We start from the raw sequence: 144,179 nt of genomic DNA, 5'->3' as shown, positions 1-144,179 counted from the left end.
TTCGCCACTGACGGCCCGTTGTATTGCTGTAAGCTGTAGCTAACTTCATGGTAAATAATCATAGAATAGTTTTTGTCCGTATGAGAGACTCTATTAGCCAGTGGCGTATTATTACTACACAAATAACATAGGAGAAAAAATACATATTGGTAAATATGTAATTAATTATTATTGGTAATTTTTTTCGGAGAAAATAAAGATGTGAGTTCTTATGATTTATGAAAATATTTCAATTTTGGGGGCAATTTTTAATGAGTTGTAAATAACTCACTATAAGAAAATGGGAATCAAGTTGTGGTAGAGTAAAGTTTTCGCTCTGACCTCTGTTCTGAGAGCCCGCGACAGTAGCCACGGGATCACAACCCGATTATTGAAGATAGCTTTGTGCAAATATCATTCATGCCCTATTTTCTAAAACATGGAAAGTTTGATGTTAAATATCTGCATGGTTAAAAAACTACCGAAGTTTGCACATGAACTATGTAAAAACGAATTCTGAGTAGAATCTACAGCAAAAGTGTATACACAGTATTTTTTCTTTCTGCTGGCGGTCCTGTGTTGGCCGAATCAGGAGCCAAACCTGGACCCTCCACATAGCTGATGCTGTGAGGCGGTCCACTTGGTAATCCGCTACAATAAATACTGCAGCCGCTAGGCCGCGGCCGTGGTGAATCAGGAATGAGGGGTTACTGGTTCATTTAGATATGGCAGGTGTTCTCAATATGGAACGCTAAATATATATTCACCTTAATTTTTCACAAATGTAGCATGTTTTGAAAGAAAAAATATCTATTTAAAATAAATGATATCGTTTTTACTAATATTTTATTATTCACTGTTAATTATTATTTACAATTTTTTAAAAATAAATATTAAAATATGAATTATATCAACATAGGAAGTATTTTTCATTTTAGGGATTTTTTCTGCACCGATTTAAATTTTACTTCACTACGGAAAATGAAGTAGGTTAATTGATTAAAAAAAGATATTTTATTACCAAATTTCAAAAGGCAATTATTTTCATTTTTTTAGAAATTTAAAAGCATTATTTTGATTGAAACCTAAGGTTATATCATTTTCTTTACTGATTCTTACTTCCTGCCTATTTTATGAAATAATTGTTTGTGTAAGGTTTATATATTCTTTTAAATATTGTAAGGTCTCCAAAAATTAACACTTTTATTGGATTTAATTCTACTTTTTATTATAAGAGAAATGTTTTGTTTTGGATACCTTACCAAATTTTATTATTGGATTCTACTAATTATCTGCATACAAAATATTTATATTTTCCTCTTTTTATTATGGCTTAGCATGGGCACGGCTTTAAAACCCCGTGAATTTATAAGTAAATAATTAAATAATATGCTCTTCTGACAAAGTTTTTTTTTGAAAAATAGTCACAGTAAACAAAGTCGATATAACATTATATGTTGATATTATAAAACAGAACATATTTGTATAATACATTTAAAAAATGTTAATGCATTTTTTTCATAAACAACGTAATTCTTATCTCAAAGTCAAGATTTGGTCAGAAACTATCAAATTAATTTACGAAAATAATGTCCATAAAAGTGTTATTTATTATTTCCGGTCCATAAGTTTAATTCGATGTATCAAAAGAACGGAAACACTAATTGATAGTAAAAATGTTATTATCTCACACAAATGTAAATGAAAATCGTATTTATATTTGGGTTAATCACAAGAGTAGTATTTCTAGATTATTCTAAACTTTGAATGATTTCTTTATTTTATAAAACCGAGTTAATTTTTCATAACAACTTATTTTTAATGAAATCTAAGTTTTGATTTAAAATATAAATAAAAATAGTATTAAAATGATTTAAACGTGTACAGTACAATGCTGTACTGTAAAAATAAAATATCTGATTTATGAATACTTTTAACAGATCAGTTACACTAGAAAAATATTAAAATAATTTTATTTTGAAATGAATGAATTGAATAAACTATGTTCTTAATAATTTATTACAATGTTAAACGCGATGGAAATTTTATAAACATTTACAAAATGCCTACATTATAAACATAAATAATAAATACGTTTTAGAGTAAAAAACAATCTAGTATTATCCCAAATTATCAAATTATGAACGTCACAATCAATTTGGGGTTACTAGACTACTGGAATTGATTTTTTTTAAATCGAAAAGTAATCAGTATTTCTTGTGTTTTTAATATTGTGATACCTATTACAACTTTATGTAAATGTTTTTGATAAAAATGTGTATAGTGTGTTAAGTAATGAATTTACATGTTTTATTCTAGAACCTCAAGTAAGACTGTAAATATCTCCATCCTACCTACATCCTTCTTTATTAAAAATGTTCTTGTCCTACCGTCCTGTGAGCAAGTCACAGTGTGAAAAGTATTACTCTGACAAATCCTTATAATAAACTTGCATCTGCTTATTCCCGATAAAGTGCAATTAGTGTCACATAAACAGCTTAAAATATTTATTTCATCAACATCTACACGATACCGGTATCCGTACAATAGTAAAAGTGAAGTGCTTCATAAAAGAAACAAACGGAAGAACTTTAAAGTGAATTAAAAATTTCTACACAGTCCATCATTTCCATCTGTTATCCAGTGTTAAGAGTCTAAGAGGTGGTGACCAAACAGATTGAAAGCGAATTTGCTAATTTCGACGCAGACTTATTAAATGTGAATACATAGTACAGATGTTTAATTAATGAAAAGTGTTTGTACTGAATTTGTGTTAGTCAATTAACGACATGAATTATTATCGTATTTTTGTGTCTTGGCTGAAATCAGGCATTGAAAAGTTCCACTTCAAGTAGTTCCCGGTACCGCTATCAGCCCTGGTCCCAAAGCGATACCAGCAGATCTTCACCATTTTGTTGTACTGTCTATGGGCGCATATTTTTCTATCACGACAGTTTTTTTTAGTATATATGTGGGTACAAGATTCATACATCGATAACGCATAAATTTTGCGGAATGATTTAACCAGGTACATAGAGCGTGGACCAAAAAAGGAACTTAGTACATTCAGCCTATTGTACAGTGTAATAACAACATCATTACACGCACGTTAACTTAGTAACGAAATCGGATGATATGTCCAGCGCAACGTCCTGAGGTACATTTACTTCATCCACTCCATAGAGACGTGAAGAACAGAAAACCGAATTAAAAGATACCACAGGACGTGGTAGCATCTGTCAAATGCAGTCAGTTCAATTACATAAGTAATTGCCGTAACGTTACCAAGTTCTTTTCCTTTTATTAATTTAATTATATAATGTATTCTTGTAAAAAAAATAATAAATATATATTTTTTTTTTAATTTTCTTTAACACCCCTAGCAAAGAAACATATTTTTTTATTTTTCCTATTATTCTTTACAAAACAAATTCAAATTAGCTGCCACAATAAGTTAGGTTTTTTATAAGTTTTTTAAGAGTGCTTTTTGTATACAATTGATAAAATATAGGCATCTCAACACAAAATCGTATAAATTATTTCATCATTATCAACATTTCGTTTACACACATAATGGTGCATATGGCACAGAATTAGTACACCAACGAAAGAAAGATGATAAGTTTTTCGCTTAAGGCACCTAAACCATTTAAACGCCCAATAGGGCTTTTTAGATTTTTATAAATACCTTATAATTGTGAAATATTTTTGTGTAAAAATACTTTTGAAAAAAAACATTTCATGTCAATAATATTGGGAGTTAAACTTGTAGGCAAATGCACTAAACTTTAGATCACGAGGCAACACCGTTGTTAAAATCCATTTAAGAAAGGAAAACTTCAATATGTACTCCTTTAAGAATTAACAGATAAAATATGGATGCCAGAATAGTGCATGCAAAATGACAACTTAAATTATTAGTCCTGTATATTCCTGAGGTTCCGCTATACCCCTTGTTATAAAAATCTCTCCCTTTCTGTTGAGACATCGGACTAAATAAATAAATATATGTCAATACGTATGAATCTTTACAAGGGTCCCCCTTGTAAAGCTTTTCTATTATGGAAGCAGTCAATAGGTAAAATAGGTACCTACTACCCATACAATACATTTTAATGAAGCCCCTAGCATAAAAAGTTGTATTTTAAAGTTTAATATCAAAATACCACTGTGTCAACTTATTTGGATGCTTAATTTGTTATAAAACAGCGTAATACATTATGAAAAATCAACATAGATTTATTTGGTAAAATTGGTTGCGAAGGGCTTCCAAAGACCTAAATTTGCGCATGCGCGAACTTTGAATTTAGCTCTAAATACCCGTCTCAAAAGAATTCTCGTAATTTTGTATTTCTTTGTTTCAGAAATAGACGGAGTTAATTAACTGTAGAAGTTATTAATAAATTAATACCAAACCAATCGCAAATATCTACGATTAACAAAAACATAATTGAAAACAAAAACATAATTGAAAAATAATAATAAAAATTAGTTAACTGATAAATATATCAATTTTTATAAGTTAACAAATAGATACTGATTGTGTAGTCAATTTTTTAGCGAAGCATTGCTTTCATCTAATCTATGGGCGGACCGCACATGGTAAGGATCCTTATTTTTCTAGCTTTACAAGGTATGGAATAAGGAGTTAATGTTGATTTAGAGGTCACGGTGTCCGCAGTAATTTGACAAGAACAGGATAAAGTCATGTTTTAATTTCCTTAAATAAACTTATAATGCGATGACAGAATCCGAAGCCTTGGAAGTAAAAATTAATACATTTATTAAAAATATATGCTCTTTTTATGTATATTGACGATTGTAATGTAGAATTAAAAGATACATAAGTGGAAATGGTATTCAACTGGTTTTAAAGGAAGACTTGAGTAAAGAATGTTAAGGGTCAATTTTTATTTATTTATTTTTATAGGAATACTTTTTTCATTAATAACATTATTTATTTTCGGCAACTAATGGTGCATAGTGCACTGTATTCTTACACAAATCGCAGCGTATCTCTATCCTTTTTGCTAAATGAAGGTAAAATGATTAGTCTTAGTCTTCAAGTGCCAGTCCACGGACTATGAAATATTTCAGGGTAAGAACACATTTTTAAATAAATATTTCATGTCGATCATGCCAGGAATTGCATCCGAGACCTCTTGCATAGTAGGTAAACGTGCTAATTACGAGGCGGACCGTTAAAAAAAAAAACAAATTAGCGTTCTTTTGATTTATTCAAATATTTTCATTTTACAACCATTTTCTCCTAGTAGAGCTGATTTTGAACCTAGAACCTGCTGATCCGGAGATCACGACGCTACCCGCGAGACCACAACCCGTCTCAACTTTAGCGTTGATATAACAGTGCGATCCCAAATACACAAATGAATGTCTGCACCTGTTGACGAAAAGAGGAACATTTTAAAAACAAATATAGTTCAATTTTGAGTAAGGTTGGAATATTTGAGTCAAGGAAAGGAGCGCGGAAATGGACCTACCTTTGATGCAATGAGTATGAACTTCTATTTTGGGCACTGGATGATGAAATTTTACTATGAATTATGAGATTAAACGATTTATTATAATAACTTTTACAACGACGCGTGACGCTTCCAGATTTCTTAGGCAATGTGATCACGTGATGTGTGGTCAAAATTTTGTTAATAATGTTCCAAATACAAATGTTCTTTTTTTGTAAGTCTTGTATCTTGATGTTAGGTAGCATAAGAATCGGTTCAGGGAAAAATGGAAAACTAAGGTAATCGGCCAGCAATAATGTCGTTATATGCTGTTATATATTAAACAGCATCAACTTTATCTCAATAATATTTTGTGAAATCCCGAATGTTTGTATTTTTTGTCTATAATACTTAATAATCAATAAAAAACATTTTATAAATTGAAATAAGTAATTATTTTAAATAAATACATTTTAAAATTTGTTTTCTGTTTCAGAAAAGGATTATAATCTATTTTGCTTTTATAATGTCAGTAGCCAATCTTAAGTAAGTCACCTGTTTCCTTGAATCGTGTCTATTTCAGGTAGATAATCTGCCCAATGTTTGGGCTAAATATTTTACCATAATTCTAATTGAATTACAATGGTGGGAAATACCATCTATCAATAATACAAATAATATAAAAGGGCAGTCATTTGATAGAAATATGTACTTAGTTCTGTGAAAAGGCAACCGTGGAAAGGTCAGTAATCCAAAAGGGATGCATACAACTTCAAAACTAAAGTAAATAAATTAATGTTATTAAAATTTCTCTCGAAAACTAATCTAGTACGGACAAATATTAGTAGGGAAGTACTTAATTTCAATTTTAAAGGTATAAACAAAAATATTTTGTTTTATGAACCACTTTTTTACCGTCTCAACCGACTAGTTTCGGCAACTCACGGTGCCCTCTTCAGGGTTATATAATAACTATTTTATAACCCATTTTATTATTATTTTTTTACCGTTATTATATAACCGTGAAGAGGGCAACGTGAGTTGCCGAAACTAGTCGGTTGTGCCAATTGAAAAGTGGTTTATAAAACAAAGTAATTTTATTTATACCTTTAAAATATAATTAACTTCAAAGTTAGTGCTACGAACATTCAAATACGAATTTTTAATCCTCGATAGATCGCTAGATAGTCTTCTTCAGGACGTAGTGGTTAGCGAGTTTGCCAACTATCTATGAAGCCCATGGTGCACTCATATGTTTTTCCGCATCCTGAAATTTATTTCATTAAATCCTTTTTTTCGTGCTGGAAATATAAAGCTTAATGTATTAACAGTGTTAAAAGGATGTCGTTGGCTGGTGGACGTAAGCAATTTAGAAGCTTTATAACCAACTCTAGGGTTGCTCTAGAGCGTAGGTTTTAGTTTTTAATACTCTCTAATCTCTTGAACTTGGGATATGGTTTTGCTTATTAGTAGGTATACAAATTTGATTTTCACAATACTTTTCAACATACAACATACTTTTCAATTCGACGCAAAATTTGAGATCTTGGCATTTACAAGGTTTATGAGGTGTCATTGGCTGGTTTAAGTGGCCACTTACTGTGTGACATTCACCATTCTACCTTGTAATTGCATGAAAATAATTAAAATATTTTATACTTCTTTTAATACCAGTTAGTTACACCAAAAAAAAATGTTGACAAAGATAGGTTTTCCTCCCTAGAGAGTTATTAAAACATTTTTTGAACATTAAATAGTAAATTTTTTTAATTAACAAATAATGCAGGTATACAAAATTACAGTAACTAAACATCGATTCAATCGGAGTATTTTTTTTTACAATAATTATCAGTAAAAATGCATAAATTTACTGTATCCAACTGAGTGTTGAGAATTGAATAACTGGTTTGGTTCGCATCGGAAAACACCTGTTTGATGAACGGATAATTTCTGGAATACCTCAACATCTACTCTCTATTCCCTTTAAAAATGTTGTCCTCTTCCATCAGATCGGCAAAGATGAAATTCTGGTTCGTGCCATGCGCAGTAATGTGCTAATTGCAATGCGCACTTGCTCCATTCGATAAATATCTGCACGTTACTTGAACGTCAAGCACGCTAAATCTATACATCTTTGACACCACTTTTTACAAGGAATTCAACAAGTGTGCTTGTACAAATTTTTGCTTGCTCTGTTTCACTTTTTAACAACTTGTAAGTAAATTGATTTTCCATTAAAATATGACACGCGGCACTTGATGCAGATTTGCGAATTTTTCAACTCATTTCTAACTAGTCGTAACCGTACTAAGCAATTAAAAGTAATTTGTTCCGTATACTCGCACCGTAAATACCGAATTGTTAACAACTTGTGATTATGTGGTTAGCTTAAAAATACTAAATAGAATATTGTTGAAATGACACTGTTGTGTTTTATTTGAACTCTCAAGTCAATATTAAATGACGTTTTGGAAGTTAGAGACGGGTACAGGAAAAAAATAGTTCAAAAATCAAATATATTGTTTTTCTAACTTCTTCTTCTTCGCAATTTCAATCTTGGAAATTGTTTTGTAGCAAAGTCCTGCATTTTGTCTAACTTAAATCTAAAAATTGGCAAAATGTTATGTTGTAAAGTTTGAAAAAAGTTTGAGGTTAGAGATGATGCAGTCAAAACGTGATGATGCTTACTATTTTGTGGAAGAAAAAGAGAATCAATTTCCATAGTGGTAATGTTAAAGGAAAATTATATCCTAAGCAGAATATTCAAAGTTTTAAAGACCATGCAGATATATTTTTTATGGAAAAAGCTTGTATTAGTTACGAAATGACGAATGTATAAATCTATGTAGATAAATGAACTGGTATCTTTAACACTCAGGACATTTCAATCTCTACTGATTAATAATAGATATTTTTGTTTGATTAGGATAGAATAATCTTTCTTTATTCTTAAACTTCATCCATTTCTCCCAAAGGTAGGGTTAAATGTCATAAAATATTTTTATTTGTTACAGAATTTATCCTAGGAGTTTTATCAACCAAGTTTTGATAGAATGCAAGCTTTAGGATACTTGCCTCTCAGAACAGACCTAATCTCACCAGATTTTAGCTGACATTGTTTAAAGAGGTTTTAAAACTAATTAAAAAAGAATCAATGCATTTTTTTTCAAAATTGGATTATTTTTCTAAGATAAATCATTACTGGGAACTGTTTTCGTAAGCACGCACATACTTATTGCCCAAGGCAAGGGTCCACATAGAAATATAACAGTCGTGGATGATATCTCTGTACAGGACCGAGTATTGCATCGATTGCTCCTCGGATACAACAGATTAATATGGCTGTCCGAACGACTTAATTAAATCTGCTGTACCGACCAATGTCTGGAAGATTATTATCACATACTATTACAGATGTGTCCGCGAGATTGTGTGAAAAGACATGCCTTTTTTGCGAAAGCCAATACTTCATCGGAAATATTTCTCGATTCGTGCGTGCCTACTTGCAATAAGCATCAAACATCGCCATCTGTTGACTTCCACTCAGAAATTGCTGCATAAATGTGCAATGGATACAAAGATCAAAGAGATATATTCTTAATGATGGAAAGCTGTGGTAGCTGTGAAAATGGAAGTGAAACAGAAAATACAATAACTTACTTTCACAAATATATTTTTAATTATGTTCAAAAATACTTACGTTCAAATATGTTTCTGCTTGCGATCATAATTCTGTATTATTTCTGAACATATGCAATTAAATATTACCAAACATGATTTTTTTATATATAATTTTTTAATTAAATTTCCTTATAAAATTTCCTAGACTTGTTCTGAAATGTTAGACTGATCACCTTACCTTCAAACTCAATTATGAAGATACGCAGCATTGGAGTTAAAATGCAGTGCAATGCACCACTGACTGGGTGCGGATAGGGAAATCATGACGATGATGCTTTTAAATATTTAATATAAATATTAAAATCATCTCATAACAGGTATACCGTCACAGTGTTATTTTATGATTCTCTAACTTTAAATTTTGATGATTTTCCGAAAGCGAAAGTGTCTTTATCGAGCAAATGGCTATTATTTTAAATAGAGCCGTGATAGCTGATTTATCTTTTGCAAATTTCCGATAATAACAACACGAAATTCTCTAAATATTTTAAAAACATTCATATTTTCTTCACATGAGATTAATTTTTGGAAAATAACATGATAATGGTTATACCCAGATTGTGATCCTGTGATAGTGTCATGAATTCACAGATCAGAGGTCCAAGGTTTAAGTATTCTCTACTACTACATCTTGATTTCCAATTTCTGATAGTGAATTATTGGCAACTTATTAAAAATGACAAAAAAATATTTGGTTAAATTAGATGAACGAAAATGATCATTATGTTTTTAAAAAAGGATATTAAATTACAATGATAAATACAAGTATTTGGAAATGCATAAAAAAAAAAAATCTACATCTGATCATGTATAACGTATGATAGTATTTACATTTTGAAATGGCTTTGAAGTTTTTGTTTTATTGTATTAGATGTAGGTAGGTTTGTCGTTTTATTTTTGTAAATAACGTATAGATATATTAGAATAAATAATATAATGTAAAAATTGCAACGAAGTATTCATTGTATGTGAATTAACAAATAAATAAAAAATATGTACGATTAAAAAGGAATAAGGTTTACTAAATCTCCTACATCATTATTGTGGCGATTTGATAAATAAACTTATACCAAATTAATTGTATATATAGGTAGTGATTTTCTTATCATTTATTTTCCTTGAATTAAGGCATTTGCGTGGTTGTCAGATCGTATAACGGTGGCGGTAATAAAATATAATTATCGACGCATTGAAATCTCCTGAGAACCTTTTTAAGTACAATATTGAAATCGAATGAAAATATACCCTGCTTTTATTGATTTATTTGTGCTTTATTTCGTAATTTTAAAAGATTTTAATTTATTGAAACAGAGATGGAAAACGTTTTTGAGAAGGAAATATGAAAGTCCAGGCATTTACAGGGCTTATGACCTGTCATTTGCTGGTTTAAGAGGACCCCTTACACATCAATTTTAAAATGAACAACTCCTTAGGGAGAAAATCCAGCCAGTCTGCAAGCATTTGGACACACCAAAAACATTGTTATTGAAAAGATTTTAATAATTAACATCACATGTGATACGAAAATGTATCAAGTACACGCGTTTTTAAATTAATTAAAAATAGTTTGAGGATTTTATTTTTTCTTATAGTGCATTGTACAATTCTTAACCTTTATAAACTGAGTTATAATACGGTTGTTTTCTAATCTTATATTTTTTAACCTCTAGTTTATTTTGCATTGCATCGTTAAATGTAATATGGTTCTTTTAGTTCAGGTGTTTATTTATAAAATAAATTTGACTAAAACATGGGTTATACATATACAGATTACACTAACCACATACCAGGGGCAAATTTTCCAAATAAGTGATTATTCACAGCTTACCATTATATTTGACTTTTGATAATAATGTTTTATAGTTACTATGTTTATGGGAAAATAAATAAAATAGTGGTTATTTCTTATAAATCACCACCACTGTTAATATCATTCAACAAAAAAATATCTAAGTGCACCCAGCGCCCAGCCCGTTGTCAGTGAACGATGAAACTAGCCGACGAAAAAAAAAAAAAAAAAAAAATATTAGCGTTCTTATAATTTACCCTAATATTTCAGTTTTGGTGGCCATTTTCAACAAGTTGTAAATAACTCACTATTAGAAAATGGAAATCAAGTTGGAGTAGAGTGGGGTTTGTACCTCGGACCTCCGGCCCGTAAGTTCGCAACACTAGCCACGGGACCACAACCCGATTACCTCAGCTAATTTCAACAAACAAAAAAGTACACTATTAACAGTCAGGGTTTCTAGTACTAAAACAAGCTTGCAGATTACAAATATTGTTTGAAGATTTTTTATTTCAAAACTAGTATTTTTAATATTATTTCCGAAGGACTATTTTTCTTCGACAGGATGCCGTTGACATATTTGTCACATAAGACATGTGGCGTTTCAAGTGGCCGTTTTTGGCATTTTTCATTTTCAAAAGAATTGGCCAATGCTCAGTGTTGATATTTTAATCATAATGGAAATATCTACTGAATGTCATTGTGGTATTTTGTAATAATTTTGTGTACCAGTGATGCACTAAAATACTATAAAATAAAGCTACGAATATAATAAATGCAGAATTGTTATTTGTTGTTATTCTTTATGTATTGTTTATTACTATGATTGTGTTGGTTTCAAAGATAAAAAATAAAAAATGATGTGATTTTTCTTTTGGTAACTTACGCGTATATGAAGGGTATCAGAGGTATAAAATTTTGAAAAAGTTATAATTATAATCTAATCTAACTTTACTAATTTTATAAAATTACTATAATGGACGTAGGCTATTGTGATATAAGTAAATACAGTATTTGCTACCATTCGTGTTTGCAATATGGTCATAAAGATGAATAACAATATCCGACAAAGGCCCTCCATAAAATTTGCAAACACACAGTGAAAGGGACAGTGAAAATAGAAGAGTTAAATTCAACAAAAACTGCGATATTTGAACATGAACATTTTAAAAGAGTAACTCGTTTTTTGACAAAAGGCGTTTCTTTTCTGTATGAGTGAAACCGTTAGGAAGACCCGCGGCCTCTAAAACGATTTCAGGTATGTGGAGGAATGTACTTTCACTGTCTGTAGAGTGGGACTGACCACTTTGCCTACATGTAACATACGATCAAAATACGCACCACTTTATTTATTTATTTATTGATGTAATTTACAGTTTAAAATGTACAAAGTTTCTTTGTTTCAAGTCCCGACTAGCTAGAAAATTCCTGTGTTTAGGAAGGACCTTCTTTTTGACATTTGTTTTTTTTTTATTTCATTAAATTATGCTTATTAAATTCAAAGAATAATAAAAACATCAACAAAATTCAATATAATTATAAATTTGAAAACTTACCGATAATAATAAAAATTGAAGCATAAATACAAATTATGAAATATAGCATTAGTAATTAAGAAATTGCACTACTTGTTGAAAATAGAAAAATTATGATGATGATAAAAATGTGTGCAATATTTATTTTATTTATTTAACTTTTGTACATAATGTTATTTGTAAATTGGTGGGCTTATTGCCAAATGGCAATTTCTTCCAACCAACCAATAAAATAAAAGTTGTATTTTTATAATTCAAGTTACAGAACATATTCAATAGAAAAGAAAGTTTAAAAAGCTAAAGATATATAAAAGTATAAATAAACGTATTATGTTTATAAATTACAATAAATCAAAACTATTACTCAATGGGAAAAAGGAAAAAAGAGGAAAAAAGAATCAAGGAGAGATTAAGGAAGAGAAAACAGATGTTTCTTCAGACGTGATTTATACAGAGATAATGTAGTAACATCTTTGATGGTGAATGGGAGATGATTCCACAGTCGAGCCGCATAGACACTATATGAGTTAGAGAAGAAAGAGGAATTGTGGATGGATATTAAGAGAGTGCCTTTAGAATTAGAACGAAGAGGTAAATCATGAACTGATAAGCGTTGAAATTTTTCACCCAGGTATATAGGAGCGTTAGGACTATGAAGTACATTGAACAGAAGTGAGAGGGAGTGATAGTCTCTCCGCTGTCTAATTTTGAGACATTTCAGTTGCATACGATAATTAGAAATGTGGTCATATTTCCGAAGACCAAAAATGTACCTTATGCATGTATTTTGAAATCGTTTAAGTTTATCGAGTTGCTCACAGCTTAAATCAGTCATGGAAACATTAGCGTAATCTAGAATGGGTAGTAGTAATGCTTGTACAAGGGTGCATTTAGTATTAATGGGTAAGAATTTTTGCAACCTTCTAAGTGATTGTAGACTATATTCAGTTACCAGTAAAAAATATGTTTACTTTGGATTAAAAAAAATTGATATAACCAAAAAAGAGAGATGTTAATTTTTCTTTTTTTAAATACATACATAGATAAAAGAACAAATTGAAAAGTGGAGAGGTTGTAATTCAAAATTATTTTTATTCGGAAAAAATAATCATTAAATTTAGCAAGTAAACGTTTTCCTATATTTTTCCCTAAAAATACCGTTGTTATTTTTAAAGGGACGTGGTAGTGCGTTGAATTTATTTTTAATTAATTGTCACTGAATTCAATCGATATGCAGATACATGCGGGATAGCATTGCTCGTAAGCGCGCATAGCGAGAATTTGTAAGGACGATAAGATTCTTAAGGAATTCCAGATAAAAAATAAATGTTTGCATAAACTTTAAATAAATTTGTTGTTCGCGAATATGAAATTCAAAGAACTCATATTATCGAAGTTTTACAGGTGAACGTTTTTGGTATTAAAAAATATATTTCGACATGCCTGCATAATAAGCGTGCGTAAGACGGATCTTATATTTAAAACGTTAGTTAGGGGTTTAAAATGTCAGTTAGGGGTTTTATGCAAATATTTACTAAAATTCATTTCATATATCTTATATTCTTCAATAATTATTTGTACATACAAAAAAAAATATTTTGCATTCATTTAATGATCAGTATTAAATGAATGTAATAAATTATTCAGTATTGGTACACTGATCATAGCGTATGTTCTCAAAAAATTGTTACAATTTAAGATGATCTGTTCTACACTTCAGGAGCCAGTCCAGGGACTACAAAATATTCTAACATAAAAACACTTTTTTTGATAAATAGTTCATGTCAACCATATCGCGAATCGAACCCGAGACTTCTTGCATGCTAGGAAAACGCGATTACCGCTACAACGCGAGGCCGATGAACAAAATGCTTTAATTGATTATTCCCCTGAATTTGTGACGTTTCAAAATGGTTAATTTTTTGAAACCATATTTTCAAACGTTTTTGAGAAACTTCGCGCAGTTGAATACTCTAATTTTTACCGCGTCTAAGAAAATTTTTTTAATCCAATTACTCACAGCACTAAACTTCCTCATTTCGATGTAAATGTACTAAGTGTCTTGACGAAGAGACGATTAAATTTGAAACTATAAACGCATAAATGTTATGCAATAAAATAAACTTTCATTTTCATGATTATTGTAAAAAATCACGTTTTAATTTAATCAATGTTCAAAATCTTATTTCACACCAATAAATTTTCTTCATTTAAGGTGTCTAAAAGTGACTAAGGAAAAAATATACGACGTCTTGTTTTGATTGCGTATGAAATAAAGAATTTTAAAAACGCTGAGTTTATTTTTACGCTAATTAGCGTGATTCAATTTCTTAGAAATTTGAATAAAATCTTCTTGTCTCTTTTAAAATTGAGGTAATTTTATTGAATTGAGTCACTTGCTAAGGTAATAGAGGTGATTTAATAAAATATTTTTTATTCCAACATAACGACTTAATAACTTAGCGGATCGTAAATTGTAATGTAAGAAATACGTTATTACCTGTGAAATGTGAAGCATTCGATACGCCATGTGGGATCCGAAAATGTATTAATATATATATGTAAAATGAATGGCTCTGTTATTTATGAAGGTTTTTGTTTATGCCTCACACAGTCTCGAACCTTTGTTTGTCATAAATACTCTACTAATGGAAAATAAAAGCAGCATCAAAAATTGTTTCCTTTTAGGGGCGCTTCTAAAGGCGAGCGTAAAAAAAATATATTTTAGGGTAGAAAAAAAAATCATTCTTTGGCCGTTTTTCAAATTTTAAAGTTTTTACATTCTTTGAAATATAATAATGTTTACGTATTTAGCCAACAAAAACTAAAAGCTTAAAACTGCTTTGAATGGATATATGTTATTTATTGTCAATTTATTATTTATTGAACTTTATTTCAATTAGGTATTTTATTTAAATTTTGCTAGATATTTTTTTTGCATTGTACTTTTGTGAGTGTATTTATTACAATTTCATATCAGACATCTGATGTGTAATGCAATGGTGAAATGACCAAGACACTTTACTCACGCACGAATTTTTCCGTGTTCGATTCCCGGCAAGAATACATTTAATGTGATTTTTTCAAGCGTGGGTGTTCTCCACTGTAATTCACCAATGCAATTGGGCTTCCTGAGGTTTAATCACAAATAACTTTCGGCGTGCTGATAAGCGACGTGATAACAATTTTTCACCATGGTTGTTTATCGTATTTGCGATCACAATGCAACATTCGTGAACACCAAATATTTAATGTCAAAATATTTACGTTTCGCGACGTATAATCCTGCTGCGCAATCACATATTTAAATTTTACCCGTGTAAATATGGAAAATATTCCAAAACTGCTATTTTTATTAATTTATTTATTGTTTATCATGCTATTTATTGCGTTTAACCGGTGGTTGGCAAGCCAAACGTCAGAAAAAACAGTCGCCATAGTAATTGTAATTTAATTTTCTCTTTTTTGTATTAGATACTACTTACTATTTTGCAAATATTGTATTATTTTTTTAAGTAAACGCCGATTTTTTGCCAGTGAACTGTATTTACTTACGAGGAAAACAAAACACTCCAACACTGCGTTGACTTAGAGATTACACACACGTTGACTTATAACTGCGAAACTTAAGCATGTTCAATTGTTCATTGTTGTTTTTGTGATCGCCCAAATGCGTAGCATGTTTTTTTAGCACGTCGATAGTTATTTGTGATTGAGATACTGGCCTATTGTGTTGATTAAAAAAAATAAATAACGCTTTGTTCAAATATAGTTAATATTAATATTCATTTTCGTTAGTTATATATAACAGGCGTATATAACAAGTGTAACTTCCCCACACCGTTTTATGTTTGTGATTACCACATTATCATAATTTTCAGAAGTGTATATGTATAAATGCAAATCAGCATATAAAAGGCGTACTTTCACATTACTCGATACATCCTCATGGGTGACATCTGTCGACTTATTGGAAAAGTGTTTTTCCAGTTTTGAATAAAGAATCAGGATACAATGTATTATCAAAATAATGATGCATTAGAAGCGTAGGTACTAATACTAACAGTAATGTACCAATTTAAATTTAATCGACCACAAAAGATCTCCGCCCAGCCAAACAGTCATAATATTAAATCGACAGCCCAAACAACATTCCCATTATGTTCTTTTTTATTAATACCGAACTATATGAATAATTGGATTTGTTGGTAATTATATTAATATACTACCTATTTCGCGCAGCCTTGCGGTTATTTTTCTATGAACGCATTTCATGACGGCTTTTAGTGAACGAACATCACCTCAAGTGGTATATTTTCCGGCCGATTCATAAAATCGCAATTTTGATAAATGATTTGTTTTTTTTTGCGACGCCCCGATCGCACGGCTCACCTGTGTGGTCCGTGTCGGTGTGTTCGCGGAAATGTAGCCCGGTTTAATTCGCAATATGAGACCGCAAAGTATCGCTAATATAGTTATTAAGGAGAAACCTTTAATTAAGGTGGCACCTCTGTCTGGGAGATGTGCGGTCTGGGAGGACGCCTCCGCCTCCGTCTCTGCACGGAATGGCCCATTTCGGAGGGTCATAAAAATATACACGGTATGATAAAATTACACAGAGTGTATCAATTTTTATTTATCATCATCATCAGCCATCTCTTGTCCAATGGTGAACATAGGCCTCCCGCTTAAGTTTTTACGTCTCCTTATCCTGTCATCAGACCACCTTGTCTGAGACCTACCGACACTTTTTCTGTCTGTTCTAGGTCACCATTCCAGGATTTTATAAGTCCTACTAGAGTCTGTAGTTTTTGTTAAATAACCAGTCCAGCTCCATTTCTGGTTGGCAACCCTGTGGACCATATCGGTGAACTTTGATCTTGCTCTTATCCATGTGTTGGGTCTTTTGTCTCTTAACGAAATACCCAGCATTATCCTTTCCATAGCAAATTTTTATCAAATCAGTTTTATTATTCTTTTGTTTTTTCGAATACTGCGTGCTGTTATTAATCGGAGCCTGTTCCTGGAATGCGGACGTCTATCTTTTGGTAGTCTTTCGGGGGGTCTGCTGCCAACTAGTATCGCATCTGCCAATATGTTCAGAACTTATTCCGAATCTGTCCCTTCACGAGGTCTCACCAGAAACGTCTTCTTAATCGTCCACATCGCACGTCATCTTTAAAGTGGCAGATCCTTCTTATTTCGGAGTTTCTTATACTGTCTCGAATTGTCATTCCAGCGATAGGTCGGATAGTTTAAATTTTAAGTTATTTTTTATTTTATTGCATACAAATGGACTTACCAGTACACCATGAGGCCGACTAGTAAGTACAAAAAATGGAAATAAGAATATGATGAAAGTAAGTCAACCATATATATTTTTTTTAAATACGTTTTTGTAAAAACATATTTTATCGCAATTTTATTTTTAAAATCTTGTATGTAAATATTTCTCCACAATATTTATATCGATTGTGAAAATACAATATTTTTTTCTTAATCTATTTCACATGTTTTTATCGGTTTTCGTAGTATGTGATATATCCCTATTTAATCATGTCATGTGGATTTGTACGACCAGTGTGAAATGGACCAATGGTCGATATTTCGGGGAATTAATACGCCATGACCGGGCAGGAAGAGACACTAGTAAAAACCCGACGTGGGATGGTGATTTCTTAGCGGAAATTATCATTAATAAACGATATTGAGTTATTGTTTATTGACCTTTCATTCTCGGAATATGTTTTCGTAGGAAAAGTAATATATCTCGATATTAGTCATGGAGACATCAACGCGTGGCACTAAAACCTACGCTTACGGTGTAAGGAATAAGTTCTATTGCACGTTTTAAAATATGTAACTGTATTTCTGTATCCGAGAGAAAGCAAATATTTAGTTTTTTATTTGATGTGTTTTATATAAAACACGTTTAATTGTGCTTATGATAACTTAATTGTATTGAAATTTTAAGTTTAAATTTAAATTCGGAAATTCGAATAATAATGTACAATAAATAAAAAAAACACGATTATTTACAAATTGTTTAAACATATATTTTATTGGAAATCATACAGATTTCAAATCTCATAAAAAATATCATATCAGAGCGTTAACACTTATGTTGGAGTACTATTTTGTCGCCTCGATTCAGTTTTTAAAAAAAGACGAGACACATTTTCTTGAATCGGTTGTCGTATCGTAAGTAGTGTTGCGGATTTACGGATCAGAGGTTTTCGAGGTTCGATCCCTACTCACTCCAACTTGATTCCCATTTTCTACTAGTGAGTTATTTACAACTCGTTAAAAATGGTCCCGAAATTGAAATTTTCGTGTAAATCATAAAAACGGAAATATCTTTTTTTTATATAATGTATTATAAATTACTGGATTACAGAATCTTCACATTTTTCCCAATGAGGTTAATAAGTTAAAAAATAAAATGTATTTGTTTGTAGAGTATTCAACAAATATTTTTTTATAAAAATATTTTTAATTATCGTATTACCCAATTGCCATGATTTTTTAAAGTTTAGTAATTTTGAAATTACTCCGCCTTTGACGTCACAAGTTGCCGTCGGTGAGTTGTTTTGCCATTCAAAACTAGAACCCAGTAGCTGTCAAAATATACTGAACATTGAAAATAATGGCTACCTGCAAACCGGAAATCTATATTGGTGGTGAATCTATACAAAAACCTGTGACGTTTCAAAGTAGTACATTTTTAATATGTTGTTCATAAATTTTTGAGAAACTTCGTTGTACAATTAAATGTTTTATTTTTTTACCGCGAGTAAGAAAACACTTTTTATAAACAATTTTCCGCAGCATTTAGTTTCCTCATCGATTCAACTTGACAAAATACTTGGGTAGCAAATTTATATTTGAAGCACTAACTTTGTAATTATTTATTAAAATAAAATAAATGCAAAACAACTTTGTTTTTAACCACATGTTTTGATTTTTTCTACCGATCGGTTTCACACAAGCCACACAAACTTCTCTATCAAGGTATACTAAACGTATTACTAGTTAAGTATACCTTGATAAAGAAGCTTGTGTAGTCTTGAAACCAGTCGATGGAAAAAATAAAAATAAGTGGTTCCAACCAAAGTTTTTTCATATTGATTTTATTACTTTATTAACAGTTATAATTTTGGGGTTACCACCAATTCTTTTTAAAAATCAATGTTTATTTTTTACTGTCAGTCATAATATAATTAAACACACACCACACTTATTTACAACTTAATCACAGTACCTATAAAGATCCGCTTTCATATAAAAGTTGCCATAACTGGTTCCGAGCCCACCAACTTTTGTACGGTTTTTCGAAGCCTTGAGCGGTATTCCGAATGGTATTAACGAAAACATCGCTCTGATTAGCACAAAATGTTCTATTATGTGCAATAAAATGGTAATCTCGTCTATAAATTGATTCATCCTCAACGTGATAAGCATCATTAAGGCTTTATTGTGGTCTTTTGGTTTATAAAAGAGCTTGAATTTGGTTGTTAACCTAACAACATTAGCATTATAAGGCACAAAGCGTAATGAAATTCGTGCGTTGCATAACCATACAATTTGTGTGTGAGAAGTATTTCTATTTTATTGTCGATTGCGTAATGTACAAATCTGAGACAGGTATGATTGATAAGATTAAGAAATTATCAGTTAAATGGTTTGGTCACGAGCAAATAATAGTAAAACAGATGTATATGATGGGGTTGGACGGCCTCGGTTGGATGGGTGAACTTTTTAGTGTTTCTATTATTTTTAATGTTTCCATATTTCTGTATTTTAAAAATAAAATCGTGTTTTTTTTATATTTTCAAACTTTTAATAGTTTCTATTATTTTTAATGTTTCCATATTTCTGTATTTTAAAAATAAAATCGTGTTTTTTTTATATTTTCAAACTTTGTTAATTACATCTTATTTATTTATTCATTCAAAATTACCCTAGTTTATTTACTAATTTTTATTTTTGTATTTTTTGATTCAGTTATTTATTTAAAGATTCACACTACAAAAAAAAACGAATTCATGAAATTTTGAAGGCTGTTTAGGCTGTGCCTATGTTAAGCTATAATAATTGACAATGAAAAATACACAGGAAAATCATTTAATTGTAATAAATTGTTATGTAATAGAAAAGCAATCTATAAATAATAATGTTCCAGAGAAGATAACGTATTTTAAATTATCTTTTATTTGGTTCATTATTTTTAGTTAATTTGTTTTTAAAACACAATTTTTTATTTTATATATACGTAATTATTAGTTTGTCTTTTTTTTTTACATCGGGTAAATTTTATTCATTTTCATTAGATTTTACTGCTTAATATGACTTTTCTGTAAAATGTATACGTACAATAATTTACTATTTTTTAACAGTAAATTTAGTTTAAATTATTTTTATATTATGTTTGCATTTTATGTTAAATAAAGTGTTATTTTTATAGTAATTGCACAAAACTAAAAAACCAATGTGCTGATAGATCTTATATTTTTAGTGGTCATCACTAACGTGCACTAAATATACAATTTTGGATTTTGCGAAAGAAAAAAAAGGGGGGAGGAATTCATGTTAGTGTAATTAGTGTGTTAAAAATAAAACGGGAACGTCTAGAAACCGATATATATGGAAAATATGGTAAGTAACCCATGAAATTATTGACTACAATTTAACCAAATGTTTTAAGAACATATAAAGAAAAACAGTTTGTGGCGCGCCTCAAATTCAATATTTCACGTCCACCCTGCCTGGAATCCAACCCAGGGCCTCAAGTATGCTAAGCGAACTTACCAACCACAACACAAGAAGGCGGACTTACCTTCACTCCATTTCCTCATTCAGGATTTTTACCTGAGAGTAGCCATTGAGTCGAAAACACTAGAACAGGGTTCTTGTAATAAATAAATAATTAAACTGTGTAAACAAAGTTATGTACCATTTTCAATACTCTTTCCGATCTAACGGTTAATTCGATGCAATGATAACAGTACGTGTTTAAAAATTGTAGGCAGTTTCACAGTTCATAGAGTAATTCGCTTCATTGAGAGAGCTTTTAGTCAATTTCCTAGAAATGTGAAACATGGTTATTCGTCTTCATTTATATAATTATATTGTTCCAATGTTGGCGTTGATTAATATTGGGGGATGTCTTCTTTATATTATATTCTTTTTTTCTATTTTTTCCTTTGTCTTCACACCTTCCGATGCTCCGTCTATCTCTTTCATGGCTTGGGTTCCGCCAATCATCGCTCAGCATCAAATACAGGAATGTTGATTGTGTACCAATAACCACTAAGGAAATTATTGACTTGTTACCTAGGAGAATTGTCATGTTACCTAAAAGTATCTAACATTTGAATTATTTTTGTATTCTAAGTAAAAAAACTTATAAACAAAAATCTGATGAACTTACGTGCATATAACAGATGATAAAAAGCTGCATTTGTTTTAGCAATGCAGTCACTTCTTGCCATTGGGTTCAGATACGCATAGCTTTTTTTTGTATTTTTTATTGTTGTTGATTCCCTTTTTGAAAATATTTTTTTTAATTCAATTTTTGCCGCCAACTTTTTTTTATTATTATTATATTATTTAGATTTTTTTTGCATTAAGAAATATATTATTTTTGGTACCTAAATAAATAAATAATTATTTGTAAATGAATGCCTCGACATTGATTGTCAAAGTGAGGTGTTCATACAGAAAAAAAAGTACTATGTAAATATGTAAATAAATAAAATATATAATATATGATTTTGATTTAGCTGATAGCTGCGAAGCCAATTTTATAGTAAGTACAAGATTTAAAAACATGTCTTTACTAACAATAACTTGTAAAAAAATTAAGTGTCTATGGAAAATCAACAGACTATGGAAAACATAAATAATATTTAAAGTTTTTTTTTTACCAACATATAAATAGATGTCAGTATGAAAAAGCGACAAATAATTTGAAAGGATGTCTGCGTGGACTAGGCAGAAATCACTAGCATTAGGAAGTATGGTGAATATTACATAGTGTGTAAAGTGATCACCTAAATCAGCCAATGATAGGCCATAAGCCTGTTAAATACCTAGAATTCTATACTTCCCTATAATTCCTTCTGATATATCTATCAACTTATTATTTCATTCGTATCCGTTGAGATACTGGTCACACTAATTTGCATGTATTACTAACACATGTGAAAATATATAAATAAACTCGACACTGGCCGTTTAATATAATACCCGTCAGTAGGGAGGTTAAAAAGAAATTTATTTTTCAAAAATATTTACAACTAAATCTTAAAATTAAGGTCCTACTGAAAAATCGCCAGCAAGTTCTTATATATTGCTTCGATTATTTCATACTTAAGTTACTTTGATAATATTTTTTTTTTAGAAATATTATATATTATGCCATATTTTATTTTTTATTATATTATTACAAATGAAAACTCAATAGGTCTCACTCCTGTATCTTACATATTTTAGGTATATTGTATTGTTGTGTCCCTTTTCCATATTTATTACAATATCTAGGAACAGCTAGCCCTTCCATATTAATAAATCTGGTGTTGTAATCATGTACCAATTTGTGTTTACTTTGAATTTAAAGAAGTTTAAATACTCAGGCTTTACATGTACATATATATATATATATCAGGTGCGTGTGGTGTATATTATCAGTAGGGATGCTGACAAAAAAAACATGTATTTACTTTAAGTAGGCATCATATGATAGGGTATATAAATATAATAGATAAATATCTTGTTAAAATACTTTTATAAAGTGCGCTTGAGTATTAATTACGAAAATGATGCTATATAAATTTTCTATAAGTACCTAAAACTCTAGATGTTCGTGAATTTTGGCCAAATTTCAATAATATGCTATTTAAATCTTTATGCTATATCTTGCTAGAGCCATTTTTTTATGCATTACACGAGTTGGGTGCTCTTATCTCTATGAGTTTTGTAAAGCAATATGATCACACTATGAACCTTAATGCGCGTGCGCGGAAATTCGATCACTCGTAATAGGACTGGACTAAAAATGAAGAGTAGTATCTAGATTCCAGCGTGTCTAACAAATACTGTCAAGGCCAAGGTACCTTGATATTCAGTAACTTGACTGAAAATACGGAATAAGAAAATTTTATTAATATTTAAAGATGTTCTTTTTATATTTTTTATAATAAACTACGTATTATCAATTTTAAATAGTCAAGGGGTGGGCCGCTTCCACAGTATGTATGGGCGGAACGCGCCTGATATATACTCTTATATACAGAGTGTTCATTAAATCCCTTCACATCCATAACCACGATGATCAGTATGAGCAAGAAGATATATTGGCACATTGAAATAATTTTTTAGAACAAATAAAATTTTAAAAAATAAAATATCAAAAAAGCAAATAGTTGCTTACTTCTGCAAGGAAGAAACGAGGAGGGAGTCTGATACTGCGCCGCGCTCCCTTCATTTCTCTCCTGCAGAAGTAAGCAACAATTTGTTTTTTTAAATATTTTATTTAAAAAAAAAATATTTAAAAAAAATATTTTGTTTAATATGCTAATATGTCTTCTCGCCCTTACTGATCATCGTGATTTTGGATGTGACAGGGTTTAAAGAACACCCTGTATAAATGTGTATATAAAATGCATCACAACAGTCCAGATTGCATTTTTTTTGTTGTTTCGTGTTTTGCAAAACTCGTGCTTCATTCTTTTTTATTGCATTTCAGTAAAAAAATCATCTGGTACACACAAAACGGAATGTTTGTGGTCTCAGATTCACACCGTTATTCAGAAGTCAGTTGGCATTTTGATTAATATGAAGAATTACATTAGATCTGAACCACCCAGCGCAGGTAGTCAAATTCAATACCCGTGTGTAATAATTAGTCCGAACTCTAGCGCCTTCATCCGGCCCTACAGACACCCACGAAGCCCAGTGCTGCCAGGTGCTAAAATTATATGTTTTTGTTTTTCTTATAGTATTTTTTATACAAGAGGATACAACATTTAAAGAGTAAAGTGATACTACTTCTCTGAGGTTTCTTAAAACTATATTCGAAAATAATTCGCTTTAATTTTTACGGACGTATTAGATTTTTTTAAATTATCACATAACTGCATAAAGCTTAGCAGCGTCTTGTCATGACTTTTTTGCTAACAATATAATTTAAAAGTATTGAAATTAAAGACAATTTTTTATTTTAGAAAACGTTTTCCCTCTGATTTCTCGGACTCGGAAATAAACACAGTATAGATAATATTTTTAATATATTAATATATAAGTATTATTTAATTTAATTTATTATTTAATATATAAGTATTATTATTATTTTATTTTTTTGTATTTATTTTTATTTAAGAAGGTAAACATGAACAGAAAATATTTAAAAATAAATAAAACCTGTCAGCGGGTTTCTTATTTTTCCTTTACAAAGATAAAAGATAGAGAAATTGTTTAAATTTAAAAAGTAATATAAACATTATTAACAACTAAAAGCATACGTATTTTTAACACAAAATTTATTTACAAAAATTTTAATAGACTAAACATAAAATAAAAATCAATAAAAAGCACAATTACACATTAACCATTGAATTTATTTTTTCTTAAAAGTTTTGTCAACATTTTCTTTTAAGATCTGCTTAGGAATCTCATTGAAAATTGTATGAATTGTATAATGAAGTGTTCTTTGGCCATATTTGTTTTTTAACCTCAGTACTGACAAGCCTTCACGTTGCGCTAGCCTTGTATTATGTATATGTATATACATTTTCTGGTAGGTACCATCAAACCGATATCTTGAAACAAATTTGAGCCATAGAATAGCATTTACGGACAGGCATCTTTGCTATTTAAAAAGTTCGGGTACCTCATCCTCCAGCTGATTTGTTAATTAATTGAAGAGCTGAGTTTTGTAAAGATAGAATGTTTTAAATGTTGGTTTTACAAGAAAGGCCCCAACTGTTAATAACATACCTAATAATTGACTAATTGATTAGCTACGCATTTTATGTTAAAATAATTTAGCAAATCTTTTTATGGGATTTTTGAGATCGTTTAAATAAATATTTAATTGTTAAAAAAACTTTTCACATCATAAATAATTATTAATTATCACAATTCAATGATAAATAATGAAATATTTGTATAAACCCATCATAGTTTTTGCACAAAAATATAAAACTAACACGACATGCATGTTGATTAGCAATCTTTGCATGCACTGATTAGGTTATGAAAATATTTTATGTTGTGGGAGAAATAGTTGAAAATAGGGGGAGAGTGTCTGTCTGCAAAGTTTGTGTATAGTGGGTTTTGCATGTTGATTTAATTGGTGTTTAGATGTAGAGACGGGTCTCGAAACCGGTAGACATATGAAAGTCGGTAAGTGGAAACACACACATATTTAATAACATTTAGTTATATTATATCATTTTAAATTTGGCTTAGTTTGATAGTCTATTAACTTTTTTTTTAAACAACTGAACTTTCTTATTGCTCTCTCGGCTCGTTGTATTGCAAAAATATGAATTTATAAAAATAAATTCAGAATTGAGGTGTCACCTGGCATCACCGTAGCATAATGGAGATGTAACTTACTCACGTATCATTCCCGTGTTTCGGTCCCTTTGGTGCCTGAGAAGGGACGCTGCTTCTATTCATCTCTTTCGGCGTCCGTCCGGTCAAAGGGGCGAGAGGCCCAAAGCCTTTGTCCCGGAGTTAAGGGCTAATAAGGCCCCATCTACATTGTTGTCCTCCTAAACACATCAATAAATAAATACGTTACTTCAACTGCGAAAATGGCAGCGAGTTTCCACTTGAATCGGCCCAAGAGATGTGTACTTATTTCACAAACGATTACAGCCTAATTACCTGAGCTTTAGAGACATGAGAGCTTTTCAGTAGATGTGAGCAGATCAATGAAAATAAATTACTTCTGCTGGGACTGTTTTGCCGTTTTAAACGATTTACAAATTGTGAGTGATTTTATTCACATTAGAAAAAAAGTATAAATTCGATAAACAGTTGATTTTATACTTTATAACCATTTGTCTTATTTAATTGTTCAAGCCCCAATTTAATTGAAAAAAATAGCAGGTATCACAAAGAAACCAGTTGTAAACGTTTAAATTTTAGGTATTAAAATGTTTTCAGTTGTCAAAATAAACAAGTGATTCGTAAATGAAATGACTTTCTTACAAATGTACTTGGTTGAGCCGATAATTTGTTTCGTTGTGTTTTAGCCAGAGTAGATACTGGCTAGTTTTGTGAGGTTGCCATGCCTGACGGGACATTTGTTGGTTTGGCTACACTGCTTGTCCCCCGTTCTTTTCTTTGCTTTTTCAACGAGTTATGTTCGCACGCTTTTCGAATTGTTGAAAAGTATTTTTCGCGTTTAAACTCGCACAACGCCGGAAACATTTTATCACACATTGCCATGCATCATCATCCGCCGCGCCGCCTCCAGACTCCAGACAATTGTGTGCATGCAGTTTTCCTGACCACCAGTTTCCCTGAGAGCGTGAGCTGATCGCCGACAAGGAAGAAAACTCAACACCAGGTTAGTCAGTGTTATTACGTATTGATTTTCTCTGGTTCCAGTACTTCTTAATATATTGTAGGCTGCATAATCCACTGGTTAACATTGTCGGTTTTGGAGAAAATAATTTAATTGTCCGTTAACACAAATTTATTTGAATCGCAAAAGGTGAATTCTATTTATACGAATTCACCAATACTTTTTATTGTTTTGGATTTTGTATATTATTTAATAATTAATACACACATTAGCATAAAAAAAATCCTTTACTACTTAACTGCTTACACGTTTCAATTCAACTACATTGTTTTTTTTTATTTGTTTTTTTTATTTTTTTTTATTAAGGAAAAACAACAGTTGTTATATAAGAATACAAAATATAAAAAAATAGGACATACATCCAGTTAAATTTTTTCACAAATATAATGAGAAAAAATGTTATACAGTAAAAAGAAAAATAATAAATTATTATGAAAATAAAACTTTGTTATCAGTGTTACACAATTTTATTCTTTTACAAGAATATAACTATTGTTTCGGGAGAGCACTCCTCCCATCGACGGGTGATATAAAAACGTTTTTATATCACCCGTCGATGGGAGGAGTTTGTAAGAAGGTTAAGGGGTGAGGAAATAGAATGAAGGAGTGGAGGAGAGGGATTTTCATAATATTCAATTCAAAATTTTGATATCATAATAAAATAAACATATTTAAAGAATATAAACTTATTACACACTGACAAATGTTTCATTTTACAGTGTTTCAAAAAGTTTTTTTTTAAAGTCACAAAATTTTGTATAAAAATATCTAAATGGGGACAAAGTAAATTAAATTTGGAGCAGCTACGATAAATAAACGAGTTTTGAACATGATTTTTTTTTGGGCAATGTATTATAAAAAAAACGAACTTGTCGTGTTGACTTTACGGGACAATTGATTGAAATACGCTCCAAGAGATATGGACCATCGATAAAATTGTTTAAAATTTTGAAGAGGAAATACAGATCTTCTACGTTTAGTAAGGGAAGTTAAACTATGAAAAGAAGAAGAGTCTTAATGCGAGTCAAAATGTGTAGGTTATAAATGGTAATTTAAAGTTCACATAGAAATCAATGCAATATCAATTATCAATTCTTAGAAATAATTCGAATAAGTATAACTGTATTTAATACTAAAGAGCATTTGATCATCTAAGATAGTGAATATAAAAGTTGGCAGTTGTTTGAATGACTGATTTTTAGGAACACTGTTTAACAGATTTATTTGAATATAAAACCATTTAAATGAATTTTATACAAAATAACCAAAGCGGAACAGAGCTACCGATCCTAACAGAGCTACTTCGTTTATGAAACGTTTTATTTCTTAGACGGTCAATACAAGGAGTCTGTTTATCAACGTAGAAACATACCAATGTTTGTCCTTTAATTCTAATCCCGCCTAACAGTATAATAGAGCAAATAATAGAACATCTATAGATACCGGGGTTTTCCCGTAAGGTTTTAATCCCCTAATCGCAAAATGGCGAAGGATTTAGAGAAATTGGACAAATGAAGAGCCCCATAAACCCTGTTGAAATTTGGAGCATTCAATACTCAGCAAATTGTGATTTGTTGGGCTCTTAAGCTGGTAATTGGTGAGATCCCTTAAATACTAATGAAATTGTATAGAGTATTATACTATATCTCATACTAGACTCGAGATTTCCGAACAAATACTTTACATACTGTCTAGTCATTCAGATTAAGACGAGTGAGCTTTCATTAAATTCAACTTACATATATCATTATAAGGTTCATGATTGAATTGAATACATTAAAAATGATTTTAATTTTGAAAATGTGATAAAAAGGTGGTGTCTGACCAGTCTGACGATGTCGGTCACGACTAAACCCGGTCACTGGTAAATTTAAAAAAAAATAAATAATAAAAGTGGAATAAAACTATAAAAGTATTTTTATTATTATAATGTATCATTTTATAAAAAACAGAGTCTTAAACCTACAAGAACAAATTTTAAAAACTATCGCACCTGTAAAAATAAAGATTGAAGCAAAAGACAATAATAAAATATTATTTTATTATGTTAACGTTTTGCCGATTATCAAATAATGTTAGTATAAGATAATGACAGATCATTTCCTTGATTGCAGTTTTAAATCCTAAGTAACCTACCAAATCGTGACCCGACAAGTATGGGCACAGCAGTTGACGGTGCCACGACAGAAGAACTACTATGGATATAGAGCAATGGGGAGTGTAGTACCAAAACGGTTTCAATTGATACCTGTTGAAAATCGTCAGGAAAAAAACTTTAATACATTAAAAAAATAGTCAAAAACTTATTAAAAACAGCAAGTAAAACTGAAGTGTACACATTAATATATTATATCCTTCATTTATAATTAAACCATGTACTTACCTTTATAAACTAAAAAAAATCAAATTTTATTGCAACCCGCAGACAAGCCTCGGATTTGCGGGACCAAAATACAATTATGTATGTTATTTATTTGTTAAAATAAATAAAATTTAAAAATGTTACCTTATAATTTATTTAAAAAATGTAAAATATCCCGCTTGTACAATTTTACATGTAGAAAGTGCGGTTTTTAAATTGGAAAAAAATGCAAATAACATTTGACTAAAATCAACACAACAAAATTTTTCGAGAAATCGGATGTTAAAACAAAAGGCCGAATGTTGAATCTAAATAATAAAAATGTACTTATTGAAATTATGAGTGCTTAATAACGAATAAATAAATAAAATAATAAATTAAAATAACGAATAAATAACGAATTTTACAGGAGTGAAAAAAAAGCCTTATTTGTAGGACACAGGGTTCATATATTCAAATATTATAGGGTTTGAACTAATATGTTATATATTTTTTTTACATACAATTGCAGAATAAATAAATAAATAAGTATACTATATATTTTTTTAAATCTCCTTTCATGAACTGACAAAAACGAGCTCGTTACAGCAATTGTTGCGTTTTTGCTGTTTTTTTGCAAACCGTACCCCTAATTTACTGCCTTGAATTTAAAACACAAGAAAAGGAACCAAATTTTGTTAGTTTTAAATATTCTATTTTATTGAATTCATTCTGGAGTAAAAATCGCATTAATATCTCAAAAATCGAAAAAATGCTATGATCCCTTTTTAGCCGTGTATCTTTATGTGTATAATTCTTCTGTACGTGGGATGTCACTGAACTCTTTCTAAACGGCTAAACCAATTTACGTGCGGTTTTCAGCGAAATGTAGATCTTTGCGCTGCGCGTGTTCGTAGATATGAAAATTTTCAATCGAATCTGTAAAAAAAAAGTTAGAGGCATTTTTTTTTCATCGACCTACCAGGGTTGCATTCTTCGAGAATGCATTAACAAAAAAATGGAAAGATGTTATGTTTTTGTGTTTAAAAAAAGTTTGTTTTTGAATGTTTACAAACAACATTAACTTTTTATGGATCCCAATCAGATCTTTTCCTTACATTCCTTATAAATTCTTCCCATTTATTTATTTTTACTGGATTTTTGGCAATACTAAAATAATATTAACTGACATTAAATACATTTTAAAAATCGCATTCATGAATAAAGTGCACCCTGTGTGGGTGAGAAGAATCTAGTTTGACATTTGCAAAAAGAATTCTACATTCTAAAATGAATTATTTTATGTTTTGGAATTCAACCATAAACAAGAACCTAGGTACCAACTTACATTCAATATTTTAATATGAATATTTTTTTGTTTTGGAACCAATGAAAAGTCTTTTCCAAGGCAAGCCAACGTTCGGGCAGGTCTTCGGGTCCGCTAGTGTATATATAATTGTATAAGTTATTATTTGCTACGCGTACAAAAAAATATCGTTCTATTCATATATTTTTTTCTTTTTATAATGAAAAGTTTGACTTTTTATTTTGCATTGCAGCATACTTTTTTGTTTCTAAATGTATACAGAAAAAAGTTTTCTTTATTTTTAAAATTATTACTTACAGTGTTTGTACTTACATGTATAATTTTTGTAAATGCTTCTTGGGAGTATTGTAAAGTTAGATAAATATATAAATTAAAAAAACAGTAATTTTAGATACAAATCACAATTTTAAATTGTTAATTTTGATTACGTTAAATTATTTTGATATGTATATTTCTCGGTTCATTTGTGTTTTAATTACTAAAAGTTTTATCTGCGCTTGAAATTATTTTAAATTAAAATAACAAAGCACCTTCGTAATTTTAATCTGAATTAAAAGTGTGAAACTTGTAATGTTTTTTGAAAAATATCACAAGTATTTGAAAAACTGTGAAATTCTACATTCTTTAATAATGCAGTACGAATTTTGAAGTTACTTTTTAATGAATCCTTATTCTGTATTAGGAAATCCAATACCACGCCATTCGCTAAATAAAGTAGTTTGTTTTCAAACATTTTGTAAAAAAGATTTACCTGTTTGCAAAGCACACAGAAAGCCATAAACTTCGAGATAATGCCAAGTGCCCCCAATTTACCGCTAGGTTAAGTTTATTGCAGAAAAAGTAAGCACCGTCGGCGTCGCACCTACCACAGTTTACTGTCGGCAGAAAGGTAAGGTGGAAATGGTTAGTAGGGAGTGGAACACACGCAACAACCAACATGGAGACTTCTCTTCCATTCATGACGCTAGAAAACTATACTCTCGCTTCTTGGAAACTCTGCGCAATTCACGCCACATTAGGCGAAGCGGCAGATTATTACCGTACCATTTCAAGCTTATTTTCTCCTGATACTTTTGTCAGTTCACAATACCACTCAAGGATTATACATATTAATAATTTTACCTCAAACACAAGACATTTACACATCAAATTTATCAAAGCTGTATCCTCAAACATTATTTGTGTTGCATACAAAAGTTCCGGGATATTTGAAAGGATCTCATATCATTGATTTACTTTTGTAACCATAGCTAAAGATGAGATTCTGCCGATTCTAGTTCACGATTTGATTTCAAATGTGATTTTACGCTTTAGTCCATTTGGGAAGATCAGCCTTAAGACCTTAAACACCGGTGCACAAAAAATCGAATAATACAAGATAAATACTTGACCAGGTGAATGAAAGCTTTAAATTTTCCATTCAGCTTAAGCCGCTCGCCCCTCGTGTGTTCCGTATTCACACAGCTGTATCGATTGTTTCACAAAAGCGCATTTAATAATTTTCTCCGCATTCCATCGGTAGATCTTCATTGTGATTGGTCCAGTGGGCCGTGAATTATCTCCATATAAAGCTCCGGACCGCCCCCTTTTCCTTTCTACCCTCCGCAGGAATGCATTCTCACTCATCCTGCTTGGGAAAGTCCTTTATTCGAATGATAAATACCTTTTCAGTGGCGCCAAACAGGCGACTGAGAGGTGTTAAGATACCCCGAGACTTCATTAATATGGGAATTCGTGTGATCGACGACTGTATCAATTTCTAGATGCATATCTCTGTGGGAAAGTGGACTATCGAATACTAACTAATTGACAATAATCACATCCACTTAAGCTCGATTGAATTAAAAAGCGCTTAAGGTTCCGATCGCATCCAATTGTCGGCATAGTAATATAAAAAAGTCTGAAAGAAATATGGACCGATACATAGTAATCGCTGTAAAAGCGTGGAACTAATATGATAATGCGCAATATGAACTGTGCTTTTTATATATTACCATAACATTTTACGCTTCGGAAAAATAGATTAAATATCTCGAAAAATTCAATTAAATAACAAGAAAATCAAGCGTATATGAGTGATTGCTTACTATTTATCAAGTTAAAAATAATTAAGGTTTATTTGTGTTGTTTCGACGTGCCAGCATTACTCACGATTGTTAGACAACATCTTGAGGTAATATGGCACTATCCCTTGGCAGGTAAATGGCGCCTTCGTGGTGGCAATTTAGCCCCCTGAGCCACATAGGTGCGACAACAGAACCTTACACCCCTAATTTACTATAATAAATAATATTACGTTCGTTTCGTGTGAAGGTTCCAATTATTATAGTTATTCAATACACCCAGAGGATGGTAGCCATGTGGTCGTTTACAAAATAGGTAAAGCAATTCGTTCAATATAATGTTATGTTCATTTACCATTAGATTAACTTTGTGTGCGTCTAGTAAGATAACTGCTGGTTAATACACGTGGGTTTAATTGGTAAATAATATTTAAATTGAATAAGGTAGTGAATTTGAATCAGAAAAATTGTATCTTACATAAATTTGTTTATCGAAATGAGAGATTATGTACTTAATTACATCTTCAATTTCAATAAATTTGATTAGTTATTTTATTCTTTATGGCTAAACAGATTGGTAATCCAGTTATATGAATGAAATTACTCAATTAAAGTTATAACTTTGCTTACATCTGCATTTGTTATTCTCAAATGATTTTTATAAACAAATTAGAAAAAAAGGATGTTTACTTATATAAATGCACGTTTATTTTCCTGCAATGAAATATTTATTTTCTCCTAGTTTTGTATTGATCAACTTATTTTTACATAAAAATAATAACTAATTGAAGAATCGATGTTATAATCGACAGAAATAATCAAATAATTTAGTGGTGTAGATTGTATTTTTTATTCTACATAATATAATACCGACAATGCTCACACGAATTTTTGGCTAACTTTCCATAATCATTTACAAAACTCAATAGAGTGATAAATTAGAGTACTAGTGAAGTTTTTAAACTTTCAAATAACCTAAGAAAAAAAAAAACTTTAATGTTGCATTCAAAAGCAACATTACTATAAAGTTATATATTATATGTATGTATGTACGAATGCACGAGTACAACTGATTCTGAAAAATCTGAGAATGTTGATTACACTTTACCTAAATCGTTCCTGGAAAAGTTCTAAGATAATGCGTTGTTTGATTTGAAAGCAAAATGTACTGACTAGAAGGTGCATGTCTGCTACGATAAAGTCTCAACCATTTAAAAAAATAATTCGTAAGAAAGTTAAAACTTTTATTGCTCTGTAAATATTCCAGCAAACAGAGATGGCCGAGTAACGAGTAACTTCCAAGTATTTCTTTGGCGATGTGAGGAAAATCCTTAGAACCTTTTTAAAGCTTTTGATACCTTCGAAATCCTCAAATTTTGGGGTGTTATAAAAATGCCTAGTAATAAAAATTTTAATGAAAAGAGGTGTCTTGGTTGCGCTCAAAGATCTAAGGATTTAAGTAATGTACTCCATACTAAGTCAATAATTACTTGTAGAGTATGTCACTATTGTGCCCGTAATACAAACAAAATAAAAAAAATAACATGTACAAAAAAATTAACACCTCTGTTTAAGTTTTCACTTTTTGAGGATCTTTTTATTATTTCTATAATGAGCAAATAAATGTGCATTCTAACGTTTTAACTTACTGCACTTAGGTAGTATGTAAAAATGTTTTTTTTTCTTTCGTTATTGGTTAACTCGTTTGGTTTGGTTTGATTATAATTTAAGACGTTTCTACAACTTAAAATAAATATAAGTTTAAAAATCAACCGTTTTTCATTATGAAATCATGAAAATATTTCGACAGAATTTACATTTCATAAAAAACGTGTTAACATGTTTTTTTCTTATCCTTGACAAAGTGTTATGTTGTAAGTAATATATTTCAGGCTATTATAAAGAGCTTTTAAGATCAACCTGTCCGCGGCATCATTAATAATATAAATTCACACTCCACAAAGATATACAGCCCCCGAGAGAATAGAACCATTATCCGTCCTGCTGGCCATGGGACCACGAAGAGGCAGTAGGTCAGGGTATGGGGTAGGTAGGCGCTATATCTATCCATGGGGTGCGTTTGAAGATAGAGCCGACAAAAGGTAGAGGCATAGAAATATGTTACTAGGGATGGGATGCTAGTTGAGAAATCGATAATAATAATGAGACAAAAAAAAGAGTTTCTCCGGACACCGACTTAAACACAACGTTAACGACGAAAAGACGAGTTTGTCTCGAGTCTCGAGTCTCGAGACTCGAGACCGGTCAACATAAAAAAGTCAGTGGGCCATTATGTAAACCTTCTATTTAAAAAAAATATGATTAAAAAGCAGTAGAATATGGAAGGAGTAATGAAAATACCTACTCACTTATAAACATCGCATTAAATTATACGCAGTATGAAGCTGAAAGAGAAAACATAAAATTCTATTCTCATACTACCTCTAATGTGGGATGACGATAAATTGGTTCACTACGAAAAATTAATATTTAAGTGGAAACCTACGTATTAAAAAAAAACATGAATACGTAAATGTTTTGATAATAATACACATTACAATCATATTAGGCTAATTTATAAAGACCCATTCTTGTGAAAAATCACCTAAGGGGCGCTTTATTATTTTATACTTAAACTTACGTTCGAACTGAGATAATACTACAAATATTATATTTTTTAATTGTAAAGATGATGGTACGATGAACAAAAATTTATTACTAATAATAAAATACATAATAAATAAATTCAAAGTTAATCTAAAGAAATTTTGTGAACTCATGTAAAAACAACATTAAATTTTAATTAGTGTGAATGTATTATTGTTTAATGTTTTTTCTTTATATATCCTACGATTTTATTTTTCTTTTCATGTACTCGTATTTAAAATTATATAAACTCTTATAAATAAACAACTAAAACAGTGTGAGTCACTCTCTAAGTACAAGAGTAAGTCTCTTTTTTTGGAGAGTTACAGTGATAACATTTACTAGATGTGTAAAAGTAGATATGTTTAGAATTTTACAAAAACATGTACTTTTTATGAAATTTACGAATAAAAAAAATAATAAAAAAAATACCTTACCATAAACAAACTTATCAAACAACAAAAATCCGAGAAAAAAATAAGAAAAATTGAGTAGCTACCAAAAACATACCGATTGTGTATCGATCAATCGATCTCTGAATCCAGCGCATCCCAATGGTTTATGAATTTTTGAAGCAGGGGTGGCTTTTGCAGTTGCCGCTTCCACGTGTGGTCCATTCTATGTTCCTATGTCCTAATACTCATTTATACTCGAGAGTTTTTTGGAAAATTATTAATATCTATTTATAATTTACCTTTACATAATATCTTTATGTTGAAATCAGCTATTTAAAATATGTAAAGAGTGTGATATTATTTAAAAATAATAATTCGCTACCTTTTGCCCATTCTTAACCCTTAAAAAACCTTAAAATGATAACCTGATGGAGTCGCCCGTACGGAGAAAAACCGTTTTATGATTATTGACCACGAAGTTATCTATGTATTACAGCAATGCAAGTGCTAACCGAAACTGTCCATTATACGTTTGTTGTTAGACTAAAAACCAAACTAAAACCAAGCAAAAAAATTGGAACGCTCTCGTTCTATGCAATAGAGCCTAAGGGCTTCTCTATAGAATTAACTCTTTTTCGCTGGAGAGGAAATTAGTACTCCATTATGAAGTCCGGGTGCTGACCCTTATGTATGGAAGCGCATCTAATGGTGCTTAGGTCACTATATTGGTTCATCCATCACAGCGTACCTCTATCATTTTGACATGTAGGTAAGAGCATCAGTCTTATGCTTCAGGTGCAGGAACAGAGACGATAAAATATATACCTTATTAAATCAATATTAAATTTCATCATGCCCCGAATCGAACCCGCACGGTAGGATAACGCTTCAAACAGTGCCTTCACTACCAGGATTTTTACCCGAAAGTAGAAACTAGCTTTTATTGTTTTTTAAAAACACTATTTACCATACTATTTATTGTTCATACATTTATACAATTTATTTTCTCAAATCAAACGATGGAAGGAAAAATTATCTTATGAAAATATTTTCTATACCAGCGCTTATATAAAATGTATATTTGTATTTATAGAAACTATATATGTATATGTATATAAAAAATAGAAATAAATAAATTAGTTAGTTCTAAAACACTCGTTGATGTTACAACAGAGTTGAAGAACATTTTATAGAAGGGTTTATATGATTCTAGGCATTTACAGGGCTCATGTCTTGTCATTGATGAGTTTGAGGGGCATTTTACACATTGTGTAACATTCACCATTCTGCCTATCTTTGAACATATTTATTTCTTCAATTCTTCCATCTGTTGATCTTTGTGAAGTTAAAGAGCTGAAACCTTTACAGATACGGGTGACAATCTGACCGAATTATTTCACCTACATACTAGGCAACGCCAGAAAATATTTTTTAATTTTTATATTTCTTCGTGGACTAGCAGACCATACGATTAATAAATCCCAAAGACTTGAATCCAGTTTTTGTCTAAAAAAATAGACATACTCAAATTATTGTCAAATTAAATATTTATTTATTTTTATTGACACTTTATATACATATACAATAAATATACATATAAGGGCGGGCATACTGCCTTAAGGCAATTTCTTCCTACCTACCCAAACCGTTCAGTTTGAGAAAATTATAAATACATGGACATATTGAATCTTACAATTTTACACAAAAATTAAAAGCAAAGACTAACAAAAATAAATATATGTATAAAAAAAAAATAACACTTTACCATGAAGAGAGGAGAGGGGATGGGAAGGAAAGAAGAAGGATAAAGGAACAATTTAAATATTTAGATAGTGACATTTCAATCTCGACTTAAATGTAAATAAAGAAGGGGCGTCTCTAACATTAGTGGGTAGATTATTCCACAATCGAGCGGCTACTACTGTGAAAGAGGAGGCAAAAAAATTAGAGCGATGACAGGGTATTAAAAGGGTTCTCTCGTTACTAGAACGAAGAGATAGTCCGTGTTGTGAAAGAGGTTGGATGAGCTCTCTCAGATAAACAGGCGAAGTGGGATTATTTAAAATATTGTGAAGAAGTGATAGAATGTGAATGTTTCTTCTATGCCTGATACTGAGCCAGTGTAGTTGCGTGCGATACTCGGTTATGTGGTCAAATTTGCGAAGATTAAAGATATAACGAATACAAATATTCTGCAAATATTTACTATGATTTCAATTGACAACTTTTCCCATCAACGGGTGTTTTAGAACTAATGTAAATCAATAAAAAACTGTATTTTTTGGTTAAAATTCTAAATAACTCAGTTTTATCAACATTATTTGTAATCCTAAAGGTTTTGTACGAAGAAAGTGATAGCGCTTCATTGTTACAAAAATCATAAAGTTAAAGGTAATTTTTTAAACCTTCATCTGCCTTTCTCTACTTCCAGCACCTAACTCAAATCCTGGTAACGCAGAGGTGGCGCAAGCAATAAACTTATACGGGCCACTAAAGCAATATAATATTACCGCCATCTATGGTACGTATTATGCCTTTATAGATACTGTTTCCATAGACAAAGCATTGTTGTTATATTGCACCGGATGTGAAGTTACTATCACCTGCAAATGATCTCGTAAGTAGGTGATGCAGGTAAAAAGTTAACGCCACTTTTTAAAAGAAATTCGGGCATAAAATGTCGTAAAAATAGTCATGAAATATACGAGAAGCTTTCATTCATATCAAGGCACGAGATAACATGGTTTTTACATTTTTATTTTACAACTTAAGTCTCTTAAATCAGTGGTCCTCAACCTTTTTGTCGCCGCGGACCGGTCAACGTTTCATAATTTTACCGCGGCCCACTGGGAGGGAGGGGGGACACATTTAATGTTTTTTAATATTTTTAATAACAATATATTTGTACAATATATAATAATACAATTTACAACTGTGGTACACAATGTGGTTATAGTGACAAACAATAGTAGAAAAAACACAAGGTTTGTGGGAAAAATGAAAATAAAATATATAAAATAACAATGAAGCATTATTAAGTTTTAGATAATTTTGAAATTTATTTATTTATTTTATTTTTTATTTCATTTTATTTGGGATTTTTACAGCTATTACATAAACAAAATAATTAGAAAAATCTTAACAATACTAAAGCCAATTAAAAAAATCCACTGTAAATATAATGACACATAATATATAAGAAAAGAAGTTTAGTAATTGTATTTGTGTGACGTTTGTATTCATGTGTATGTGAATGTGTGTATGCGTGAATGAATGAGGGAGAGGATACATGTGCGTGTGGGAATGAAAGAGGGAGAGGGTGCGTGTGTATGGGTGCGTAAGTATGAAAATAATATATTTGCTTAAAACTTGTAAATTGTATTAAAAATGGTACAATAAAGAGCTTAGTAAAAAGTTAGAAACCTTTTTGTTAAAATTCAAATGACGAAATGATATAAATTGTTTTTTTTATTTTTTTTTAAGTATGTTAAATTTCAAAACCGTATTCTGAAAAAAAAAAAGCATTTTATTTTTTAAATTAAACTGATACACATCGAATGAATAATGTGCGATGAGTCCTATACAATACAGTAGGTAACCACAAAATGCAGTAAATACGAAATAATGACAACAATAAAATAAGGTTTGACAATACGCGAACGTTAATTCAAAACGAACACACAAATGCATATTATATGCACCTACATAATATATAAATAAGATTAACATATAAGTTTAATAGAAATGATTCGGATTATAAAAAAATCAGGTGTCACAAACAGTTGGCCCGCAGTACGGGGATACATAATTATATTAAAATATCTTCTCACTATAAACTTATATATGTTCAGGGATAGAGAGCAACGGAGAGGAGGATGCGGACAAAGACAATTTATTACCTATGGCAGTTTTGATAAATTTAATATTTTTGGTAAATATATCTATTTCGTTAAATTTCCTGTTATACGTATCCATAATACGGTTAATCGTAGCGTTTTTTGACGAATTTGTTCTGCATTTAGGTATGTGGAAAAGTTGTATATAACGCGTTTGTCTCTGTGGTACCTTATGATGAATGCGGTTAACCAATTCGGGGGAATCTATTTTATCAGATATTATGTTGGTGAGTAACACTATATCAGCTGTGGTTCGTCTATCAGCGAGAGTTTGGATATTATGAAAAACGCACGCTTGGCGATAATCTGGAAAATTGAGATGTAATCTACGGTTTAAGTTTTTTATAAACATTTTTTGAATTCTTTCAATTTTGCAGGAATGATTTTTATAATAATAATATAAAATTTACGGAAGATTGAAAATGTTTTTTTCCACGATAGAGAAAAGAATTTTGAGAATGCTCAGAGTTTAATATCGGGATTTTAATGTTATTCTGATATCTTGCAGATATATTAACTTGAACGTTATTTATCTATTTTGTTTAAAAGTTTTGCTGTCGAAGTATTATGTGTTTTGATTTAATGCTAAATAAAGACATCCGAAGTTCAAAGAAGACACCAGTTAATTTCTTTGTTTTGTTTTGGTTGCTGTCACTGTAGAAAACCCTGCTTCACATAGATAGGATGTCGGAAATGGCAATAGGGATTTATTTTCAGACACTACAGTGAATAAAAAATTTATAGGAATGTTTAATTTTTTTAAAATAATTTGGATTTTTAAGCAGACCCTTTCGCGGCCCAGTACCATTTGGTCCACGGCCCGGGGGTTGGGGACCACTGTCTTAAATTATATATTATAGAGATGTTTGGGTAGACTAATAAAGTTTGTATGTGGTTGCATACTAAAGGTGGTCTCAAAACCTACTTGAATTTTATTTTTTGATTAAAACGCATCTTCTTCTGCGGTGTTTTATCAAGTCCTCCCGACGTTGGCGATCGCTACAGTGAAAGCATCTCGGTCTTGCGCTACTCCGAGGCCAGAACAACTGCTTGTTGGATCTACTCGCCATAGGGATTCCTGGGAAAAAAATGACCAGAATGGTTTCCCGTTGCCTTCTATGCTTAGCATCTTCCCTTAGCTGGATGGTTCTGGTTTTATGGCATCAGAAACTTGCCTTTCATCCTCTCGTTATCTGCTGTGATCACACAATTATGAGTGTGATCCCATTGCCCAGGGTCCGCGACGTGGACGTTAACGAGTTGGACTAGTCAGTAGTATTGCCGGTGAAATATAACTGGGCATTCGCAGCATTGAATTAAATAACACCCTCCAGCAAGATGAGACTTATTGCGACTCTACTGACAGTTCGAACCCCATTTAAACACAAATTGTAATTAAATTTTGAAATATTTTCTTTTTAATATAACTTTAAAATTGCCTGTGGATTATTTGCATACACTTTCCCTTTCAGAAACTCAAAAGAAAAAAGTCCAGAGGTGTCAGATCACATGGTCTTAGTGGCCAGTTAACTTTTCCCCGTCGCGAGATAACTTTGTCCTGGAAATTTTGTCTGCAATAACTACACTGTTTCTGCCATAGTGTGGCAGGTTGCACCATTTTGTTGAAACTAAATGTCATAAATATTAATTTCATTTAACGCAAGGCACAAAAAGTTAGTTAAAGTGCCGCGATAACGAAAACCATTGACGGTAACTGCATTGCCGGTTTCATTCTCAAAAAAATACGGGCCAATGATTCCGCCAGTCCAAAATCCACACCACACGGTCATACGCGGTGAGTGCATAGGCTGCTGATGGATCACTCGTGGGTTTCTAGTCTCCATAATTCCACAGTTCTGTTTATTGACGTACCCATCGAGTTGGAAGTGCATGTCATCGATAAAGAAGATTTTTTGTAAAAATCACCATCGACTTGTTGATGCTCTATTATCCAATTAACGAATTTTCGGCGCCGCGCATGGTTGGTTTTAGATACAGTGTAAATTAAATCTCGTAAGCGTGCATGTGGAGGTCTTTAGTCAAAATTATTTGCAAAAAGCTTCTCGACGCTTAATTGTTGACAACGATGACGAATGGAGGTGGACGGGAGTTCGTGAACCCTTTCTCTAACTACCGCAATGTTTTCAAGCGACCGACACGTATGAGAACGGCCACCTGCTTTTATATCCTGAACGGAACCAACGGTTTCAGATTTATTAATTAAATTCTCCACAGCGGGTCAGGATGGAGCATGATAATGATCGAAAAATGTGCGACATTTACAGAGACGCATTTCTATAAAGTTCTTACCATTTCGGTAGTGAATTTTCACAATTTCTATTCATTTCTCGACTGAAAAACGCTGCATGCAGAATCATGACATAACCTCAAATCTTGCTGATGACAACTGCAAAATATCCGCGTTCCATGTTTGAAACAACGAAAATATTTTTTTAATTCAAAATTGAAGTAGGTTTTGAGACACAATATTTACAAACATTAATTAGATCAAGATAATGCGTCTGGGACCTACAGAGGGGAGATTGGTTATCTGTATCATATTTATTAATGTCTTGATTTAGTTTCTGATTTGAATTATTTATTTATTTTAAAAATATATTTTGATTGATTTTACGCCCAAAATAAATAAATTACTTAAAACGTAATTATAAAACAACAATAAATTCAAGAAATACAGAACGAAAAATGAAACAGGTATAGTCGGGGGGGGGGGTCCATGTTCGAGGCACACGGAAAAAAATGCGTTAGTATGTTGTTACGCTGCCCGGAAAAGTTTAGATACGAATTCGCAAATGTTGAGGCGCCAATTTTTATCGAAACTCAACCGGTCAGCATCAAAACTCATTACTGCATTTCTTCCGTCCACCTTGAACATAGACTCCGAATACAGGTACATTCATTTTTCTAGAAGACTCATGCTAGATGCTTAGGAAATTACCCATGTACTGTTTCCAGTAAACATTAAAAAAAAAAAACAAACAATTGATGTAAAATAATTCATTCTGAGAGTGAGCACCCGATGTCAAACTATTAATTAGTTGTACTAATATTTAATGTAATTTCACACAATTTATAATATGTGCATAGTTTTTTTAATAAAGTCTCGTCAAAAAACATATATGTTTGCAGTGGCGGTATTTCCATAGAAGCCCATAAGCCGGGCTTGCCTATTAATTTTACTTCAAAATTACCAAATCTGGACCAAACGCTTAAAAATAATTCATTTCGTTGTTTAAATTTCGCGCCAAATGAGAATTAGAGATCTGTTCGACGTTGGTACTGTACGCATCCCGAGATCCGAACCGTATGAAATCCGTGTGCGCGAACGACACTACGTCTTCTTATCTCGCTCTCGCACTTGGGGTTCTTATGGGGCTTATATCACGGTGCAATTCGCATGTAAACAAACAGTAAACTCATAAAATGTTTGTCTGTATATGTTGAGTTTTATATGGGAATCTGAAGCCAGCTTCTTTAAGGTAAAGTTGGTAGAGAGCGTCTCTTGTACTTCGTATCGAACAAACTTTACGATTGTTTATTATGCTCTTTTTTGCGGAATTTGATAATTTTAAACGGTTATTTTTATCTTTATTGATTAAAGACCCGTACTGGTTAAGATTTATGATAATTTACTTCATTTTGTGCAAACGTCATATATAAAAGGAATTCGGAGATGGCCGACGTTTCTTTTTTATTTGCCTATCTACTATCCTTTTCCTTTTCCAATATTCTATATCAATTATAATTTATCTTTATTATATTTATGTATCTATTCCGATGACTATTATTCAACTCTACGCATGCTATATTTTATTAATGTTACTTATTGGTAATGGTTGATATCTGAGGAATTACTTTATATAAAATAATATTGTGTTTTCTTTATTTCGTTTATTTAAACGAACTCAGAAAGATTATTCTATGCATATTTTCATAAAATATTGTTATTCGTCATAATATACCTTTTGGATGCTTTGTAGACTGTACAACTGTAGTGAAGAAAGCATACATCATGTTTTCACACGAGTGAATTCATCGTCATTCCTTTTCCGCACCTAATGGTGCATAGAGCACTGCAATCGCAGTATATCTTAATCTTTTTTTATACATGAAGGTAAGATGATCAGTCTTACGCTTCAAGTACCAGTCCAGGGACTATGACACATTCTAGTGTAAACACACATTTTTAAATAAATATTTCAAATCAACCATGTCGGGAATCGAACCCGAGACCTTTTGCATGGTAGGCAAATGCGCTGACCACTATACTATGAGGCCGTCAGGGAATTACACCACATGTGGATTTAAAAATATATATATGGGCTTGCCTTACTCGTAAACCTTAGGCACGCTACTGTATGTTTGGATATATTGCATATATGAATTGTCTTTGCTTCCTGTAAAATCTTATTAAAATTAGACTTTAAAATGAGAAATGAGGGGGAAAATAAAAACAGATTGTACTAAATAAGTGTAGGTAGCTCATTATGTTTAACATTTAAAACCGATAGTTTAATGGAGTCGTACAATTAGCATAAAATAAAATTAACATGTGTGTAGGTACAGAACTTTTACAAGACACAAATCAATGTTTTTATAGGAGCTTGTCCCAAAATACATTACCAACTACTTACAGAAGTTCGTGTGCCTAGCGTTCGCTTAATTCTCTTAGTTAATATAAACTTGGTGTTTTTTTTAAATAAAATTAATGTATTGACGTATAGAAAACGGCGAATGTGTCGTTCAATTGCAAGAAAGAAAAATGGTGTTTTATTGCATACAGAGCATAGCGTAATGTGTGTAATGTTTTATACTTATTTTTATTTACTTTGTAAGTTAATTAATGTTAAAAAAGTAATAATTATCTTTTTATGATCACGTATAGGTCTTTTACACAAATAAAATACATAAAAAAACTTATGCCTCCAAAACCTGGGTTATGACAAATAATATTGAGGGAACCATTGCAGCTTTCGAAAGACGAATCTTCAGTGTTGTCTATGGCTCTATGAGAGAAAATAACCATTCGCGTCGTCGTTACAATAGGGAGTTTTACGAAATCTATGGAGCGTCCGATGGAATCAACGCTATCAAGATGGGACGCTTGAGGTGGGCTGGCCATATAATTAGAATTGGCGACGAAAACCCCGTAAAACGCCTAACTCTCTCAAGACCAAGAAGGCCCAAAATGCGATGGATATACTACATCAGTGCAGAGATGACAATGTTGGAAGTGAGGAGCTGGAGAGGATGGGCAGCAGACCGGCAAGAGTGAAGGAGACTCGGATTTCTCGTGATTCAGCCAAGGCCCACCCAGGGCTGTCGAGCTTATGATGATGATGGTATACAACAAAGACAAATCATTATTATAATAAGCCAAAAAAAACGCAATGAAATTATCCGTTAAATTTGCGATCGATTATTTTCCAGGACACAGGACTAGATTATCAGTAGCAAGTTTTAAAATTATAAAATAAAAAGTCATTATCATACTACTGCAAGCCGCTGCATGCCGCTGCATGTGGGTAACTGGCGAACAATATGCATAATTTAGTGCTTCGTTGATGGCTGTGATTTGAGGACTTGTAGCACAAAAATAATAGTTATTTATAAGTACCTACTCCGTAATGTCTAACTCATTTAGATTAAAATTAGAAATATGTCATTTTGGCATTCACCCCAAGATGGATATTTACAGTTAAGTATTTAAATTAAATATCTTCTCTAATATACTCGAATATATTTGTTTTTTATATGTACATAGTACATAACCACTTATAAGAACTTACCTAAATATTTAAGTCGCGCGCCATCCATCTGCTGCTAGAACAGATGTCATATAGTCCATTCACAGGACCAGATTTATATTTGCACTCTGCTTAAATATGTTTAAACGGTAAAATAAGATACACAAATAACACCACTTAAACACGATCCATTGAAATAAGCTCCCGGAATACAAGAAGTAAAAAAAAAGGAACATTTCATGTTTGTGTTCTCGATGTGATGTGAATAAAATTCACCTTTTTATATTTTTTCGTGGTTGAATTGCAGCTTGTGCGTGCGGATCGGATTTACATGCAGGTGTTTGAAACGTTACAATAACCGAAAGTAGATTAATAGACATGCAAGGAGGCTCTTTATTTAATTTAAAAAACCAAATTGCATTTTGATTCCATGCATAGACCGTATGAAGAGTAACGCTGATCAAAAAATGATGGTGTCATTTATACGTAAGTATTATGGGAATCATTTTGGAGTGGTTATCATTTTTTTTAAATGTTTCTCCAGTAACCCATTTAAGATTATTGATTGTTTTTAAGGAACATTTTGCTTTTTTATTTTATATTTATAAATTCGCAATGAAGAAAAATATTTAGTTTCGTACCTAATGGATTGAACATGACTACTCAGAGGGCTTAAAAAACATATCGGTACACGGGGATCTATTTCTTGCGAAAACGTTTTTACAAATTGTCAATACCTGTTTTTCAAAAAATGTTTTCAAAAAAATAGGATCACTGGAATCATGTTTAATTTTCCACGATAAGCTATGCGTGTGTGTAAAATTACGTTGCAAAATAAATTAGCTCGTTGTGAATTTAATAACAAGTAATATTTCTGTAACTCCATGTCCGGGCGGATGAAGAATAGCTCTGCGTGTGAAATAGTACCAGAACCCCGGACGAGCAATTTCAACTCGATGACTACTCTCAGATTCCGAAAATAAATCTCGCGCGAATGTTTATATATGTAAATATTAAAAACATAAATAAACATACACACATTCATACACATGCATACGTATACATACATAAACACATATATATATACTCAGACATACACGTAAATATGTTTATTATTATTGAGATACCTAAAAAAAAATATTAAGAAACATTTAGTAAAATTTAGTAAATAACTAACAATGTCAATAAATTTTAACAGATTAATTTAAAGTCTTTAGAATATTTAACCTATAATTATATAAAGAAAAATATATGGATATATATATATATAAATATGCATCTACATTTTTCAATGTTTTCTCCCCTAGTTAAGAAATGAGAAGCACTTAAATAATTAGCCACATAAAGGTTGTTTCGAGTATGTTTTTAAGCACGTGCGCGCTGTTTAACGTTTTTAAAGTGCTAACTTCCGCGAACCCTCAAATCTAGTGACATATTGGTATATTCAATTTTGGAAGTGACAAGGAATACTACTTACCAATATTGAGCATAACTTCCCTTTAAAATACGTCACTTCATTGCTTTACACCTATTTATTATCCCTATGATGTATCCGGCATGTCGGAGAACATTTACATATAAGTACATATAAATAAAAAATTTTAAAATACATATACAGTTTGATAAAATGATAAAACAATACACGAAATTTGTAATAAAAAAATATTTTTTCCTCAATATTAATATTCCTATTTTTATTCTTAGAGGTGGGGGTTAGTGCTATGCAAGCTCCTGACGTCACTGCGAGGAGTAAAAGTCTATCGTGACGGATCTCCGTGAATAGTTCTCGCCCTCCAAGCCCAGGTTTATAAAGATCCTGGCTACTGTGTGAAATGCGAAAGTTTTCATTTTGCTGATTCTCCCCTTCCAAACACAAACCTTAAGTAAGAGGCGAGCTTCTTAACATCCTCAGGTTAAAACAGTGGTCCCCAGAGGATGAGGCTTATTTTATGATGTAAAGCATTACATTTACATATAATGCGTATAGATGTTTCCTCACCTGTACTGCAAAACTTTTATCTAGTATTTTCAAAAAGGTTTATTCTAGTAATGTGTCAAAAATTTTGATAAAAGGATACTCGCAAAGGTCGAAAGCAAACCTTTGCGAGTACCTATTAGTGCTAACGAGGTCCTTTTTGTCAGAATATTATGCTCTGCTTCATGGGCATATTAATATTGTCCCATTTAAAGCAATCACCACCGGATAAAATGCACTTATACATCACATCAATCCTCGAAACATTTTGAGAACGCATTTTTTGGGATGGCCTTCAGCTTCGTCAGCGATTTGGTCATTATCGCCTCTATGGTCGTGAATCTTCGTCCTTTTGTAGTCCTCTTCATATTTGAAAAAATGAAAAAGTCGCAAGGGGGCAAGTTCAGTGAATTCAGAGGCTGGACAGTCAATGCGGTGTGGTTTTTTGTCAAAAAACCGCAGGCAAGCCACGAGGCGTAAGTGGATGTCCATGATTTTCTCTCAGAAATAATCTTACAAATTCGCTGACCACAACATAATGCGTCTTACTAGTATTTTGTTAAAAATAACGGGCACAAAATGACTAAAAATTGACAGATTAACTCTTGTGTGGCTGTGGTGTAACACCAGTTGCAGACTGGTGTTACAACACCCATATCAGGTCTTATACCCTATTATGCAGTAATAGAGTATATAACCTGATATGGGTATCTGATTGCCAAAGATGGAACCAAGCTAGCAGAAGCCTTCAGACGGATATAGTTGGAGAGTGAGGCCATGGGTCTGAAAATAAATAAAAATAAGACAAAGCTTATGATTGTAGACAGAGTTGGCAGTCTCCGAAGGACAAGGGAGATGCAAGACCTTGGACTGATGGATGACTTTGTATACCTCAACTCACTTATTTCCAAAAACGGTAGTTACAGACCTGAGATTGGTCGCTGGATTCAATTGGCCAAAGAAGCGACGAACCGTATGGAGAAGATTTGGCGAGATCGAAGTATATCAATAAACACAAAAAAGCGGTTGATGGAAGCCCCGGTACTTTCCGTTTTCCTATATGGGGCTGAAACGTGGAAAATGCAAGCCTACGAGAAAAAAAGGATCGATGCATTTGAGATGTGGTGTTGGAGAAAACTGCTGCGTGTCCTTGGACAGCCAGAAGGAGGAATGCATCGATACTGGAAGAGCTCCATATTACAACGCGTCTTTCAGTGGTTTGTCTTTCTTTGGACATATTGCTAGACGTGAGCCAGACAAACTCAAGTAGAATACCATATAGATGGACTGACCAAATAATGGAGGCTACGGGGCTAAAATTTGATGTGTCGGTCGTCGGGCTGAGGACAGACTGGAGTGGAACAGACCAATCAGAAGTGTTCATGGTGGTCACGGTCCCAGCATTGAGGGACCGACTTGGAAGATGGGTATCTCTCTTATTTATTTAAATGATGAAGTTGTGTTTTTGACATATTCAAATGGACATTTTCACACTTTTTTTTTTTTTTTTAGAAAAAGATATATTTGCGTTCTTATGATTTATTTTATTTTATTTATTTATTTATTCACACTTATTATCAAAATACAATTCCATATTCACTTTGCCCAGCTAACAAGGGTACATACCCCGTTCCAAGCTAGGCAATTACATTTTAATATATTATAATACTTAACAAATTAATATAGAGCACAGACAAACACAATATATACTTATTCGGATACACATTTTGATTCATATACATACATACATACACATATATACACACATGTATATATAAATATACACATATATACATATGTACATACACACACACGTACATACACGCATGCGCATACACATACATACATTCATAAAAACATAGACAATTTATTTATGCGAAACTTCATGGTTGTCATCTATAAATATATATTTTTTAAATTATTCTTTATTTTTTATATTTTATTTTTGACATCCAGTAAGGTTCTCCAATCCGTGGCATGCATCAACTTTTCTGACTCCCTACGACCAATGTCATGAAAGAGCGAGGTCAACACCTTCCGTAACTTGACAACACTCCCGTCTTTCCACGATTCTGGCAAAAGGTTATGGACCTTTTTGCCTACGTTATAGTGTTGTCTCGATGCCAGAACAGTGTTGACCCCTTCACTTAGTATCAGATCCCTATTAGAGTATCTTGTGTTATGGTTGTGGTTGACGCTTGGGTAAATGTCTCTCTTTATGTGTGTAACCACTACCGTTCTCAATATATACTGTTGAATAATATTCAGTACTCTGAATTCTTTGAAGAGCAAGTCACTTGGATAGCGAAATGTTTTTTTTAAGATGACTCGGATTAAAGATTTCTGTGCAATTGCTACAGGTTCAAGGGTAAAATATTTACCCAAATATTTAATTTTGAGGGCCATTTTCAACGAGTTGTAAATAACTTACTATTAGAAAATGGAATAGAGTTGGGGTAGAGTGGTATTCGAACCACGGACCTTTGGTCCGTGAGTCCGAGACACTAGCCACAGGACCACAACCCGATTTTAGATTTGGAAAGTAAAATTTGTATAAATATGCAGGATTTAAATTGAAATAACATTTATCCTTGCTATGTGAAGAATAATTATATTTATTAAAAAGTGCTCGAGAATAGAACGCTGTTCTGTGGTCGGTGTTGGTGTGAGAGAGACAAACATTAAGAGAGAAACTTGTTCAATTAGTCGGTAATTGACAGTGAGTGGGAATGCACACTAGATAAATGACCGATGTATTTATGATTTTTTATTTATTCAACAGCAGGTCTCTGTATTTTTTTTTCATATGTCTGAAGTTTAGAATATTTTTTTTTTCTTGAAGTAACACGATGTTACAGCACCGTCTGCAATTTTTTTTTTAGCATAGCCTTTTAAGAATTAATTGTGAAAAACCACTTTAAGAAAAAGTGTTTTCTGTGCATTTTTTATTAAACCTCGTTTGGACGTATTTTCATTTTATTTGTGTTTTAGACTAGATAGGTCTTCAAAGGTAAAAAACGTAAAAAGACAAATTGCGCGGGGATAAGGCAGCCTTGTAGTGTAGTGGTTGGCTTGTTCGCTAACAGTGCTTGAGGTCCCGGGTTCGATTCCTGGTAGAGTAAAAGTTTAATACGTATTTAAAGCGTTTCCCTAAACTAGCACCTGAGCCTAGACTGATCACCTTCATGAAACAGATGGTCAAAATACACTCTAATTGGAGTACCAGTGCATTACATATTAACATAAAGCGTAGTTTAAAGTATAGCAGGACTGAAGTGGCAATGGGCAGGACATGTTGCGGGACAAGACCCCCAAGATGGACTCCCAAAATTTTAAAATGGAGACCTTGGGAGAATAAGCGAGGCGTCGGAAGACCTCAAAAATATGGTCCGACGACATGGCTGCAGTCGGGGGTAAAAATAAGCTTCAAGTAGCAACTGACCGAGAAAAATGGAAGAATATGTAAATTGAACCATTTTTTCGTGTATACACATTATTAACTCCTTTTTTTTAAAATTTGACATAAAAAATAATTTTGTTGCTCTTTGTATTTAATATAGGTACCTACTTATATTTTGTATCTGTTCAAAAATGTATAAAAAACTTAAAATTTTACGTGCCTACAAGTTTTTTATTATTTTTCATATTTTAATAATGTATATCTAAGCATGTTTTTTATATGAAACTCCCATGTTTACAGTACTTATGTAACAAAATACTTTATTTTTCTTTTTCACATTATACTGAAGTGTTTATTAGTTAAATATGTATTTCTGTAAAGTGCACTATGTGCCGTGCATATTAATAAATAAATAAATTACCCTATGCACCACTAGGTGCGAATAGGGGAATGATTTTTATCATTTATGTTTTTTGGATCGCAACAATAATTTTAAATTGTTTTTATTTTAAATTTTAAAAACATGTTTTCTAATTGTAATTAATATTTTAAACTAAATAAATAAATAAAAAACGAAAATAATTTAAATTTAAAACACTAAACCTCAGCTGTGAAAACATGATTCCAAACAGGTTGTGATCGTAATTAAATAACCATAATGTTGTAAGTAACACCGATAGAGTTGATCGGTAACATATCAATATCAATTTTGGTATTTTAATCATATGATAATGGTTGTTCATTTGTTTATCGGCCCGGTGGAAGGGGAAGGCTCCTCGCCATTGGCCGCAGCTCGCCCCTCCCCCTCCGAGGAGCTCAGCTAGAGGGGGAAGATGCAGGAATTTGCACCAGCCGTGAATGAAAAGAGAGCCTTGAGGATGCGGTGTGAACAAAAACTGAAGCGTCGCGACTTCTGGGAATTTAGATGCTTTAAATAATGGACTGGCGTTGGTAGGTACAAAATTATTTTTATGGTTTTCTACAAAAATTCACAAGACCTCAAATACTTTTTAATAACTAAGATTTTTTTGTTGAAATAACTATGAAACCATCACATTGTATCGCCGCTATAATTTCTTGTTTAATTAATTTTTCCTTTGTTATGTCTTTATTTCCTACTGATTTTACGTATCTATATTTTATTCACTCGTGTACAGGTGTTTTGTATTTTACTTTATTATGATTATTTTTAATTTAATTTTACACTTTTTAAAGGCTTAAGCCATCAGATAAACAAATAAATAATACAATTATCCATACAATGTTTTGCCGTTTGATTCTGCCCGTCAATTAATAAATGCGTTTGAAGTGTCTTAGAGTCGATTATTGTAATGGTATCTATGCAGGTCTACCAATGAACTAAATGCTGCAGCGAGACTTGTTTTCGAAATCTCTAAATTCAGTCATATCCCTCCACTACTTCCGGAATTACACTGGCTACGTTTTCCACAGAGGGTGGAATACAAACTCTGTTGGTTTATGTATAAATTACTGCACAACTCTGCTCCGAAATATCTAAGGGAACTATGCATTCCAGATGAATTAGCTGACAGGCGTCTTACGTTTAGATCAGCTACGTCTACAGCGGATAAAAAGTTATTAGATTTGCGATCGCAGGTCCTATGGCATGGAATGCTCTCCTAGCAGAGGTGCGAGACTGTGAGAGTGAAGTGATGTTTCGCAAAAAACTTAAAACCTGCCTGTTCTCTAAATCATTTGAATAAATCCGTAGCATGTGATAACAAAATAAATTGTTTTGATTAAATTACAAATTTTCGGCTTTAATTAAATTTATTTATCACTAGAATTACTTTATAAATCTCCCCTGGGGTATATTATTACACAAATGGCGCTGTTTAAGTTATCCGTAATAATAATAGTAATAATGTCAACATATCAAGGCGGAAATTTAAAAAGCATTAAGATGCAAAGTAGCTCAAAAAATGCAGAACGAATTTATTTCCAATTCCTAGTTTCATTGTACAGTAGTTATTAGGTGTTAATGTACGCTGTGACCATTTTTTCCAAATTTAAAAATTAACACCAACTACTACTACTACTACTACCATCACGTCATTTCTTCATAGGGGTAGGCAGAGAGAAAAGTAAAACAAAATGGTAAAGATTATAATATACATTACACACTTACATTTCACCAAAACGCTAAGCAGGTAATAAATAAGATTGCAAAAAAAATATCAATTTTGGGAAGGATCAGAAGATTTATTGATAAGGACTCTTGCAAAACTATTTACAAAGCAATTATTGAACCACACGTTAACTACTGTAGTAGCATTTTATTTTTATCAAACAACGAAACCATAGATAAACTAACTGTATTACAAAATAAAGACTTTAGAATCATTTTGAAAAAAAACAGATACACGAGGGTATCTGTTTTTTTTTTACAATACAATGATATTTGTTCATAAAATTATAAACTCTAATAAAAAAACAGAATTTTGGAAAAAAAATGATCGGAACCAGCATGAACACGATCACAATACTAGAGAAAAGAACAAAATTAGACTTCCATTTAGGAAAAAGGCAAAGTCAAAAAATTCAATTTTATTTAAGGCAATTAAAAAGTATTACGAAATGGAAAAAAATATTTATGAAGGAAAAAACATATCAAAATTTAAAATAATGGTCAAGACATATGTGATAAACAATTTATAAATTAAATATATTTGCAATGTTATTATTAGAACACACATAACAATATGTATGATATGTGTGCCCTACTTTAAGATTTAAATAATAAAAAAAATATACGAGTATACATTATACGAAAGAAAAGTTTCTGTTTCATAAAATATTGTATTCGCTTTGAAGTTACATGTATTATTTTATTTAATCACTAGCCTTTAAAATGGAATATCGAGAAGACGAAAATGAACTTTATCAAAACCCTTTTCGGTTCCCGTTCAATCGAAGGAATTAAGCTTTCAAAGCTGCTCGCGATATTTGCGCAGTGAACGGTGAAGATGCCATGAATTATTGGCAGATTTGCTCTATTTTTTTGTTTTTGTGTCCTCTTGTTCTCTTAGTTTGGAAGCAAATTGACGCAACGTATGTTACGATACCTAATATTAAGAAAAAAAGCTATTTTTTACATTATATTTCCTCTTGTCAGCCTCGTTGTATAATGGTCAGCGCGTTTGCTTACCACCCAAAAGATCTCGGGTTTGATTCCCGACATGATTGACATGAATTATTTATTTAAAAAGGGTGTTTTCACACTAGAAGATTTCATAGTAGCTGGACTGATACCTGAAGCGGAAGACTGATGATCTTGCCTTCATGTAACAAAAATGATCAAGATATGCTGCGATTGGTGGACCTATACTGGGCCCTATGCGCCATTGCGTAAAGGGAAAGGGAATGATGGAATGATGTTATTCCCTCTGTTGAGAATTTTTCACTATATCCCTTAGAGCATTGAAATTTTGGCTGACGATACTTATATACCCATAGTCCATTAAAATGTTTGATAACTTTTGCGTTGTCAGTGCGCAACGATAAGTTTTCATATAAATCATTCAAATGTGCGTGGTTACTCAACCAAAAATTGTATGTTTACTCGATTCACCGACAGACACGAACATATTAATTAATATAGCCTTATACGAATTTACTTGCGTCGTACTTTGACCTACATAGTTATGTAGTTTGATGATGCAAGGATAGGGGTAGGATAGGGGTAGGAGAGGGGTAGGAGAGGGGTAGGAGAGGGGTCGGATAGGGGTAGGAGAGGGTTTAGGAGAGGGGTAGGAGAGGGGTAGGAGAGGGGTAGGAGAGGGGTAGGAGAGTGGTAGGAGAGCGGTTGGAAAGAGGAAGAGAAGGGTAGGGAGGGGTAGAAGATGGTCTGGAGAAGGAAAGGAGAAGGGTAAGGGGGGGGGGGGTAGGAGAGACAAATAATAATTCTCAATCGTAAAATAAAAAACAGACTTGCGTCTTCCATCTTGCGTTTCAATTCTGATGCTCTGACAAATGTCGTATATAGTATAAGTTTTTCGGATGGAAATTGAAGACTTCTTTCTAAAAATATAAAATGACCGAAAATTACCAAAACAATATTGTTGGATTGAATTATTCATTGTCCATGCGTCTAAATATTTATAGAAAAATCGTTATTTTGTTGACTATCCAAACCAATGTATGTTTAGTTTTAAATAAAACTAAATAGTTTGCTCTAAAAACCATAAATGGCCAAATATTTTAAAAGAACAGCCAATGTCACGCTGTTAAAGTGGGAAGTTAACAAAGTTATCTTCAATTGTGTTTAAATATAAATCAGTTTTTTATACGAAAATTAGAATATTTGCAGAAAAATTTAAAAGCGTCTTCGTCTGTAACCTGTCATTGAAAATGTTTAATTATGATATCGTAAAAACACATTTTCAAATACAAAATAAGATTTTACTATAGATGAACCATTGAAGATAACTTTATTGACTTACCGTTGAAATCGGGACCCTGATGGCTCCACGAGATGTAGCCACATACATAAAGCGACCTTAAAGCACACGTAATGTTGATAAACGTTTATGCTTAAGAAATACAATGAACCAATGTATATTGCTAACAATATTTTTTTGCACCACTACAGGCCAGGAGACCTCATTAAAATGGTGTGTTTCAGCACAGAACCAGGCTTGAGAAAAATCAAATTTTTTCGTGATCTCACCGGAAATCAAATCCGAAATCCTCCGCGCGTAAATCAATTGTCTTAGCCATTACACCATGAGAGCTGCTTATTTGTTTAGCTTTGTTAATTGCAATTATTTATAAGATCACACCCTGAAACATAAATACAAACCTAAATGTTTTATTTCACAAATACTGAATATGAAAAGGATTGTAAGTGTCTGCATCTGTACATTTTCTGTAGTGAAGATTTTTTTTTTGTTTAATGCTACGCGAAACCTGAAATAAAATTTGAACGATTTTTTTAAAATTTTATTTCCTATTTTTGCACCCATAAATAATTTTAAATTGTACAAAAATAATCGGTTGGATACCTGATATAGAGGTAGATAAATGATTTGAGTATCAGATGAATTATTGATTTATTTTAAACTTTTCATACAAACTAAATGCGCTATGTCGAGCTTATTTCTGAAAGCAATATCTTTCAATCAACCGAAAACAAACCGGTATAGATTGGTCGTCATATTAACGAGATTATGAACAATACTGAAAATATTTACGAATACAATTCAATTTATGGATTATTATGATTTTTAATAGAATTTTTAACACTTAATTATTATAAATCGAAAACAATAATGTACCTAAAATAAAGTTACTATTTACAATGTGTACACATATTATATAATGTACGTATAAATTACGTTACGATACTAGGCAAAGTTATCATTGGTAGCAGGTTCTCGCATTATAAAAGCCCCTACTTTTGAAATAAAAGACAAAGAGTACTGGGATTTTTTATCGAAAGCTGGGTAGAATTTCAAAGGAAAATTGTTCTTTGGTGTTTATGAATTACCCAAGTAAACATATAGTAATTATTAGATTTATTACAGGATTATTAAAAAGTTATATTAAATATTGCAATGATATAAATAAACTTAATACCGAAAATTCCTGATAATATTTAAAAGTTCATATTAAATAAAATAAAAAGTAATATCATATCCATTCTTAGAAAAAATAAAAGTAAATCTAAGGAAAATCTTGGGTTGTTATATTTTAAATGAAAGATAGACAAAAATCTAAACGAAACAACTGATTTTTTTTCAAATCTGCGTCTAGGTGGACAAAGCATACAGTTCTGTTTGTGAAATAGAACCAAAATCCTGTATAAGTGTTTTCGACTCGATGGTTGCTCTTAGGAAAAATCCTGAATAAGGAAATCAAGTACAGATAAGTCCGACTCGTTGTGTAGTGGTTGACGCGTTGACCCATATTTTTGAGGTCCGGGGTTCGATTGGCTGCATGGACGTGCAAAGATTTCAAAGGCTGTTTACACTGTAATATTCCATTGTTCTCGGATTAGCACTCCTGAAGCGTATGATTTATCTGCATGTAACGTTTGATCGAAAAACGTTGCAATTTAGTTATCAAATGCTGAGCAATATGCACTACTAATTGCGAAATCATGATTCTTTGAAGTTTTTTCTACTACTTTATTTCATGTCTTATTTTTAACTAATTTTTATAATTAAATTTTTTCAGTGTTAAATTTCTGAACAACTTGTTTTAAAATCAGTAAATGTTGAACATGACTGAAAAATGTAAATAATAAACACCTAGCATTTTTTTCTTCTGAAAATGAAAAAAAAACATCACCTTAAAATACTTTCAAAAATTTCATATATTCGAACAAACTTATTGTCAATTGATATAATTATAAATAATGTAATCGTTTGAGAAATTACACAAATAATATAAAAAATTCTTTTCCAAATTACGCATATCTGAACAAAATTATTGTCAATAGATATAATAATAAATAATGTAATCGTTACAGAAATTTCACAAATAATATAAAAATCTTTATTTCAAATTAAATATATCCGAACCAACTTAATGTCAATTGAAATAATTATAAATAATGTAATCGCTTAAGAAATTATACAAATAATATAAAAATCTCCATTCCAAATTGCAATCAATCTAGAACGATATGAATGACCCTCTTACCTGAGCATACCTGCCTGGCCCCGCCCACCCCCCACTCTGTGGCACCACCCCCACCACTAGCAAGGCTCCACCGCTAACTGCAGTATTGTAGTAAGCCTTGTCAAACGCCTATCGCGCGCCGTACTAACCGATTGCCTGTTAACTCAATAATCAGCCGGCGATCGATCGCGTCGGATGCAACATTGACGTCTTAAATTTTACGAACGCCGAATGTAAAATTGTGCTACGAAAGTAAAAGTTACGAAAAAATCTTTAACCACAGTGACAAGTAGAACATCATTGTTTATCCGTTTAAAAATGTGTCAAAGCGGCAAGGGATGATTTGTACACGCACTTTCCCAGCTTTTTTATCTACGTAGAAATGCGAAAACTATTGCTATACAGAACTGTGGATATTTTTTCTTGTATGTGTGCTAACATCGTTAGTCGGTAACAGGACAGCTGGCTTTGTTTTGTTTTTTTTATTTATTTTTGTTTGGTCAATTTGTGAAGATACTAAGATGAAGTGGTTGTGGGTTCTTGTTGTGGTGGCGACTATTTTGGAAGTTACGGGAGGAAAAGCGAAACCGAGGAAGGGGAGAGGAAGCATGTGGTGGTAAGAAATTTTTCGTATGTTTAATGAATAATCTGACTTATGATATATAATTGATACCAGCATATAATATGTTATCATTATTTTGTCACTTGACGTACTTGAACGAAGTGTGAAAAATTTTATAAGTGATTTTGAGTGAATGTACGACATGTGTTTATCATTAACTATAAATAATGTTAATAAATACATGTGAATATGTAGTTGCCATTAATTCATGAATGAGACTATCAGTTACCTACTTAAAAACTTAATTTTTAAAAGATGCACTGCTAAAAAAGGGGTTTAAAATTTTGCATAATAAATTCACCCCAAAAATATCAATAACGTGTATTTTTAAACAGCACATTAGCTGTACCCCATAATGGCTACAAGATATACACATATATACTTATTTGTATTAAATATATTTATATACGCACATGCAAATAGGAGAATCAATATTATTTCTTAATTAAAATAATATATTTAACTTCCATAGCTCATCTTTAAATTCTTAGATTCATTTCACTGTCTGTTTTATTATTGTTTAACGAATATTATTTTAAATAAAAATCATAATATTATGAATAAGCCACACAAAATAGATACATAATTCATAAATCATTTTGCTTTTTCAACAGGTACTTCTTTATTACATAAATTACATCTTCTTAGGAAATATTTAATATATCTTCTTATAAAAGGTATAAAAATTTGAAAAGTATAGCAGTAAGATTCTTGACTTCGATAAGTATTACCAACATTTGATATAGACATGCGTTTTTTTTAAACAATAAGTTTAACAAAATACCATACAAAAAATCGCATTGTTATTTTCAAAAAACAACATAATTTCTAGTTTATTTATCCACTTAGGTATCCAATTATTTTACCCAGAATATATAACAACAAGGATCGTTATACAGGTAAATATGAAATGTTTACATTATGTTTTGATCCTTGAATTATACACTTGCTCGAAATACGGTCTACAATCGTTGGTTTTTCCCGCCCAGGTATTATAATCCCCATATAATAGCCACTTCTTAATAACACTTAATGTACTTCTAATTGAGTGTTATGATCATGTACTAAATAAATTTGAATTATTTAGTATTACAAAACACAACCATTATTGTCTAATGTACAAATTGAAATGTATTAATAACAACTCTAAATAATTTTACGTTGCGTACCGCATATTTCCCACGATACTGTTTGTGCTAATCTGGCATTTTTAGAAATAAAAATGTGTTTTTAAGTCAGTTTTAAAAATGCCTCGAAAGCGAAAGTTTTATGCCAGCATAATCACCTGAAAATCAAAACAAAATATTTTGATAATTAAATTTAGGTAATGGATCAGAAATGTTGAAATTTATGAATACTTTAAAATTATCCGCAGTAAAAACGCAAAACGTATCCTTTTAATATTATTGTTTTGTTTGTATAAATTAAAAAAAGACTCTTCAGTTTCAAAGACTAACTTATTCTGGAGTGTATTTCGGTGAGATTACCGTTCTATTTTGTATAATTTTATAGTATTCAGACTGTTTAGATAAATTTATTCGAAAATGTCTGTTCACGTAATTGGTAAATGGCTTTGACAGTGACCGCTAGATCGCGCGCGATAGTTTTAGATTATTCCACATTTCTTTACTTTTATCGTTACCTCTTGCAAAGCAGGAATCTTGTGGAAGTATAAAATTATGGACCTGCGTGGGCCGGAGGCCCATATGAGGGATTATTGAATAGCTCAATAGATGCCATTTTCGTTATTCGTCGGCCATACTACAGGTTACTGAGAAGCCAGCGTCTATAACATCGTCTCCTCAAAAGGAAATCAGATTTCATTGAACGGGGATTGTCACGCAACTCGAGAATGCGATACATAAGATAAATTCTTGTATGAAAATTAATAAGGCAATATCATACGATCAGATTTATAAAGGTTGCTTTTATGTTTGCGAATTTCTAGTTGATTTTATCGCCTTCCTACGCTGCAGAAAGCGACGCCGACGGTCAAACTCGATAATGTGATATTCTGATACTATTTCCTGATGAATTGTGGATTGATCACCATAATTAAATTACGTGTAATATGATAAATTAACTTAAAGTTAGTTGAAACAATAATAGTTGTGAAAATAAAACCGGGTGGGTAAATTATTATGGATTCAGCGTTCTTCTCGGCAATGCGTCGCGTAGCGTCGGTCGCTTTATTCTCGAAAGAAAAATAGACAGAAAAAATGTTTGTTTAGTAAAATTAATAACGAATTATGCCTTTTTTTTAAACTTGACTCTTGTCAACCTAACATCTTATTAACTTCACGGTATTTTTGACAAGATGTGCATTTTTTAATAACGTTCGCGGTCATTTTTTTTATCATTTATTCACAACTGAATAATTACTAATTGTAGGTCATTCGTATGTAGGTATAATGATGATGTAAGGAATAATATCTCATACGAGTCTATTCTTAGTTGGTTAACCTAAACGCTAGAGGTAATCTGTTTTAATAACTAAAACTTTCCAATTATAATCCCATTAATTACATCTGACTGCCGAATGTAATAATAATTCTTTTTGTGTTCAATTAAAACCATCTAATTGATACTCTTGTAACAGTTAGCGGGCCCTGACGTGCTGTGACCACGAAACAATAACCAGTCATATTTTCCAGTCCTTTTTTGTTTGAAGTTTAATTTTAAAGGTAGAGAAAACTTTTTGATATCTTAGTAAACATGGAAGTCTAAAAATTTATGAGGCTTATGGTATGTCAGTAAGTTTAAGTGATTATTTAAAGAAGTAAATTTTTTTTAAATGTATACTTATGAAAGGAAAATCACCGTGTCAAATTCATTATATCGCTGGGAAAAATAACAGCTCGTTCAATTTTGTTTTGTTCAACCTAGAATGATGATAGTTTTATACGACTGGCGTTAGAGGGTTATTTTATCTGTGTCCGAATGTATGAAGAATACAGTTATGTGCATAAAATGAAACTTGACTATTCTCAGGTAAAAGTCTTGAAAATCGAACTTGAGTGGAGGTAAGTCTGCTTCGTATGGTAGTGGAGTGTCAGTTCATTCGTTTACCATACTTTAGGTGCCGAACTCAATTCCTGGGAAGGACGACATTAAGTATTGATTGAATATGCGATTTTTCATAGAAGTATTATATTTTTACTGAACTGGTAGATGAAGTACATCAGGAATTTATTGTTTTTTCCACATATAGAACGGAGTTTATTTTACTATTAATAAATACCCAAATTTAATTCCTAAAGTAGGCACTTACATATATTTATTTATTTAACTTTTTGTACATAATGTTATTTGTACATTGGCGGGCTTATTGCCAAATGGCAATTTCTTCCAACCAACCAATAAAATAAAAGTTTTATTTATATAATTCAAGTTACAGAACATATTCAATAGAAAAAAATATTAAAAAGCTAAAGATATATAAAAATAGAAATAAACGTATTTGTTTATAAATTACCTTAAATCAAAACTATTACTCAGTGGGAAAAAGGAAAAACGAGGAAAGAGGAAAGGAGGAGAGATTAAGGAAGAGAAAGGAGATGTTTCTTCAGACTTAAAGATTCAGATTTCAGATTTTTCAGACATTTCAGATTTAAACAGAGATAATGTAGTAACATCTTTGATGGTGGATGGGAGATGATTCCACAGTCGATCCACATGGACACTATATGAGTTAGAGAAGAAAGAAGAATTGTGTATGGGTATTAAGAGAGTGCCTTGAGAATGAGAACGAAGAGGTAAACCATGAACTGATAAGCGTTAAAATTTTTCACACCGGTATATAGGAGCGTTAGGACTATGAAGTACATTGAACAGAAGTGAGAGGGAGTGATAGTCTCTCCGCTGTTTAATTTTGAGCCATTTCAGTTGCCTACGATAATCAGAAATGTGGTCATTTTTCCTAAGACCAAAAATGTACCTTATGTATGTATTCTGAAGTCGTTCAAGTTTATCGAGTTGCTCACAGCTTAAATCAGTCATGGAAACATAAGCGTCATCTAGAATGAGTAGTAGTAATGCTTGTACAAGGGTGCATTTCGTATTAATGGGTAAGAATTTTTGCAACCTTCTAAGTGGGTGTAGACTGAAAAATATTTTGCGGCTTAGTTCATTAGTATAAGCTCGCCAGCAGAGATGTTCATCCATTTGTACTCCTACCCGTAATTATATGTATATTTTAATATATATAGGTGCCTTCGACTCAATGCGGATTTTTTAGTGAGTAGGGCAAGATCACAAAAATGGGTCGTTCCTGATTACCACTATAAGATGTGTCTCTGTACTCAATAAATGTATGCCTTAAATTTACTTGTAAATTAATTTAAAAACCTAATAATTTTAACTAACAAATTTTTCAAAATCATTTTACAGAATGCTTGTACGTTGGTAGATAGATACCTACACAGTATTAAAAACATTCTTATTTAATACTTAAATGTTTTATGACTACTCAAGTTTTATTTATACTCAATTAAAGTTTTCGAAAAAGGAAACAATGAAATTTTTAAAGTTTTATAAGTGGACATAGGTTTAAAAATGACTACGGAATAATAACCTAGTTTTAATCATATACAACGCATTCGAATATTCAATGTGTGAGTGATATAAAGTTTTCAAATGAAATATTCTAGTTTGCGTACTAACACAAATGAAATTGATATGTTTACTTGGTTACCGGCAGGCATAAAATAAACATTCGAACGTATTGTATGTACTATGTATTTGAAAATTGTGAACAGTATTTTGCGCCTTCAATCAAGCAATCTGCAAAGCAATATACGATCATTCACATTTTATCTAATAACTTTTTGATTTTGATGAGAACATTTACGAATTTATTTTATCTTAATCCGAATGTAATTAGTGAAGATAAAAATTGCACGAAATTCAGACACAGTAGTCTAAGAAAATTGTGAAACATGTGAAAAAATACTTTTAAAAAATACATTATTAGGTAGATCTCAATTTTGTCCAAAAACTTAATGCTTTGTAGCCGTGTAGCTTAACGCTTTAACCACTGCACTACGAGGCAGTCAACATACAAATAATTACATTTATAATGGAAATCTGTGGCTTGGGTCTAAAAGGTCATTTTTTTTACCATTTCGTGGCGTTATAATGAACTGTTTGACGTGTTTTAAAAGAATATTCATATTACAATGTTTGAGTTTGCCCAAATGTTGTAGACAAAATATTGGATCTTACCTTTCGGGAGTCATTAAGATTAACAAATTGCAACAGGGATGGAGAATGCCTTAGAAAAGGGAATATGGAAGTCTGGGCATTTAAACCAGCCAACGACAGGTCATAAGCCCTGTAAATGCCTGGACTTCCATATTCCCTTTTCTAAGGTATTTTTTATCCCTGTTGTTATTTGTGAATATTTATATAATAAAACACCACCACATATTTGTGTATATAAAAAGATCAATATTATTTTTCATATGACTTCGATCCTTTTCAAAATGCAGGCAAGAAAAGAAATCTTAAAAAATGAAACATTCTTATATATCCTTAGTACCCTTCTCTCCCATCATTTAACTTTTTTTGTACTCCTTCTCTTTCTTGGTTTCTATTCCTGTCTCCTTTCAAACTAATTACCAGATCGTACATTATTCAGCCCTTAACGTTTAGAACATAACGTACTTTTAAGTTTATATATGCAAGTCTTATCTCCTCATCAGAAAACGACTGTTATTTTGCATTACTTAGATTCATTCATGTATGGATTTTTTTTATTTTCTTTTTTGTAACAAATTTTTGATCAACTTTTCTTTTGACCAGTCTGTTTTTTGATTGGCTGGAAGATAATGCTTTTAGCAATAAGTTCTTTGTACTTGAATATTGAAATAAATAACATTACATCTGCCATTGGTCCTTTTAGATCTAAGCCATAGAAATCTAGAAGTTATTAAAAATAATTATTTATTCAGTTTGAATTCAATATACTCATAAACTACAGTGTGGTTACAATATATGAATATATTTCATGTCCGTGAATCGATACCGTGTTGGTATTATATACATATACGCATCTTTTCGAGTCATTAGGTACTGATAAAGCTATACAGGCGAACATTGCGAGTCTGTCTGACATTCATTAAGCCAGAGATGTTAAAGATCACTAATGCTACGGCTGTACACAGAAATTATTTATTATCATAATAGGCCATAATTCACCACTGCACGTATAAATGATTTATTTTTATATAGTGCCTGAGGCGTGGACTCGACAAAGATAAGTTTAAGGGGCAGCGAGTGACCACAGAGCAAAAAAACTTTAGAAATACACAAAATACTTTGTTCATTAATTTAGTTTTTGTTTTAAGGGTCTTCTTAGTCTAATGGTGCATAAGGTACATTGTTACATAAAAATGAACGTACTCATATCTATATCGTTTGTTACACATCAGTCCAAGGACAGTGTAAAAACACTATATTTCTAATATTTAAAGCATTAACTTTATAGTCAAACATTTTAATAAATGTTATTAAATATTTGTATTTAACCACACATCGGTAAGTGGTTATATACAAATATTTAATAGCATTTATTACACTATATTTAAATTACGTTTTCATGTTGACTTTGTCAGGAATCGAGCTTAAGATCTTCACGGTACTTAAACGACTCTAACACTACTCCACAAAAAAAACATACATTATAGGGGAGGGGGGCATTAAAAATATATACATAACAATGTTTAATTTAACAGCTTTTTTCATGTTGAAATATTTAACAATGACTATATTTATTTAAGCATAAAATGAATGGATATCGTTATGTTTATCAATAAAGTAAGGAAGCAGCGACGAACTATTGAATATGTAATCCTAAATATAAAAATGTATTTTGCATTGGTTTTTAGAACTAAATATTTAAAATAAAACATTTTTTTAATAGAATCCGTACCAAAAAAACTTAGTGGTTAATAAACCTTCATTGAAAAACGGTGATTTTCAAACCTAATACCAACGTAAATTATGTATCAACACAACGATAACAAATAGAAATACATTTTTATAAGTAAATAATAATAATTTCATAGTTTCTTATTGATGCATAAAATATCTTCTTGGATAAATGATAACCATCAGTACCTATTTATTTGCCAATTATGGTATCGAATGAAAGTTTTTTAAAGGTGTTCTCTTTGCAAACGATTTTTTCGAATAATAAAACACATTTTATTACATTTACGTAAGAATCACATATAATGAAAGTATTTTTTACAATACGCCTTATATTTGCTTGCTTCATTGACCGTCTCACGCTACGATATTCAATTCTTCACGCTCGCCCGGCGACTAAACAAATTTAGTTATTACGTACACGTCAAAAAAGTAACTTATTTTTATACGTATTATTATTCGAATTCGTTTCATATCATACCATATTACACGTGAATTAACGATTTTATAGCGTGATATCGTTACTTATTACATATTGCCTTTATACATTGCAACGCTTTATGAAACTAAGGAAATAAACACGCCTTTTTTATCGTAAGACTTTTATTGCCTCTTTTACGCGTAAAAAATGTACAGGTATTTCTTAAAAAAGACGAAATGTAAATTTAAAAGAAATAAATATAACCAGGTAAGTAAGGTATTAGTTATCTAACTAATTTCAATTTTCCGCAGGATAGCTTCTGCGTTTACTGTATTTTATTTTATTTTATTAGAAAAAATCAACAGTTCTACATACATATTTTTAGTAAACAAACAGATATAGTGTATAAACTCAGAACTAATAACAGATTTCCACAAAGTATACAAAGTTAGTAAAGAAAATATATATTACATATCAAATAAATACATACAATTTATACATATAAAAATGTTATTTTCAAGTACTCAATAATCAAAGATTTTTTAAATATTAATTTAAAGAAGATTAAGTTACTGTAAATTGGGCGGGATAAGGACAAAAATGCTTGAAGAGAGGATAAAGAGGGGGGGGGGGGAGATGTACATATTTATTATTATAATGTCTACTAAGTTACAAAATACATTTTTAGTGTAAATTTTAAATCTGACAGAGTGATGTTTGTATAATCTATATTTTTAAATTTTGTATTGTACATTGAAAAAGTCCTACGAAAAAAAGCATTTTTAACATACGATGTATTTTAGTTTTTTTTAAACACGCTTTATAATAATTATTCCTCATGTATTTAATTGTTACCTGTTAATTTTCATTAATTTTCTTAGTTATCATTACATTTTCACTATATTATTCATTAAAAACAATACAAGATTAATACCTCTTGAAAATTTGTTCTCTAAAATAAATGAATGTGTATAATTACAAAAGTATTTTAATTTTATAAATTCTTTAATTTAAAAATACATGTAATAAAAAAGTGTGTTTTAATACAGAATGTCAGCTTATACAGTCAAAATTTGAATGAATGTTTTTTCCAAAATGCGTATTTTAGGTCGTATGGTTAGCTCGACTTAAAATAATCACAAAAAATATTTTAACACACAATGAAATATTGTCGGTCTCGTGGTGTAATGGTCAGCGCATTTGTCTACTGTTCTACGTCTGTTCGATTCCCGACATGGTCGATATGAAATATTATTTAAAAGATGTTTTTACAACTAGAATATATCATAATCCCTGGACTGGTACCTGAAGCGTAGGACTGATCACCTTGCCTTCATGTAACAAAAATGATCGAGATACGCCACGATTGGTGTACCAATACAGTGCCCTATGCACCATTAAGTGCGGAAAGGAAATGATATTGGTTAAAGTAATTACAACAAATAAATTATGTGATTCTTTACAATTGAGTAACCTAATATAAATATGAAATAAAATGTTCAATACATAATGACACAACATACATCAGAGTTTTACTGGGGCTAACTGTTTTTTGCAAAATGTACATCTTAGGTTGTGCGGTCAGCCAGACTTTAAAAATCATTAAACTGGTCAAATACATCATTGAATTAATTTTTGTATTAAAAAAACCTACATTCATTATTTATCACTTGTCAATGTAAAAAAACAGTCCAACTGTTGTGTAAATTTGATTATGCACTCTTTTCACAAAAGTGCTATTATCTCTGTTTCACTTTTTTAAGGCTGGTTGTTTTCTGCATAACTACGTTTTATTGTTAATTATATCATAATTTTAGCCGTAAAATAATACTTAAATGTCCTTAAATCAATTTAATATTATTTCGGATATTATAAAAAAGTAAGACCCAAAATTGGGTCTCTTTTTTTATATCGAGATTAGCTAAATCTGGTATAAGTGTCTAATTTCCATAAGTGTATCTAATGAGCAAACAAATGAACAGATAACCGGTTTTACTACATATTGCGCAATAAATGATTCAAGCAAAATACACTAAACAATGTATTACAATCATGTAAGGTTGTAATAATTACGAATTTAAATTTATTGTTATACCAAAATACTCAATTCATTCTGGTATTTCTAAATCAAACAATAATTAAATTAAAAAATCATATTAAACGTTATCTTCAGATAACGTAGGGTAATATTTGGTAATGAGTGATGACATACTAATAAAACAATAATTCAAACGAGTATGTGACTGCTCCAAATAGTTTTATAAAACGAATCAATTTACAAATCATCCTGACGGTAATTTTAATTTTGATTGAAACTAATGTTTTCAGCTATAACATTTAATACGAGCCCTCTTCCTCTATTATTTTCATTTCCGCCTAATCATTTTCCTTTCCTTTTGTGTGTTTTTTTTAAAATCTCTAATTGATACGACTTATTATTTTTGCACCATAACAGGCCAGAAAACCCAATTATAGTGGTGAATCACGCCCAGGCTTGAGATATATCTCAATAGACTTTTTCTGGATTCTGACTGAAAATTGAACCCAAAACTTTCTGTGGTGTCAAAGATTGACCTCACGTTTGCCTACCATGCAAGGCATGCTAAGGTTCGATTATTTAAATATTTATGTAAATGTTAATTTTTGTACCATGTTCTTGGGTTGGCACCTGAAGCGTAAAACTGATTATCCAACCTTCGTGTAACATGAAAAAAATATTAAAATACACTGCTGTTGCTTTATCGATGCAGTGTCTTAAGCGCCACTGGGTGTGAATAGGGAATGGTGAAAAAAATGAATGAATTATTCAACACATTTTACTCATTATATTTACAAACGATATTTTCACACTTGTTCAACTACATGACTTACTATTTTTCATAATAAAAAGTATTTCATTGAACACAATTTGCGGAATATCACGTACTCAACTGTGAGAGACATTCCAGCGTAGTATTTTTACTGGTGTACTGCTGTTCTGTTGTTTATCATATTTCATATTATATGAAGTTTGTTAAGAATGTGGAGTGAATCAATCTCTTCGAAAAATCTGGACACGAACAAAATAATTTTACCACTTGTGGAGAACGTATTACCATGCTACGTGTTTATATATATTTTTAATATTTTGGACTCAAATAAATACAGCATCTTTAATTTCAGATCAGAAGTATATTTTGTTGTTTAACCTACATTTCATTGTAATAGTTTAGAGATAAAGTCCATGTTTAATTTATGTGATGATGTAAAAGAAAATAATAAAACACAGTAGAATAAAACTAAAAACGCAACAATAAAAGAAATATCTACGACAAAGAAATAAAATGGACATCATATATCAATCAATGCCTTAAAATATCTTTTTACGTAAAAGGAAATAGGAAATCTTAATAATAACTAATATACATACTTGGTGTGGCTTATAAGAATTTTGAATTGCAGTAAATATTTAAAGCATCAACAGAAACCATAATTAATTTCTGTACCTTAAAGGATATACCACGGGAGTCACATTAAACGAAATGTTCAGGAAACAAGATTTTCGGATTGTAAATTTTAAGCTAAATGAGATAATAAAATAAAAAATAGTAAAAAAAAAACAATCTATGAAGATTTTGCAATTTAAAAAAACGATTATTTTAGTAATTATAGTACATGTAAAAATAGCGTATCTGGGACGGAAAGTGAACTTCTGTGTTTTATTGAGGTACGAAATAGCTCATTGCGATTATTTCCGCATTTTCAACACCAGAACGGTAAAAAGTAGACTCCCTAGTTTTATCCTTTAAGGTACAGATTTTATTATTTAATACTTTTATGATAAAAAAAATTCAATTGCTACTACTCATAAGTTTTTTTAATACATGCATATTTATATTCTTTCAATGAACATCTTAATTAAAACAATTCGATTCAAATACGCAAGAAACGCAATTTGTCATGAATGTTGATAAATTTTACGTGACGGTTTTTGAAAGGGATGAAAGTTAAACTTAGTGTCAAATCATTGTAAACGAAGATATTCTGTATGAGGTAGAAGAATTTGGGTATCCGAAAAGTGTGTTTACTAAGTATGGAAAGACTGAGAAGATATTGAAAGGAGGGTTAGTGACAGGAACAGGGTGAAGAGCGCACTTCAATCTACCTTGAACAACAAATAATGTTTGTCGCAGGAGGTAAAACCAGCAATTCACAGTGGAGTTCTGGTGCCGACCCTTATGTATGGGAGCAAAGTATGAAATTGGAAAAATAATGATGAAAGTAGGCTGAATGCTGTTGAAATGCGATATTTCAGACTAATGTGAGATAAAACGATATATGATAGTTGCACAAATGTTGAGATCAGTGAATAACTCAAAACTGAGAGTGTAGAGCAAATGGTCAGCAAAATAAAAAACCATGCCTATAGTGATTGATGCAAAAAGCGAGGAAGACATGGCACGACCAATCCGACAAATGCTTGAAGATGGACATGTCAAAATTCGGAATAATTAGTGTGCTTACATTAGAAGATGAATGAATGTAGAGGAAGCGAGGTCTGCATGCAAAGACAGAGTGATATGGCTCTCTTTCCTCTCTAACGACCCCTTCGGAAAAACGGCGTGGTGATTAGTTTTTTTATGAAAACGTTCTTAAAAGATAATCTGACCTACCCAGAAACGCGAATTGCTGGAGCCAAGATTAAATATCTGGGTGGGTATATTCTACTAAGCCAGGGCATTTATATAAATTTATTTAATTGTATAAGTAAAGGGAATTTTCCGAATATGAATAATTTTCCGAATAATTCGTTCAAAAGAACTTTTAGAAATAACGAAACGATCAGTATCGTAAATACGGATGTCTGGTGAATAGCTCTCAGCGATAAGAATCTCGAGTACCTACCTACGGTTGTCACAACGATGGCAATCAATCTCGTCACATATCACGGTACGGCGCAGTGCGATGTCACTGGAGTGTCTCGTAACATCGCGTCCGGGACAGCGGATCGGGAGCGGGTCCTACGTGCCGGGGGCACGGAGTGCACGCGTGAGAACCCGTGACAATAACCGGCGACAATCTTCGCTGACGATCTCGGGCCGATCTCGGTCGTGACGGGGAAATTCGCACCGAATCGCGAGCAAGGCGGCGCTTTTGACGACAACGGAGGCAGCGTTCGCGCGGATCAGCGCAGATAACTAAATACTCGTGCACTCGGTATGCACTCAGTGCGATCTCATCCACCATGTAGATCTTGCTAATCATGTTTGCGTGAACAACTGTCATGCGTGTACTAAAATAACACTCGTATACTTTGTAGTTAGCACAATAAACATATTAGTTTGTACGTAGTAAATATGAGACTAAAGTACAACTTACACTAAAAAGCATGAGTAAAAAGCTGTTTTTTGTAGCGTTTTAATTTTAGAATTGATATTTTATTTAAGTTTGCAATAAAAGAGATGGAAAACATTTTTCTAAAAAGCAAATAAGGAAGTCTAGCCTTCACATGTCATTGGCAAGTTTTTCAGATTCAATGCAGCAGAACAGCGTTTATTTAATTTTTTTAAATACATATTACAATTTGTTACCCATTTAGTCTAAGGACTTTTCGGTAGGAGACATTTTTTTTATGACAGGTTTATTTCACATATTCTATTTATATTATACGAATTTATTTATTCGTAGGCACTATAAAGTAATGAGAAGATATTTCTACAGTTCTTTTTTTTCATTGTTTTCATTTTTCATCGAAATAGTCGTGAGTATACAAATTTAAAACGTTTCTTTGTACCCTTGAAATGGTAAGTATATTAAAATAAATTTAATGTACTTTTTTCACAAAGCACTTTATAGAAACTGGGGTAAAAGAAAAATATCAGAGAAAAAAATTAAAGACAATAATAAAGGGCAACAGATGTATTATGCAAGTGATAAAGAATCAATACGGCCTTTTATGTTAATGTTTTAACTGTATCTACTACAAAATTTTTTGTTTATATTTTAAGATATGAGTAATTAAAGATGCGAATTATTATTATAAATTTTAATTTGTAGATCAGAAAACATTAAATTGAGGGATAGTGTGACTTTAAAAAATGTCAATAAAAGGTTTTGCAATTCACCGACCGTTGATGTTTTCTCCCACAAAAATACGAACTCTTATTTCGTATCGGGCATTTTGATCTAGATGCAATAGACCAAAAAACAATGTTGCAGCTAAAGGCTTCAGCTGACACCGAACCCCTTGGAATTAAGGCTAAACTAATAGCTATACACGACTAAGTGAGATAAGATAAGTCAGAATAATGGGCCAAGTCCACTGAGTAAATTATCCATGGGATGATTGTTCTCCGATCCCTTCTGAAAATCAAAAGATATTTTATTGTATCGAAAGAGCCAGGAGTGAAAATGTCCGAAGTCCTGTAGGTGTGGAAACAGCATTCGCCTTTTAAGTGTTCGGAGCGAGTATGATATTGTCCTTTTAATTGGAGAAGGTTCTCTGGGAGGAATGCGGTGTTATCTGAAGACATATTACTGTTACAATAATCATCACTTAAGATTGGGTCGAGCGGGGAATAAAACTTTAGTTTCTCTCCGAATCTTAATGCTCAGCCACCGAGTGGGAGGCTGCTCCCAAATTAAGGTCCGTTTCCAAAGACTTTATTTTATTTCAACTTTAGAGATAGTGAAAAATAGAATGACTTCATACTAATTCAAATTCTAAAAATATCCAAGTATTATATAGCCGGAATAATTTCATTATTGATATACATATCAGAGACAAAAAAAATTGAAAAGAGAATATGTGAGTATTAAGGTCGTAAGATCTATAAAAACTCGAACTAATACATTACTTTCTCAAAATAAGTATTTGTCATTTTGTAAATATTCATTAATCTCAATAAACGCCCAAGAAGGTTAAAATCCAGTACCTACGTATATAGAAAGATCACTTTAAAAGCAATGCATGTTTTCAAAAACATTTTTTTATAATTATTTTTTATGTTTCTAATCCTATATTTGTGGTGATATACTCATGTGTCTGTGTCATATAATTGCTCGTCCCATCTCAACACAGGACTTTTAGTCCCATGGAGTTGGGACTTATTGTCTCAAAAAATGTACAATAACCTTATATATGTAAATAAATAAATAAGACATTTAATTTACTATTATTACTCATTTTAAATTAACAAACGTCTTTGATCATTCTGTAAATTCGTTAGTTTCACGTAAACTTTATTTAAAAAAAAAACAAATGATATTAGGTTTGAAAATCCTCCTCAAATCTTTTTTGGGAAGAACAGTTTTTTGTTTTGAAATACCTGTTATGTGTGTTAAAAAGTTGTACTGATATTTGATTTAGTAACTAGATTAATAGTTATTTAAATAAAACAGGTTGTCAGATTTCTTATCTGTGACGTCATACATTCCCTTAAATTCTAACGTTAGATAAGCTGAAGTATCTCGGCCCAAACGTTTCGATAAATAGGATAATAAAATAAAATATTTCGTTATGATAATACGCACTTACATTATTGCTACCCAAAAGATTAAAAGATATAAAACACTATTTACATAAACATTATCCAATGAATTTTTTCAAATGTTATTTATTTTCTATAAATATTATATAATTGAATTAAACATATATGCTATTCGAAACAAATAAATCCAAGTAAAACAATACTAATTCCATTAGAAAAAAAACAGAATGGTTACTAATCATTCCTAGATAGTTTTTTAATTTACCAAATCATAAATTATTTAAAAAATGAAAAACTACAAATACGTTAACACGTGTACTTTAACATAAAATTTTACAGGTAAGTACAGCATCTGGCAGTAAATAAAGTACATCGGGATTAAGAAAGAGACTGCTGGCTTTGTAGTGTCGTCTCTGTCGCAAGAGTCCGATATCTGTAATAATGTATGAATGGCAAAGATGACGCTCTACCTAGCCGATTAGGTCAGCAGTCTCTTTCTTAAGCCCGATGTCCTTTATTTAAGACCAACTACTGTAAACATAAATTCAAATATTTCAAAATGCAGGAGATATGAATTGAATGATTCCTTGATTTTCTAAATATTCAGTGTAATTAGCTGACAATATTAGTGAATTGAATTACGTGTTAATTAATATTTCTAACTCTTCATGCTCTAAATCGTTGAATTTTATTTTACAAATTCAATTTACATAGGAGCTGGAAAGTACTGTTGACTGCACAGAATAGGCCGACAAATCGTATTCAATTAACAAAGGTAATTAATTCAGGAATTTCGTAACAATTATAAACATCAATGTAAACCGTATCACGACACAGAGTGATCTATTTTGCCTCTAGCAGGAAACAGTACTTACTTCACATATGAATTGAAGGTGTAAACTAAAAAAAACTAAAGGAAGTGCTCCATTCTGAGGTCTGTATAAGTATGAATGGGCGTATTTGAATAGAGGACAAAATACACATATTTTGAGTTTCAAAACGATGATCAATATTGACTGAATGATTTAATGTCGGGGTCTCTCCATACACCTGTTGCACTCGAGGACTTCAATCAACAATTCAGACCTGAAATGAGGCTTTTAGTAATCCCTTAACTCATTTACATGCATTATAAGGTCAGTATTATTTCAACGCCGTCTTTATATTAAGATGCGGTGCATGACCCCTTGTATTATCTAAATTCTATTCATGAATACGTACACACATTTGATCGCGTGCCGTTTATCGCGCACATAATTGGTTTTTTATCCTGTTTAATTAATGAAGTGGCACATTTTTATATATACAATTCCTCTTTACGTGTGACGTCACCGTACTCCTCCTAAACGGCTTAAACAATTTACGTGCGTTTTTCGGAGAAATATAGATCTTTGCAATGTGCGTGTTCGTAGATATTAAAATCTTCAATCGAATATGTAAAAAGAAAGTTAGGAGCATAAATGATTTATTCGAGGAGAATGCATTTGCAAAAAATGGAAAGATGTTGTTCTTTTGTGTATAAACAAGTTTGTTTTTAAATGTTTATAAACAACATTTGTTTTTTGTTGATCTCAATCAGATTCTTTCTGTAAATTCCTTATAATTTCTGCCTATTTAATTCTTTTTATCGGATTTTTAGTAAAACTAAAGTAATATTAAATTCAACACGTTTTTAAAAATCGTATTCCTGCATAAGTACACCCCTTTGTTGGTGAGACGACCGGAGCTTGACGTTTACAAAAAGAATGGCATATTTGAAAAAATATTCATTTTATGTTTTGAAATTCAATCATAAACAAGTACATACTTAAATTCAATTTTTTTTTAACATCGACAATTTTTAGTTTTGGAATTTAATCACAAACAAGTATCTAGGTACCTAATTATCAATGAAAAGTCTTTTTCCAGGACAAGCCGACGTTCGGGCGGGACAACGTCTGTCGGTTCAGCTATAGTAATATATAAAACAATTCGTTTTTTAATAGGGAAATGGTAAATAATTTGATAAATTAATTTAAACAACTATTACACATTGATTTTCATAACAAGCACAAAATTCATGTCGTCGGTCGGCGTGCATTACCGCCAACATACAATTTTGTCAAAAATGATATTTTTATATTGGGGGATATATAGCTCGTATTGGATGCTTCCTAATCATACGATATGCATGAGACTAATAGGAGGCGAGTTTTCTGAAGAAGAGCAGTACCGCGGGTCGGAGTAAATAATGTGTTAGATTTAATTTTTAGAAAAAAAAATTCTGTCGCTTGGAAAAAGTTATTTTAGTAGATTGGTAATACACGCCAATCGACGATATATTATTTTCTAACTTGTAAATGGAGATATTTTTTTATGATTATAATTATTATTTATTTTATTAAGTTCTATGATTAACATAGTCTAATATATATTTACAACACAATATTTACATATATACTTATTCTAACATTATTTATCACTATTATACACTTATACCCGTATACAAAGACAAACTTTAAGGTGAAGAAAGTACATTCTATTGTCTTCACCTTCGGGTTATTCTCCGCATTTGAAATTAGAATGTACTTTCCTCACCTTAAGTTTTGTCTCTGTATGTATTAATATCCTAATTTATAATATTCACTATTTACACTATATATTACCTAATATTTTTCACATTTATACTTTTTCCATTTAATTTTAAATATATTTACATTTACTTAATTTTTTATGCTTTCTGGCATTTCGTCAAATAATTGTATTTCCTTGTACATAAGGCAGTTCTGGGACATTGCTTTTGATTTCTTTTCCAGTCTTATATTTTTAGATCCTCTTGTTGCATAGTTATGAAAGAACTCATTATTTTTTAGTTTATTTTGAAAATATCTCGGAACTGTTCTTTGGTATAAAAAAGGAAATTTAAACATTCCAAATCCATAATTTAATATTCCTGCGAGTCTACTATCGACGTTAAAAAGTCTAATTTCACATGTAAATATTCATATTTTAAATAACGATTCCGTTAATAAAGTTTGAAATGACTTAAAGCAATATAATAAATCTTGATCATCCGTGAAGCAAATTGATTTAGGATTGATTCGAAAAATCTCCACCTTCCACCACCTGACTCTGACGACTTTGTTTTCACAGCGATCTACATTCTACATACATCGAGGTTAACATTGACTCACGAACGAAGGGGTAAATATTTTCCGGCCATCTCAGAAATGTATGCTCAGCGATAAGCCAGGCACTAAATATGTCAAAATAACAAATATAGTTAGTGGAATTCAATATTTATTCGAACAGTTAAACATGACACCTAGCAACACACGGTTAGGGTTAGAATTTCGGAACAGAGCGAGTCTTCTGTAATGGCCAATATTTGGTGTTTGTTCAGTACGGAAAGGCGCACCTTACATTTCGCTTATATCCTGCGTGAGTAAACCCTACAAAGGCGAGACTACAGATAAAAAACTTTTATTTGCTCTTTGGCTTTTGTTTCACGGGGAAATAATGCGGAGTGCATCGGACGAGCGATGATAGGATTGTCATGTTAAGTTCGTGTCAACATTGGGTTCTAAGAAGACCGGAATGTGTCGTGTGTTGAGTCAACTGCCGTGAGAAAAGATTGACGGATGAAATTCATTCATGTTGGCACTACAACCTACAACTATCAATAGAGTCACGGAGACTTGAGTCCATTCATAAGTAATGTAGAAATTATGAACTGCCTCTAATTACCTGAGCTAAGTATTTGGATTTTGCTGTTTCCATTAATCGGTTTTATGAAAATAATGGATCAAGTCTATTTACATACATTTGATGATTCAATTTATTTTTTTTAAAAAGATACCAGTTGATCTTCTATCTAAAAAAATTTACATATTTACTTTTTGAACAATTATTATTTTGCAAATAATGGACGCTTGTTTTAAATTTCCGAAAAAAAATTCTGTGCATTATAAAATTTCTTTAAATAAAATTACACAAATTTTTATATTAATTAATTATTTTTTTAATTGTATTTATGTGGAAAACTGATTTGGCTTTATTTTATGTTTTTTTTATAATGTTGTACATATTTTTTTGTATTGCTGTTGTTTTTCTGAGTAAACAGAATTAAAATTAAAGTAAATAAGGACAAATAATCTAGTAATCAGAACCAAACGAACGTCATAGTTTACTTACGTATTTGACAAAATAGGCTTATTTGACACAAAAACAATCCAATCTTGGGATTGCTGAGCAATCACTTGCTCCGAAGCTTGCTGTAGTAATACTGAACATAGTATCGTTTTTATTTTCAGGGGTATCGCGAAAGCGGGAGAGCCAAACAACTTGTCCCCCTTATCTGCTCCACCAGGGATGCTGTACACCGACTCCATGGTGCAACATACCTTGAGGAGAAAACAGAGACGGCTGGCGAGAGAGAACCCTGGAGTGCTGACGGCAGTAGCCAAGGGGGCCAACCTGGCTATCGCTGAGTGCCAGTTCCAATTTAGGAATCGAAGATGGAACTGCTCCACGAGAAACTTTCTCCGAGGAAAAAATCTCTTTGGGAAGATTGTAGACCGAGGTAAGATATTTTGATTTTGTAATTCAAAACATTCAAAACAATATCAGCTTTATGTATGACATCTGTCTTTTTAACCTATTTCAATAGATTTTTCCTCTGGGATTTGGCCCGCTAAACCGTTTTTATTTAGTAATTAATTAACACTATAAATCAAAGGCTTTAATTTGATTGGTGGACCAGCGTTTGAAGATTGTTTTGATTGCAATAATTCATAGTTTCCCTGAAGTTCATGACATATAATATTGCGAAAAAAAACATGCGTTTCATCGGCGTGTTAGTAAAGTGGTGAAAAAAAGACAGAAGAAATCTTTACAAAGAGTTTATTTTGGTTTGAAATAATGTTATTATGTTACTTTAGTATTCGACAATATTTTGAGTTTGTCCAAATTTTTGTAGACAGGGACTGGATTCAACTCCCTGGGGAGCTGTTTATATTAACATACTACAACAGAGATGAAGGACATTTAAGAATGGTGAATGTTACACAGTGTGTAAAGTGGCCACTTAAACCAGCCATTGATAGGTCATAAGCCCTGTAGATGCCTAGACTTCTATATTACCTTCTCTTAAATGTTCTTCATCTCTGTTGTAGTATGTTAATTAGTATTCGAAGTATTTTTTACCTTTATATTATAGTTTTTCAATGAAATTTATAATTTTGTGATGAATTCTTACTGTTTTTTTCATATAATTTCACACTTTAGCTAAATAGCTATAAAAATATTTAAATAACCTGGGATATGACAACTAAACGATTAAATATTAAGTTTGTTGACAGCTTTTAGTTGCGTCAAGTGCTTTATAAGATCTAATTTTGGGGTTCTAGGAATCTATTCGTCGTATAATACTCGGGCAATCAATTTAATTTCATTGCTTTTACATTTCGTTACTTACATCCGTAGATTCTTGCACAACTTCCCGAGAAATATGTTTCCAAGATGACAATCGTTAGCAGGTGAGTCGTTCTTACCTGTTTCCAGTCATTACTTTCACTCGACTAATTTTGTGAACACTTAACACAAAAAAGGTCTTTAGCCATTGTTCGCCGTCACAATTAACAGCAGTTTTTCACGAGCTTTGCAAATCGCATACACGTTCCATCAAGCGTACTTTTTCAATTTAAGAACTGTTTTTATCTAAATACACAAGATGGACACACATAATAAAGGAACCGAGAATTTTTTTACAAGAGAAATGCCACACAAAAATCTTTAGTAGATAAGTACGTGGCTTACGGTTTACTATAATAATGATATTCAAAACGGCTCTGGAATGAAACTATATAATATTTGTTTTTTAATTGCATAGTTTAAAGGGTCACTTTTATTATCATTATTATTTTATTTGCATCTAGTAGAGCATAAGACACTGTATTGATAATTGATTCAATTGGAGCGTGTCTCGATATATTTATTCAAACGCAAAATTATTCATGAGAGTGATTTGCTAATGAATGTGCAAAAGTCGAACGTCATGGTCTTTGAAAGAAATGTAACTATGACTGAATGTAAGATTGTAGTAAATGGAGATAGTTTGAAACAGGTCGAAGAATTTGTATATCTGGGTAGTATGTTTACTAGAGATGGAAATATGGACAAGGATATTGAAAGGAGGGTTAGTGCCGGTAACAGAGTTAATGGTGCCTTAAAGTCTGTCGTAGCAAATAAGTGTCTATCGCAAGAGGCTAAATTAGCAGTTCATAATGAAGTTCTGGTACCAACCCTAATGTATGGAAGCGAAGCATGGAGTTGGAAAAAAAGGGACGAAAGTAGACTGAATGCTGTTGAAATGCGATCCCTCAGGCGAATGTGCGGAAAAACAATGTATGATAGGTGCCCTAATGTTGAAATTAGAGCAGAATGCAAGGCTGAGTTAAGCATTATCGACAAAATTAAGAAAGGTCTTTTGCGATGGTTCGGTCACGTGGAGCGAATGAATGATGAAAGAACGGCTAAAAAGATTTATGATGCGAATGTGTCTGGTTGTAGAAGTCGAGGAAGGCCGAGAAAGACATGGCATGATCAAATACAACAAATTCTTGAAAGTGGTCATGTGAAAAATCGGAATAATCGACGTGCGTGCATGAGAAGATGTATGAATGTGAAGGAAGCAAAGGAAGTGTGCCAGGACAGAGTGGTGTGGCGTTCTATCCTCTCTGCCTACCCCTCCGAGGAAATGGCGTGATGGTTAGTTAGTTAGTTAGTTAAAATTATTCATTTAGGGTTTCGGTTGCCAGTATACGGACTATCAAAGATTGAAGAGTAAAAACACACCTTTAAATAGTGTGCAGGTGGGTAATATTATAAATGAGCGTCAAAAATACGCATTTGAACACTTTTTCTTGTCAAAAAAAAATCAGTTAGTGTGACCGTGGCGATGAGCCTACAAGTTGCTAAAAAATAACAAATGTGAATATTTTAACGTGAAGAAATTGTGAATGAAACGTAAAAAAAGCCGATTGATACCTTCAATTCATTTTTTTTTCTTCTTCGTCCCTGTTGAGATATTTGCTAGGAAAACATTTCAAGTCTCTTTTACTGTTATTAAATTTGTTGGACAGCCTTAAACAGATGTAATCTGTTTGCAGATGGCTATTCAGAGCGGTAATAGTATTGTCGTCACAGCATCTAATCTCCCCCTACAAACAAACCCCCACTGATCATCCCTAATGTCATACATACCCCTAGTAACAAAACGTTGAACTGTTACAGCAACAATGGCCCGCATTATCACTAGGGCCAATCTCAGAAATTCGATACTCGCAAAATTGAGTAACATACAGCCGACTACCAAAACACAAGTTTTATTACAAAGTATTATTGAATTTTCAAAAAAATAATTTTTATTTTTTATTATTTGCATTACAACAGACCAGGAGGACCAATTAGAGTGGTGATTTATAGAGCGAAACACTCAGGCTTGAGAAAAATCATTTTTAATTTTGGTGTTCTCACTGGGAATCGAACCCGGTACCTTCCGCGCAAGAGTCAAAGTCTTAGCCATTTTATCACGGAGGCCGCCAAGTTATTTCTAATGTATATTTATACGCTTATTCTTTTTATTTTGCAGTGTGTATGGGGGATAGATTTCTAAACGTCTGTGCGCTCTGCAGCTGCAAGACGTGTTGTAGCCTAGCTCTTACATAATAATCAAAATGTAACCTTACTGAAACTGGGGAACTAAAATATCAACCGCTATTCGAATTTATTTTATTTTATTTTATTTATTTCGAATACAAACAGATGTACAGGTTTAATTAATATTTAAAAAAAACTACATAAAATGTATACATAGTAGGGCCTGCCATTCAATTAAATGTATTCACTAAATAATACTGTAACAAAGCGACGATGGCTTAAAGTTTAGACTATATAAATAATAAAGATACTATATAAATTAAAATAAGATAAATATGGACAAAACAAGGAGATAGAGGGAAGGAAAAGAAGGAAATTGATAAGGAGTGGTGGATGGACAAAACAAGGATGATTGAAGGAAAGTAAGAGTGGAAAATTGCATTTGATTTAATGATGAAATGAATCATGCATGAAGAGCAAGAAAAGAGACAAAACGTCTATTCTCTGTTATTCTGAATCAAGCCTATTAGTTCTCTTCTGTACATATTGTATGGAGTGTTAAATATATCAAGACTATCAAAATTTTTGTCTCTTAATATGCATAAACCGTGGATCTATGTAGGTGCTAACATCATCATTATCGGTTAGTATTCAAATTCCTCGTTTCCGTATTATTTTGTTAATTGACCAACAAGCGCTTTCGTCTAAGTAGGCATCTTCATAAATATCTACAGAAAAACATTAAATGTAACGATGCTCGTAAATGATAATTTAGTTTACGCGTCCGTATTTCGTGATCAAGAAGAAATGTTAAACATGAATGCTGACAATTCACCGTTCTAGCAAAAAATGTAACAAGAGCACTCAAATGAGATAATTACCTGAATGCTTTTGTTAATTTGAACAACGGACAGGTAGTCGTTGAGAAACAATAAGGAAACAACTTGTCAACTAACAACTAACAACTAACACTGGATACAATATTGTAAGCTGAACTTTCAACACTTTAACAATGGCGTTTGCGGGAGGTCTTCCGCGTGAAATAAAACAAAATGAGTAATTTATTATTGTTAAGTCTCTCTCGGGGGCTACTGTACCTCGTGTACGAACTGTTAAATGGTATTATGTTTCCATCAGCATTTTGTTGTTCCCTTTTCAATAACATTTGTATCGGAATATTGCAATAGGCACGAGCGCCCAGAACAGATGGATGTATGAAAGCTTTCTTCATTACGTAATCTGAATATTGTATGTAGATGTTATCTGAAATAAAACGCACTGGGGATTACTTTGTGTTTGTTGTTTGTAATTTAACTACTTCGTGTGAGTAATGCGTTCTGATATTTTTTTTAAGAGGGATGATTTATTCAAAATAAGGGCAAAGATGTAGGGTTTTTAAAAATATTTGTGCAAATAATGAGAACGTTTATTTTTGGCATTATTTATATAATTATTCACTCGGTCTTTCTCGTTTTCTGCATCCATCAAGATTTGCATCGTAAATCTATTTAGCCGTTTATTTGATCTGCATGTTCGTATCAACGCAAAACTCCTTTCTTGATTTTATCGATAATGCTTGTCTCAGCCTTGCAGAATGCACGGATTTTTTTTATTTAAAAAAAAAAAAAATATTTGCGTTCTTATGATTTACCCAAATATTTAATTTTGAGGGCCATTTTCAACGAGTTAATAAATGTAAATAATTCACTATTGGAAAATGAAATCGAGTTGGGGTAGATTGGGATTCGAACCACGGACCTTCGGTCCGTGAGTCTGAGACACTAACCACAGGACCACAACCCGAGTTTTCAACATTTGTTTACCTATACTACATAGTTCTACCACACATTTGCCTGAGAGATCGCATTATGGACATCACTAAGCCTACTTTTATCCTTGTTTGACCGAATACAACAAAAACTTGAAGATGGACATGTCAAAAGTCGGAATAATTGGCGAGCGTGTATGAGAAGATGTATGAATGTAGAGGAAACGAGCTCAGTACGCAATGACAGTGTCATGCCATGTTTTTCTCTGTCTTCTTTAATTTCTGCATCACACAATAATTAAAAATAATATTTGGTTCCAAATAAAATTTATTTAAAAGTCCGCATTAAGTCTTACGTTTGATAATATGAACAAAATTAAAATAACTATTTTTAAATATATGGTGCTCATGGAAAGTTAAATGACGAAAGCGGTTGTATCTACTAGAGAAATCTAAATTCATGTTTTTTAAATTTTGTTTATTAATATTCACTGCACGCAGTGCCTTTTACTATACAAAATACACTGTGTAGAAATAATCAGTTCAATACAGTAGATAAACAAAAAACAAAGCATGAAAGGTTCATATGTAGATACATATTATAACACAGTGGTTTCATACAATGAACACTGAACACGCTAACATATTGTGCAAAAAATTAATCATTGAAATTCACATAAAAATTTTAAAAGTGGAAAAATGATTTTTAATTAAAAAAAAATTTTTTTTTAATGTTAAAAAAGAACAGACCTAAATATGTAATAATATAAATTCACAAAAAGTAGAAAAAAGAGTAAATAGAAAGCAAAATAAAATAAACATATATTTTAGGTACATAATTATAACCTAACAAATGTGAGTTACCGTTCACCATTTTAGAAATAATTAAATTGAGCTGATTTATATAAACTTTACTTTATGTTAAAAATATGAACAATGTCAGAATAGTTATTGCCGAGTACATGGAGTAGTTTTAAAATAGCATTATACGAGTATACCGTTCGCGAATTGTTGCAACTAAACGGAGGTATTTGACGAGTCATTCGTCTAGGTACATTGAAGTCAGTGAGTGCTAATAGTTTTAGTGTCCATTTCATTATTTAAAAAAAAGAACACTTACAAAGGTTAGATTATTTTTTCAACCCATTAGAGTAACTATGATTATAATAAGACGCTAAGAGAAAAATAAATTGAGGAAAAAAAAATTCTATCTTTGGTATTTTTTAAAATTAGTTTTTCGATATATTTAGGAACGCCTACAGTTCTGTGATTTAGATATCCCGGATGAGTTTTATTTTTCTGGGAACTATTTCGTTTATTACTGCAAATAACAATTTGATGTACATAATCCTCAGTTCTGTAGTCCACGAGAAAGCCTATGGCGCAGCATATAGAAACGAAGTTATTGCCGTAAAAAAAACAGTTACGTTTTGAAGTGCGTAACTCGTCAACTACTTGGAATAATTGTACCAAGAAAGTACGATAACATCAACATTCACTCGACACTTTAAAATATAAACAGAGTTATTATAACACTCTCCAAGGGAGCGCTTAGTAGCCATTTAAACCGTATAACTTACCGCAGCCTTAATAGAAGAGACATTTATTATAAAAATAATAATCAACAGTACAAACGTATAAACAATCGCTCCGTGTGCGAGGGGCCTCCATTAGGCTATATTTTTCTTTCACAAAAGGCCGAAAATAATTTAGACGTAAAACATTATGGCCCGAGGAGGATCCGAAGTATCATAATTACAAACTCAAAGTGTTGGGAGTCGGCCGCCTACCGCAGGTCACTCTTACACCGAGAGCTCCAATCGCACGAACCAAAATACACCAAAGCTTCTCATATTACAAAAAAAAACTGCGGTAAAATAATCAAGCTGCATTGTATGATGTTTTATTGCTTCGCAAAAATGTAAAGCGTCGAGTAATAAACACAATTACGATTTGTCAGCAAATTAACGATGCTCAACACTAAGTCGGTATCTATTTAAAAAGCTATCAGCGTAAAGTAGAAAGTTTTGAAGGAGATCCTCGTAAAAGAGATCACCACCTACGGCGTCCTTTGCGCCGTAGTTCCATCGCCCGAAGCCGTTGCGACTGGCGTGATTATGTTTCTCGATCCACCGCGAGGTTTTATCCGCCCCGCGTTAATTTAGTGTGTGATATCTTCCCCGGAACACTTGGGTGTCCTGGGTAGTAATAAAAATTCCACCCGCGAGGCAATCATCTCCCGAAGCCAATTCATTTTGGGCCTTCGATATTCCGAATCTCTTAAATTAATACTTACTGTCAACTCAGACTCCGCCGGATTCTATAATCGAGAAAGAAACAAAATCGAATTGATTTCGCTTCGACGTCTTTTTTTCAAAATTTATGGTTAATTAAGTTCGTATTTTATCGTGAGCATCGTAAATGACGTGTTACTGAAAGTTTTATTTAGTGATTATGTTTACTCGGGAATTATTGGACATATTTTCGAATGTTTATACTTCTATTAAACCGCAGAGAGGAAGTTTTTTTGAGCGAAGTTTTTTATTGTACGTATAAATATTTTCACATGCTACTTCATAAGTATGGAAACACTGAATTAGCTTGATGTTCGTTAAATGTTTTATCTCGAATCTGGAAACAGGTTTCCGTAATGTATCAATGTGTCCGAAGCGTACAAATTAAACTTTGAATGAAATAAAGAATTTAGAGAAACGAAATAAAAGGCTTACAGAATATTTAACGACGTTTTTATGACTCTTGCAGAATAGTGTGACGTCGTTATAAAAATACCGAAAATACGCTCTTCTTAAAAAGCACATAAATTAAAAATTCTTAATTGTGTTGTAGCGGGAGGACAAATTAATTCAAAGGGCAATAAATATTTCAGTTTCGTGTATAAAAAGGATCGTAATATATGTGTCCCGATAATAAAATCGACCACAACGATCGCGGTATAGTAGAACAGAGAAGAACCACCTAAATGGGTTTTACTTTAGCTACTCTATAGCTGCTACTTCCTTAACGTCTTTGTCAAGTCGTTTTGAAATTTACGGCTTGTAAACGAGCAACCGTGTTGGGTCCTCGTAAAATTCGGGCCTGAAATTAAGGAAACTTGTCAATGGTCTCAAATCTGTCTTCACGATCAATGAAGGAGTCGTGACGTCATCCTTAAGGTCAAAACGTTTTGTCACCACTTGGGCTGTTGACAGCTTGATATATCTATCCGCCGCGAACCCGCTCAAGTGTTTCGGTCTTCATCTCCTTATTTATTTTTATCCGATATAATCAATGATTAAGGAGTAGTGGACGCGTATTTAGTTAAATATTAATATGCATACCTTCGTGTATCTCAGGAAATAGAGGAATTTCTAAAAAGAGAGAATAAATCATCCAAAGTTGTGGTAATAAATTTACGTACTATACCTACTGGCCTACTCCCTACACTCACATTATTATTAAATTGCGTTAATTTTTTTTAACTAAAAACAATAAACTGACAATTAGGCATTTGCGAACTAATAAAACATGTATATAAATATTAGTATTTTTATAATCAACAACCTTTAAGCGTATATTTTGTCGTCATAAACAAAAAGGCAGCTTTTTGACAAATTCCGATGAACAGCAATGTGCAGTAAAAAAAATATTTCAGTAGTATGAAAAACGATATAATGTTTTTTCAAGCGATAACACAATATCTAGAGATTCATAAGCAAAAACTCAGTAAAGATATGATGCACACAAGTTTTATGCTTTAGGAACACTTGACATATATACTGTTTTTTTAGTTATGATAAATAAGAGTTTTTTTTATTTGTATGTAGTTAATACATAATAAAAAATGTCACATCTCAAAATATGGCTTTTGTAAATAATTGCCTTTTCGCTCACGAGAACCGTATCGGCCACCTTAAAACATTATAAAAAATCAGGTCAAAATAATAAAAACTTAACTCTGGCTCATCTTCAGAATTTGAACCTATACTATACAAAATTGTCGTACCTTCTTTACAAATATTCACGTTTATAAAAAGCTCCAATATCTTAATGAAATAACATTTAAGTGGTGTTATTGAAAAAATAAGTGATTTTCGTATTCAAAACCCGAATCTCAAAAGACAATTCCGATCAGGGTTAATGGTATTAACTCGTATTGATTGTAAGACGGTTGGATGCCACAAATCATTTCTGGCCCCGTTCGTAGCTAATAAATTAGTTGTATCTTCCTGAATAGTCGAACTGAGGGGGTCCCAGGGGCCTGGGGTACCAGAGACACAGAATAGGCCAGATATAAAGGAACATGTTAACACTGATGTTTCTATTGTGTAATCACCGCATCTGAACATCTCTCTCATCCAACGCTGTCGTGTAAGGTGGGCTCGCTGGAGTGACCAAGTAGAAATTCAATTAATTACAATATTTTAGTAGGTACGATTATTTTAGGAAATAAAATGTCATAACATTTTACGAGAAGATCTCCTCAAAATCGACAAACAAGCAATAACTAACCCAAATAGGTTTATTTATTTTATTAAAAATACATTATATACTTCCCTTTTTTTTTAAAGGATCTCACTGCGCTCAACTCGTTATTTATTGTGAAACGAAAATGATTTATAACAATTTTTGAGAACTTGTTCTTAAATTTTTACCTTATAAATTAAATGTGAATTTTTTAATGACTTTTTTAGAACTTTCACTAAAAATATTTATTATTACTTTGATTAACCACATGGTGGGGTCTTTGAAAATCATTATTTAATTTATTTTTTTTATTATTGAAAACTAATAATTACAAAAATGAAAATGTATTTAAAATTAACAAAATATAGATATGTACCCAATACAAACTAAATGAAAAGCGTATTTTAATTACATATTTTCTTAAACTTTTCACGCATAAAATTTTCGTTGTTTTTACATACAATCTAAATCTTTAGAACTATTTTTTTTCTCGTAGCATGGTCTTCCTGTTTCCAGGTGATTTGTTGAGGGCGACCACACATTCGCTGGTGGGTGGGGCAGTTCATTAATTTCCTAAATTATCCCGATGACACCCGATCAATGGCGAACCGCCGCGCCGTGATTGTGCCGAAGGTGACACAATGTATTATAACAGTATGGAGTGGTAGGGCCCAGCAAGGAAGCGCTTTGTGTGTTTTGTGTAAAGTCACTGACCAAAGACGGAAATCACAATGCAAAAAGTCATTTTTCACTTTCCGTTCAAAGTGAAGATGTGTTTCACGCTTTTTCTTAAGGTTCCACATCCTTTTAGCTTTTATAAGGTTTGCCCCGTTTCACTGTGGTCTTTATACCATATAAAGCGTACTAAAACACTCGCAATCCCTCAAAAAGTCCCTTAAAAAAAAGACATCATTTCCTGAATATGATTTTCCATTCTTATTTTCCCTTTTTATGATTTAAAGTACCATTGAAATATTTGAGTAAGAAAATAACGCAATATTCATACATAATATTTATACTCGTATAGAGCAGTGAAATAATAGTACCTACACAAAATGTTTCATTTTAACATTGTCGGTTATCGTGCCCAAAATCTTATTTCTTCATAGATGTTTAATGCATTTAACCCTAAACCATGGAATGTCAAATTGAAATAATTAAATATATAATTAAAATACGTTTTTAGCGTAAATAAACAAAAAACAGTGGTTTTGGACAACCGGTACAAAAAAAGTTATTCCTTGAATCCATAAAGGGAATAGAGAGTTATTCGGAAATAATTTGAATTAATTATTTTTTCCAATCGTTTGGTCACTGGCACTGGCACGGGGGTGAGGGGTACATTACGTTCGGATCTCCACGGGGCACCTATAATATAGAAATAAAAAATGTAGTAAAAGCTCAACTAAGGGCCTAAGCGTTCCCCAAACTGCGGGGGTCCGTCCTTCGGTTCCACGGAAACGGGCGGCCACAACACCTACAGACATCTGGATTATATTAAATTGTGTTTACACCTGTACAAAACTAAATGAATACCAAAGTGAATAAAGATAACACCTTAAAAACGTAATTATTAGTATATAACTTTGATATCGCTTTACAAAAGTGATTTAATACTGTTTTAAATAATTAATTTAAGGGTAGATGAATCTCCATAAAATGTTGCGAAGGGAATATGGATAATGCTTATTGGAACCCATGACCTATCTTTTGAAGGTTTATGAATAATTTTATATCTTACATCTTGCGCAAAATTCACCATTCTTAATTTTCACCATCTTTGCTGCGAATCTCCTGATCATTGCTATGGTTAAATACAGTATTTGATTATTATGATTCAACAAAAAAATAAATTATATTAATTTAATTATCTTATTAAAAAGAATCTAACAAATGATGAGAACGAGTGTATTTTTTAAAATATAAAATACTGTTTCATGATTAAGGTGCGGTAATCTGTTGCAGAAATTTTCAATTAACTCTAAATGTACTTTTGGTGTCCTAATTTAAAAAGGAACATTAATTTAATCACGGGCTTTCTTAATTAACTAATCTCATTTAGCTTTCAGCTGAAGATTTGAACTTGAAAAACTCCAATAACTGTATTGAATTTATTTGTGACCAGTTGTTGTCTTGAGTTCATAGAAAACCGATTTTAAGTCAATAGTCTTTGCCATAATCACTTCCGCTGTTTAAACACAGTGTTTTATTTATGAATAAAAAAAATAACACTTTACTGCCAAACTATGATAATTAATTAATGCGCACACATCTCTGATCACAAATCTTCTATCATTCTGCTCAGAATAATGAGAAATCATCTTGATTTTGATTGCCATTTTTTAATGTCGTTCTCAATTTTTGATAAGTAAAATAATTACCTACAGACGTAAATTTCATTATATTGAGTAGGGTTGTGGTCCCGTGGGTATTGTGGCGGACTCTGTATCAGGAAGTCCGAGGTTCGTATAGGGAAATATCACATACTACGAATACCGATAAAGATATATCCAATGGATTAAGAATAATTAATTGCATTTTCGAAATAAATATTTATCATAATTCATTTTTACTATTATAGATATTATGGAGAAATGTTTTCATGTGTAACTTTAAAAAAAGAAAATGTAAAAAAATAGGTCGCTAGAAAAACGCGTCATGTTAGATATTGATAGTTGTGACGTAAAGATTTGTGACGATGTTCTAAAAAAATTCGAATGGTTTGGAACATAGTAGAAAATGAACATCAATCGTGACGTTAGGGGCGTGACCAATCCAATGACCAAATTTTGCGGAAATTCAAAATAACGAATTAAATATATTTTTTATGCTACTAATGAGTACCAAAAAAAAAATTTTTATACTAGACATAGACCTATTTCATAGACCCTTTTAACTTTAAAAATCTTTAAAAAAAGTCATATTTCTCTTTTACCTATTACAACCTTTTTATTTTCTTACACGGTTATAAAAAATATTCAATTACTATCTTAGGGTAGGGAAGTTTTAATAATTCGGAATTTTTTTTTTCTTTAATTATTTTTTTAAATATTTATTTTAAGTTATGACAGTAATGTTTCTCTCCTGCGTCCGGGCACGCAATAAATCTCGGTGTTGCTCCACAGGTATGCATCTCGAGTTTGGTAGAGAAATATTAATAACAATAATGTGGCAACCTGGCAACATTCCTTCGGTAGTCAAGTAATGCTGAAGCCATCATTGTCAGCAAGGTTATTAGCCTAAATCAGTGGCAATAATCGCCTTTTCACAGTCTAACTAAACAATACAAACTGTACCTACTCGCTTCTTTTTCTGAGGATATTAAGTGTTCACGGAAAAGGTGAACAGACATTACCAAAAGTAAAGTCACCTGAAAAAAACGGTTAATAGATAAAATAAACCCAATTTTATTTAAAAAACATTTTATTGTGAAATTAAAAAAACGCATTTCAATATTAATTATAATTATACTTTTAATTAACAATTAATCTAATGTTTTGTCATCAAGAATAAAAACTGACAATACTCATATAGGCAAAACATAAATATTTATAACTTTTTTGATACTACTACTAATACTACCATCATGCCATTTCCCCGTAGGGGTGGGCAGAGAGAATGGACCGCCACACACGTCTATCCTGGCATACATTCCTAGCTTCTTCCACTTTCATACATATTGTCATACACTTTAAATTTTCACACAAATATACATATTTTCGTACATAAATATCGATTTAACTTTACATACAGTCAAAGATAACTCTGCCGCGTGATCGGGCCCGGTAGAGAAACCTGAAGGTGGGAGGTCGGTATTGTATCTTCGAAATCGCTCGAGTGAATTTATATTTAACCATACCTTCATGGTAAAGGTATGACGTCCATAATTTCCTATCATAATCGCGGCCCGGTAAAAAAAATAAATAATAGATTGACGCTCAAAATGCCTACATGTTTACATATATTTTAATAACAATAAAATACTTACCTGAATCATACAGTGAGAAACTAATTTGTAACAAGATTATACAGTTTTATAATCTAGCAATGCAATACAATATTAAAGTATTTAATATAAATTAAACAACTTCAATTTCGGTTATAATCATCATTTTAATTTTAAAGGCGAATGTGTAGAAAAACAATGTATGATAGGTGCCCTAATGTCGAAATTAGAGCAGAATGCAAGGCTGAGTTAAGCATTATCGACAAAATTAAGAAAGGTCTTTTGCGATGGTTCGGTCATGTGGAGCAAATGAATGATGAAAGAACGGCTAAAAAGATTTATGGTGCGAATGTGTCTGGTTGTAGAAGGCGAGGAAGGCCGAGAAAGACATGGCATGATCAAGTACAACAAATTCTTGAAAGTGGTCATGTGAAAAGTCGGAATAATCGACGTGCGTGCATGAGAAGATGTATGAATGTGAAGGAAGCAAAGGAAGTGTGCCAGGACAGAGTGGTGTGGCGTTCTATCCTCTCTGCCTACCCCTCCGGGGAAATGGCGTGATGATTAGTTAGTTAGTTAGTTAATTTTAAAAATTTGACTCTACTCTTGTTTACTTACTTACTAATATGAATTCCGTAATCGTGGAATTAACACAGTTTATTCCGTAGTCATTTAAATTTAATCTAGTCATAGTGAACGGATTGTTAATACACATGCATTGACCATTATGTATACTTTAGCATATATAAATTATATAGCAGCACTACGTCCTTTTGATACGAAAGAACACTACAAAAATATTTGTCAGGAACAACGCTTTAGTGAAAAATGAAAACCTTAGAAATTCGTCAGTCACCCTGTGGAGACAGTCGCAGTTGGGATAAAAAAATATTGTGCCGTATGGCGCTGGCGTTCTGAAGTAATTTGTTCCGTTCAGCAAAGCTTTGAATGAATTCGGGAACATAATGAAATACTGTCCGTGTAATGTATCATTGTGATTGCTTCACGGTGTAACGTGAAATGATGGCTTTATTGCTGCCGTGGCTTGCAAATTGATATTCATTATAAGTTGGTTTTGTTTGCGAAATGGCGAGGGACGGCCCGGTGGTTAAGAAACACAGAAAAAATGCCCGACGGGTGGGATTATTTTTTCAGCTGACGGTAAATAAATAAATAATTATTTTTCATAACTATGGACCCTATACTGAATTTTAAAAAAGTACTTAAATTAAAATTGCAACATATCATGTAAGTCACATTCTTAATAGGGAAATATCACATACTACAAATACCGGGGAAAATATATGAAATGGATTTAGAATAAGTAATTGGATTTCCAAAATCAATATGGATATTGTGGAGAAATATTTTCATACAAAAATTTAAAAAAGATTTTTTTTTTAAATACATCACTAGAAAAATGCGACATGTTTAGCCTTAATAGTTGTGTCGTCAAAATTCGTGACGATGTTCTAAACCGATTTGAATGGTCAGGAACAAATAAACATGAATCGTGATATATAAGGAGCGTGGCCAATGGATTGGTCGTTCATGCAGGAATTACAAATTACAAATTTAAAAATATCTTTTATGCAGCTAATACGTAACAAAAAAATATTTTTTTCACTGGAAAGTATTTCATAGACCTTTATTTTTTTTTAAATGTTAAAAAAAAGTTATATTTCCCTAGTCAATCATTATGTGATAATAGCTTTGCTCTTGAAGTGTCAGACATTAGCCTGACTCATACATCATATCGGGATAAATATATTTTAATTCGTATTTATTTTAACCCATACTCTCATTTCAGGGAGTATTGAAAGATGTAATTGGAGATTAGGCATTCTTTCATTTGTATCTTAATATGTAACCTTTAATAACTTACTAGTGGTATTGATATTTTTCGTTGATGAATGCAAAAATGCATCAATTCTGATGTTTTTTGAATAACAAAGAAGCAAAATGATTACAAATGCCATGTAATCGATACTCAACTTTATTTAAAGCACTGTTAAATTTAAAAATAAACTCATTTACTCAAACTGCACCGAGTTGGTTTTTTCAAATTCCACTCACAGCTAACAAATCATTTTATCACCGATTGAAACAAATACTGTATAACTTAAACATAAATATGTAAACAAAAATGAAGTCATCACATGCTTTATCAATATTTTTTCGGACATAGTTACGTTAAATTAATTCCAGATTCAATTTTTTTACGTGGTAAGAAGTTAGATATTAAGATATTATGATAGGTTTGTTGAGAACAAAGATGGATACAAATGAAAGGTTAGGTCCTCGGTCAAAAAAGCAATCAAATAATAATTTTAAATATTTGGTTTTCTTTATTTCTTCTTTTGGATTTTATTTGATTTTTGAATAGTTTTTTATTTAGTTGATTAAGTTATGTTAGGTCATCCAGAAAAATCATCCCAGGTTTAGTTTTAGAATTTAAAACAACTTTTCTTAAACTCAAAAAGCCTGAATAATATAAATACTCGTACATTTCTGGAGCATAAAAAAATGGCGATTGGCTATTTGTTCAGACATTTCATGGACAAAAATAATACACTAACGCTCTCACTGCTTTAAATTAACGTTGGTCGGACTATAATGTGGCCAGAAATCATTAAGAACGTGAACAAAAATTGATTAAAATAGAGATGGGACATCACCGACATCTTTATTGATAAAAATAACAACAATAATTTATTTTACATACCCGTTTTGCTGTAATATATATATGTATTATTTTTTTATTAATATTATAAAGGAATGCCTCGTAAGAGAAGACCTGTGCTAAGGTAGACCCACATAGAAGTTTATTATATATCTCCATATACATACACACACGTGTGCACCCTTATAAAAATACATACACATACAAATATACATACACACCCATACAAACATGCAAACGCATATATACATACTGGTACATATATGTATATATGTATACACATACATATACACGTACCCACATACACATACTTACATATATTTAGTATATAATATATACACATACACACATACATACACACCCTTACATACACATACATATATAAATTTTATCATTCTTGTCTTTGTATGGTATAGTGTTTAATATGTGTAATACTATAGATTAAAAATAGCATGAGTAAAATATCAATTTTCGAATACTATGCTTTCACTTCTTCACTGATCATTTCGCGATCGTAGATTCAAAAATAAAACGTCTACTCATTTCCGACTATTTCATGTTCGTAATGTGTGCATCGCCGCCGCAGCTACAGTCGCCGGCTGCACAGCTGCCCGTGTGAAACCCGAGACGTAATATGGAAATAATAATAAATATTGAATAATATGAATAAATGGGTGGCTGTACTAAGGTCAGCCCGAAATAAGACGTTAAAAGCTTCGGCTAATGGACACATCCCCCTAAGCCCGTATCACACGCCAACAAATAATAATTACTATAGTACATTTTTTGTTGTTAAAATGAGCTATTAAAATTTTTCTTTATGCACTCAAAACTATAGTTTATTATTTCACGATGTTTATGAATAAACTTTACACAAAATCCAAATAATCACGTCGTATTAAAAAAATACCCTCTTAACTGGAGATATATCGTCGCTCTAATTCGTTTTTGTCCAACAGACCATTCATACATGAGTTCTGAGAAATCCTTTATTTATAAAATTAAGATGATTAAAATATATTTTTTGAATTGTATAAAAGTTTTTTTAACGATTTTTTTCGAAAGTGGTCATTATTTATGCCTTTTTCGTAAGAAAAGCTCTTTTTCTGCTATTTGCGTTTTGGTCTGTTAGACAAAAACGAATTGAAGAGACGATATATTATATTATCTACATAACAATTCATTACGGTAATTTAATGAGTGTCAACCGGATTCTTACACTATTTGTTTTGTAGATCTAAAATAATACTTCAAAATAAGAAAATATCTAAAAATGTGACAAATAATGTCTTATTGCTTTTGATATTAACAACAAAAATAATTATCTAATGGGGAGAATATATTTATTTGGAACCTTTAGTAATATTTTAATTTTTAATATGCGGAACTATGTTTCAATTATCCACAGTAAAAAAAATACGTTTTTTTAGTTTTAATTGCTTTTAATTTCGGATGTCAGTCGCGAGTCACGACGAAACACGGTCACTGGTAAAAAATCCGATCATTATATTTTGTCAAAACTAAACAATATTTTACGCTTGTAATACGGCGCTGTGGTCCAGAATGAGAAATGTTAAAGGGTCACAGGTCACTCGGCGGGGCGCTCCAAGCCCCAGGTGCTTGAAATACACTTACTTCACTATAATATCTTACTTCTGCTTCACTATATCTCACGTCCCGGAGTAACAACTTCCCTCACGATAGCGTACTTCGCTCGTCTGACTGCGCAGTGTCCGGAATCCGGAGTCCGGACCCCCTCGTGCTGGCGTAGGGCGTAGGTGGTCCTAGGCATTATAATCGACAATTTCTAACCGAGTTTTTGTAATAAATAATTAAGTCATTAATGATTTTAATGAAGACATTATAATATAAATCGTATTGTCTTCAAATTTTTAACACGACGATTTAAGTTATGAGAAGTTTTCAAAAACAATATTTTTATGATTCATAAATTATAGAAACAACTCGCATAAATATATAAATAGTAAAACAGTATATTTTTGTTTCATTATTTATCTGCATCTCTATTTTGCTTTGCGTTTGATGAAATATTATTGGTTTTTCTCTAGGGGCTTTTTGAGCATTGAAATTTTAAAATAAATACACATTTAAATAAATGATTGTTGTAATCACATGACAAAACACTATAAAGTGTATATATATAGAGATTCAGACTCGATATATGTAAATCAATAGACAGCGTGTCTTTTAATTTATTTAAAAGTTCTAATTTAGGGGTTCTCAAAATCTTTTAAAAAAAAGTTAGAATTGGTAGTACCGAAAGAGACAAGCGCAAAATAAAAAAGTGGATATTCAGCAATGTTTTCAGTATGTCCAAATGTTTGTAGACATACCCAAAATGTTGTTGATTAAACTAACTGGTGTAGGAAGAAGTATAAATATTGATAAATTAATTTCAGGCGTTGCCAAGAAGGTGAATTGATTCAGCCCGATGAATCTTACCAACATGGTAAAGATTTTTGCTATTTTACTTCATAAAAGCTAACAGATGGAATAGTTGAGGAAATGAGGATGTTTAAACATAGGCAGAATGGTGAATGTAACACAGTTTGATAAGTGGCCACTTAAACCAACCAATGTCAGGTATCAATGTAATAAAAAAATATTTACCTTGTATCTCACACTTATATTTTACAGAATTCATTTATGTTTCTGTTGTAGGACACCATCGTCATTATCATTGAGATTTTTCTGCTAGTAAAAAAAGATAAAATATTATTAGAATACGTTATTTGAAAAAAGTCACAATGAATTGATTGGTGTGTGTCTATTTCTTTTAATCAATATTAATTTCAGGAATCTCTTTACATAATTGTACGCTAATATTGTTCAATAGGTAATTAATTACCGCATTCGTGATCTAATGATCACCGAGTTCTTTTTTTGAATTAGACTAATGATATAAAATGGCGGCATTATGAGATCATTGTGAAGTTTACATTTAATAATCCTGTATCATTGAACTCTCTTGAACTTCGTGCAAAACATAATGTCAAATATCCAACTCACTATTAGGTATGAAATCATTTGAATTGATCTATAAAAAATAAGAGCACTTTCTATGAATCAACTAATTTATGCAGCATTCTTGCAAATGGTTGTAAATTAAACATACATACTAATATTTTTTTAATATAATATGCAAAAAACTGGATTGAGTACCATTTGAAAAAAAACATTTATATATAAATGATATTCGTCGAGTTTTTCGTTAAAAAATGTACAGAACTCAAATCATTGCATGTTTTGCATACAATTTATGTAACCGTGTTTTAAATGTCTGTAACGTCTTTGTACAATAATAGAGTTCTGTATTTGAAATAGAACCACAACCAGTGGCCTTGACTGGACAAGTGTTTTTGACTCGACGGTTGCTCTTAGGTAAAAATTCTAAATAAGGAAACCAAGTGGAGATAAGTCCACCTGGTTGTGTAGTAGTCGCGCGTTCGCCTACCATACTTGAGGCCCCGCGTTCGATTTCTGGCAGGGTGAACGTAAAATATTTATTTCAAAGGTTGTTTAAACTCGACTGTTTCATTGTTCTGGACAAGCACTTGAAGTGTCAGACTTATCATCATTGTTCCCTTTCCGCACCTAATGGTGCATAGGGCATTGCATTGGTACACCAATCGCAGCATATCTTGATATTTTTTGTAACATGAAGGTGTCTATCCAGGGACTATGTAAAAAAAAGCATTTACAAATAAATATTTATTTATTTTTTAAGAAAAAAAAAACGTTTGACTAATTGATTAACTCAAATTTTTCAATATGTGGCCACTTTCAGTGAGTTGTAAATAACTCACCATTAGAAAATGGTAATATTGTGATAGAGCGGGGTTCGAACCTTGGACCTATGATCCGTCCGCAACACCAGCCACGGGATCACAACCCGATTCGAACCCGATATGTCATGTAAACCATGCTAGGGATTAAACCCGAGACCTCTTGCACGGTAGGCAAATGCGCTGGCCACTACACGACGAGGCTGACAATAGAGACACGAGACTAGAGAGAATAGAGACACAGACGACGACAGGACTAACCACCTTACTTTTATATAAAAGATGATCAAAATACACTGAATTTGGTTTACCAATACAGTGTCCCTTTCAATTCTGGGTGCGGAAAATGAAATGATGATGATGAATATCATGATTGACTAAATCAGAGACCAGATTAAAAATATTTACATAAAAAATATTTCATGTGATCATCACAATAACAAACATTTTTTCTACGGTTCTATTATTTTTTAAATTTCGATTTAATAAAGAGTAACCAACCACACACATTAAATCCTCGTATAGTACCTACTCGGTCACGATAGGTGGTGTGTGGGCGGCGCCCCGCGGCCGTACAAGCGCGCGCCCCAAAGATTTAGAGCCCCTGTTAAATATTTTTACAAGCAATTAAGATCGTGATGTCCCCCCCCTCCCTTCCCGACCCCACCGCGAGGATGATTTATATATTTGTGTTATATTTCGCGAGAAGTAATGCATTTCATGACATGGTGTATTTTAATTTTATTGTGATCCATTGATTGCCAGTGATCGCGATTGCTTTGCGACATGGAAGTTTGAGGGTATTTTGAAGGAATTACTCATTGATGAGAACCGATTTTCAGACAGTGCGATAGTTTAACATTTTTTTTTCAAATTGAGAAACTCGCGTCATGTGTTCGATTCCCCTCAGCTGTAAGAAAAAAAAACTTTTTTTTTCTCAATTAGTCCAAATGTTGTGGAGTATTTTCCATAACTTTTTTTCAAATCCTCTCTCTTCCACCTGCTGACAAACTTCGCCCTGTTATCACATGTTTTTTAAAAAGGGTAATCTGATATTATTTTTGAATTTAAAAATGAATACAAATAATATTATTTATTTTCTTATTTTATTAGGTAACAATGACACAATTTATGCATATTGTTCTTTACAATTTCACATGCATGTATGTAAAATTATAGAATTATAAGTACAATATAGATGTAGGAATATTTGGTGTTGCTTTTTTTATCTTTGAAAAAAATACAAAATTAGTTGTAGATGTGAATTAAGATATATTACTAAGAGATTATTCGCAAAATCTGGGAGTATCATGAAATATGTCGATCTTGCTATTTCGACAGTATACACTGTATTCCCGACTTATGCGGGCCAAACGTATGTGGTACGTTACATTGCTTGAAAACAAAGGCAGTTTGAATATGTCCCGATGTCTGAGAGATCTTAATCCCGCGTTTACTTTTACTTTATTATTTTATGTAGAAAACAAAGCGGCGTTTTGTTAAGGAATCAAAATGAAAAAGAGTTAGAAGTTTATTGTAGTTTGAATGTGGGTTAGATAGGTAAAGCAGATTTTTCATTATCAAGTGACATTTTGTTTTGTTTTGGCGTCGTTTACAAAATATGTCGGAAGCAAAATCAACGTCTTTCTGGAAATCGACTCTTGCAATGACCGCCAAACTGGTTCCATTGCTTTGGAGTACTTAGTTGTCTAATAAACGTTCTGGTGCATTCGACCACCGGTGTCGCGGCGTGTCCGCTCGTTGGTAATTATCACGTAATTTTAATGTCGGAGAGTTAGCAAATACATAATAAACTAACTTAACATCACGCCATTGACTCAATGTACGTGCCTGACTCTATCGTAAATCTGGTTTATATTCCTAGATACCACTCCAACCGCCTTGCTATGGGAATAAATTAGATGAAATATTAATTGAAATCGTAATATTTATTTATTTACGGCGATATTTTTTTCAGCCGTATTATTAATTCATTCACTTTCATTGATTAAACTATAATAAAAGGTTTTTCTTCTAGACTGCATTGAATTACCCTTCTCACAATGTCGATGGGATCCTTCCCTCATACCTTTAAATTGGGGATGGATTATCTACGCCCTCTTCCTGTTTAATTTTTAAAACTGAATACAAAAATAGTAATTACTCTCCCCGATTTAAAAGACCGTGCTTCAAAGGTTTGCAAAAACATCAAACGGTCGGTAATATTAATATTTTTCTTAATTTTGATAAGCTGGTTGCTCTTTATAATGCGGGGTATTTTATACGATTTAAGTTAATATTTTTTCATCGAGAAGTTGAATTACCGCTTTGTAAGGTTAATTAGTAAACTCGATGCTCTCATTACACTAAGCATCGCTCCTTTTATCGGTTCGATTGCGGTAACATTCAGCGATTCTATTGAATCTGCCCCTGACATTTGCAGAGTGCAGTTAAATGGCAATTATATCAATTCGATTCGTTATTTATTGACACAATTATCATCACGGCAGTAATTTAGCTCTTGCATTCATCCATCGGGTTTGTTGGGACCGCCCGGCTGGGAGCACTGCGCGCATTCATGCCGCAATTCAATCCAGAATGCGAACCGACCTGTCAGATGAATGGATTTATTTCAAATATATGCAGCCTCAACCGGGGGGAGTTTATACAAGGAGGCTCATTCGGTCACTTAATGAGCTGTACCAACAGAGGAGAGACGGATGGCCGAACAAATGACATGTAAGGGCCATGCATCTTCTTTCTGGATGGGAAATGCAGATGTACAATGGCTACCCATTCAACGAGCATCGCGAATTGATGTCCTCACGAAAATAAAAACTCACCCCGCTTTGTTGTTTTGGCTGATGTCTTATTTACATGATTGATGGAAAGTTCTAGTCTTTTTTTTATTCTGTTTAGGTTCCCTTCGGTGGGAAATTAATATTTCCGTTTGATAGATGTTTAACATAGTTTGCTGACGATCGATTTTTGTTGCTGAATAATATTAATCGAATTACTTTTCCGCTTTTAACAGGTTGCCGAGAAACAGCTTTTATCTACGCCATCACCAGCGCCGGAGTGACGCACTCGGTAGCGCGCGCATGCGCCGAAGGCAGCATAGAGTCCTGCACGTGCGACTACAGCCACCAGGCCAGGGGTATCCTCCCCGCCGGGGCCAGAGCGGGCGGTCCCGCGGGAGTGAGGGACTGGGAGTGGGGAGGATGTTCGGACAACATCGGCTTCGGATTCAAGTTCTCCAGAGAGTTTGTCGACACTGGCGAAAGAGGCCGAGACATCCGAGAAAAGATGAACTTGCACAACAACGAGGCTGGAAGAGCGGTAAGCGTAATGATCGTACCTCATATTTTATAATCTTGAAAAATAAAACAACGAAAATAGATTGTTCATTTTATACCCCACAATTATCTGATTCGATGCCGTACTCTATTGTCTTCGTTGATCATAAAGTATGAATACGCTTACTCCTGATTTGTGTAGTACCGCTCTTGATACCATGCAAATTGGCCGCTGAGTAAATATATGATTTGAATACAAGAGCCTGGCAGGCGGGAGTGACATGGCCTTCTGTCAATTTGCCAACTTCCCAGGCATATTTACATACAAACAGAGCTTCTGTTCCATTATTTGAAGCACTTCACGTGTCTGCCTGAGATTGATGCCATCGTCATGTTAGGCGGTTTAAAGATCAATTTGTCTTAAGCCACAAAATAAACATATTAATGTTGTGAAAGAATACATATATATGCATTTTATACTATGATTTTTAATGGTAAATATGCCTTTTTTTATGTAAAACTAATTTTAGTTATTTACAAAACCGTGTTCGACATATATGTACCTACCAGTACACACCAATACTTATTATATATCTGTACTATATATGCCAAGACCATCTCGTATGTCGCGAGTCTTCAATGCATACAAATCGAAATGATTATCCTCTTATCCTTCCGCCTACGCTGGTGACGGAGCGCGCAATCAACACGTCTGCCGCGAATGCGCGATTTTTATTGGTCGAGCGCCTGTCACCTGTCGCCTGCCGTGACACTATCAATAAATCAATGATTTGACAATACGCGAGGCGGGGACAAGAATCCATACACTCGGATTGGGTTCAATTTGCATTCTCATCACGTGTCTGTCGATATAAGTAGCGAGTAGGTAATATCGGTTATAATTTTAGACGAGTTTTTTGGTACTCGTTTGTGAATTCGATTCAAGTTTTGGGTGTCATCGAGCTCATTCAATTCCGTCTACCGTAAATTTTGTACAGATTTTTTTGTCTGCGGACTTAAGTGCCTCCGTAATGGGAGCTCTTAGATCTCAGACAACCTGAAGTGAAATGAAATACCAATTTGTCAAATCAGGGAGCACTCGATCAATGGGAACGTACCTATCTTTATTTTAATTTATTAATTTAATAAGAAATTCACACTGTTGTAAAAAAACATGATATCGATAAAAAAAATCATGTATTTTTTAAGAATAATAAAAATTAAGCGTGTTTTCTTTTGTTCACAGCATGTGCAAGCTGAGATGCGCCAAGAGTGTAAGTGCCACGGTATGTCCGGTTCCTGTACAGTTAAGACGTGTTGGATGCGTTTACCGACGTTCAGAACAATCGGGGATAATCTGAAGGACCGCTTCGATGGAGCATCGCGAGTGAGTGTAAGCAACAGGCCCAGCGAGAATTTACCACCCAGACCCGTCATCAGCCCCAACTCCCCTTCCATCAATAGCCTGAAAGGAGGAGGCAGAACTCCCGGGCCCAAGAACAACAGATACAACTTCCAGTTGAAGCCCTCTAACCAGGACCACAAGACGCCCGGTGCCAGAGACCTGGTATACTTGGACGCGTCTCCAGGCTTCTGCGAGAAGAACCCCCGACTGGGGATACAGGGCACGCACGGCAGGCAGTGCAACGATACGTCCATCGGGGTGGACGGGTGTGTTCTCATGTGCTGCGGGAGGGGTTACAGAACCCAAGAAGTCAAAACGTTAGAGAGGTGCGCCTGTATTTTCCATTGGTGTTGTGAAGTTAAGTGCAAACTATGCAGAACGACTAAAATAGTTCACACGTGCTTATAATTTATATGTGAAATGTCATAAAAACTATATTAACTTATCAAAATTTCGCGATGTGCGTTGAAATAAAAATACCGTTCAAATTCAGCACTAACCTTGCAAGAAATTGCGAGTTAATTAATAACCTAGTGCGAGTTATGTACAAACTATCGTTCTTCGGCAGGGCTAGCAATAGTAAATGATCGCTGCTGGGAAGATTAAGTGATCCCATCAAACGGGAGAAATAAATTAGGATGGCCACTTAATTGCAACATCTGTTCTTACGATTTTGAACCGAATTGCCTAATTGAAGAGCCGCCACTTCCCGGACAGATAAGGAAAGGCAGTGGAAAATGATAATATTTCAATGTCCGCTGTCTGTGTCTAGTGGCTGTTCCTCGACGGGCCCACGAGTATGTATAATAACTATGTGCATTTATATTTTCTCAGTAAAAACCAGTTTTGTTGATAATATCGATTTTTCACATATCGCCACCGTAGAGCTACACCAGTACGAGCTTCGAAACTCTTATAAATTATTACTTACTCCAGGTTGTTAATTTATCAATTATCGTAAGATTTTTATCGGTCGTTTTATTTATGTGAATTGTAGAGAATTTATCAGTATTAAAAGGCGGGACATAACGTCGTTGTCCAAATATACGAAGAGCCGGAAATAATTTATGCGTTAAGCTATTTAAACATATTGAATAGGTATCGTTGCATTCGTGTGACGTAGAATATGAAGGCCCGTCTCCATTACTCGGTTGAGCTCCGAGTAACATGTATTATTGTGATGATAGAATTAAGGATTATTATACTCTAGTTAGGTTTGCGTGCTCTAAGGATGAACTTTCCCCGGTTATAACTGTTAATAAATAATTATTATTACTCTTACAAATACCTACTTAAACAATATGATATTTAAAATACTGAAAAGACTGACTGATCATTTTAGGATATTTGAAAAATCACTTCATCTTGCATCATGTTCCCAACACTTAATTCATATTATACTTACAAAATATTTATTTTTTTCTACTTAATGTTATCAAAATATGCTGGCCGCCTTTTATTTTTATAAAGTTTACAAAATAATAACCTTATTTTTACCAAAACTGTGCCTCAGAAAATATTAAGCACGTACGCTACATATACATAAATATATATACTATCAAAAAAAATCAGCGCATTCATTCAGTATCTCATTTATTTTGTAATCTACAATATTTGTTGATATATTTTCGTATGCATAAATTATAAATAGAAATACATCGATTAATGGCATTTGGTTATAAAACAACGAACGTAATTTTAAATTGATATAATTGTTATCAAAAATTTTCACTTTGTTTATACATTCATGAAATGTACCGTGTATTTTTTGTACATAATGTACATAGTCTTAAACTATGGTTTAGATATTAAAGTATGCATAAAATTATTATTTATACTATTTGTTATTATTTATACCCGCTTTTAACTATGTTTTGAACATATGTATCTCTAAAATATGTAAATAGGTGTAAAATATGTAAATATTTATAAATATGTATTTAAGAGTGTGTATGTATTTTTAAAACCTATGTTTTTGTAAAAATATATATTTCATAGTCTACAGGCAAAGGTTCAATTCTAGAAATTAATGTGATTTTTACTTCTGAAAATCTCATATAATATCTTTAATCAATAATTATGTATCACGTTTTTTAGAGCAAAATTAACGGATATTGTAATAGAACCGAGAGCAAGATGGAGAAACACTGAAAATGGAATAAAAACTGAGGAATTTATTTATTTTAAAATCTTTTTCTTTAACTTTCTGTTTTGTTTATTCTACCGATTTAATTTATGAAAACATAGGTTTTATGAATGAGAAATGTATTTAGTTGATTATTAACAGAAAAATGTAACGTAGTTATAAAATTAATTTAATGAGGAAAGGATGTATTTGGATAATTTAAAGTTATTGAAAAAATAATTTGCCATCGATGTATAAGACTTGTGATGAAAATCACTATAAGAACCTGAAATAATTGTCAAATGATATTTTTATAATAAAATATGTCGCCACATACAAAAACAGACTGTTTGATTTCCACGAAATTTACCCCTTTTTATTTTTAGCTGGTACAGAATACAGTGTATTCCAGACACTATTGCAAAAGACCATTAAAATTAAAGAAATCTGCATCGTATAAAACTGAATTGAATAATACGCTTTTCCACTAGTAACACAAACGCACACATACGTCATGTTTACTAAAAAAATAAATTGATCATGTAGGTACGTATCTACTCATTTATTTTATTTATTTGTTTTTTTATTTATGCACGGTTCAGTGATCTTTTTACAAAATTATAATAATAGCAGTGAATGTATAAAATAATTATAATGAAAAAAACTTAAATTTTAAAATAATGCTAAAATGATTTAAAATAAAAAAGTAATAATTAAAATTAGTAAAAGAATAATAATTTATTACTAAAAAGTGAAAGGGAAAGCAAAACAAGAAATATGGACATATTGAGAAACTTTACAGTAGGGTGCTTTATCTTTATTGTAAATCTTTATTTATTTATAAAAGTAGCAGGTACTTAGATGAAGTTTTAAGTAATGAAATATACAGATATTCATATTTATAAGTTAAACACATAAATTAAAATATAACAAAAGAGATGAATAATATTTTAGAGGAGAGAATATAGAAGTCTAGGAATCCGCAGGGCTTATGACCTGTCATTGGCTGGTTTAAGTGGCTACTTCAAACAATGTGTAACATTCACTATTCTGCTTATATTTGAAGAGCTATATTTCTTTTACTTTTCCATCTGTTGACGTTTGTGAAGTCAAAGAGCTGAAACCTTTATTGTTGCGGGTGAAATTCATCTAATTAAATTATTTCACATACTAGGCAACGTTTAAAAATGTTTTTCAAATTTTATGCTTCTTCTGGACCACAATGACAGGTTAAGCCCCGTGGATGCCATGACTTCTATATTATTTTCTCTAAAATGTTCTTCATCTGTGTTGTCCTATGTTAATATTAACATATCCCTGGGGGGTTGAATCCAGTCCTTGCCTACAAAAATTTGGACAAACTCAAAACATTATTAAACTCATTTATGTATATTATAATCACGAGTCAATCAGTGATATTTCCCACGGAAAATTAATTGATTTTAAAGCATTGTGCTGTCTAATATAGATTTCGATAAGCAAACTCAAAGTCCAGACTGACAAATCAAACAACACGAATAACAAACATAAAAAAGTTATTGAAAGAGCCCTTGGCACAAAAAGGGATTGATCCTATTCACGGATGCTATACAGTCAAGCGATTCGCCACGGGGCTTTTGTGTGACGACGGTAAATTGAATATACTACTCGGCCGTTAATTCGACATTATTGGGTATGTATTAAGATGTCGAAGGAAGATGTCAGATGAATAGGGAGCACAATGGCGCTGGTGGCCGGGCAGGATGTCATGCTCGTTTGCTGGGTATGTATGAAACAGCTATAATCCATTGTCTACTTCCCGGGTCTCTGGTCTCTATGGACTGTTGGCAAAGGTGTGATGGTAAAACTATTGGTAAGACTTTCAGTCAGTATTAGAAGAAATTAACATATTACAACAGAGATTAAGAACATTTAAGATATTGTAATATAGAAGTCTAGGCATCTACAGGGCTTATGACCTGTCAATGGCTGGTTTAAGTGGCTTTACACACTGTGTAACATTCACCATTCTGCCAATATTTATTTTATTTTATTAACATAAACGGCAAATCTGCCTTTTATAAACATTTATAATATTAACATATTTTACTTAATTTTTTTTTAAAACATAATTTTCCTTATACCCAAGATTTATAAAAAAAATTAAACCATAAATTATACAAGATTTATATTTAAAAAAATAACCTAAAAATTATACAGCATATTCAGTAGAAAGTTTAAACAATAAAGCATTCTACAGTAAAACAACGAGAAAATCATAAGTACTGTTTCACACAGCTAGGCAAAGTAAACAAAAAACTGTATATATATATAAATATATATTATGAAATGCATAAATAAATAAATACAATTACCATTCACCATCTTTGAAAAAGTTCAAAAGGTTTGTTCTATTGGAACAATACCCTACACTAAATATATCAGATACGTGGGAATAACTATTGCCGAGTTCATGAAGTCTATTTAATACGGCATTATAAGTAAACACTGTCCGTGAATTGTTGCTACAAAACGGTGGCACCTGTCTAGTCATACTTCCAGGCACCCTGAAGTTGATGAGAGATAATAGTTCAGGGTAATCCCATATTGAATGTACAATTTTGAATAAATTTAAAAGGTCTATAATTTTTAAATTAAAGAGGTGAATACACAAAACAACCAGGCTTGAGAAAAATCACATTAAATTTTAGAATTCTTACCAGGAATCGAAATGCTGCAGTTCTGCCGATATCCGGGATTTGTATCTACTAAAAAATGTACAACAATTATTAGCTTTAGTTGAAAAATTGTGGAAAACATTATTTAAATCTACACAGTCTTTACACACTTAATTTAAGTGGTGAATAACAGCCTACTAATAATAATTTAAAAAAATATTGCGGGAACTTAAAAAATAACTAACAGTCATAGAATTAAGAATAGTCCAGAAACCGTACACGCACATCAAACAGAAAGCGGCTACACTACTCCTAAACAATAAGGTTTACGTTTTGACCATTAGTTTCTTTGTAGACGTCGCTCAGTACGCAACTCCTGATTTAAATTCAACTATGCCGTGTTGTGTCCTTTTTAAGTGTAGAAATACTGATAGAATCTTAAAGAAACAGGATGCAATCACTTTTTGTGTGTAATTAGAAAATGAACGTATATGAAACAAACGCATTACTTAAAAATTAATTTATTTTTCCATCTGTCAGATTGTCGAAGAAACAAAATGAACATTTCGTTAGTATTGTCAGGGTAGTATTTTTTTTTACCCTACTTTGCTCATCTAATGATAGAACTGATGAAAATTGGATCTTGGATTAAACAACTCTATCGTGGACATTAGACCGACACTATCTTTAAAACATCAAATATTATTTAACATGATATAAAAATATCCGTTTTACGTAAAATAAAATTTGTTTTATATTTTAAGTTTAAAGTTCATTAATTCAATTACTCTTATTAAATGACCCTTTAGTTATCGAATCTGTTGTGTCAATCAATATTTCCGCGTGCACAGTAAAATTTGAGAGAAATGAACAAATTGCTTTTTTTTACCTCACATTTGTGTTATAATTTTTAAAAATTCCACCGTGGAACATTACGCGACGGCATCACGAATGCGCGCGGTGAAAGTGAGGCATAGTAGGGAAATTATTGGACACAGTCCAATGTATTCAAATATGATTCTACGCTCCTTCTGGACTATTCTTAATTCTATGCTAACAGTAGTAATAAATTATTAAAAAAGCATTACATTATATGGAACGTTAGAAGCTTTCATTTCTAAATTTCTTAAAATTTTCCTAGAGTAAAATTCGTGATGGCATGTTTCACGTTAAAAGATTAAATGCTTAGAGTGATGACGCCTATGGCCAATAGAGTCGCCATACGGAGAAAAACCATTCCATGATTATTCACCACGAAAGTGACAGATTACCGTAATATAACGGGCGTAGGTACTTGCGTCGAGAATTGCAAGCGCGAAACGAAAACGTCCGTTATAGGTTTGTTGTTAAACTAAAAACTAAACCAAAAATTATGAACGCTTTTGTACGATGCAATAGAGCTAAAAGGCTTTTCTGAAAATTATTACTCTGAGGTTAAATGTCAATTAATCAGTTATTATACGTTCGCTCGAAAAAAACGAAACATTTCTTGATAAAAAAATCATTCATTGTTTAAATAAAACATTGCTGATTTTCCGATCTTCTTTCTTTTAAAATAAAGTTCCATTATAAAAATTTCGTGATACCACATTTTACATCGACGGGTTTGATACTAAGATATTACATATGGTAAATTTAGCTTGTTACATTTCGTGATACATTATTTTTCATCAAAGGGTTATATGTTAAAGCATAAAGCTCTCACTCAGAATGACACCATGTGGTATTTTTGTTTAATAAATAATCTCCTGCCACACAAGATGTGGTAATCAAACTGCGAAAAATGTAAGATATTTTCAATTAACTCTAAATTAAGCCATAAAGTTAGCAAATTATTTGAAAAACATGTAAATTTAATTGATTTCGAGAACCGTATTATCTACATCAGGAAAGTCGTTTTTTGGTATATTAATTTTGTAGGTATTAGGCATATTTTACCCACATCTATGAGAGAAATTTAAGTATGGTATAGAAAGGTATCGCTTAATTGGTCACTGATAATATTTTTGGAATATAAACTAATAAATACAGGAGCCTTGTAATATAATCAGATAAGAATTTAAACAATATTATTTTTACCACGTGAGTATTTTATTGGTAAGCGTATTTGGCTCCTATAATAAGCTCCGTTGTTCTAAAGTTTCAAATATATTCAAGTACATTTGTTTATTTTTTATTTTGATTATTTATTTTTTTCTCAATTTATCAACATTTCAAAAAATGTATTTTAAATTATTTTATTTGTATTATTTCTTTCTTTCTTCTTACCGTTTTTTTCCGAAGAACCACATATTATGACTGTACTCTTTTATTTATTTTTATATTCAGATAAACAAATATGTATACAATATTACTACTAAATATAATTTATTTATAAGTTTTACATATATATTTACATTAACGTTTCCTATTATGTAAAAGAAAAAACAATTCTTTTGTACATAATGGGGAGTGACGTCTTACAATAATTTGAATATTTTATTTTTGATTATTAATATTATTAGGATACCATATAAATTGCAAAATAGTGTGTTATTAATCAGTGCTACACAAAAAATAATTAAAAATGTATCTTTTGATTTCTTTTTTAACTTTGTTGTATTTCTGACTGCAATTTTTTTTGTGAATATCATTAAATAAAAATATTTATAACTCAGGGATCGACCAGGGAACCCTCAGTTTTCAATCTGGTGTTGTGAGTAGGGAGAACTGTTTTTTTTATATTCCGGATCAAAAACGTAATCTACAATCAATTTTTAATCACAAAGTTGATTTACCGGCAGGATATTACAGAATTTATAATATTCACCTTCACCCATATGTTTCGCCTTACAGATTATGATGTTCGGTACAATTCCCCTTTACAGTCTGACCTGAATATCATAAATTTTATCCAGATGAGAATGGAAGATGAGACCCCAGACACGCACTCCGTAAGATATAATTGATTTAATGAGCAAGGTCTACTACGAGTATAACGTTTTGAAAGGTAGTGCGCTTTTGAGTTCATAAATGACTTTAGACCATCCATATGAACACCACAACTAAGTTTAGAATCAATAATTAATTGTACGTTAATATCTATGATTATTAACAACATCTATATTCTTGGATTTCATTTTTCCTGGAGGAATATTGATACGCAGGTAAGACTAAAATAAAGATCTTTTCTTCGCGATTCTGAATCTGTATTAAACAGAATATGATCAAAATCTCTAGATACTGCACTATTCATAAGGACAGTTGAAATAATGTGCGATAGATATGCCTATGTTTAACTTAAAATATTTTCGATTAATTAAACTCGTCCACGAAGTGTGAAAATAGAAAAATATTTTCATGCGTTGGTACGTGGATGAAATAATGTGACAAATCTCACCCGTAGGTATGAATAAAGGTTCTAGCTCGTTAATTTCACGAAAATCGAAAGATGTACGAATTTAAGAAAAACGGATGTTTTTTTTTTTTTTTGCACCACAACAGGCCAGGAGGCCTAATTACAGTAGTGAATTACATCACAGAGCACCCAGGCTTGAGAAAAATCACATTTTTAATTTTTGTGTACTCACCGGGAATCGAACCCGTAGCCTTCCGTGCGTGAGTCAAGCGTCTTGACCACTACACCACGGAGGCCGCCCATGTTCCCACATAAGCCAAATGGTGCTTGTTACTTTAAAAGTAAATGTAATTTAAAATGCCTAGACTTCCCTGTTCCCTTCTCTAAAATGTTCTCCATCTCTGTTTTCCATAATTATTTTTTGGATTTTGCAACGCGTCCATATGATTTATCGTTCAAAACTCCAGGATCCTGTATCGTGAATTCAACATACGATTCATAATTTACCCGGATATTTCTTTACAGTATTGTACATATATATATTAGTACTTAACATACTCATTTATTAGTCAATATTTTCCGGACGGCATACCAATGTCACAAATAAAAGTTTCTGAACATCTTACCACTATCACTTAATTAATTAATGGCTTTACGATGAGCCCAGATGGCTCAATACTCATCACCAATGTTATGGCTTTTTCGACAATGACTTATGCAAGGACGTTCTGCTCTGTAGGTAGTGTTACTCAGGAGCGAATCGGGAATATAAAAAAAAAAAAAAAAAACTGTAACTTTAAATATTGACTGTTTTAAATATTACGATGTATAAAAGGAAATTAGAATAAAGATAAAAGTTTATTTTTTAAGTAAAATTCATTTATTCCCAAACTACGATTAGTACAAATATATTAAGAATTTTGAAATTTAGTTTTTTGCAAAATGGCAGCTACAGTTTATTTGTATTTATTGTTTGATGATTATATCCACATTGACTTGATTTTCTCGATTCAATTAATTTGAAAAACATTTGTTTATTACTTTGTAAATAGTAAATGTTACTAAAATTAATTGATAGGTGTTATTTTTTTTTGTTTGTTATGATTCAATCTTTGTGTATCTATTTTTTCTTTAAAGCATTGCCTTATTTAGGAGCACAGTAAGTTTTTGTATCTTCTTGAGTAGATAGCCAAAAATAAAATGCTACTAAAATACAATAATTTAAATGGGATAAATACAAAACAGGATTGCATTTTATTAAGCTGGAATCCGTATTTATAAATCTTTATATTATTTTCAATGTAATGGTAATTGTAATTAATCAAAAAAATATTTTAATTTTAGGAGTCATTTTAAATTTTTTTTTACCTTCTCATATTGTTTGAGTAATTACGCAGAATATTATAATTTTATACAAAAATTTACAACAAAAAGTAACCAAAATGTTACACAATACTATGAATAGCTTAGCAAACATTAAAAAATGTTATTCACTGTTTCAAGGTAAGTTGAAATGTTTAAATACTGAGCAGTTAAGATTGCAAGTAAAACTTTCGCAATGGAAATACAATTTGTACTCTTAGACATTATTGTACACAGTAAGCTTAAATATTCATTAGTTTAGTCAATGAAGACGGTTAGGTGTCAATCAATTGATTTAATTTAAATTTAAATTATCTGACTTGTAGAATAATAAACATCAATAAATGTAATAAAACGCGAATTATTTCAAAATCCGGTCATTTCATCAAATCACCGTTTTTATCTTAAAATCTTAATAATCTGTTTCCGGGAAAAGATCTCATGAAAGTAATCCCATGTGGGTATTGTCAATCTCCATTAGCACGTCACATTAATTCAGTTATTAATTTGGCTAATTACTTGTCCTTAATAACAACGGCGGAAACGTATTGGGTGATTAAACCAAAAATAAAATTTTATGGCCCCCGAACCACGAGGTCAGCACATAGCGCTATTTTGTAGCTGAGTGTTACATCACACGTAATAATCCCAAATCCGGTTCTGTCCGACCGCAGAGTGATGAAGGCAAATAAAGATATTCTTTGGCGGAAACATTTGCGGGTGGCATCGGTACGCAAATCTACGTATATAGAAATATCTCTATGCTGTAGTTATATCTTATAAATGTAATATAAATATCCGACCTTAGCTGTGCGGTCGAGAATGGGGCCGATATCGCGCAACGGGGGGTGGGTCGGACACCTACTTCAGGGATAAAAAACCGCCGATTTATAGATAAACTATCGACTCTTTTGTGTTATTTATTTTTTTGCAGATATTTTCTACAGCGATGAAGCTGTTGAGAATATGGAAGTATAGGCATTTATAGAGCTCATGGACTTCATCGGCTTTCACCATACCAGTAGTTTTTTATTTTGAATCTTAAAATTGAGAATACATAATCATATTCTTATGTATGCTCTAATAATAACAATGTACATATATTTAATTTATACGTTAAACACACATTTTTAACCTTCTGCTTTAGTTTTGATATTTTTTGTTTTTCATAAATGTCTTTTCCCATTTCTGAAAAAAAAAATTACAGCATTGTATAAAAGGAAATTTTGTGACTCGCTTTCTTTCTAAATAGGAGTCTGATTTTTACCTTTTCTCTGATATTGTGATCATTTTCACATGTTCATGTACACAAACAACATAGTATTGTAAAATATTCTTCGAGTCAGCAATTTTTATTAATTTAATATCAAATTTACACTTGTGTATCGGAATTTTTTCTAAATGATTGAACATTGCATTATTATATTATTTTTATGTTTTAATATTTTTACATGTTTTCACCATTTTCTTTTTGAAAATAATATGAAAAATTTAACTGAGCACTATTTCTCTGAATAATAAAATCAATAATAAAAATCATTGGAATCCTCAATACTTGCTTAATACCCCCCATAAACTATTACTATTTTGCACCCATATCATTAAACCACAATTTTTGTTAGTATATAAGGAAACTTTGTAAATATTTAAGTTAGTTTGATGATGTCGTAATAAGACGAAACGCGTCACATTATACATTTTTGTATATTTAAAAACTAAAAGCAAAATTCAATCCAATTAATGTATTTTATTTTTGGTACCTTGTCAAATGTTAATGTATAATTCTATAAATTATCTGCATTGAAACAAATATATTCTGCTGACCCTTACAGATAATATAATCATAGAACCAATCTTTTGATTTTTTTATGCCAAATACACGTCTACGAATGCGGCTTATCTAAGCTTTCTTTTCGTGGCAAAATGTGAGCAGAGCGACAGCGCGCGCGTAGCACAGGGGCTACCTTGGGTATGTGTGACTTTAATTACTTTTATTTATGCAGATCCAGTGTCTCTAGACATCACATAAACCTTTGGTTGAAATTTACAGAGCGCTTTTTGTTCTTTTATTCATATGTTTTTAACTATTTACGTATTCTCATATACAACTATATTTTGACCGTATTCCAATGTGAAATTATTACACAGACCCCTCGTTTGTTTGAGAATCTAATAAATTCCATTTGAAGAGCTCAGGAGGGAAAGTTTCCAGCGAACTTTTAAATTATATGGCGCAGCATTGAGAAAGGAAATGAATTAATTATATCTACGAAATGTAAGCGAATCAGGAAGCTGTCATCTGATATCTTCTGAGAAGCTACTGACGTTGAGGTTATGGCTTGAAGCTAAAGCTGGAGCATCCATTACTGGACCTGGTGCAAATTCCAACCAAACGACCCAGGACTTCAACGGAAAGACTCAAGAGTATTGAAAAAACCAGCTTAAATATCATTTGTTCAAGATTCCATTTTTTACGCGTTGCCATGTTGGTTTTATTGGCACCTGATTTCAGTTGAAACAGCAACTATAAATCATTTAACCAAATGTTATTTATTTATTTTAATTTATTTTAGATGAATTGAATTTATAATTTTAAATATTTATAACCTGAATTAGTTTATTTACTATATAAGATAGATTAAATGGATAATTTTGGAATATTTGTAGAAAAATATAATTTATTCAATACTTTTTAATAAATTCAGGAATTCATGTAGAGACTGAAATTAATAGAAATAAATGTATAAATTTTAATGATTTTGTATTAAATTCACAAGGTTTTTCATTTAAAAAATTTTGTCTGTAGTACATTTTTGTGTTTTAAGGGGTAAACTTTAGGACTAATTACCCCTGTCATGTTCTAGCGTTGTAGCCTAGCCGGTGTCGACTGGTTTTGTGAATGAAAGATTGCAGGTTTGACAAGGCATGTTTTGGACAAACGCGTCTAATCTTTAAATAAAATTTAATTTATCAATCCTCCATAAGCTCACCGTTGCATCAAATACAATAAATAAATAAATAAAATATTTATGGAAAAAAAAATCTTCTTAAAGCGAAAAAAAAACAATCTGTTTATTTTACCATTAATTTCGAATAAATACAATTCTGCTTTATACCCTTAATCAATATTCGTAGATACCTATTTATGAAATAAAATTACATATATTATGTCCAGGCGGATGAAGGACATAGTTCTACGTCTGAAATAAAATCAGGGCCTTGGACGAGTGCTTTTAACTGAACTACTCTCAGGTAAAAATTCTGACTAAGGAAACCGAGAAGAGGTAAATCCATCCCGTTGTGTAGTAGTTGACGTGTTTATCTACCATTAATGAGGTTCCTGGGTTCGGGTCCTGGCAGGATGGACGTGAAATATTTTGATTAGAATATTATTATTTTTTTGCACCACAATAGGCCAAGAGGCTCACAGTAATGAATTACAATATAGAACACCCAGGCTTGACCCAGACCTCAACGAGAATCAAACCCGGAACTTTACGTGCGTCAGTCAAGTGCCTTAGCCATTACTCTACACCATGAAGGCCGCCTACATCGATTTTAAAGTTTTTTTTAATTTCAAAATATCATTATTTCTGGACTGGCGACTGAAGCGTAAGACTGATTCCTTCACCTTCATGTTACAGATAAACAAACTATCCTGCATTTGCTTTACCAATGTAGATATATAACAATGAACCTTACTTAACTTATTCCCAACAAAATTGGTTTTGATTCGACCAAGTAGTATTATAAATTATCATTTAACTGAAAAGTTTTTTTTATACACCATTTCCCTTAATTAATTAATTGAAAGTTACCAACAAAACTTTACGACACGTATTTTCATAATTTAAGGCTTATTGTGACGATAAAATGATATTAAGAAACCTACAAAAAATGCCTTAAATGCTAAATTTAGAACTGGGTCTAATTGGACCCAACACCGCCACGCACGTATTTTTTTCAGTTGGTGGACTTGAAGAGTTAACCAAACGTGTTTACTACTGCGCCACAAGGCAGGCATTTACAGCAATTCTAATTTCTGTTGAAAACGCATGATATAATGTTACAGGTAATATCTTAACAACTGATTGGAGATCGTTGTAGATATGTCTGATCAAATTGTTTGGTAAGTCTATATTATTCAACAGACATTACACTTGCTGGTTGAAAATAAATAACCTTTTCAAACAACCTTATATCTATTAGTTAAACGATATTTATCAAAATATCTATCACAATAACTATTATACTCTCTATTTCCCAAAGACGTGCGATTTTTAAATGAGATAAACTAGTTTTTTATTTGTTATTTTTTACTTATTAAAGCATTAACTTTGTTCATAAGAATAATAATAATATTATTTGGCTGATTTATATATCGCCATTTTTGTAAAAAATCACCTCAAGGGCGCTTTAAAATTGTATATCTAAACTTACATTCTAACTAAACTTAAGTGATATATTATATTTCCAGATTTAAAATTGAGGGTATGATAGTTTAAAGAAGTGAGATTTTAGTTGGGATCTGAACTGACTGGGACTGTCGATGATGCGTAAGTTTGAAGGCAATTGGTTCCAGGCAGAGGAGCCGGCGGCGGCAAAAGCACGATCTTCAAATCTAGTGTTTGGGGAGCGCCGGATTTCGACAAGTTTTCCTCTTCCTGAATCAAATGTTGACCTAAGAGTAGATTTTCTTTGACATGTATTTTCCCTAATACAGTCCGATAGGTATTTTGGAGCCATTTCATGAAGGGATTTGAATACTGTCCAGCACAGCTTGTATTTTATTCTCTCTGGGCTTTTTAACCAGTGCAAATCTCGAAGATGTTGTGAGATGTGAGAATATTTTTTTACTCCCGTAATAAGCCTTGCTGCTGCATTGAAAACAGATTTTTAACTAATGTTGGTAAATATTAGTATACAACCACTTATCGACTTTTTATGTCTATCGGTTTCGAAACGTACCCGTCTCTTTGTTAAGACACTCACAACACCAGAATGCCAATATTAAATACATCACGTAGCTTTAATATTCGCATTACAGAACACGCGAAATTCAACATGTTTGCATACAGGCTGGATTTCCCCTTATGGAGTTATTTAGATATAATTTTGTTGCAACAGAGGAGAAAAATGTTTTTGAGAAAGAAACATGGAAGTTTAGGCATTTACAGAACTTATCACCGGCTATTTTTTGTTTGTTTATTTTTCCAAATATATATTTACATAGAATTTTCATAAATAAAATACACTACACACAATTATAAATAAGATTACCTTCAGGCTAGGTTGTAAAATGTAATTTTTTAAAACAATGTTAAAAACCCTCTCCTGAAATATTGCGTTTCAAGTAAATGTCGAGTTTTTAAAAAACGGTCCCCAATTGCTCTTTTTAAAAAAAATGTTCTGATACTTTGTATTTTATTAAAGACTTACCATAATAAACATCATGTATTTTGTTGAAAACGGTTTATCAGTTTATTATATTTTTTTAATGCTTTACAGATCTGTATTTGTTAGAAATATATGTTTACTTAACTTTCTCTCTCAATCTTTTAATGTAAAATGGTCGAAAATTAATTTTCAAAAAAAAATAAAAAACATATCTACAAAACCTTAAAAATGTTTTTAAAGAACGCCCCTGATTAGTGAGTACCAATAACATGTTATATTCTTTAGTAAACGGTTCTCAACCGCAGGAATTATCATAAACAACCTTTGCTTCTAGGTGGCAAGGCATCTTTTCTGCTCCATGGTTATTTGATGATGTTACGGAGATCATCAAACGCTTGTGGGAACTTCATCACATCGTGTCCGATGAAAGTTTTCTTTGTTCACACTTTAGTACACAAGTAATGTAATGTTCACATTGTTCACTTCTTCAACATGAATAGACTCATCAAATCGTCTGTGTTGTTCTCGATCACGATCTGCGGTTAATGATTAAACATCATTTAGTCGCAGGATTTTTTTACGAATGGACAGGAACAAAATTAAAAGAAATATGATTTATGATTATTTTATTAAATTAAAAACTATTTTGAGATTTCGTTGGACTAATAAATTCCGTGTCCGGGCGAATAAAGAATACAGGTATGTGAGTAAAATAGAACATGAACCGCGGACGAATGGTTTCGACTCGATAGCTACTCTCAGTGCCTCTCAAATTTCCGAAAAATCTGATAGGCACGTTCGCTAACCAAGTTTGAGGCCCGAGTTCAATTTCAAGTGGTTCACTGCAACATTTCACTGTCTGTAATACCTAATAATGATGAATGCAAAAAACGAAAATCTGTATTTTGTCTGTACATACATATACATACTGTCTATAATATTTAAATATAACCGTTTGTAATGATCATAAAATAACACATTAAATGAATCAAAAATACAATATGTGAGTTTGTCCAAATGTTTGGAGACAAAAGACTGGATTTCACCCCTCGGGAGTCATTAAGATTAACAAATTACAACAGGGATGGCAAATACCTTAAATAAGGGAATATGGAAGTCTAGGCATTTACAGGGCTTATGACCTGTCATTGGCTAAAAATAGTTTTCAGGCCTAGTATGCGAAATAATTCAGTCAGATGAATCTCTTCGCAACAATAAAGGTTTCAGCTCTTTAACTTCACTAAAATCAACAGATGGAGGAATTCGAGAAATATGGATGTTCAAACATAGGCAAAATGGTGAATGTTACACAGTGTGTAAAGTGGCCACTTAAACCAGCCAATGACAGGTCATAAGCCCTGTAAATGCCTAGACTTCCATATTCCCTTATTTAAGGTATTCGCCATCCCTGTTGGAATCATAAACAGTTTTTCATTTAATTCGGTTGCAATTCAATATTTTTTAAACAATTATCGTCACAAGACTACCTACACACAATCTTTACTTCGATACAAGTGAATGTGTGTTTGCTGTTTGTTTGGGTTTCTTTCACGTCGTAACGGAGCGACCGATCGACTTGTTTTTTTGCGAAGGTAAAGCTGAAGAGGTGATAAATATCATTAGTTTACATTCTGAAAAAAAACGTCTTTCCCTCTCGGGATAGTTAAAAAATGAATTGATATTAAAACAGAATATCGATGCTACGTCGCAATTAACTAACAGACCGTCCTATTTTTGCATAGCGATAGTTGAAGGACCAACAATCGATACAGGCTACTTTTAATGCCGAAAAAAAATTTCGTTGGTAAATTTCTTATTGTTAAACAACAAAATGAATTCAGTATAATATTTTCTCTCTAACACCACAAAAGCGATAAAAGCTAATTTATTGAATAAACATTAAAAGTAATAAGAAAAGCCTAAACCGGAGTATATACTTATTTATAGATGATTCAAGAAAGCTGAAAAGTAATTATCAAAAATAATTATCATGGTATAATATATAATAGAATAAACGATCTGGGTGGTAATCTTTATGTTTATATCATTATTTCTGTACAAAAGAAGAAAAAAAAAACCTTTTTTTTATTAATGTGTTCCCGCCTTGTTCAGTTTTGGTTTTTAATTTGGCTAAAGAATGAAATAAACCACTTTTTTATGATATTTTAAGAAAGATTTATGTACGCGTGACATTTTCTTAGGCATTTAGTAAAATAATGGATGTTTGTTCGGAGTTCGGACCAACATAAAAAGTTTTGATAAAGTTGATGATAAAATACATTTACAAATGTTTAATAGGTGCGGATTTCTCGTTTCATCAAATTTAAAACTATAAATACAAAATTTTAGAACTTTAGTAATTTATTTTAAAAACTTAGATATTTACAGAGATACAGAAACTTTTTGGAAGGGAGTATGAAAATTAAGACAGTTAAAGGATGTCAATTTGTTGCAACAGAGAGGGAAATCGTTTTTGAGAAGGGAATATGGAAGTTTAGGCATGGGAGAACAAAAAAAGAAATCGACTGCCGCATACACCAAGCGAGGCTTGCAAATAATATAAACTTAAAACTCCACAAGCAACTTGCCTAAATATATGTATGGTGCATATTGATGTACGGTTATGAAACATGGTGCCTTACCGAAAGAGATAAAAAAAACTAGAGGCCTTTGAGAAGGGGTGCTACAGAAAAATATTAGGAATTTCCTGGAGAGACCACATCACTAATGACGAGGTTCTCAGCAGAATCCTAGAAAGGAGGCACCTAATCAAAACTATATCAGAGAGGCTAGCTCGATGGATCGGCCACATTATATGCCATGAGGATCTCCTGCATGGCATAAAAGAGGGAATGGCTGAGGGGCCAAATCATAGAGGGCGCCCCCAACTGGAGTATTTGGAGCAAGTGTGCGAGGATTTAAACTTCGCTTCATATACTGAGTTGAAGAGAGCTGTAGAGGATAGAGACCAATGGAGGACGAGGTGTTGGACTTTGCTGCAAACCAATCCCCAAGATTGAAACTGCGAAGAAGAAGAAGGCATTTACAGGGCTTGTGACCTGTCATTTGTAGGTTTAAGTGCTCATTTTACACACTTGGAACATCCATCATTCTGCCTGTCTAAATGTTACACAGTAGGCGAGCGCAAGCGGCCGGCACGCGAAAGAGAGAGCGCGACGTGTGACTGGTGTTTGTTTACAAAGCAAATTTCAATGTCGCTGAAGTGTAACACTGAAGACCTTAATTTTACGTAATGGATGGTCTGTACACTCTGCATTTATTGTGCTCTAAGCACCATCGACACCTACCTCGCCAGACTGCGAGAAACACCCACTGCGCTACGCCCGCCAGAATCTGAACAAGGTCAATTGAATTAAGACATATTTTTAAGACACAGATTACTAGGAATATTAATGATCCATCGAATTAACATAATTAAATAATTAAACGATATAACGGAAACAGCCGCGCACGAATAAGCATAATTTTTGAAACATTACCTATGTCGCTATTTCAACTAATATGCCATTTGTTTACATTGTCTCCTCATTTCGGTTCTTATTTATTGTTTACGTAAAAAAATTATGAATTCCTTCCTAAAACGCTCTCAAATACTAATTTGTTTTCTCGCCCACGTCACACATTAACTTTATTTTTCCTTTCAAAATACACGTTTTATGAGCCAAGCTGAGATGGAATCTTAAAAAAATCTGTGAACCTAATATAAAATATCATTAATATTTATACTTTGCTCGTAAAGTGTAGCCATTTTTATTTTAATGACGCTGTAATATTGTTGTAAAATTTTGAGAATACTTAGAAGTGTAACTAATTAATAAATACTTTTTAACTCTGAATGATGACATTGACTGTACAATATATGCATAAATATTCGGTTTGGCCAAGGTATTTACTTTTTTTCTTGATGTAAAATTTGGCTACGATATTGCTGTGGACATAATATTATACAAATATAGCTGTTGAAAATTAAGTTTAAGTAAATTTTAAGTGTTTAATAATTTATTCGTTTATTTTAACGATAATTTTTGCTCTTTGCGTCGTTAGTGCAGTCGATATAAAATGATCATAATTATTACGCTTTAACACAAATAAATATGAATACAGCTTTTAATCGATTAAAAGTTTTCAAAATACCATACAAATAAATCTCAAATTTCGACCCACATCAATCTCAGTTTTCACAAGACAAAATATCTACAAAAAACAAAAATCTTTTTTTTGACGGTAATCGATTCGAATTTTAGGGAGATATTCTGTATTAGGTAGAACAATTTGGGTATCTGGGAAGCATGTTTACTAGAGATGGAAAGACTAAGAAAGATATTGAAAGGAGAGTGAGTGCCGAGAGCAGGGTGAACGGTGCACTGAAATCAACTTTGGCAAAAAAATGTTTGTCGCAGGAGGCAAAACTAGCAGTTCACAATGGAGTTCTAGTGCCAACTCTAATGTATAGAAGCGAAGTATGTAATGGGAAAAATAATGATGAAAGTAGGTTAAATGCTGTTCAAAAGCTAAAAGCTACTAAAAACATGTGGTTTCAAATCAGCATGTTAGTCTTAATTTTTGTGAATTTTTTGGTTTTACATGTTAATTTAATTCGTGTCCTGACGAAGAGACGGGTACGTTTCGAAATCGAAATAGACATCGAAAAGTCGGTAAGTGGATATTTACAAATATTTAATAACGTTTAGTAAATATTTCACGTTTACCTTGTCGGGAATCAAACCTGGGTCTTCTTACACGGTACGCGACTTTAAAATATTTAAATAACAAACAAAGAACTTCGCGGCTTGCCGGCATTATAAATTTTAGCGGTCCGCAGAAAGGAGATATTATGTTTCTTACAAATTCATGGGTATTTTTTATAATGCTGCTGATTCCCACAGATTTCAACGCTATAAATATTGTTATTATATAATGATACATTTGGTATCATATTATGAGACCAATGAACTAGTTTCAAATATATGAACTAATTTTTGAACAGCAGAACGTGTATTTCGGTCAATGTAACATGCGAACGAAAAATGATCCAGTGATTTTTGTATTAGTTGTCAGTGCTAGTGGAATAGAACCAGGACAAATGTTTTTGACTCGATAGCTACTCTCAGGTGAAAATCCTGAAATAGGAAATCGAGTGGAGAAAAGTCCACCTCGTAAGGTAGTGGTTGACGGTTCGCCCACCATGCTTGAGTTATATTCATTCTGGGTTCGATTTCTGGGCCCTTCGAGATGAAATATTTGTTTATTACATTGTTTTACAGTGCAATATTTCACTGTCTCTGAATTGGCATCTGAAGCGTAAGACTGATTATCTTACCTTCCTGTAGCACATGGTCGATATTAAAGTTTGATGATGATGAACTAATTAAGAAAATCATTATCGCGAATCAAGTAACCATTTTTTTTAATACGTGAAGTTTATGTACACCTAAAAGTATACTAATACGCCTGATTCGTCGTGTCTCGATCAGTTTTTGAGTTTAACGTGCTTGACTAAGGGCCTGTAAAAGTTAAGTATAGTTAGGTATAGTCGGCCTCGTGGTGTAATGGTCAGCGCGTTAGCCTGTCATGCAAGAGGTCTCGGGTTCGATTCCCGACACGGTTTTAATGAAATATTTATTTAAAAGGGTGTTTTCACAATAGAATATTTCATAGACCTTGGATTGGTACCTGAAACGTAAGACTGATCATCTTACCATTATGCAACAAAGAAGATACGCTGCGATTTTCATAGATATAGATATAGGTATAGGTATAAGTTTAGGTATAGATGTATATATAGATAATGATATAGATATAGATATAGATATAGATATAGATATAGATATAGATATAGATATAGATATAGATATAGATATAGATATAGATATAGATATAGATATAGATATAGATATAGATATAGATATAGATATAGATATAGATATAGATATAGATATAGATATAGATATAGATATAGATATAGATATAGATATGGATATGGATACGGATACAGATACAGATACAGATACCGATTCAGATATAGATACAGATACAGATACAGATGCAGATACAGATACAGATACAGATACAGATACAGATATAGATACAGATATATATATAGATATAGATGTAGATATATATATAGATATAGATATAGATATGGATATAGATATGGATACAGATACAGATACAGATACAGATACAGATACAGATACAGATACAGATATAGATACAGATATAGATATAGATATAGATGTAGATATATATATAGATATAGATAAAGAAATAATGTTATAAAAAAGGCCTTTTGCTTAAAATGTACGCTTGTACAAATTTCAATTTTAAATTTTGGTATTCCTGTTTTGTATTTCTTTTTCATTTTTTTATCTTACAATTGTAAAATAGTAAACTTATTTATTGTTCTTTAAATTATTTTCTAAATACTATTGTTGAAAAATATATTGTTTCTCTCTCTTTACGGTTAAGTTAGTTGTGATTATTATTATATAAATAGTGAAATCTTCATATATTTTAATATAAATGATCTTCACCGACAAGCCATATAAATTGGCTTGGTAAAAAAAAAACAGTTTTATGTAAGAAATAGACTTTTTTTTAAAATATGTTAAAAGAAAAAGAAAAGAAATGTAAAATAATGTTTGAAGTTAAAAGTTTTCAACATCTTTATCAAAGTGGACCCATTTTGTCAATTTTGACGAAAACGCAACAATTCTTTAACTTAATTTACTTTAACTTTTTATGATGCAATTGGCCCCAATATGCACGAAGTTTCTAATTAATTCTCATTTAAACCACGGTTAAAATTTAACTGTTTGAATATTTCGATTTTTTCCTCCAAATTGGTTACATAAATTGTCACATATATAATACATAGTGTAAAATAAGTAACGATACACATAATCGTCATCATTCCACGTCCGCTCCGTAGTTGGAGCATATGGTGTCCACATAGAGCCTCCAGGCATCTCTGACAGATTCCAGCTCCTATACATCCTTTCAAGTCTGGTTCACGTTCCGTAGTTCTGATTTGAACTACAAACGGACAGTCAACAGCGGACGTCCAGGACATCGAGAACCTGATGCCTTGTAAAGTAGGCAAGCGCGGTTAAGGCTTTTGGGAGGCATCCGCAGTATATGGCCAGCCAACCATAACCATCGCCTCAACTCGATGACAGTTTTCAATGGAGTTTGGTAACCGTACACAACTTGTATTATTATAAATATGACTAATGATATCGCGGGGAAATTATCATCATCATCATCATTCCCTTTCCGCACCTAATAGTGCATATGGTCAGCATTGGTACTTCAATCGCAGCGTATCTTGATCATATTTTTTTTGTTGCATGAAGGTAAGATGATCAGTCTTACGCTTCAGGTACCAGTCCAGGGACCATGAAATATTCTGATGTAAAAACACCATTTTAAAAAAAATATTTCAGTTCAACCCTGTCGGGAATTGAACCCGAGATCTCTTGCACGGTAGAAAAACGTTCTGACCATAACGCCACTAGGCTGACAATTGCTACAATTAATTTTCTTAAAAATCAGCATTTCAGATTTAACTACTAAAGACGCATTTTTTGTCTTCCTCCTTGAATGCTGCAAATATACAAGTCGTGATAAAGGCTTGAGATTCTCGAAATTCTCAAAGCTCTAGTTGTGATGTATCTATGGGGGAAAATACAAATGAGGGTACTATTTCCAACCCCGTCAAAACTAACTTTTCTTTGTTTTGAGCAAATCACAAAAAACTGATACAATAATAGTTTTACTATAACCCGTTAATATTTTATATGGAGCTAGAGATTACATACGTATGTCAAGAAACAATAAATTTAATTTAGGAAATTACCAACTTTGCAATACTCTAGTAGAGGTTGCCATGCTTTCAACAAACCCTATAATTTTTGAAAGTCAGATTCTCACCAATGAATCCGTATTTTGAACTGAAAATGCTATAATTATTGTAAACAATTGTATTCCGAATAAGTTGTAATTCATATCTCACTTTTTTATGATTTTGAATTTTACCGGGTTTGCAAGTAATAGGTTTTAAGTTAACTAAAAAATTCTGATTTTGAAGCTGTAGTAATTACCCTACGACATGATATTATATGTTAGTGTAATTAGTGTCCTGATGAAGAGACGGGTAAGTCTCGAGACCGGTAGACATGGAAAAGTCTTTAAGTGTTTACCTACGTAAAACTATTTACTTACATTTATTGATCTTTTTGTACTTAGGCAACCCATCTCAATTTCAGAATAACTAGACCGCGTGTTCAATCACACGTTCAAGTTTAACGAACCTGCATTCCTTATATTGTTGGCTGTCTTTGAAATCAGATCGCAAGGCCAGCGGCATACATTATTATCTCTGTTCTATATTAATGTTTTTTATATTATGTTTTGTGTGTCGTATCTGCGCGTTCAGCGTGCGCAAAATGAGAAATGGGAAATGAGACTATTGCCAAGGACGCGCGGTCATATGACGCGGCTGGAAATGCGACACAAATGGGGAAAACATCCAAGCCTGGAGTCAGAGTCAAATGTCCGTCTGTTTTTTGACTTTCTCAGGCGGTTTGGACAAAAGAGCGGTAGAACACAACGTTCCTTGACCAAAAGCCGACTGACTATCAGAATGCCGAAACGGTATATCAAATGATTTTTCTAAAAATAAACGTGTGAAATGCTTGGCAAGCAGTTTTAGCCATAAATAGGTCAGTTGTAACAATATTTTGCGTAGGCCTAAATTTTTGTAAAAACTAAAGTCGTCCTCGTGGTTTAGTAGTCAGCGCGTTTGCCTAACATGCAAAAGGTTTCGAATTCGATTCCCGACACGGTTGACACGAAATGTCAATTTAAAAAGGTATTTTAGATTAGAATATTTCGATGCGTAAGATTGATCATCTTACCTTCATGTAATAAAAATGATGGAACACTATGGTAGATGTACCGATGCAGTGCCTTATGCACCATTTGTTGTGGAAAGGAAATGATGATTATAAAATGTTTGTAGATTCTACCCTCTAAGGAGTTATGAGGATATTCATTCATTGGGACAATGTTTTGAGTTTGTCCAATTTTTGTAGACAAGTTTGGATTCAACCATCGAGAGCTTTTGGCAACTGTCAACAGGCCGGCTTCTCTTTGTGGTTTCCTCTCCACATGAGTAAATGCTGAGAAGTTTCTGATTGGCCCATATTAGAATATCCTTCCTGATCCCAACAGTTCAGCTAAAATAAAGTCATATAATAGCAGAAAAATCCTCTTTTTGAAATATAAGCCTTTTATATTATAAGCAAGGTAAAAAATAATACAACTCCCATATAAAAATAAATGAATAAAAAACCGTCGAGAGCACAGTTACATATTAAACGTATAGGTATTTTCAGAACTCATTACCCGGTTTAATAAATCACTTATTCCAGATGTCATATTTAAAGGTAGCAGGTATTGCAGTGCCTGCGAAATGTTTACAGCTGGACGGGTAAACACCTTCGCTGCCCTACTTCGCCAAAGAGCCTGGAGTCTATCTCCAAGCCACTGCAGGGTGGATCCATTCACCCCTGTTCGAGCCATGGCGGGATATGCTGAGACCACCATAAGTGCTTCAAATATAAAATTTAAAGGATAAATTTGTTTTATACGGCTGTGAACATTTTACTGGAATAAAAAATAAAAAATAAAATGATTATGATTTGGACATGATTACATCAAAGATAGATAACTCACGTGTTCCTTAATGAGAGAGAGGGTACAGAAAAAAATCTGCGTTATCTGTATCTCAGGGAGTATGGATTTAACCCGTGGCTTTTCCCGACTGACTTTTTAAGAGAAATGCTGGACGACCAATCATTGTTGGGGAGAAAAAATATTTATTTGTGTTAACAAATTACAACAGGGATGGAGAATACCTTAAATAAGGAAATATGGAAGTCAAGGCATTTACAGGGCTTATGACCTGTCAAACTCAAATATTGTAAATTTATTTGTGTGTTCACTTTTTTCAACTCATTGGTAGTTGCATACATAATTCTGATATTCTGAATGAATTCGGTCTATTTGTCCCTGGAATTATCTTCGACAAAGGCAACATAGGTTGTTCTACCTGCCACGATGCATAACCAACCTGCCAATGGTTATGCCAGTAGGTAGAGCAATAGTGTTATTCAATCGTATCGCCTCGGATTTCGATGTATTTTATGAAAATGGGATTACTCTTAGGAGGACAATTTCCAAATTGTAATATGTATGTCAATTTTACATGACAATTTACTTTTTTTTTCTCTTTTTTTTATTTAATAAATCTGTGTATATTTGTAATGTGTCGAGAATTAATCGGATACTCTGTAATGTTCTCAATATAACTAAAAATAAATAAATTAAATGAAATAAACTTTTTTGAAAAGATAATAATATGGAAGCCTAATCATTTACAAGGCTTATTTTTTAGGCATAGTTTAACATAAACCATTCTGAATGATGAAAGAATAAACTAAATATGGAAGTTCAAATAAACAGAATGGCGAACGTTACAGTGATTGAGAAAATCACTTCTGACCATCCTAACTCCTAATTTCCGTCTCAAATTCAAGTCTTTTTTTATGGTTTCAAGAAAAAAAGCTCCCTAAAAAATGGAATTAAATCCTTGTCAGAAAAATTTGGACGTCAGTAGGTGTACGTATATGAAACATTTATGATACTGATGTAAACATCACATTAAGTACTTTGCACTATGATGAAAATTTCAAAAAAATAAAACAGTTTGAATTATGCACAGTATTATACATAAATTCTTAGCATTCATATAAACAAAACTTCAATGACATTAATTTGGTGAAGTAGATTCCCACGATGTTAATTCACAATGGATTCACATCTCCCGCCATTATCATAATACGGAGGAGTATCATCACAGTTGAAAAAATATTCCTAGAACATATTACATGTGTAATAAGCATAAATTGTCACTAACTTATTTGTTATAGACCCAAATTAACGTAATTCTGTCTAGATGCTTCCAGATAAATATTAGGTAGTTAGGTACCAGGACACGATTCAACTACTAATTGTAATATTTTTGGATCGTACGATTACGTTTTTTTGGTGGGTAGAGAATTGTGTAGGCTGTAAATATATGTATTTTATACTTTTGAACTGTTAGGATTTCAATTACACATATTCGGATTTGAGTTTTTTTTTATCGATTCAAATATAAATCTAAAATTGCTAACATATTTATTGAACTACGTTTGATTTTTTCACAATGCGAGTTTTGTCTTTATAAAATTAGGTTTAAATAACCGTGTTTTTATTTTAATTTGTTACATGAAAAAATGATAATTTCTGCATTCATTTTTTTTCCACCACAACAAGCCAGAAAGAGGCCCAATAATAGAACTCCTAAGCTTGAGAAAAACCACGTTTAATTTTTCTGTTCTCACTGGGAATCCGACCCGGAATCTTTCGTTTATGAATCAAGCATCTTGACCACTTCTACATGGAGGCGGCCAAATACCGTATTTCTAAATGATAATAAATATTTGTATACAAGCACTTACCGACTTTTCTGTGTCTACTAGTTTCGAGATATACTTTTTTTTTCGTCAGGACACCAATTAAACCAGCATGCAAAACCCACTATACATCTTCACCATAGTTGTTGCACAAAAATACAAAACCAACACGACATGCATTCTAATAAGCAACCCTCACATGCACTGATTAGGTTATGAAAATATTTGTTGTGGGCGAAATACTTAAAAAAAGAGGAAGAGAATGAAAGAAGGACCGGAGATGAAGACAGGAAGAGGAGAATATTGGAGAAATAGTTGAAGACCCTTTACTTATTGAACTCACGCCTCTCCCTTCACTCCTTCCCTCTTTTTTCAATTGTTTCTCCCACAAAATAAAATATTTTCATACCTTCACTGCATGTAAGGGTTGCTTATTAGAATGCATGTCGTGTTGGTTTTATATTTTTGTGCAACAACTATGGTGAAGATGTATAGTGGGTTTTGCATGTAGTTTTAATTGGTGTACTAACGAAGAGACGGGTACGTCTCGAAACCAGTAAACATATATAAGTCGGAAAGTGGTTATTTTCTTATTTCGGTTTGACCACGAAGTCAATGCTTAGAATATTAATAATACATATTGTATTGTTTAAAATTTCCATTTCCATTCCACGTCATGGCAAAAATCTAATTTAGTTTATTTTAATTATTTTTGATTATAAAAAAAAAAAAAAAATGTCGATCCATTCTTGTTTTACCGAACCGTGTGGATTTTGACAATACGTGCAAAATGCGACTTTAAAATAAAATTTTAGTAGAGAAAATGCAAGTTGACTACATCGATAAATATCGAAAATTGTCTTATTGACGCATTGTAATCGAGGGCTGGATATATTAATAATTTATGTTTATTTTTATATATTTTTTTTTAATCATTCAAATTTATTTTTATTAAACAAAACTAAAATTGGTTTTACTTAAAACAACTATGAAAGCTATACCGAATTAAAAACAAATATAAGAAACAACATAGAAAAATCTCATTTAAAAAAATTAAAAATAAGTCCGATTAAACAATATTGTCTTTATGGCGGTTAGTAATTAATATTCTCTGTAGCTCTTCATGTACATTAAATGTCAATTAATAAATGCGTTTGTAGTGTCATAGAGTCGATAATTGTAATGGTATCTACGCATGTTTACCAATGACTCGCCTACAGTCTGTATTAAATGCCGGAGAGAGACTTATTTTTGGAATCTCTAAGTTCAGTCATATCACTCCAAACAAAACAGACTATGTTGACTTATTTATTTATTTATGCTTTATTAAGTTAGTTTATAACATTTTAAGAACTAATATAAACTTTTAATAATATTACACTTTTTTTTATAAAAATTTCTCAATAATATATTTTTTCAAATTAATTTTAAATGTCTAAATTTGATCTATTTCTTTTATTTCTTCAGGTAACTCAGTGTACAGCTTCAATCCCTTGTACAATGAGTTTTGAGATCCTGTTTTTTTTCTCATTGGTAATCTTATCTTTTTTTTACCCCTTGTTTCATATGTATGACATTGTTGGTTAAATTTTATTACTGTTTTTATTCTATTCATCCCCTTAATTATTTTATATACAAAAATTGCCACATTATATTTAATTTGTTGCTTTTCTCTGAGAAAGCTAATTTCTTTGTGTATTATTTCTACATTAGAATACATATTTCTTTTAGAATAATCCTCATCGCCTTATTTTGAAGAATTTGTATATTTTGAATTTTTCCTTCATTACATAAAAAAAGAATGGAAGAACAGTAATTTATGTGTAGACATATTATTGTTTTATATATAAGAATACTACTTTTTAAATCTATTACATTTCGTAATCTTCCCATAAATGATTTTTTTTTTGAATTTTTTTTTGTTACATATTGAGTATGTTTTTTAAAATTATATATAAGTCACTGCACAACTCTGCTCCAGAATATCTAAGGGAACTTTGCAAACTAGATGAACTAGCTAACAGACGTCTTACGCTACGATCAGCTACATATTCGTCGAGAAGAAAAGTTATTTTACCTTTGCGCAAACAGCGCACTAAATTCGGTGAACGCTTTTGCGGTCGCAGGCCCTATGGCATGGAATGCTCTCCCAGCAGAAACATGAAACTGTGAGATAGAAGTGATGTTTCGAAAAAATCTCAGAACCCACTTGTTCTCTTAATCATTTGAATAAATCCGTAGCGCGTGTTAACAAAGTAAATTGTTTTACAACTTCAAAATTCAACGATGTACAAATACAATTATGATAATTTCCTGTTATTTTTATTTTTATTAGAAATGCACCGATAAACTTTTTTTTGATATTGATAATTTTTGTATACATTTTAATAAATATTTAAAAAAAAGAAATAAAAAAAAAAAAAGAATTTATATATTTATAGAATCACTTTGTGAAGCGCCTTTGAAGGCGAACAAAAATGAAAATGGCGCTTTATAAGTTATCCATAATAATAATAACGAAATGGACTGAGGTGCATGGATCCACATTGCAGTGCTTGGGTTTATGGATTAAAATAGTTATATTAAAAGGTATGTCGTGTGTCGTGATTCGTTTATTTTACTGTAAAACTCAAAAATCATTGCAACGATTTAAAAAAAACTAAGACAAACAAGTTGAATACAGTAATATTTGGTTTCTGTGTAGCAAAATACAATTTAAAATTTACTCGTTTTTACGGTTTTAATTAAATTAGTTTATTTCAACAGAGAGGGAAAACATTTTTGAGAAGAGGAATATGTTAGTCTGGGCATTTACAGAGCTTATGACCTATCATTGGCTGGTTTAAGTGGCCACTTTACACACTGTGTAACATTCACCATTCTACCCATGTTTGAACATCCCCATTTCCTCAACTCTTCCATCTTTTGGCTTTTGTGAAGTAAAAGAGCTAAAACCGTTATGAACAACTCCCTGGAGAGGTAATCCAGTCAGTCTGCAAGCATTTGGACATACTCAAACATTGTTAAATTAATTATATTTTATTTTATTTGGGATTTTTACAGGAATTACATAAAATATAAGCCGAAATATATGAACAATACTAGGGCCAGTAAAAAAATCCACAGTTAATCAAATAATACAAAAGAAAGGAGTTTAAATAATTGTACGTGTGCAACGTTTGTATTTATGTGTGTGTATGTGAATGTGTGTTTATGGGCGTGTGTGAATGAAAGGATGAGAATGAGTGTGTGTGGGTATGTCAGTATATTTAAAAAATAAATACATATGTATTTTAAAACGTGTATTTATATTGAACAGGGTATAGAAGAGAGCATGGCAAGAGGTTTGTTATTAAAAAAAAAAAAATGCTTCGCACCTACTTTCGAAATAAGTAAAGTAATTAGTAAATTAATTAAACTTTTTATAATACAATTGGCCCTTAGAGTGGTGCATTACTGAAGCTATGTATGTACAATTGTACATATGTATAATGTCCATAGATTTATGTACAATGTACATAGATTTATGTACATATTTTAGAAAGGTGATAAAAAAATGTGGACATAATCGGACACTTTTAGGAGACCCTACCGCCAGCCAGTCTTCTTCTTTGTGAATTCCGCGTCCTCAATTTCAACAAAATAGAGCTGAAATATTGTCATCGACGACCTTTGAAGATAGCGGAGGATCGCGAAAAAAAAATCTAAATTTATGAATCTGCGTAGGTACTCGTTACGTGAAATTTCCCAGTCCGGGTTGTCTCGGGATGAAGATTTGGAGTTTTGGCATTCCTGTCTCCTGGCTGATTAGCGTTCCACGTGGCATTCTGTCCCCGACGCGGTATGCGGAGCTGACGAACTTTCCCACGGCGGTGGAGGTCCGCTGCTGCTGCCCTGTGCAAAAATTCCTGGCGGGGGAGAATAACATGACGGGCGCATAGCTGGCGGCCCTTACGGCGTGCCGGCCCTGCCCTGGGTCGGTACAGGGGAGTGGGATGTAAGAACACTGTCTAGGATTATAAAACCAAGGGCCAGATTAGAATAATTTACGATATAATACTGTAAGTACATCATGTCTGTTGAAAGATGGCCAAACAAGATTTTTCATTTTTAAAATTTTTTTAAAGGGACCATTTTTAAGTTTGATGGGCGAAAATCAAACATTTTGCTTTACACGCCTGATTCTAGTGTCTCATTCTTATTCTTATTGGTGGGAGTCAGTGCTATGCAAGCTCCCGACGTCACTGCGACCTGTAAAGATCTATTGTGACGGGTCACAGTGAATAGTTTTCGCCCTCCAATCCCAGTGGTGGTATTTTGAATCTTCTCTTCCACGAAAAAATCTAAGAAATCTACCCTTTAGACAGTTATTAATTTGAAAAATTTTATTTTTTTATTGTAACGATACTTTTCTTCATATAATGGCCGTACTGATGATTAAATGTCAAATGGTGTATATAACTGCTTCAAAAACGGAAATAAAATTTATATGGTTTGGTCAATTCAACCTAATTAAGTGTTTTGGGTAATGTTTAAGGTCACAATAATGTTCTAAATGAAAATTATCATGTTTGATTTCACGTTATCATATTTTTTGACATTTAATCAACAGTGTGGCCATATATGAAGCAAATTTAGTTGCATGGAAAACATAAATATCCCCAAATTAACCATTCTCTAGGGAATAGAGAAGATTTAAAATTGCACCCGCCTATAAAGGGCCTGGCTACTGTGTTGAAGGCGAGATTTTACATTTTAGATTCTAGTGTCAGAAGATGCTTGGAATATTTGTCTATGCAGGTTTTTTTTCATTGTCTATGCACTGTTTTCACAATATGTTGTAAAATTTCTAATGAATACAATTATAAAAATATATAATTCAATATGCTTGAAAGATGACATATTATATAATGCCATCTTTCAACATATTATGTAGGTCTTTCGCTTCGCTTTTCTCAGGAGATAACATATTCGACATAGCACATCATTTTTCAGCCGTTATTTTTCTGTTTAAGGTTCTTGACTTTGGAATGAGCTACCACTTCATATAAAAAATACACCTTCTCTGACCACCTTCACGATACGCTCGAAACACTACTTAGAATCCTGAACTTCTTGTATTTTACTTTTTATAAAAATATGTATTTCATTCCTTTTCTTTCCTTGGTTTCTCTTAATCTTTTCTTTTAAACTCATTATCTGATTCCACATTTCTTATCCTTTAATATGTATCACAAAATGTACTTTTATGTAAGTTAATTTGTGAAAACCTTATCTCTCCTTCAAAAAACAGCTATTTTTTATGTATACATCTTTTGGTATATATTTTCGTTTTTAAGTACAAATTTTTGACAAACCCTACTTTAGACTAGTCTATTGTTTGGTTTGATGAAAGAAATTGCTTTCAGAAATAAGTCCGCCAAATTACTTTGTACTTAAAGATTTAAATTTATTATATACTATTACGGAGATATTAGGAAAAAATATTTTTGATACAACAGGCCAGGAGGCCCAATTATAGTGGTGAATGGTGCACAGAACACCCAGACTTGAGAAATATCACATTTTAGTTTTTGGGTTCTCACCGGGAATCAAACACGGAACGTTTCATGGGTAATTCAAGCCTCTTAATAAGCGTCTTCTAGAAAGAAAAAATTGTAAAAGTTTTTTTTTTTTAAATTAATGTTGCGTTTTTATGAAAACACCTTTTATGTAACTAATTGCAAGAAAGGCTCTAACTTGACTTTTTTAATTGTATTTATAATATCGTCGCCGTGCCGGCAATGTCTGTTGAGTGATTTATTTTTTGTAAAGTATTTTTAACTTCTCATTAAGATTAAACAATTTTGTTTAAAAAAAAATAGTATAATATTTTGTCAACATAAAATTGCGTATTTTTTCTTTTTGTCAACAATAAAAATGTATTTGAAAAAAAATCCATCATCAAAAGATACTTTGTTTAAATTATCTCATTTAAAAAATCTAAAATATTGCCAGCGCAATGACGATCTGTATCCAACGATTAATTACAATAATAATTGTCTATGGCTTTCTATATTTATTTTATTTTTTTAACACTAGAAGAGGACAAATCATAAACAACAAAATGAGTATCTGATTCCACCCCTGGCGAATCTGACAGTGGTTTTCATAAAGCGGATAGTCTCGCATTTAAAAATGGAAGTTTTGTGAGGAATTCTCTCTCTTGCTCCCGCCCAGAATGTGAGAGAGTAGGGCGGATATTTGGCCAAATATGTCCCCCGGATACCTTACAGGTAGCGACTTCTGCTCTGTGAATTTTGTCTCGCTACGTGGAATGTAAACACCAACATTCCGATATTTTGTAATGACATTTTCACATGAAATTCCACATACATACTGCATAGGTAAGGAAAGCTTAAAGCTCGCTGCTAAGCTCGGACTTGATAAAAAACATACTGGAGAAAATTTTGAATCGAAAATGTTTGAATATTTTATGCAAAAACTGAATTCACCAAACATTCGTATAAACGATATTTTTTTCAATGTGTAAGATCACTTAAACTTTTGCTAAATATAATATGATAGAATTTTTTTTTATGATTTTGAAAAAATTAAGATTATACTCGTACAAACCAAACTTTTCTGTAATTCTAATCTGTAATAAAATTCAAGTGCAAAGGCTGACATGTTCGCATGATTGTTTCACTTATTGGCTTCATCAAATTTTATAAACGACTTTGTAAATATTTCACCATCTTATCTTATTCAGACAAAATATATGAGGAAACTGTTTTTCAGCTGTAAATTTTTATAATAATTGTGGTTGAGAAACATAAATAATTTATGAAAATTAAACAAAAACATAAATAAACCGCTTTTGAAAATCGACAAGTAAAAGGCCCAAAACAACACTCACTTAAAGTTTAAACCCCTTTAAACTGTAAACAAACGTATATGAATATTATAATCACCACACCTCCGAGCGAATACAACTGGAATATATCAGAGGAACAAAAAAAGAATAATTGAAATTGTAAAAGCGCCACTGTATCAAATAGCTATCATGGAATAAGTCCGTTTTACATACTGGTCCGGGCTGCGAGCCACTTGAACGCCATTACAATGCAAGCGGTGTCCTCCAGACATTGTCTTGTGACGCTCCGCGACCAGAGATAAAATCTCTTGTCCTTTTTTGTAACGAAAAATGTCATTCGCTGGTGTCATCGTAACAGCGTGTGAGATGGACTCCTGAAAAAGACTGTTAGCATTATTTTGAAATGTGGTTCTGAGCGGTTTTTCGCAATTTACTGACGCGTGGTTCGCTTTTTATTCCCAAAGAGGGTATAGAGAGATGCAGGCTTGCTTGTTCCTTGAATTATATTTCTTACTGGTATTATTTTTATAAATTTTATTTATTTATATTGGATTTAAGATATTTAAATCTGTGAACAGTTAAAACTAATGTTCAATATGAGTAGTGTTAGTAACGTGGTTAGAGCGTTAAAAAGTATTACGATAATTAATAACTGGCTTGAAACAAATTTACTTAGTTTAAATCAAGAAAAAAACATGTATTTGCCTTTTCAAATTTCCAACAAAAGTGGCCCTTCACAGAATTCGACAATAAAAATCCATGATTTAAAATGTAATGTTGATATTGGTAATAAGTGCTACAAAATAAGTTCAGGGGAAAGCTATGAATATTTGGGTATATTCATAGATTATAGATTAAAATGGGAAAAACATAAAGCTAAACTAACAGATAAACTGAGATATTTATCTTATGTTTTCCAAAAGACTGAAAAATATCTTAACCAAAGAAAAATTAAAAATTGTATATTACGCTTTAATTCAGTCTTCGATAACATATGGTATAATAGGGTGGCTAGGAGTCTTGGACGCGCATAGTCGCTCAATAGAAATTGCACAGAAAAAAATAATTGAAATAATTTACAAAAAACATAGACTATTTCCTACTAATCAATTATACGCAGAGAGTGGATTCCTTAGTTTTAGAAAATTATATATATTTCAGTGCATAAAGAATGTTTGCTTAAATATGGAATAATGTTTAGTAATAATTTAAATCATATTAGTAATATATCCGATAGTGTACTGTCAGTTCCAGGATTCAGAACTAAGTTCGCACAGAGGCACTCCTCACACGTTGGTCCAAGATTTTTCAATTTTCTAACGAAGGAACTACAAAACATCAAACCACTGGTACATTTTAAAGTAGGTTTAAGGTCTTGGATCAGCATGGAAGGAACAGATAGACACATTCTTAAAAAAATTAAACAAAATTAAAAATAAATGCATTCTGCAAATAAATCATGTTTTCGTAATATCAGCATATGTTGATTCAGTTTTTCTTTTCTTTTTTTTTATTCTTTTATTTTTTTCATGTTCATGTCATACCATATATATATGCTATTAACTTTTAAATGGCCGACGCTCAGACGCTGAAGTCTTTGTGGGCATTTTTTTCAATTCATGGTTTAGCTTAATTTTAAGATGTATTTTTCTAAAGTTTATTTTTGTAATTATATTTTTTTGTAAATAATATGTGTATGGAAAAATAAACAAATAAAAAAAATCAGGAAATATCCTACACAAAAGAGACATATTATAAACAAATCGATGGCTTGAGACAATAGATGATTAAATTAATTTGCAGCTCCATTTAAATTGATGTTACCATAAGTCCAGTCTATCTAAAAGAGAATTGTTTTGATTTCTGGATAGTATCCTTTATCAAATTTATGATTATAAGAGATAATGGGGATAATGAGTGATTATAAAATAAATAATAAAGATGTTCAAACGTATAAATTATAAATGTTTTACATAATGTAAAGTCATCATACAATCCAGCTAGTTGATAATAGGTAATAATACCCGTATGCAGAGACAAACCTTAAAGTGAGGAAGGTACATTCTATTGTCTTTGCCTTCGGGTTATTCTCCGAATTTGAGATTAGAATGTACTTTCCTCACCTTAAGTTTTGTCTCTGCATACGGTATATCCGTAATAATTTCAAATGCAGAGAATAACCCGAAGGTGAAGACAATAGAATGTACTTTCCTCGCCTTAAGGTTTGTCTCTGCATACGGGTATAAGTCTTGTAAATGTCTTAATTCCCAAGGAAGTTTTCTTATCTTCAAAAATATCTAAATATTTTTACAACAACAATTTTTATAATTTTTAGAGAGTTAAATGGATTTTAAACACGACTTCTATCGACACTGAAGTTTTTTATATCCTGAATTGACGATTAACTCTATTGTACAAGTAAAAGGTCTTTATCAACATGTAAGGATTGACATTGAAAAACTTAACTCAACAAAATGTAAGCTGGTAGCAAAAACTTAAACCGATTACTGGTAATAGATCTTCGGAATTAACAAAAGTGATCCTCACTGGCACCGAAACGCTGTGTGACTTTCTAAGAAAAGGAATGATCTTCGAGAATGACGGATTAAAATAGGGTAAGTATGCACTCGTCATTGAGGGCAGAGATGATGACGTATATTTTAAATTCAAACCCTTCTACGAGTTCAATCAAAAAGGGATAAAACCGTTTAAGTGACCATAGGCGTAGATGAAAATATTTCAATTCAAAAATTTTCATATTTTTCTCCTTTAATTTTATTGGACCAAAATGACATGACCAATTAAACGAAATAGAAAGCGTTTTGTTGCGATAACGTATATCAGGCCAGGAACCTTTGAATAAAGGATTGCTATTGTAAAGGTAGAATACTCTCCAATAGCAAGAGTATTTGCATCTCAAACATAGTCACACTGATGTGAAAGACCTGCTTGTCTGCTCTTCCTATCGACATTATTATTATAGTTGTATTTTTTTTTTTGTGAAAATCACCTCAAGAACGCTATCACCAGAGGCAGGTTGGTTCTGAAAGCCGCCAGGTCGCAAAACTGTCTGTGTTGACGCCATCGGAGATACATTTATCCGGGGCATAAAATTTGTTATTTTTTCGAAATGGCCAAATTCTCGATATAACCTCTTATCATCCGGAAAAAATGAATCAGTGTGAACCCACCCCTTCTTAGTTTCTGATTTTTATTTAATTAAGTTTGCTTACGAACACCTTAAAAATCATACAGTATATATATATTTATTCTTATAATAATATAAATATTCTTAAAAGCAATATTAAAGTTGGTGTATTTTTACAATATTTTTAATATTCTGGGACTATTTGCATCTAATATAGGGTTGCCATATTTCGCTAGGGTCTCGTCGAGACGTTCTGGAATGGGGATATGCAGCAACAAAAAAGGCAATTTTATAATGGTTTTTCAGAAACATAATAGATATGGTTTTTTTACATTTTATTTGATGCTTCAATTTTTATTAATATATTTTTTCTGACTTAATATTGACGTAATACTGCAATATTGATTCTACGGAGATGACATATTTTATCGTTGCTTTTTACTAGGCCAACATCAACTACATTACTTTTTTCAATGTGGTTTTATGAGTAGGAATAAAAATTAAATACTTGCTAAATTTCAATAATTAAAAAAAAAAATCTTTCACAGAGCCCATCAACTTCCACTCTATCAAAGCAAGATGAGCTTCAAAGATTTTTTTTTAATACATCAATTGCTGGAAGCATTTGCAACCAGTACGGCCGTAGAAGATTTATGTTGATTAACAGCATTGTACTGTGTAATTCTAAATCGGGACATTTTAGGTTTCATCGGGACGTCAGGAAAGAGGGCTCAATAACGGTGACAGTTCCGATATATCGGGACGGGTGGCAACCCTAATCTAATAGCAAATAAAAATAAAATGCAAAACCCAATCTACAGATGTAAGGATTGAAGAAGTATGTATGCATGTTAAAGGATAGGCTGAGTAGTAAATTTTACACAGTATGTAAGGTGATTACTTTAATGAGCGAAAAAAATTGATAAGCTCTCTAAATGCCTAAACCACTAGTCCCAGACCCCCGGGCAGCGGACCGGTACTGGTCCGTGAGTCAAATAGGCCCTGCTTTAAAATCAAAATTACGTTAAAAAAATCAAAATTGCTCAGTAAAAAATGAAATAATTAGAGACAAAAAATTATTATTCAGTTAAAAAACCTTAAAGACAAGCCCTAATGATATTTTGAAAGAAAAAAACGGGTATACTAAATACAGAAGAAATTTATGAAGGCCGCCACATCAACAAAAGAGAATGCACTGAGATCATCATATTATATTTGGTAGCTAACCGCATTGCTAAGGATAAAGAGCCATTTACTATCGGTGAATGATTGATCTTGCCCTCCACTAAAGAAATTTGTCGTGAACATCTAGGAGAAGCCGCTATTACCATTTTCGATATCTTATATGTGTAAAGCAAGGTTTTCTGCGGTGATCGCAACCAAAGCAAAACAACGGAATAAACTGGACATAAGCAACACACTTCGGGTATCATTATCTCCTATTACCCCCAGATGGAACCACCTCGTTACAAAGAAACAAGCTCAGAGTTCTCATTGATTAAGCGTTTTAGTGAGTTAAAAAGTTTAATCACTTTTCATTTATTTTTGGTGTAACTGCATTTTATTTTGAAGGCATGTTTAAATGAAATGAAATTAAAATTATAAAACTTAAACAATTTCAACAATAAACAATCAACGTCCGCCTTTTTAGTGGGCTGCGCTAAAATTAATAAACGTCGACCGGTCCGCGGCGACAAAAATGTTAGAAACCACTGGCCTAGACCAATATATTATTTTATTAAAAAGATTTTCCATCTATATTTAAATATCAATATTTTCTCATGTGGCTTATTGAATTAAGGTATTTATTTTGAACGAAAGAGGTCTCAGGTCCCATTTCCGACATGGTGGTTGTTGTTTTCAAGATAGAACATGCCATATTTTCTGAATTGGCATCTAAATCAAAACACTGACCGTCTTACATTTATGTTATAATAACGATCAAAGTTTGCTGCGGTTAGTGTGCACTATTTGTTGCGGAAAAGGAACGATGATGAAAAATTGTTGTCACCAATATTTGAGAAGTTGGTCAGTCTAAACTTTCCCGTTAAAGTATTAGTAAAATAGACGCCACTGGCTAAATAAAACCGCAATGGTTTGTAAAGAAATTCTTCATTTCATGCATGTTATATCCTGATCGGGTGCGCAGGCGCGGTCTTTACCTACTGCCCTACCTTAGGAGGACCGAATAACCAAAAATATTATTTATTTTGACTTTAATCAGAGTGAACACATTGCATCGGGCAATACTACAGCCAATTTCATGGTGAAGCTCCACTATTAGGCTTGAAATGACAGTAAATGTTATTCCGCCGAAATATAAACGACCTATTTTTTTCATAGAGCTAAACATGTCCAATTTCAATTTAAAATAGAGTATTAATTTGAGGGTAATTTTGTTGCATTTTCAAAAATATCTGCAGCTGAAGCACATACGATTCTTGTTGAGACTTACGGCGACTAAACTCTGTCAGCGCCTGTCTTAAACCGATAGATCATAAGCCTTGTGGATGCCTAAACATCTATATTACCTTCTCTAAAATGTTCTTCATCTCTGTTATTAGTAATTCGTTAATATTGATGTTTTTTCTAAGTGTCTTTTGGTAAACCTCCATAATTGATGATGATTTATAAATAAACATCAATAAAATTCCTTTGTTGATAGATATCAAAAAATAAAAAATAGTTGCTAATATTAGAACACATTTTTTTTTGACAATAAATATGAGAAAACTAAAAAAAAGTATCTGCTACACATTAAAAAAAGAAGCTATTTGAATGTGCTTTTTTTATCCATAATTTCAACAAAAATTTTAATGGAAACAATCTTCCAGCCAACCAAAAAGCCTGCTGGTCAAAATAAGAGTTGCTAAAAAATTTGTAATAAAAAATATATCATGCATGAAAAAAAAAAAAAAATTTTAATTTACCTATTTTTTTTATTTTAATTTATTTATATCAAGACACATATTACAAAAAATGATGTGTTAATTAATTAAAAATAACACCTAATAGGACGATAAAGTTTGCACATATATACTTAATAAAAGTACATTCTGTAACACACTTTAAAGGATGAGGAATGTTGGATTAGATAATGAGTTTGGAAGAAGACTGGAAGAGGAACCAGGAACAAAAAGGAATAAAAATAAAAATAATATTTTTTTTAAATAAGGAAGGTTTTTTTTATATATAGGAGTTGCTTTATTATTTTCCTTGCTTATAATATACAAGTTTTATATTTCAAAAGTGAATTTTTCTGCAATTAAATTTCATTGAATTTATCTAAACTGTTGGGATCAGGAGGGATATACTAATGAGGGCCGATCAGGAACTTCTCAGCATTTGCTCATGTGAAGAGGAAACTACTCCAAACTCTTCAAGAGAAGCCGGGCTGTTGGCAGTAGTCAACAGGCCTTCTGTTCCACTAGAGGAGTGTTCGGCATTTTCTTCCCTACTTTGGTTTATTTTACCAATTGCCTGCACCATATTGACCATGTATAATAAATAAATAAGGAAGGTTAGAGTTCTTATGACATACAGTAATGTTTCAGGCGTTTCTTGAAGGTGCATTTTTTACATGAAGAGGTAGCTCATTCCAAAGTCAGGCACCTTGATGTGCTATTTCAAGTTATGGGAACTGTTTTTTTTTTAGAAGACTGAATCAAAATACCATTATCAGAAAAGAAAATGAAATTCAGTTTTATATTTTGGTGCGCAAAGGTTGTGAAGAATATCATTAAGAAGTGAGAGAGATTGAAAAACTATACTCTGATAAAAACGAAGCCACTTTTTTTTTCACCTCCCGGTTCAGATATATGAATGATGATGACCATGGTTGATGGTTAGCGACTTCTGTGAGGGCTCGTTTGTATTAATTTTGTATGCTAACTGCTTGAAGCACCAGTAGCCCTTATATAATCATCAAACATAATGATTCCCTCTTGAAATGACGAAGCCCCAATGACTCGGTATTTTCCCTCAAGTTCCTTGCCTCGGGACTAATCATGCATACTTGCTTACAATAAAAATCAACACATTATGTCTGTAACTACTGTCATTACTTGAGCATTACGCTACTGCAACGCTACACGCTACCTACTGATCTCTGATTTATTTTATCTAAATTTAATAATTAATTTTTCCATTACATTAAACATAGTACATTAAACATGATACATTAAAAATGATGTATCCTAACTAGGGTCACCGTTGCCGAGAACACAGAATACACATTGAAAACATAATAATATATTATAAGTATACTTAGAGAAAATCACAAATTATCAAATCAGTGTTATAAGCAGTTAAAACACTGTACATGTCTTAAACTCTTCTCTGTATGCCTATAAATTTTATAAAAAAAATAAACACAAATAAAAACAAATAACACAATGACTTAAAATAGCGTTTATTTCATTTATTTATCAAACTTTCTATACATAATATTAATTATACATTGGAGGGCTTCTTGCCAAACGGGAATTTCTTCCAACCAACTAATATAAGTGTTATTTATATAATCTTCAAAACGTATCAAATAGAAAATGAAATAAATAAAATAGTGATATTTAAAAACAGACACCAAAACAACTTTTTACTCAATGGTTAATTCAATGGAAAGAGGAAACAATATAATATTGTTCAGTCCAAGAATTCGACATATTCTCCACGTGTAAATAGCAGTAGGACAGGAATAGGATACCTGTAGGACAGGACGTTAATCCGAGACATTGTCACAAAGATAGACGGGCAGGATATCTTCGCGAGACAATGATTAACCCCACAACCGCGCGCGGCCGCATTGTCGGACAGGGCCTCAGGACAATGGCGATTAATCGCTCCCGCGTATTTTTTCTGCCGAAAATGTCGAAAAAATAAAAATCTTTTTATTTTTAAGTTCGTCCATTAACAATTCCAATATATCCTGTTTAAAATAATATTTTTCGTGGACTCGCTCGTAATGAAGGCCGTCGTTTATTAATTTTCACGTATGGCCTCCGGCTGAATTTTCGTATTGTCCAAGCGTGCTGTCCGGCGCGGTGGTGGTTGTTCAAGGAACTGGGACAAGACAACATTGTCCTATCTGTGTTCGTGTACACGCGTACACGGTAACTGAGTATTGAAGTGGAACAGGTATTTCTAAATTAATTTGGCTGAACGACAAAATCAATTTTACTTCTACCTACTGGTACCTCTACTCTGCCTCTACCATATGTAATTTAATTGTAAAAGTACACATGAAATGAAATTAAAATACATGAAAAAGAAATACACATAATAAATACAAAAATCTCACAAAGCCACTTTTTGTCTATTTTAAATAACCTTTTTTTAAAAATCTCGAATTCTGTTGAATGATAGTAGAAGTAGATTATAGATTTTAATTGCATAATATTCAAAGACTCTTTATATTTATAGGTACTTATGAATGTATATTTTAACTTTAGTTCGTAAGTATAAATATATAAATATTAGTGGGGTATTATTATGGTAAGGTTAAATCTATAAAAATGTTTGAAATATTAGCATGAGATGATTATTTTTCATTAATCGTCTGATTTTATTTGTACGAACTACACCTAAATGCGCATATATTTTTTGTTCGAAAAAACACGGGGTGATTTTTCATTTCAGTTTCCGCACTTAATAATTGTCTTGGAAGATATAAATAAGACACAATAACACCCAGAAGATCATTAATTGAGCAATTTGGTCCAAAATATCTCAATCTAACCTTCAGCGGTGGGCGCCTCTCCGTAAAACAAAACACGGGCGGAACAAAAAACGATCGACACAATAACA

General features: G+C 32.0%; 1 protein-coding gene across 1 annotated transcript; it reads left to right on the top strand.

Annotated features, from left to right (window-relative positions):
- Positions 1–57,638: 57,638 nt before the first annotated feature.
- Positions 57,639–104,416, top strand: wg (Wnt family member 1 wingless). The gene is made up of 4 exons (XM_088239131.1): positions 57,639–58,117; positions 77,236–77,504; positions 100,283–100,587; positions 101,791–104,416. Exons 1-4 carry the CDS (start codon positions 58,023–58,025, stop codon positions 102,355–102,357), a joined length of 1,236 nt encoding a protein of 411 aa, XP_088095257.1. The 5' UTR covers positions 57,639–58,022; the 3' UTR covers positions 102,358–104,416.
- Positions 104,417–144,179: the final 39,763 nt, after the last annotated feature.

Source organism: Micrasema longulum, unplaced genomic scaffold, assembly GCF_059751315.1.
Source record: "Micrasema longulum isolate JH-2025_06_02 unplaced genomic scaffold, ASM5975131v1 h1tg000113l, whole genome shotgun sequence".
NCBI classification, from domain to species: domain Eukaryota; kingdom Metazoa; phylum Arthropoda; class Insecta; order Trichoptera; family Brachycentridae; genus Micrasema; species Micrasema longulum.
This window is presented reverse-complemented; position numbering and strand designations above follow the sequence as displayed.

What these genes read in the sequence shown, in the direction of transcription:
- wg (XM_088239131.1), top strand. Translation starts at nt 58,023, where the DNA reads ATGAAGTGGTTGTGGGTTCTTGTTGTGGTGGCGACTATTTTGGAAGTT. An exon ending in GGGAGAGGAAGCATGTGGTG is followed by an intron (nt 58,118 to 77,235) that starts GTAAGAAATTTT and finishes TTTTATTTTCAG; the next exon opens with GGGTATCGCGAAAGCGGGAG. An exon ending in ACAACGAGGCTGGAAGAGCG is followed by an intron (nt 100,588 to 101,790) that starts GTAAGCGTAATG and finishes TTTTGTTCACAG; the next exon opens with CATGTGCAAGCTGAGATGCG.